The sequence below is a fragment of the Stegostoma tigrinum genome, chromosome 1 (assembly GCF_030684315.1).
Source record: "Stegostoma tigrinum isolate sSteTig4 chromosome 1, sSteTig4.hap1, whole genome shotgun sequence".
NCBI classification, from domain to species: Eukaryota; Metazoa; Chordata; class Chondrichthyes; order Orectolobiformes; family Stegostomatidae; genus Stegostoma; species Stegostoma tigrinum.
This window is the reverse complement of record NC_081354.1, coordinates 124,969,395-125,113,573: the sequence shown is the minus strand read 5'-3', so window position 1 is coordinate 125,113,573 and position 144,179 is coordinate 124,969,395. Positions and strand designations below refer to the sequence as shown.

The 144,179-nt window shown below is 41.5% G+C and overlaps 2 protein-coding genes across 2 annotated transcripts in view; one reads left to right on the top strand and one right to left on the bottom strand.

Annotated features, from left to right (window-relative positions):
- LOC125457199 (interleukin-6 receptor subunit beta-like) overlaps window positions 1-53,617 on the top strand; it is a 79,094-nt gene extending 25,477 nt beyond the window's left edge. Inside the window, exons 3-17 of the mRNA XM_048541144.2 lie at window positions 13,269-13,331; window positions 18,603-18,902; window positions 22,258-22,378; window positions 26,681-26,844; window positions 27,968-28,125; window positions 30,372-30,522; window positions 32,714-32,796; window positions 36,553-36,769; window positions 37,523-37,711; window positions 40,327-40,428; window positions 41,798-41,941; window positions 43,226-43,366; window positions 45,058-45,151; window positions 49,335-49,416; window positions 52,570-53,617. Coding sequence (XP_048397101.2) covers window positions 13,269-13,331; window positions 18,603-18,902; window positions 22,258-22,378; window positions 26,681-26,844; window positions 27,968-28,125; window positions 30,372-30,522; window positions 32,714-32,796; window positions 36,553-36,769; window positions 37,523-37,711; window positions 40,327-40,428; window positions 41,798-41,941; window positions 43,226-43,366; window positions 45,058-45,151; window positions 49,335-49,416; window positions 52,570-53,244 — 2,684 coding nt within the window. The 3' untranslated portion in view covers window positions 53,245-53,617. The remainder of the gene's footprint in view (window positions 1-13,268; window positions 13,332-18,602; window positions 18,903-22,257; window positions 22,379-26,680; window positions 26,845-27,967; window positions 28,126-30,371; window positions 30,523-32,713; window positions 32,797-36,552; window positions 36,770-37,522; window positions 37,712-40,326; window positions 40,429-41,797; window positions 41,942-43,225; window positions 43,367-45,057; window positions 45,152-49,334; window positions 49,417-52,569) is intronic.
- Window positions 53,618-74,985: 21,368 nt separating this feature from the next.
- On the bottom strand, window positions 74,986-132,672 carry LOC125458825 (interleukin-6 receptor subunit beta-like). The gene is made up of 14 exons (XM_059651475.1): window positions 132,647-132,672; window positions 117,719-117,793; window positions 114,845-114,962; window positions 112,638-112,807; window positions 111,408-111,565; window positions 110,711-110,870; window positions 107,455-107,534; window positions 103,888-104,101; window positions 97,346-97,537; window positions 95,385-95,486; window positions 94,797-94,943; window positions 80,881-80,971; window positions 78,529-78,610; window positions 74,986-75,858 (listed from the first exon to the last, which is right to left on the bottom strand). The coding sequence occupies exons 2-14, from the start codon at window positions 117,783-117,785 to the stop codon at window positions 75,643-75,645; spliced, it is 1,797 nt and encodes a 598-aa protein (XP_059507458.1). The 5' UTR covers window positions 117,786-117,793; window positions 132,647-132,672; the 3' UTR covers window positions 74,986-75,642.
- Between the last annotated feature and the right edge of the window lie 11,507 nt (window positions 132,673-144,179).

Here is a 144,179-nt window from a genome sequence, read left to right as displayed (position 1 = left end):
ATAGTTGGCTTCACAAAATGCTTTTCTGAGGCTGTATGCATTCATGATTTCAATCTTTTGTTGCAGCTAGTGAGACCATTATTAGTGGAATGCAAATGAAAATTGATCCCCACTATATTGCATTTCTTGTTTTAGAAAGGAGTTTGGGGCACAGTGTTAGTGACTCCAATGTTTTGGGGTGGGAGACTGCTCTAGATCTCTGAAAGCTGTCTGGTTGTTCCCCATTGTGTGGCCGACAATTCGAGACCATCCAACTGTAATCCAGAATTGAATAGTTTTGCCTCACACATCCACTTGAGCCTTGAGATGTTGAGTTTCCTTTTGACTTTCTTCCCCTTATACCACACTTCCCTGTAGTGTCAGCGTATGAAGAATATGCTGTTGACATTAGCATAAGTTTTTCTTCAGTGTTCCTTCCATGGCAGATGTGCAGGAGGAAATTCGCTACTCTGTTGCAATAGAATGCTCAGGTAGCTAAGACTTGATAAGGATTTATTGCAGCTACGTCATTTATGCTGCTCCAAAGTGTTGGTAAGCTGCCTTTTTGAACTCCTCCAACCATGTGCTATCACTAGGCAGACACATAATGATATTCAGGAGGAAGATCCAGGACTTTGACCCAGTTATACTGAAGCAATAGCAACGCACTTCCAAGTCAGGGTGGAAGTAGCGTAACTTTGAAAGATGCTGTCTAACGATCCTTGGAGAATTTCTGTCATATATCTTCTGGATATTAAACACTGCTGCTGCTGAGTGTCAGTGGAGTAAATGCGGTGCCAAAGAAAGAAGCTGAATGGTCCTGGATGGTGACAAGTTTCTTGAGTTTTGTTGGAGCTGCATCTACCTAGGCAAGTGAGGAGCGTTCCACCACACGCCTGACTTGTACTTTGTATATGGTGGACAGGCTTTCGGGAATCATGAGGCAAATCTCTCGCTGCACAATTCCTAGTAGGAATTCCTACCTGCTCTTGTAGTCACTGTGTTTATCTAACTAGTCCAGTTCAGTTTTTGACAACCCTCAGAATATTGATATTGGGGGATTTAGTGATTGTAATAGCAGGTGGAGGTGGTAGAGCAGACTTACTGGAAGCTTGGATGTACAATTGTCCTGAAGCTAATCCAGCAGAAGGAAGGTTTAATGGTCCCAAATGAAATCAATGAGGGTTTATATGATGCTTGTTTGCGACCAAGGTTTTTGGGGCCAGGGAGACAGTCCTCTTGAATTTGATATTCCAAGTAATCATGGAAGCATAGACCACCATTGGGCCTTTACAGGGACCAATTTGACACTTAGCCTCAGAGCAATAAAATGATAGAACTGCGGACCACAAAACTGCAAAGCAATCCTCTGATTCTTGCAAACGCTGTATAAACTCCTCCACCTGGTTGTTATCTCCAACACGCAACAATTTGAACCAAAGCATGATTCCCAAACATTGCCTTTTTCTAAAAACAGGATCTGTGTCATTAAGCTCCTCAGGCTTTTAGGCCAAGGCCCTACATAACTGTTGGCCCTTCAGCCAACAATGCGGTCCTCTTTGTGTGTTATACTCACAGCTCCCATATGACACATGCACCGTATGACACTTAAATACATTCCCTCTGGCTGAATGATTCCCATACTCTTTCTGTTGGACTTTCTACCAGTACTTGAAAATGCTAGTGTGACTGTGAGGTCACGAGTTTGAATTGAGAATCCTGAGTCTGTTGGGAGCCTCATTGTACAGCAAAACCAGTGATGTTAAAATTAGAGTTTAATAGGAATGGAGAGAGAAATCCAGCAGTTTCATTTGAATCATTCAGCTACTCTGCTCATGCCCAGTGGTGACAGTTAGCACTGATTCCATGTTTGGTTTTGCAATCTCACCAAACAGAAGAGTCATGTTTGATACTGAATGTTAACTTTTTCTCTCTCCCGATAGGTGCTGCCAAACCTTGAGTACTTCCAGCACTTTAATTTTATTTAACTATGAACACTTTTGTAACAATTATTTTAGGGTCAGTTTGTGTAATGTAAATTGGTGCAAGATTCCTTTCTATCAAAGATGTAACAATTATTCACCTGTTAACATACTCACAGGGAGCTGGGAAAATAGATTAAGAAGAAAGTCTGTAATTGAGCAGTGACAGATATTGAAGCAAGTATTTCATAACTGCAGCAAAGATTGATTCTGGTTAATGAGCAGAAAGCTCAATCTTAACATAACCAATAGTTAGTAAAGGAGTCTATCCAATCAAAAAATAAGGCGTGCAAAGCCGAAGACTTGTGGTAGGCCAGAGGATTGGAAGCATTTTAGGAACCAGCAGAAGATAACTAAAATTCTAATATACAGGGAGAAAATTGAATATGAGAGTAAATTGGTAAGAAATATAAAAACAATCAGCAAAAGTTTCTATGGGTATATAAAAAGAAAGAGTAACAAATGTACGTGTGGGACTCTTAAAGGACATGACTGGGAATTTGATAATAGGGAACAGGGAAATGGCAGATAATTTAAACCAAAATTTTGCACTGGTTTTCACAGTGGAGGACACTTTAAACATCCCAAAGTTAATAGACAAGCAAGGTATAATATGAGGGAAAATATTATCATGGTCTCAATCATAAGGGATAAAATATTTTCATAATCATGGGGCTGAAGTCAGACAAGTCACTAGGACCTGATGGCCTGCATCCAGGGCGTTAAAAGGAAGTAACTACAGAGATAGTGGAGGCATAGGTCAGAATATTTCAGAACTCACTGCATTCCAGGAAAGTTACAGTTGATCGGAAAAACACGAATGTGACACTCCTGTTGAAGAAGGGAGGGACTCTGAAAAGAGGAATCAATAGGTCAATTAACCTAACATATATGGTCGAGAAAATGCTAAATTCCATTATTAAGAAGAAATTGCAGGGCATTTAGAAAGCTTAACACAATCTGAGGAAGGGTCACCAGACCTGAAATGTTAACTCTGACATTTACTTCACAGATGATGCCAGACCTACTGAGCTTTTCCAGCAATTTCTGTATTTGATCATGTTTGACAAATTTGCTAGAGTTCATTGAGGATACAACAAGCAGATTTGATAAAGGGGAACTGGTAGATCTGGTGTATTTGGATTCCAGACAGCATATGATAAATGGTTGTTACAGAAGATAGAAGCTCACAATGTTTTGGTAATGTATTATCATAGATTGAAGATTGGCTAACACATTGAAGAAAACAATGTTGGGATTAATTGGTCTTTTCTGGTTGGAAAGACAAAACCAGTGGGTAGCCATAAGGATTAGTCCTAGAGTCTCAGTTATTACAACCCATATTAGTGGCTCGGAGGAGGGGCAGTGTGTGATGTATCCAAATTTGCTGATGCCACACAATTAGTTGGGCGAGCATTTTGTGATGATAATGATGAAATCTGTAAGAGGATATAGTAAAAGTAATTGAGTGCATATAAAATTTAGCAGAGATGAAGTTTAATGTAGAAAGTGTGAAGTTATGTACTTTTATGTAGTGGTAGGAAGATTCAAAAGGCAGACTATTATTTAAATGTACAGAGACACTAACAAAAGTACAGCACAGAGGGATGTGGATGTTCCTATGCTTGAAACACAAAAATACATGCAGATGTAGCAAGTAAATAAGAAACCAAATGGAATTTTGGCCTATAATGCTAGAGAGTTTAAAGATGGTGAAGTCTTGTTACAACTGTACAGGGTGTTAGAGAGGCCGTATTTGGAGCACAGTGTACAGTTTTGGTCTCTGCATTTAAGAAAGGGTATACTGGCGTTGCAGGCAGTTCAAAAATGATTCACTAGGCTGATTCCTGGGATGAAAGTATTGACTTATCAAAAAATGGCTAAACAGATTAGGCCTTTATCCATTTGAGTTTAGAAGAATGAGGGGTAATTTTGTTGAAATATACAAGATTCTGAGGGCACTTAGCAGGGTTGATGTTGAGAAGATGTGAGGGGTATCTCGGACTAGGGGCCATACGTAAGAAGGAGACACTCTGTAATAGGGTACCCATCCATTAAGCCAAGATAGGGATTATGTTAAAGAAAGTAGTCTGTATCAGCTTTATACTTTATTGTGCTCATTACAGTATTTCTCACATCATCTCAGATTGCTGAATTTGTAGATCGGCAATTCATTTCCCTCCAGCTGCTATGTGATGGAGTTTATGTTCGTCTTAATGCTGAATGAATCTGAATGCCGGTGCATGCAGCCCTGGGGGGTTTTCTGAGTATTGATCTGCAAACGTACAGTTATGTCTGAGAACATCCTGAAAAGGTTATAGAGAAAGAAACCTTTGGATGGAAATATGTTATTGTTCATTTTTTTTACTGACAAAAGATCAGGGAAACACATTAAGAACAAACAGAGAAAACACAAAAAGGATACAGCATCAAAAGGAGCAATATTCAATAGGCCTGTAACATATTTCCTGTCTGCATGAGAGAAAAAACCATTGTGGTTGTGGTCCACAATAGAATTGGAACCTAGTACTCTTGGTAGCAGGAAATTCTGGAGCGAATGTTTTGAAAGTGTTATGCAATTTAACAGCTGAGGTGAGAGTTCCTGCCTTTGTCTCATTTCTTCTGAAACCACACAACATTTTCGGGGATAACTGATTGTTTCTTAGTGAGGCATCAGGGAAAAAAAAATGACCTTCTGCGGTGCCTTTTATGATCTTATGAAAAAAGAAACATGCTTTCTGAATAATATTATTCCTTATTCTCTTTTTAAGTTATTGTTGTTACGTTATTGTTGGACAATACAGGCATTCAAACATTTTTGGTTTCTCGTTTATAATCTGTAAGAGTTTAAGGAGAAAACTGGACAGGACAAGGGAATTAAAATTACTCACAGGTAGAGAGGAGAATATGACAGAAGATTTTAAAGGACAGAAATGACAATGTGGAGATGCTGGAGAATAGAAAATAGAAAGGACGTAGAAGTGATGGATTAAATTTTAAAAGTGTTAAAAAAAGAACTAAAAGCAGGTAAGCAGAACTGCCTATTTTGCAAAACCAATCTAGATCAAACTATCTCTTAGAATAATAAAATATGAGGCTGGATGAACACAGCAGGCCAAGCAGCATCTCAGGAGCACAAAAGCTGACGTTTCGGGCCTAGACCCTTCATCGGAGAGGGGGATGGGGAGAGGGGACTGGAATAAATAGGGAGAGAGGGGGAGGCGGACCGAAGATGGAGAGTAAAGAAGATAGGTGGAGAGAGTATAGGTGGGGAGGTAGGGAGGGGATAGGTCAGTCCAGGGAGGCGAAGACGGCGGAAAAACTGCTCTATGTCCAACCGTGACTGGTATTCGTTGATGTGTGGTTGTAGGGGGACAAAGGTGAGCCCCTTGCTAAGGACCGACCGTTCGTCCTCAGTCAGTGGGAGGTAAGGCTGAAATGTGGACTGTAGTCCCTTGGGGATGATCTGGTTCCATAGGCAGGTGCTGAGGAAGGTGATGTGGCTGTGGTACCTGGTTTGCTTCAGGACATGGTCGAGCAGTTTCAAGGCCGAAGAGAGATGCTGCTTGGCCTGCTGTGTTCATCCAGCCTCACATTTTATTATCTTGGAATTCTCCAGCATCTGCAGTTCCCATTATCTCAATCTCTTGGAATAGTTTTGTTCAAGGAACAACCCGTTTTTGGTGTTCACTCAAAGTCAGTCAAAAACATTAGGGTAAATGTTTTAATTCTGTGGTAGGACATGATTTATTTGTCACACTTCTTTACCAGAATTCAGTCAATAGTTTGACGTGACTCATTTCCTTAAGAATATCTGACAGCTCTGTGATGAAACCTCTTTTTAAAACTTCAATCGAGTGAAATTTTCCTCTCTCTGGAGTTGGTGAAAGAGCTGGTGAAAAGGGGAAATAACTAAGTGAGTTTGGTCTGGAGTGAAACTTGCCCCTTCTTGCCACATCTACAATGAAGCGCTGGGCAACAAGGTCCAGTGAAACATTTTTTGATTTGCCAGCAATTACGGCCCTTGAGTAGTCAATCAATAGTCACTTGAGGGCCTCAATTCACCACCACCTTGATGACCTGGCTCCCTAATGGATGAGAAATATGGCTAGTTTTCAAACTGGGAAACCATGATGACCTGTCTGTTGAGTTAGGGGCTAATCTCAGGGCAATCAGTGATGTGGATGGCAGGAAAGGGGGTGCTACCTGAAAGTCAAACCCCTGCCCTTGACTCTGAACCTCCCTTCCTGCAAGCTCCACTTGATGAGCAGAAGGATTACCTTTTCAGCAGTAAATCCCCTGAGGAGTTGACCTCAACCAGCAGACTTGAGTAACTAGAAGCAGCTAGCTTCTGATTGGCTGGGAGCTTCTGGAGGTCTGGGATGTCAGTGTTTAAGCCTGTAGGAGGGGCAAAACACTTCATTCACTGGTCAATTCTTAATGAGCTGATTGGTGGACAACCCAGTTAGTCATCTCAGCAGTGGGGCGATGTATGACATGCTCACCGAACTTAGAAGGATTCTTGGAAAAATTGTACTCAATAGTATGAATATCAGGACAAATGCCAACATTTCTTGGTAGTTTTAATTTCTTAATAGGTAAAGTAAATAAAAAACACAAACATTACATGATGAATATAAAATTACCATGTTATGTAGTATATCATTTGTAGTAAAGCCTATTGGCACTTCTTTAGCCAAGATTTGTATCCTAATGATATTAGGTGTTTAGACTTTTGACTAAGTTTACCTAATAATTAAAATAGCAACAATAATCTAAATGTGAGATAGATTTGCCACTAACTTTTTATTTGCGAATGATAATGACAGAGATGAAGAGTATTTTGAGCTCATAATAATGGGAAGGAAGGGCAGAATTAATGTTCTAGTGTAATTTTCAACCATACTGACATCATGGAACAGCTTGGATCAGCACCAGATCTTAATGCTGAAGAATTATATTGCACAGTCATAGATTCACAGAATTCCCACAGTGCAGAAAGAGGCCATTTGGCCCATTGCATTTGCCCCAACATTTGACCTATCCAGACCCAACTCCTTCACCCCACCCCATCCCTGTAACCCCACATAGGGTTTTTACCATGGCTAACCCATCTAACCTGCATATCCCTGGACACCACTCAGCCAGTCCACCTAATCTACACATCTTTGGACTGTGGGAGGAAACCAGAGCACCTGGAATAAACCCAAGCAGACACAGTGACAATATACAAACTCCACATAGGCAGTTGCCCAAGGCTGGAATCGAACCCGGGTCCCTCATCCTGTGGGACACAAAATGACTGTAAGAGAATGTAGAGCAGAAGATATCATAGTGGTAGCATTTAGCTAACAGTGTAAGTTCAACTGGAATCATGGACGTTTTTTTACAATTAAGGCCACTGTATGATTTTAACTTTTTCTTGGGTCCTTATATGTAGACTAGTTATTGGCAAAATAAGGTTATTAAAACTAAGACCCTTTGGTAGTCAATTGATAGCCACTTAAGGGACTCAACCAGCCAACTCCGTGATTACCTGTCTCCCTGCTGGGTGAGACTTGTGGCTGGTTTCCAAACTGGGAAGCCATGGTGACATGCCGAGTTGGGGGCCAATCTCAGGACAATCAGAGACACGGATGGCAGGAAAGGGCATGGTACCTGAAAGTTGTAACCCTGTCCTTTTTGATTCTGACCCTTTCTTCCCACAAGCTCCACTTGATGACCAAATCAAGGATCAGAATTAGTAACCAGAGGAAGACTTCCCACTGATTAATCATACCTGGCAAGAAGGAAGATGGTTATGGTTGTTGGAAACAAGTCATTTCAGTACCACCATTCGTACAGGAGCTCCACAATGCTGAGGCTGAGACCAAAAGCTTCTTCAGGTGCTTCAGCAATGACTTATCACCAACAGAAGACCAGAAAATGAATGTTCTTTGATGATTACCCACTGTTTCAGTAGCACGGTTACCACCCCTGAAGCAATTTGTTTTTATAGGCAGCAAGACCTTGATTTCAGGCTTGACTGCTAAGTAGCAACATGAGCTGCACAAAAGTGCCAGACAATGATGACCCCCAGCAAGAAAACATACTTAATACATCACCACCACTGCATTCTCTACCACAAATACTGTGGCTACAAGACCAGGTCGGAAACTGGGAATTCTCAGCAAATAACTCATTTCCTGGCAATCAGTATCTGATTGAGGTTCTGCACACAATCCCCAACCCACAAAACATGCCCTGGCCTGGGTTCTCTGTGATCCTATGATTCTGCAGTGCAGTGGCTTAGTGGTTAACAGTGCTGCCTCACGGCGCCAGGGACCTAGGTTCAATTCTACCCTCGGGTGACCGTCTGTGTGAAGTTTGCACATTCTCCCCGTGTCTGCGTGGGTTTGCTCTGGTTTCCTCCCACAGTCCAAAGATGTGCAGGGTAGGTGGATTGTCCATGCTAAATTGCCCATAGTGTCCAGGGATGTTCAAGTTAAGTGGGTCAGACGTGGGGAAATGCAGGGTTCGGGGAATGAGTTGGGATGGGATGCTCTTCGGAAGGGCGGTATTGGCTTGTTGGGCCGAATGGCCTGTTTCCGCACTGTAGGGATTCTATGATTCTGACAATGGAAGGGGTTGGGAAGAGAAGGGGTTGATATCTTCCTGGCACTGCTGGCTGTCTTTCAGCATTTCATGCTTAAAATCTGTACACATCACAACACAATCACCATCCATGTAACAGATAGTTGCGTGAGAACAGAGTGTTAAAAAAAGTCATGGGAGGAATTGAAACAGAACAAGGAAGTAGGAGTTAAGAAGAATAAATGTGTGACAGTTTCCCAGCCAGTAGGCGAGACCCGTTGAAGCTAAGCCAGATTCTGTCAAATGTTTCTTTTTCACATGCCATAATATGGACATCGCTGACTGGGCGAACATTTATAGCCAGTCTCTAAATGCCTTTGAGAATGTGGTACTGAGCTGCCTACTTGAACTGCCGCAGTCCATGTGTTATAGGTCGACACACAATGCTGTTACTGAGGGACTTCCAGGGTTTTGACCCAGCAACACTGAAGGAATTGTGACATATTTCCAGTTCAGGATGGTGAGGGAAACTTGTGGCTTTGGAAGACACCATTGATGAAGCCATAGTGAGCCACATCTGGTAGGTAGTCCACACTGTATTGGAGGTGAAAGAAGAGCGAGTTGAAGGTGATGGATGTGGTGCCATACAAGTGGGCTGCTTTGTCCTGGGTGACGTCAAGCTTCTTGAGTGTTTTTTGAGCTTCACCCATTCAGGCAAGTGGGGAGTATCCAATCACACGTCTGATTTGTGCCATGTAGATGGTTTTGATGGCTTTGGGGAGTCAGAGTTTGTAGTTTCTGACCAGCTAACCTAGCGATAGTATTTATATAGCCAGTGCAGTTCAGTTTCTGGTAAATGGTAATCCTCAGATTGTTGATGATGGGGGATTCAGTGATGTTAATGCCATTAAACACCAAGGAATGATAGTTAGATTCTCTTTTGTTGGAAATGATTATTGCCTGGCATTGATGTGGCGTAAATGTAACTTGCCACTTATCAGGCCAAGCTTGGATGTTGCCTACATTTTGCTGCACATGGACATGGACAGTTTCAACAACTGAGAGTCATAAAAGTTGCTGAACATTGTGCAATCAAAAGCGAACACCCCCAGTTCTGTTCTTGTGATAGAGGGAAAACCATTGATGAAGCAAGACTGCAAAGCTTAGTTCTGATTCAATAGTTTTAGGATCTTGTCTTGTCTGTTGCATTCTACTTCTGCTGTTTGGCACAACAACGAGGGCCGAAGGGCCTGTACTGTGCTGTAATGTTCTATGTTCTATGTTTGTTCAGTGTGCAAGTAATTCCATGTTGCAGCTTCACCAGACTGACAGCTTGTTGTTATAAATGCCTGGTGCTGCTCCTGGCATCTCCACCTGAATTGTTCATTGAACCAGTGTTGATCTCCAGACTTGTTTTCTCTGGCAGGATGCTAGATATACCAGGCCATGAGATTATAAATTACAGTAGAATACTATTCTGTTGCTGCTGATGATTCACATACCTCAGTGATGGTTGATTTTGAGTTGGTAGATCTGTACAAATCTATCCTGTTTAGCATGGTACTAGTACCACACCACACAATGTATCCTCAATGTGAAGTTAGACTTCTCCACAAGGACTTTGAGGTAGTCACTCCTACCGCTGCGGTAGTTATGGAGACACAGGCTTGTATCAGGTAGATTGGCGTTTCAAGGGCAAGTGAATTTTCCCTCACTCCTGCTGCAGACCCATATTAGCAGCTTTGTCACTTAGGATTTGGCTAGCTTGGTCTGTAAAGGTACTACCAAGCCACGCTTGGTGGTAGACATTGAAATCTCCCACTCAGAGTACATTCTGTGCCCTCTCCACCCTTAGTACTTCCTGAAAATGGCATTCAACAAGCAGGAATACTATTCATCAGTTGGGGGGGAGGTGGGGACGTGGTTGTGGGGGAGGAGGAGGAGGGCAGTTAGTTTCCTTGTCCATGTTTGCCCTGATAGCATGAGATCTCATGGGGTCCAGGAACAATATTGAGAACTCCCATAGCAACTCCTTCCTGACTGTATACCACTGTACCACAATGTCTGGTGGCTCCATCCTACTGGTGGGAGAGGACATAGGACACACCCAGGGATGGTGGTAGTGATATCTTGAATATTGCCAGTAAGGTGAGTGTGACTGTGCCTGGTTGTTGCTTCACTGGTTTGTGAGTTAGCTGTCTGAATTTTGGCACTAACCACCAGATTTGGTATGAAGGATCTTTTAGGGATAAACTTGCTACTGTTGTTACAGTGCTTACTTTAATACTAGGTAGCCTTTTGTTTAGAGTTTGTAGCAGTTTGGCACAATGTGTGGCCTGTTAGACCAATTCAGAGGGCGGTTAATAGCGAACCACATTGCTGGGAATCTGGAGTCCCATGCAGGATGCACCAGGTAAGGAGAGCAAATTTCCTTCACTAAAAGACATTCATGAACCAGATGGATTTTTATAATAATCAACAGGGATTACATGGTCATCATTAGGCCGTCTTTTAATTTCAGATTCTTCTTTATTCAATTCAAATTTTACCAATTGCCACAGTGGGAATTATATCCCTCTTCCCCATAACAGCAACCTGGTGTTGACAACATTTCATCAGAGCTTACCACCACTTCAAGGGCAGATAGAGATGTGCAAGATTTTGGGTTTTGCCCTAATTTTAATTGTGAAACTTAATTCAATTACAATTATACACTGAGTTGAAAGGGCCAATCTAAAGATTTATTTAGTTACCAGATCCATTCCAGGGACAAATTTGTTTCACATGTTTTGCAGACATAAATTAAGTTTATCAAAACAAGTATAAAAGAGATAACATTTAAAAAAAACAGAGATTTTCAATCAATCCACTTCAAGACACCAACTCTTGGTTTCTGACTGACAAAGCACTTGTCTCTTGTTCTGTTCTGTTTGTTTTGACTGGCGTTGTCCTTCTGTCTTCAGACTTCTGTTCTGTGCATTAGCCCACCAAGAATTGCTGCTATAATCCCTAGTAGACACTGTCTTCTCAGATTAATTTATCTTCTTTGTAATTTTTGAAGTGCTCTTACACACAACACAATAGTTTTTCCAATCACCAAATCACCCCGTTGTATTTTTTTCCATCTATTAATTAGGAAGTCACCATGCTGTCCGATTGAATAAGCTACATACAAAGCTTGTTAAGGGCAATGCAAGCCATCAAAAGTGAGGGAGAGGTAAGGAGAGAGGGAGGGAGCTAAATCAAAATGGATTTGGAAGGGGATCCTCGTAGTAATCGGAAGCATCCTGTGTTCTAATTGCCTTACCAAGGGACGGTCAGCATATCATTTTTGCGAAGTAGTGTGCGTCCACCTTCCTGATACCACTTCCCGCTATCTCCCTGTTAGTTCCTTAAAATGTCAATCAGATCGCTTTTATGATAGTTTGACCTTCAGCTTCCTAACTTCATAAATCTTTACCAAGACAATAGTAGGAACTAGTAGAAATCTTTGTGTGTTTGCTGAGAGTATATGGTATCACCCTTTAATGACTGATAACATCTCAGCTGTCCCAACTGATATATCTAAGTGTTCTGGAAAATTCCAAAACCTGTCCTCCATTATTTATCCTTGAACTAAAAAAATTGTGCATCCCAAAATAACTATCGATGCCTAAAATAGATTAAAGCTCGGACAAAACTAATATACATAGGCCGATTTACAAAATCAGACCCATATAAATCCTAGCTGTGTATTTGATTACAAGGTTTTTTTTATCTCAACCATTTTCACAATTTTTATCCTGATGTCTGCATGAGCTTGAGCCATATAAAAAAAAAGGAAGCCATAAATCCATTACATTTGCTCTAACCTGGACCATATAAATTTTCTTCCTTTTGAGATTTTAAAGGGTTAATATTTGTTCTGCTGACATGTAAGAAATTAGGTGCTAAGCAGCACTGTGGGCGCCTCTGTCTCGCAGACAAAATGTGGTAATTTAATCATACTCTGCTCTCTGTAAATGTTGAACTAAGGCTAAAAAATAAGGCTATCTAGTCGTACGCATTGTTTTTGGGCGGCTGATCTTTGCCTCTACTGTAAGGCGATTAAGTTATGTACTATCATTGTTGCATGTGAACCATGGGGGAGTAAAAATTGTGCCTTGCATTCATGACTGACTGTGATGGAAAATCCTATATAAAGGGAGGATGGTTCCCTTATTAGAGATCATCGCTTGACACGGATCCGCAAGCCCTGCGAAGATTGTTAAGTGATCCTCCAAAAGCTTGTACGTGCTTAAATAAACTGTGGCTATTCACAGAAGTCAGCGTACAGCATTTGTATCAAGTGTGTAGGAATCTCCCAAAAGGGAACACTACGCTTGAAGAAAGTGTTTTACAACAAAACACAATATCATCTGAGTTCTCACTTGTTTAATCAAGTCAAAATTAATGGTTATTACTCAATCCTGCAGATGGGTTATGGCTATCAACCTTGACAGTGTTGACATCCCAAGAGTAAGAAAATTGAATTCAGTCAGTCCATTTCTATCCTTTTCAATTTGCAAAGGAAGATAAATTGTAAAGGAGACATGGAATGAGTCAGACAGTACTTATAGAGAGGACAAAGAGATTCATGCTTCAGATGTGACATCTATTTCTATTTGTTGATAATTCCCATTTTTCATTTTTTTTCTGTTAAAGTTTGTTTCAATTGTAAAATGGATTCATAAAATTATATATTTAATTTTACAGTTACCTCACAAAATATAATCTGTGCTTGGACATGGGTGATGATAAGTACATTTATTATTAAAGGTAAGCAATGCATGTCATAAATATTTTAGTGATCTTCTCCTACACATGGATGTTTCATAGTTCAACTTCTGGTGTACTCACAGAACAGTTCTACCTTTCTTCTTCTGTTTGACATTGTATCTTTTTGTAACTTTTGTGAGTATCTCTGTCCTTCTATTTTAATGGAATTCTGCATTGGCTATCAGCTACGATTTGCAAGTGGAAAAGTAGTGGCACGGTGGCTCAGTGGTTAGCACTGCTGCCTCACAGAGCCTGGAATCTGGGTTCAATAATACCTTTGTGTGACCAGTCTGTTTGTGGAGTTTGCACGTTTTCCCTGTGTCTGTGTGGGTTTTTTCCGGGTGCTCTGGTTTCCTCTCACAGCCCAAAGAAGTATGGGATAGGTGGATTGGACATGTTAAATTGCCCATAGTGTTCAGGGATGCCTAGCTTAGGTGTGTTTTAAGGAGGTGGGATGGAGGGCTGAAGGGCCTTTTTCCACACTGTAGCGATTCTATGTCTCTGTCTATGATTATCTTTCAGTCTCTACTAAATGTATGTTAAAAGATAGGGAATATCCCACACGTCCAAAGAAAAAGCTAGACTATAGTGAAAGTAAGAAGCAAGTGCTGGAACCACTAATAGGAAAAATGTTTTCCAAGAGAATTCAGAAAATGATTGTCTTCCCCATCTTATGTGGAATATGGAAAACTTAACCAAATAGACAATCTGAATAACTAGATGAATACAATAAACATCCAAGATACTGAATAACAACTTTATGGTTGGCTCAGTGGTTAGCACTGCTGCCTCACAGTGCTAAAGGACCTGGGTTCAATTCCACCCGTGGGTGACTATCTCTCTGGAGTCTACACATTCTCCGCATGTCTGCGAGAGATGCCTTTGGGTGTTCCAGTTTCTTCCCACAGCCCAAAGATGTTTGGGTTAGGTGGATTGGACATGTTAAATTGCCCCTAGTGTCCAAGGTTATGTAGATGAGGTGGAATGCTAGCCATGGGAAATGTAGGGTCACGGGGTGGGTCTGAGCAGTGTTCTCCTCCAAGGGTCAGTATTGAATTGATGGTCCAAATGAACTGCTTCCACACTGTAGGGATTCTATCAATTTACCAGTTGGATGATACGTCTCCAGAGTGATCTCCTTCTCCTGAGTTTGGTTTTTTTGATTTATTCAGTTAAAATTTACATTTCAGAAGATTCACTACAATAGTGGTTGCATTTCAAAATTTCTTCATCAACTCTATAACATTAAGACATTCTGAGGTCAAGAAAGATGCCATATAACTGTAGAATGTTCCTTCTTTCCTCTGACATTGCACTACAATCTGAGTTAGCAGCAGAGGTTTCAGAAATTAAGCAGGAAAACTAAAGTTTAACAAGAAGTCAAAAATAAAGATTGCTGGAAAAGCTCAGCAGGTCTGGCAGCATTTGTGAAGAGAAATCAGAGTTAATGTTTTGGATCAGGTGACCCTTCCTCAGAAATTTGTAGCATTCACAATTGTTTTGATTTTTATTTAACAAGAAGTCACTTGTTGTAAGGTAGAAGTGGAGCCATTGTTCGCACACTTTTAAAAGCATTTATTTTGCTGCACATTGTGAGCTTGGAGCGCCTAATGTCACCAGCACAGCTTCTGTCTGGGACAACTTAAAGTGGCAAAAAGAATCCTCAGTTAATTCCCACTACTGTACCCATTCGAGCACAACTGTCACATATAAAACAGGTACAGCCTGTGAGAAAAAGAATGTAAAATGTAAAGCAAGTGTTAGAAAATGAAAGAGAATAATAAGTTAGAAGTTAGAATGAAAGCATGTGTGAAAAAGAAAGGAACGGATTAGATCACAAGACATAGGAGTGGATTTAGCTCATTCTGCCCATCAAGCTTGCTCCACCATTCGATAGTGGCTGATATGTTTCTCAACCCCATTCTCCTGCTTTCTTCCTGTAACATTTGATCCCCTTACTAATCAAAAGTCTATCTATTTCTTGTCCAAAATATACTCAATAACTTGGCCTTCACAAACTTCTGTGGCAATGAGTTCCATAGATTAGTCACTCTCTGGCTGAAGAAATGTCTCATCTGACATCTAAAAGATCCTTCTTTCACTTTGAGGCTGTGATCTCAGGTCCTAATCTCTCCTACTTGTGGAAACATCTTCTCGACATCCATTTCATCCAGGCCTCTCAGTATTCTGTATGCTTCAATGAGATACCCCCTTCTAAACTCCATTGAGTACGGACCCAGAATCCTAAACTCTCCTCATATGACCAACCCTTCATCCCTGGGATCATTCTTGTAAACATCCTCTGGACCCTTCCAAGACTAGCACATCCTTTAGATACAGGGCCCAAAACTGCTCACTATATTCCAAATGCGGTCTAACTGGAGCCTTATACAGCCTTAGCAGTTCATCATTCTTCTTGTATTCTAGCCCTCTTGAGATGTGTGCAAACACTGAATTTGCTTTTGTAACTGTCAGTTGAATTTATATGTTAACCTTAAGAGAATCCTGAACCAGGATTCCAAGTCCCACGTCAGATTTCTGAAGTGTTTCCCCTATTTAGAACATAGTCCATACTTTTACTTTCTTGCCAAAGTACATAACCTTACATTTCCTGACATTCTGTTCCATCTTCCATTTCTTTGCCCAATCTTCTAGCCAGTCCTAGTCCTCTGCAACCTTCCAGCTTCGACAACACTACTTGACCCTCCACCAATCCTTGTGTCATCTACAACAATGTCCTCAGTTCCTTCATCCAGACCGTTAATGTATAATGTGAATAGTTGTAGTCTCAATATTGACCCCTGTGGAACTCCACTAGTCACCAGCTGCCATCCCAAAAAATACCTTTTTATCCCCATTCTCTGCCTTCTACCAGCCAGCCAATCCTTTACCTTGCCTCTAACGCCATGGGTTTTTTTTTTATTTCGCAATCTGCTGTGTTGCGCCTTGTCAAAGGCCTTCTGGAAATCCAAATAGTTCATATCCACTGTCTCTCCTTTGTCTAATTTGCCTCTCAAAGATTTCTAATAGATTTGTCAGGCATGACCTCCCATTGACAAAGCCGTGCTGACTCCACCCTATTTTATCAGGCACGTCCAAGTACTCCCGTAATCTCATCCTTAATAATGGACTCAAAAATCTTACCAACTACCAAGGTCAGACCAACCAGCCTATAATTTTCTGTCTTCTGCCTCTTTCTCTTCCTAAATGGGGATAAGGTTATAATAGACTGGCAGTAAACTCATATATTAAGTAAAAGCAGTGACAAAAGACAGATTGGTACAGATGAAACAGAAAAATAAAAAATGAATAGTGAAGATGACAGACCTGAGAAATGGGAGAGGAAATAAAGTACAGGAAATTTACATGGTACAGATGTGATCATGGTTTGGCATTGCTGCATAATGCAAATAACATGTTTATATGGAACCTATCAATATCATTTGGAATAAGAAACTAAAGTACATTTTCTTTCCTTTTACTGGAATACTGTTCACTGATGTTATCTGTTTTCCAATATCCCACCGAAAGGAACATTCTGTAACTGACAGACTGTACAGGAGACTGGAAGTGATGCCAAGACTTTTTCACTTGATATCCATATACATGTATTTTCCTGTAGAAAGTCACTCAGTAACAATCAGGAAATGCAAAATGTCTCAAGTTAACCTTTTGTCCCTAAGGAAGCCACATTTAAATGGAGCTCATCCAACCATTGGGAATGCAATCAGTAAACTCACCACATGTGCTGGGAATTGAAGCTAAAGGGTTTAGCCAGAATGAATGACTTGCACATGGGTGGTATCTCATAGTGGAAAAAGATCATCACATTCACAGCAACAGCGAGAATACACTACATTTATGGTAGCCTTGAATTAGTAAATTGATCCAAGCCAGTTCACAGGAGCGTTACAAATCCAAATTTGGTACCAGGCCATTTAAGGAGGTATTAGGGTAGAAGGCCAAAAGCTTCGTCAACGAAGGGGTTTCAATACCACCTTGAAGGAGAAAGGGAGAGAGAGAGAAAGAGGGATAGAGAAGTAGGAAAATTTAGGAGGGTGCTTTGGACATTGGCAGCTGCAATCCCAGCCACCAGTGAAAATCAGTGATGAGTTAGAGGCCAGATTTTGATAAGTGCAGGGTTCTTAGACAGCTGAAAATAAGAAGTTGGTCCTGGAAATAGAAAGAAATGAAGCACTGAAGACAACTGAAAACAAGAATGAGAATTTTAAAATTTGAGGCAATTCTGGACAGGAGCTAATGTAAGTCGAGGAGTATGGGGTAAATTGGGTGGAAGTTGGAGCATACTAAGATCGCAAAAGAATACGCAATAAATAGCAGGTTACAGATCAACTGAGAGATGTTGGAGTGCAAGTCCACAGATCACTGATTGTAGTGGGACAAGTAAGTAAGGTAGTTAAGATGACATTTTGGATACTGGAAAGATGGGATGCAAGAATAATGAGTTTAGAATTGCATAAAACATTAATTAGGCAAGAACTAGAGTGCTAAGTTCATACTGCATGTGTATGTCACGTTATTACAGGAAGAATGTGATTACAGAGGTTTCTAAGGAAATTTATGAGGATGCTGCCAGGACTGGGGAGTTTTGGTTATGAGGAAAAATTGAATAGGATGGTGTTGTTTATTTTAAAACAGAGAAAGCCAAGTTCAGCTTTAATTGAGGTGTGTAACATTATGCTGGACCTGGATGGAATGGATAGGAAGTACCTATTCATCTCAGCAGAGAGAGCAGTAAACAGAGGGCATTGATGAAAAGACAGAAAGATAATAAGATATTGAAGATAAATTTTTGTCCCTGGAGGATTGTGAGGGTTGGAAACTCATGGTCTGAAACAATGAAAGGGGCAGAAACTCTCATTGTATTTGTAAATATGTTTGGATGTGCGATTGAAGCACTGTAACCTATAGGGCTACAGACCGAGAGGTGGAAAGTGAAATTAGGCTGTAACTTATTTTCAGCTGCCTTAGATATGATGGATGAAAGGACCACCTTTTATGCTGCAAATGTTCTGTTTGCATGGCTGTAACAAAAACATGGATATGTGTTTCAGCTGCAGTGGAGCTGAGGCAGAAAGTTGGCCAAAGGATTAATCATGATTTCCCGTCAAAAGACCACCTTCAACTTGTAAAACTGTACTTTCAGCTGTTCCACATTTCATTCAGTAACATTGCCCAGCCATATCATTGAGTTCTAACTGTACTGTATTAAGTGGCTTTGAAGTGCTATTTCTTTCTTTGAATCCACAGGTGAATTGAGAATGCTATGCCATGATGTTGATTCAACATCAAAAGTAGTTCAACTACAGTCGACTGTATCTCTTTCTTGTGCATTACGGGAGGAGTGCCTCCAATCATTAGATGCAAATGCGAGTCACATATTTTGGAGAATGAATGATACCCAAATTCCACGAGAACAATATTATTTCAATGCAACCGTTTCCCGGGTAACTTTAAAGACGATTGATGCAATAAGGACCTATTTGACATGTCACATTAACATCAAAGGTGCACCAAATATTCTCCACCGTTTTGAAATTGAAGCAGGATGTAAGTATTATTTTTGTAACAATGTTTGTATTACTTGTTATGCATGTATTTTGGGCCCTGGGAAATAGAATTTTTAATATAGCTGAATAGAACATGTAAACATATTTAATGTCAGTTTATTATCTAATGGAACCTCAAATCAAGAAATACCAAGTTCTGAAAACAATCCGTATAGTTATTGGTACCTCAATAATGTGTAAAACGTTGCTTTTGTGGATGAAAATCAAAGACTGGAATGCATATAAAACAAAGTTGTCCGCAGTTATAGCCCTATTGTGACATATAGGGTTAATGCAGATTCACATGACAAGGATACAGGCAGCATGTATTGCCCATCCTTAATTGCCCTGGAGGAGGTCGTGTTGATTTGATGCAATGACATCAGATTATTGAGAATGGGTCCAAAAATGGTCAAATAAGAGATGGAATTTGGATCCATAAGGCTTCTCCTCCAATTCATTTATAACAAAACACTGTTTAAACAGATTTGATGAAGTTCATACCTGCATTCCATCTTCTTGGGGTGTAGGCCTGAACATTTCTCAGGCTACCCAGGAAATTGGGCTTATTGCTGCAGAAATCTATTATAGCTGGTTTATACGCATAAAAAAATGAAGACTAAAGCTTGCCAAATATTGGATTTTGAGCTACATTGCTTCAATTGGGTTGAACTACTGCATCAGAAAGGCTCTAGAAAGAAGGAATCAAGAACAAAATACCCTTGATGCTGGAAATCTGGAGTCTGAACATAAAATGTCAGAAATACTGAATGGGTCTGCTAGCACAGGTTGGGGGTGAAACAGGTGAAAGGTTATTGGATTGAAATGCCAACTCTGCTTCTATCTCCACAGATATTGCCCAATCTGCTGAGTATTTTCAGCATATTCTGCCCTTACATATGTATATAAAGCAACAATCCCAGAGAGATAAACCTTATGACCTTCTCTATGCTGTCGCTTAATGTTAGAACATAGAACATAGAACATAGAACATTACAGCACAGAACAGGCCCTTCGGCCCTCGATGTTGTGCCGACGTCATACCGATCTGAGTCCATCTAACCTACACTATTCCATACATGTCCATATGCTTGTCCAATGACGACTTAAAAGTACTTAAAGTTGGGGAATCTACTACCGTTGCAGGCAAAGCGTTCCATTCCCTTACTACTCTGAGTAAAGAAACTACCTCTGACATCTGTCCTATATCTTTCACCCCTCAATTTAAAGCTATGCCCCCTCGTGTTTGATGTCACCATCCTTGGAAAAAGGCTCTCCCTATCCACCCTAGCTAAACCTCTGATTATTTTATATGTCTCAATTAAGTCACCTCGCAACCTTCTTCTCTCTAACAAAAACAGCCTCAAGTCCATCAGCCTTTCCTTGTAAGACCTTCCCTCCATACCAGGCAACATCCTAGTAAATCTCCTCTGCACCCTTTCCAAAGCTTCCACATCTTTCTTACAATGCGGTGACCAGAACTGTACACAATACTCCAACTGCGGCCACACCAGAGTTTTGTACAGCTGCAGCATAACCTCATGGTTCCGGAACTCGATCCCTCTATTAAAAAAAGCTAAAACACTGTATGCCTTCTTAACAGCCCTGTCAACCTGGGTGGCAACTTTCAAGGATCTGTGTACATGGACACCGAGATCTCTCTGCTCATCTACACTACCAAGAATCTTACCATTAGCCCTGTGCTTTGCATTCCGGTTACTCCTACCAAAGTGCATCACCTCACACTTGTCCGCATTAAACTCCATTTGCCACATCTCAGCTTATCTATGTCTCTCTGCAACCTACAGCATCCTTCCGCACTATCCACAACTCCACCGACCTTAGTGTGGTCTGCAATTTTACTAACCCATCCTTCTACGCCCTCATCCAGGTCATTTATAAAAATGACAAACAGCAGTGGACCCAACACCGACCCTTGCGGTACACCACTAGTAACTGGTCTCCAAGATGAACATTTCCCATCAACTACCACCCTCTGTCTTCTTTCAGCAAGATGTGAATAGCATGGATGGAGACTTTTTCCCCAGGGTGGAGTGGTCAATTACTAAGACACAGGTTCATTGTTTTTGAGGTTTCTTAAAGAGTAACAAACGTTTGGTTCTTTAAAGTTCTATTCCTTCTCCATGGAAGGGCCACAGATTTGTGATGATTGAATGCAATGTGCTGCTGGAATGGATATCTCCATTATGCCTCCATAGCCACAGATCATCTAATCACGTACTGTAATAACCCAGTCTGAAGGCCATCAGAAGTCTCACTCAGCTACATTTGTTTTGCAATTTATCCCTTAAATGAGGATATCACAAATTATGTATTCTACTGTCTTCTGAAATTCAAGTTGAACTGGACTACTAAATGTTTTCTATTCAATCCTTGGGTTCACTTCCAAATTGTAATTATCCAACATAAGGCATAAGACAGGGAATGAACACTGAATGTTGTACATAGATGTGCCCTGAAATGCTGATCCCTAAAGAACAGTCATGGGGTACAACTGAGAGTGTGCCATTGATTCATATAAAAGAGTTAAGGCTTGGGAGAAGAAGCAAAATAAATACTTTGACTAAAAAAAATGCAAGAACTGTTGATGCTGTAAATCAGAAACAAAAACAGAAATTGATGGAAAAGCTCAGCAGGTCTGGCAGCATCTGTGGAGAGAAATCAGAGTTAACATTTCGAGTCCAGTGACCCTTCCTCAGAACCTAAATACTTTGACTAGTTAGCCTTGAATTAATCTTTTCAAGATTGCATCTAGTTTAAAGGTTCATTCTAAAATAACAGTTCCTTTGTGTATTAATGGGAAATTAATCGCTTTTCATTTGGCCAAGTGAGCATGTTTTTTGGCTGCAATGTGCCGGCCTGCTAGAAATGCTGCTCCAAAGAGGATCATCAGAAAGGCAGCCAGGAAGTTGACTTCTGGCATATTATTATATTCCTGCAAAATAAAAGCAATAAACTCCAAATTCTCTTTTTATATTCTCTTATTCCTGAAATTGTAGTTTGGATACATACAATTTTTCCTCTAAGCCAAGCAGAAAAATTCATTGCAATTGTGTGTACTGATGGATTACTATAGTGTCTACCCAAGATGAAACTTCTAACACTTTGCCTGTAAGGTCTTATTTAGGATGTCCCGTTTTAAAACTGAGAGGCACAAACTTTTCAAGATTTTTACATAATTTCCTTTTAATGGTTCATAATTTTTCTGAATTGGATCTCACTGAAATTAATACAACAATTGTCAATATGTGATGCTTCTTTGTACTGGACAGAAATACATATTGATAAAACCTTCTGTGTAATAGCTCTGTTTCATTATAATTATTTTGTTTCAGTGCCTCCTGATAAGCCAAAAAATATTTCCTGCATTTCGTACTGGCGTGAAAACTTTACTTGTTCCTGGGACCAAGGGCGTGAAAACCATCTAAAGACTAATTTTACATTAACTAGAAAATTGTAAGTATAAAAATTACATATTGTACTTGATACTGAAAGACTGGACTTGATACCAGTGTTTCAGTCGTCTTCTTCGTGCCAATGAAAAATTGTATCATTTAAGAACTACTTTGTAGATTGTTTCAAACCATGTACTATATAATGATTTCAAATTTTGTATACATTTCCAGTACATTATTGGTATGGTGTTGCTACTCTTAGAAAACTGCTAATGAGGGGTCAAATGCACTTTTGCTTTGGCATTATTTCCTGTTAGGTTTGTATATGCTGATGTTGTTACGTCTGTATTTAGTCATGACAGGGTCATTATAAGTGAATGAAAATCATATACTTTACACTATTGCTGCTGCGCTAGGAATAATTGATGATGAAACTAATGATGCTGCTCCAAAATGCCTCCAGCGAATACCAGAAAGAATTGTTAAGGTTTAAAAATTGTTGGAATTCCGGAAAAAAATCTGCAGCAGTTTTCCATTTGCAGGGCATTTGAACACAGGACAGGATCTTGATTGAAGGGCTGTGAAGTGGTCCTGTGGCTATCATGTAGCACAGGCTGGTACATACATGTTTAATAATTGTTATCTATGACCTGAAAGTTGACTTAAAGAAAATAGAATAATGATAATGAAGGGAGATATTTAAACAAATAAGCATTAGTGGATGGAGAGTGAGAGATCAACTGTGCCAGAGTCATCTCAGAAGATTTGAAGAAGAGGTAGTTTAGGTATAGTTAAGGTACATTTCCATATGTGGGAGAGATAAGCCAGAGCTCGCAAGGTGATGAAAAAGATAAAGAGTAAGCTGAAACTGAAAAAGTGGATGCTTGCCAGGTATACAATTGATAATTATAAAATTAAAATCAATAAGTATAAAAAGAAACATCTAAGAAATGTAGAGAATAAAAGAAGAGGCTGGCAACCAATATAAAAGGAAATCCAATAATCTTCTATAGGTATTGAGAAGAGACTGCATTGTGATAGTGTCACTGGACTTGTAATTCAGAGGCCCAGACTAGAGCTTCTGGGAGGATGGGTTAAAGTCTTACTGCAGCTGGTGTAATTTGAATTCAATTAATGGAGCTTTAATTAAAAACAGGTCTCATTGAAACCATTGTCAATTGTCATAAACCCCATCTTGTTCACTGAAGAGTACAGGAAGAAAAATCTGCCATTCTTATCTTGTCTGTGACTCTCCGCCCACAGCAATAGGGTTGAATCTTAAATTGTTTTAGTAAGTCTCCTAATTGAGTCAAGCCACTAAGAAACCTGAATGGAGATATGAAACCAGATGGACCATGTACCAACAGGGTAGGCACTGGGAAAGACAGCAGCAAACCTGGCAGAGTGCTCCTTACTAACATTTGGGGGCTTGTGCCAAAATTAGGAGAGCTGCCCCACAGACTAGACCAGTAACAGCCTTATACATTCATACACTGAGAATATTCTTTACAATAGTTCAGACAATATGGTCACCATCCCTGGTATCATCAGAGGAAGCAGCACAGTGGAAGACAGTCAGGAAGGAGTTGCCCTGAGAGTCCTCACCATTGTTACTGGAGAATTTAGACAGCCTTAATGACAGGACAACAAAACGGATATGGAACATAATGTGCAAAATGTGAGGTTATCCACTTTGGTAGGAAGAACTAAAGACTGTATGATGTCTTGTGGCATTGGATCAGACATGGGCCAAGAAATCTTCTGATTACCATCCAGTCCCTTTGTACATCCACACTTGCCAAACTTTCACTATTTAAGAAACACTCTACACATCTATTCTGCCTGCCAAAGTGGATAACCTCACATTTTTCCACATTAGATTCCATTTCCATATTCTTTTCCAATCACCAAGACTGCCCAAATCCTCCTGAAAATGTTTTCCACCTTCTTCACAATACACATTTTGGCATAACTTTGTATCATCTGCCATTCGCCATTACATTTGATCTCCACCTCCCAATCATTGATATATCTTGTAAATAGCTGGTCCCCAAGTACTGATCCTAGTACTGCCCGATTGGTCACAGTCTGCCAATGTTGAAATGACCCATTTATTTCTACTGTCTGTTTTCTGTTTGTTGGTCAGTGCTTTAGCTTCTGTACCACATGCTTCAATTTTGCTAACTTGTCCCCTGTAGGGGATCTTATCAAGGGTCTTCTGAAGATCCAAATATAAATATATATAAACATCCAAATATATATCTAACAACACCTTTTTAAATGTTAGTAACTTTCTCAAATATCTAAAATTTTCCCTTAAAAATTCTCTTGACTCTACTTTTAACGGAGTAACATTTGTCTTAGCCAAACATTTCCTTTTTTACATGCAATGGAAGCTTTTATAGACCGTTTTTATGTTTTTGCTATATTGCATTAATATTCTATTCTTTCGCTCCTTATCAATTTCTGGGCCCCCCTTTACAGTATTCCAAAAGCTTCCAATACTCCGATCTATAATTATTCCTAGCCATTTCATATGTCTTGTCCTTTAGTCTAATATAAACTTTAATGTTCTTCATTAGGCCTTGGACAGGGTATCTTTTTGTAAATTTTACCACTTGATGGAATATATAGTTGCTGTAAGCCACGTAATGATCTTTAAAGATTTTCTATTGCCCACCTTTTAATGTGTTTTCCTAATCCACCCCAGGCAAATCTGTGCCTCATGCTTTCATAATTTCCCATATTCAAATATAACATCTTGTATGCTGATTGACCTACCTCATCCACAAACATAATGTAAATTTCTGTCATATTGTGTTCACGCATCACTAACGATTCTTTTGCAACAGGATTGTGAATTAGCCCTTTTCATTACATAACACTTTACAGCTAAAAGAGCATGTCCTTTAGTTGGCTCCTCAACATACTGTTCTAGAAAATCATCTCTAACACACTCTGGAAACTGGTCCTCCACAGGTTTAGTGCACAGTTGGTTGACCCAGTGTGCAGGAAGATTAAAGTCACTCATGACAACTGTGTTGCATGTACTACATGCTTCTCAAATGATGAATACCATGCTTTACACTACCAGTTCTATTTGGTGGCCTATTCATAAATCGAATTGAAGTTTACTGCCCTTTGTTATTTCTTGGTTAGAACATAGAACAGTACAGCACAGTACAGGCCCTTCAGCCCACGATGTTGTGCCGTGGAATAATCCTAATCCAAAAATAAAATAACCTAACCTACATTCCCCTCAATTCACTGCTGTCCATGTGCATGTCCAGCAGTTGCTTAAATGTCACTAATGACTGCTTCCACAACTTGCACTGGCAAAGTATTCCATGCGCTCACAACTCTCTGGGTGAAGAACCTCCCTCTGATGTCTCCTCTATACCTTCCTCCTAACACCTTAAAACTATGACCCCTCGTGGCAGCCAATCCTGCCCTGGGGAAAAGTCTCTGGCTATCGACTCTATCCATGCCTCTCATTACCGTGTACACCTCTACCCAAATAGATTCCACATATTGCATTTCTGATCTGTGATCCTGGCTTTCCAAAGTACTGATTCCATCCCTTATTATTATTGCAGCTCTACTCTCTTTTCCTTCCTGTTGGTCTTCCCTAAAATTTTAATATCTGTAAATATTCAGTTCCCAGCCATGAATCAGCCATGTTTCTGTATTGGCAATTAAATCAAAACCATTTACCTCTACTTGTGACTTTAGGTTATCTACCTTGTTGTGAAAGCTTTGTGCATTCAGATGGAGTGTTTGTTTTTGAGAACATTGCTTTTATTACAATATTCTACATTCTAGTTATATATGATGCTAGGCTTTTTTTCTTCTGTATCCTTGTTTTCCTCACAGCTTTTTGACTTCCTGATATCCACTTAACTCCTTTCCATTATGGGTTAACCGTGTGGGACAACATCATTTTCTTGCCTCATTATCTTTTAATTGGTGCCGCAGTGCCATTATAACAGTACTTCCAAGATGTCCTTTTGCTTTTGCCATTTCATCAATGATACCGTTATACAAATGTATTCATAGGGACAATAGCCAAGGACTACTGAGGAGAAAATTACAGCTCATGGTTGATATAAATTGATTCACAAACTGTAAAGAAAAGCCTTTTCTTTCACATAGGCTCAACTTCATGGGTTGAATAGATAGATTCGATGTTGACGATGGTGTATGTTACACTTTTTCTGTGATCTGCAATGATAGAGTCTGGTTAGCACTGGCAGGTTGATATTTTTCATGAAGTCCTGTCATTTAAATAATAAATTAAAACATAAGAAATGATTTCCTTTGACAGTATTTCAGCTTTATGCCAGCTTTTATTTTTTTTTCACAGGCAAGGTATGAAAAATGAGATCTGTCCTAACTTGAAGAAGAGCTCGTGTTCCTTTGAATACCCAGAGTTAGACATTTCAGGAAATTATACAATTATTGTAGAGGCACAGAATGCTCTCGGCAAAGCCTCATCTGATCCTTTAGACCTGGTCGTTTGGCATACTTGTAATTATCAATATTTCATTCAACAATTTGTATTGTACAGTAATTTTCAAAGCCATTGTAAGCATGAAAATATCAGATAAGAGGGGGAAAGAGAACACATGTAATTTTTCTAAGAATGTCCTCTTATATTGCATACTTTTCAATGGCAATAGATGTGAGATGTAGGAACAGAAGTAGACCATTCAGCCATTCTGTCTGCTTTGCTGTTCAATGAGATCAATGCTGATCTGATAACCCACAACTCTATTTTCCTGCCTTTTCCCCATAACCCTTGATTCCCTTTAGATTAAAAATCTGTCTATCTCAGGTTTATATATATTTAACATATATTTAATGACCTCGCTTTGACATTCCTCTGTGGTAAAGAATCCTGAGAGAAGAAATTCCTCCCTCTCTGTCTTAAATGTGCGACCCCTTATTCTGAGATTATGTTCTCTGGTCCTAAACTCTCTAACAAGGGGAAACAACCTTTCCAGATCAATCCTGTCGAGTTCCCTAAGAATCTTGTCTGCTTCAATATGGCCATTCCTCATTCTTCTAAATTCCAATGAGTACAGGCCCAAACTTCAATGTCTCCTCATAAGGTAGCCCCTCCATGCTTGATGTTAGCCAAGTGAACTTTCTCTGGATTGTCTCCAATGCCAGTATATCTTCCCTTAAACAATGTACTCAGAACTGTTCATAGTATTCAAGCTGTAGTCTGACTGATGCCTCCTAGAGTTTAGTAAGCAAAACAGTGTGAATAGCTTGTTCTCCATTCTCAAGGTTGGGTGCTACTCTGCTCGGATGTTCGAAATTGCCTGTAAATGATTTCAATTGTCTGCCTGTGCTCCCAGGCAGGGAGTCACTTCTATTCTCTTGCCCAAAACTGGCAAAAGAATACAGAGGCAGGGAAATATCAGGGAATCATCATGAATCTTTCAAAATTTACTCTTGGCCCTGCCTCCAAATCACTGCCCTCAGAAATAGTACAATTATTCCCCATGTAGCCAAGAATACATTCACTGAAGAATGGCTAATATAATTCAAGATGAATGTGAAGCAATCTCATTGTCCTTTGCTTTTTGAAGTTTTAATAAATGCAAGATAACTTGACTGATTACTGGTTTATTCTTCAATGCAGGGAAAACTGATCCACCTTGGAATGTAACCGCTCACTCTATCCTGGGTCAGTCAAGGTCTTTGCTTGTAACATGGCGCAAACCTAAAATGGCACCACCAAAACTTCCATTATACTATAGTCTCCAATACCAAATATTTGGTACAACCAAATGGATTCAGGTACACAGCCATTTGAATCAGTTATAAGCCACTTTTTTGACTAACATACCACCAAAGTACCAACAAAATGCATAGTTTTTCAAATTCTGTGGAACGTTTTATCTTATATTGCTATGTAACTAATAGTTTAAAATTTATCTTGATTGTGACAATGTTAGACTGTATTTGTCTGCTCACTCAGCCTTCTAAATCCCCATGAAACTTTTCCAAATTAAGCTGGTAACACAATTTCCCACTTAGCTTCGTGTATTCCACAAACTCGGAAATATTTCATCTGGCACCCAAACTTATGAGTTTGACTTCTCAGTTTTCTCAATTTGTTAAAGGAAATTTGGTCTTTAGTTGTTTTAAACAAAACTGAAGCTCTGATCAAAACCGAAAGAACTGTGGATGCTGGAAATCAGAAACAGCTCTGATCCTTATGATGTTCATAAGTCATAGCTAGCCAACTGGAAACCTGCTCATCTATTCTGGTGCTTTCTTTCTGTTAATCAGCCCACAATCCATGCTTGCATATTACCCTCTATCACATGTATTTGAGTTTTGTTTACAACCTCTTGTAAGGAAACTTATCAAAAGCTTCCTTACCATCCAAATACACAATGTCTGGTTCTGCTTGTCTTTCAGCATGCATTTTTAATATTTCTTCAAAATCCATCATAGCTAAATTGCTTCCCATGCCTCCATGCTTTCTTTTGTTTGATTTAAGACCCTGGTTTTGGATTGAATTGCGTTGTTTTCAAGTTTAGGGAATATTCCAGCATATTTTGGACTCTTTTCTAAACATTATTTTACAAGAGTAATTAGATCCTTTTATTGGTATAAAGCTAGATCTAAATAAGCCTATTCCTTTATTGGATCCTTAACATCCAGAAATGCATTTGTCATAGAATTGGTGCTCATTAGATTTGCCTAGTCTATATGGAGATTGAAGTGACCCAAGCTAACTGCAGCACCTCTAATTTCCTGTTCGGTGGTATAAAAAAAACTACTTATATTTCCTGCCTCTTGGTTCTTCTAGATCCACCCTAGCAGATTTACACCTTGTTATTCTGATTTAAGATGTACTGATCCCATTCTAAATTAACAGTACTACTCCAGTTCCCTTTTCTTTTTGTCTGTCCTTCTTATATGTTGAATATGCTTGAATTTTAACAGCCTTGGCCATTTTTCAACCATGCTTCCAACTAGATCATGCCTGTTTTCTTCTATTTATGCTATCGATTTGTCAACCTTGTTGTGAATGCTGCATGAATTCAGATAGAATGCCTTTAGGGGGGCACAGTGGCTCAGTGGTTAGCACTGCAGCCTCACAGCACCAGGGACCCAGGTTCAATTCCTGCCTCAGGCAACTAACTGTCTGTGCTGAGTTTGCACATTCTCCCCATGTGTGCATGGGTTTCTTTCAGGTGCTCTAGTTTCCTCCCACAGTCCAAAGATGTGCAGGCTAGGTGGATCAGCCATGCTAAATTGCCCATAGTGTTCAGGGGTGTGTGGGTTATAGGGGGATGGGTCTGGGTGGGATGCTTCAAGGGGCGGTGTGGACTTGTTGGGCCGAAGGGCCTGTTTCCACACTGTAGTGAATCTAATCTAATCTAATTGAGGGTTGGGGTTAGGGTCGACCTCATGAAAGTTACCTTGTTTTTGCTCTATTTGATTTTGTTTTGCTGTGTTCCACTTCTGTTTACTACTTTTCTACTTCCCATTGCCAGTTTCAATTGTCTCATTTCTGACTTTCTTCTCAGGGTGCCAACACCCTGACAATCCAATTTAAACCATGCCAACAACATGAGCAAATCTCCCTGGGATGGTTGCATAGTGGTAATGTTATTGGACTAATAATCCAGAAGTCAAGCTAATGCTGGGGGTGGTGTGGAAGGTTGGAAGCACCAATTCTAATCGCACCATGACATCTCATGGAATTTAAATTCTATAATTATCACCGACTGTTGTAAAAGCCCATCTGGTTCAGGTATGCTCTTTAGGGAAGGAAATCTTTCACTTTTAGTTGGCTAACCTACACATGGCTCTAGATCCACAGTAGTTGATGCTTGACTGCACCATGAAATGGCCTCGCAAGCTAATCAGTTCAAGGGCAATTGGGGATTGGCTTCCCTGAACACAGATTAAAATTTAGCCCTAAACCCATTTATGTTTTCATAAAAGTTATTATGGATGTGATATTGTGCATACATTGCTATTTGAATTAAATATAACTAATGATACCTATCAATTACATTTCTTAGATAAAAGAAGAAACAATTAGTAACACTTCATTCATACTTAAGAATCTCAAACCCTTCACCAACTATACAGTGGCTGTGCGATGCATTGGTAAAGACCAAATTTACTGGAGTCACTGGAGCTCAATGGAAACTGGAGTAACCTCTGAAGATAGTACGTATTAAAATTTTGTGCATCCTATATTAATAGGACTTCCAGGGTTTGAAGCTAATAGCTAAACCTTTATAGTGTATGTTGCCGGGAGGCCGGTGAGCTTTTTCATTGTATCTTGCCAAATTTACCTCATTAACTACATACCCTGCCCCTATGGCCTCCCTCTTGTGGAATTCCACTTGCATTTCTACCATGTGCCATTTTCAGAACAGCTCGTCACACACCGGGAACCTGCCCAAAGACCAGCACCCTTCACTCCCATACATCTTTAAAAGGCCACTGTACATCCAAACAATCTAGTGTTGGCTCTTCCTGGTAAAGTAATGTAACTTTGTCCATGAAGCCATGCTGCTCACAGCACATAGCCAACATGGCTGACACTCTCCCACATACAACCCTGCTCTCTCACCTTAATCACTGTTAATCCACGAGGCCTCATAGTTTACATGTCCTCAGCTACGTCTCATTTAAAAAAGAACCCTCTAAGTCACTGCTATTCTGACTCCTTTACTGACTGTGCAGCCGCTTCTTGTCTTTGTGTAGTAGAAAATCATTATACGCAAGAAAGTTGTCAGAAAGTTCCAAACGTGGGCTTTAATTGGCAGCCAGCAAGAAACAAACAGACCAAAGCTTTCCTCCTCCTCCTCCTTCTCCTGCTCCTCTGATGCTGCTTGGCCTGCTGTGTTCATCAAGTTCCACACCTTGTTATCTCAGATTCTCCAGCATCTGCGGTTCCTACTATCTCCAAAATAATCGAGGTTGCATTTTACCCCATCAGTGCAAACCAAATGCTGGCATGATGACCAGCGCGAGTCTGCTGCACACAGCTCTCACCTAGGGGAACTGGATGTCAATCAGGTCATGTTGAGCTCGTGGTGCCTAGCTCAGCTCTAGCATGTCCTTGTCTCCTATTGGAAGATTACCATTGTCCCCCCGGTCCTCTGTATCTATCATGTTCTCTTGTGGCCTGCTCCAGTTGTGTAGAGCACAACACTGCAGGATGATGCAGCGCAGTCTGCATGGACTATACTGCAGGGACACCCCAGACCGGTCCAAGCAGTAGAGCCCCACCTTCAGCAGTCCTATCGCCTACTTTACAACAGTCCTGGTAGCAGAATGGACAATATTGTATCTGTGCTCTACATCAGTTAGGGGCTTGTGCAATGTTGTCCCCTGATCCATGTTGCAGCTGGTAGCCTGTCCCCCCAGTAACCAGCTTTGTAGGGCACTAGGTACATGGGAGTGCTCCAGAATATGGGAGTGGTGGCAGCTGCCAGGGCAATGGATGTGTAAGTGTTTGGAACTGCTTCCAGTTGATGCATATGCCCTCTCAGTGTCATGTTGATGGCTCCCTGGCCCTGGGGGAGCCAGCTATGTTTTGTATGCCCAGGCTGCAGCACTGACCTCGTCATGGAGAAACAACAGGAAAACAAACCAGAGTGATGTTGCACAAATGGCATCTGTAATTGTCCTGATTCATTTATGGGTGCAACACTGTGATATCACACACAGATCACCCATTGCTCAGTCAGGTTCTCTTGTGAGTAGCTTCTTTGTTAGTAAGATAGGAAACTGAATATTAATAAGGTGAATTGTGGCATTAATGAGGCATTTAACAGGCTATAACCCCTTTAATTGGCAATACACCACTGCTCAGTGCGAATCTCGCCTTGCTGCTTGGTAACTGCATGCAAGATGTGGGAGATGGGCTCAAAGTAGAGATGGGCCTTTGCAATCTCCTTACACAATTCTGCTCCTCCACCTGGCCTATTGTGTCCTATGTTGCCAAACAAAGCACAGGCACAGGATTGTTGTTTGTTGTCAGTGGACCCAACACTGACAAATCAAGCTTTCCACAGCTGTACGCATGTTTTTCCATCTGACATTGTTAATCTCTGACACATTGCACTAACCTTGATATATAAAGTTTTGAACTATAATAAAGATATTTCTGTCTATATTTCGCTTTCTGAATTTTCCACAATTGTCTTTCTTCTCTCAACCTATCCTCCTTGACGCTGTACTTATTGAAAGCAGGTTGGTTTTAATTTTATATTTGAGATGGCAGCAACATATGATTTCTTGTTAATACAACATCCTGCAGAAAGTAAGACATGGAATAAGCAGATTGTTCAGGATGAAGTTTAATAGGGCTCTTTGTTTACTTTTTACTTCCTCTTGTTGATTTCAGAGCCATTAACAGGACCATCCATTTGGAGAACAATTAAAACTCTTGATTCTGAGGGAAATAGAGAAGTACATCTTCAGTGGAAGGTAACTTTAAAATGTTACATTGATTGTCAAAAGAGTGATGAGTAAATATGTCCCTCTGAGACAGGCAAGAAGGGGTAAGATTAAGGAACCTTGGATGACGAGAGCGGTGGAGCTTCTAGTGAAAAGGAAGAAGATAGCTTACATAAGGTGGAGGAAGCTAGGGTCAAGTTCAGCTAGAGAGGATTACATGCAGGCAAGGAAGGAGCTCAAAAATGGTCTGAGGAGAGCCAGGAGGGGGCACGAGAAAGGCTTGGCAGAAGGAATCCGGGAAAACACAAAGGCATTTTACACTTACGTGAGGAATAAGAGAATGGTCAAAGAAAGAGTAGGGCCGATCAGGGATAGCATAGGGAACTTGTGTGTGGAGCCTGAGGAGGTAGGGGAAGCCCTAAATGAGTTTTTTGCTTCTGTCTTTACGAAAGAAACGAACTTTGTAGTGAATGAAACCTTTGAAGAGCAGGTGTGCATGCTGGAATGGATAGAGATAGACGAAGCTGATGTGCTGAAAATTTTGTCAAACATTAAGATTGACAAGTCGCCAGGCCCGGATCAGATTTGTCCTCGGCTGCTTTGGGAAGCGAGAAATGCAATTGCTTCGCCACTTGCGAAGATCTTTGCATCCTCGCTCTCCACTGGAGTCGTACCTGAGGACTGGAGAGAGGGAAATGTAATTCCTCTCTTCAAGAAAGGAAATAGGGAAATCCCTGGCAATTATAGACCGGTAAGTCTCACGTCTGTCGTCTGCAAGGTGTTAGAAAGGATTCTGAGGGATAAGATTTATGACCATCTGGAAGAGTATGGCTTGATCAAATACAGTCAACACGGCTTTGTGAGGGGTAGGTCATGCCTTACAAACCTTATCGAGTTTTTTGAGGATGTGACTAGAAAAGTTGATGAGGGTCGAGCTGTGGATGTGGTGTATATGGACTTCAGTAAGGCATTTGATAAGGTTCCCCATGGTAGGCTCATTCAGAAGGTCAGGAGGAATGGGATACAGGGGAACTTAGCTGCCTGGATACAGAATTGGCTGGCCAACAGAAGACAGCGAGTGGTAGTAGAAGGAAAATATTCTGCCTGGAAGTCAGTGGTGAGTGGAGTTCCACAGGGCTCTGTCCTTGGGCCTCTACTGTTTGTAATTTTTATTAATGACTTGGACGAGGGAATTGAAGGATGGGTCAGCAAGTTTGCAGACGACACAAAGGTCGGAGGTGTCGTTGACAGTGTAGAGGGCTGTTGTAGGCTGCAGCGGGACATTGACAGGATGCAGAGATGGGCTGAGAGGTGGCAGATGGAGTTCAACCTGGATAAATGCGAGGTGATGCATTTTGGAAGGTCGAATTTGAAAGCTGAGTACAGGATTAAGGATAGGATTCTTGGCAGCGTGGAGGAACAGAGGGATCTTGGTGTGCAGATACATAGATCCCTTAAAATGGCCACCCAAGTGGACAGGGTTGTTAAGAAAGCATATGGTGTTTTGGCTTTCATTAACAGGGGGATTGAGTTTAAGAGTCGTGAGATCTTGTTGCAGCTCTATAAAACTTTGGTTAGACCGCACTTGGAATACTGCGTCCAGTTCTGGGCGCCCTATTATAGGAAAGATGTGGATGCTTTGGAGAGGGTTCAGAGGAGGTTTACCAGGATGCTGCCTGGACTGGAGGGCTTATCTTATGAAGAGAGGTTGACTGAGCTCGGTCTCTTTTCATTGGAGAAAAGGAGGAGGAGAGGGGACCTAATTGAGGTATACAAGATAATGAGAGGCATAGATAGAGTTGATAGCCAGAGACTATTTCCCTGGGCAGAAATGGCTAGCACGAGGGGTCATAGTTTTAAGCTGGTTGGTGGAAAGTATAGAGGGGATGTCAGAGGCAGGTTCTTTACGCAGAGAGTTGTGAGAGCATGGAATGCGTTGCCAGCAGCAGTTGTGGAAGCAAGGTCATTGGGGTCATTTAAGAGACTGCTGGACATGTATATGGTCACAGAAATTTGAGGGTGCATACATGAGGATCAATGGTCGGCACAACATTGTGGGCTGAAGGGCCTGTTCTGTGCTGTACTGTTCTATGTTCTATGTTCTATGTTCTATAAATTTGGACCAGCAACTTATATTAACACTTCGGAGAAATGCATTAACTTTGTTTCAAATTTGCAGCTTTCTTTGTGTGTTTACCATGGTCTCATTGTTTCACTTCCTGGCTTTCTTTCACTCGTGATCTTTCTTTCTGTAAAGATTCTACCCCCTTTCCTTCCTTCAACTCTATCACATCTGACCTGACACTGCCACAGTTTGCATAAAAGCCTCTGAAGCATCTTCCTATGAGTTCAGGATTCCTTTCTACAATGGTAGACAAGGCCTGCAGCTAATTCCATTCCATTTCTGATACTTCAGACTGTAGTCCCTAGTCCCCATCCAGCTCCTACTGGCCCAAAGGAAGTGTGATAATAAACTCTATGGTAAATATTGAATATTTTAACCCTAATACGCCCCTCCCAATTTGTTCCCCTTAATACCTTACCAATGGTTGATCAAAGTGCTCCCTAACATTCTCAATTCCAGGAAATTTCGCTTTACTTTGTGAATCAAATGTTACCTCTGATTCTGCCACGCCTGCTGAGTTTCTCCACAAAATCCTGTTTTTGTTAGTTTTCAATCTCCAGAACCGTTCTTTGTTTTTTTTTGTTTACTTTCTTCTTTAATTTAACCCTTGGAGTCCAGATATCATTTTGGTAAATCCACACTGAACTCCCTCTGAGACCAATGTAGGCATTTTCTAATGAACCTTCTTAGAGATGTTATTGCATGCCTCCGGAACAGGTGGGACTAGAACCTGGTTCTCCTGGCTCATTAGTGGGGACACTACCACAGTGCGATGAGACCGGTATATCCTTTCAAGGATGTGGTGCCCAAAACAGCTTTTATCACTCTAGGTGTGGTCTAACCAGGGCTTTGCACATTTGAAGCAACATTTCTAACTCCTGTATATTCAAATCCCTTGGATATAAATGTAAGCATTCTATTATCCTTTTTGCATATTTCCTGTGCTTGCTCACGACATTTTAATACCTACCCCAGTAAGTCGATTTAATTCTCAACTGTTCCTACCCATTCACCATTAAAAAGTATCTCGTTCTCCCCCTTTACAGCTCCCAAAGTAGATGGTCTCATGTTTGCTGCTGTAATTTTACTCATTCATTTAATCCATCTGTACTGTCTACAATACCTATATTTGTGTCCTCAACAAATATGAATGTATGACTCTCTATCCCATCATCTAAGCTGATAATTATTACTGTGAATTGTCAAGGTCAAATGTATATTATTTTAATGCGATTTTGTACCAACTGAGTTACAATCTAGGCAGCAGAAATACAATTTTAGGCAACAGAAGATGAAATAACTGTGGTTTGATTGTGAAAGGTTATTTAGCAATCTTCACTTTTAGCGTCTATTTTAAATTGAGCTTCCAGTTAGTGTTGTTTGTATTTATGCAAATCTTAGAACACAGAAGTTATAGTTATCCTACTATCTTTAATTTTCCAAATTATGCAAATATAGGGGTGTACAAGAAGTGAGAAATGACTCAGAGCTTGTGGGAAAATGGTATTATTTTCAGTTATAGACTATTTGTTAAATCATCAACATCTATCCTGAAGATCTTGAATATGATGATAGTAATAGTGATATAAATCTCTAAGCCTTACATGAGAAGTAGCAGGAAGTGAAACTATTTTCAAAGTGACGTGTTATTTTTGATGTAGGCATTAAACAGGTCCAAAGCCAATGGAATCATCTTAGGATACAGAATCTGGTATGAGAAAAGAAGGGATCGAACAGTCATACAACAGTTTAATACAACATCCTTGAACTCGTCTTTGCTCCTGAACCACGATGCATACATTATAACTGTAATTGCATATAACTCAGCTGGTGACTCTCCTAAAGGCATTTTGAAAATTCCAGCGGTAAACCAGACGGGTATGTTTTATTGTTCTTACTCTTAACAGTTACTTAACTATAACATTTTCAAAGAGCCACAAAAGAAATTATTAATATTAATATTTGAAGTACAACTAATTGTCTTTTTGCTGTAGTATTTCCCAATCTCCACTTTATAGTCCCCACCAATTTATAACCCCAAGGGTTTATTTTAAAAGACGAGCAGCTTTGCATTCTCCAAAGAACATGTTGATGTTTTGCAATTGTCAGTCAGATTATTGAACCATGACCTAACATGCAAACCTAATGTAACATCTGCTGCCCTCACTCCAAGCTACTTCATCCCTTTCCATGTGTTTCTGCTGGAATTCTACTAGACCCTTCATCAGAGGGTCTAGGCCCGAAACGTCAGCTTTTGTGCTCCTGAGATGCTGCTTGGCTTGCTGTGTTCATCCAGCTACACACTTTGTTATCAATGAGATTTGATATCTCCAGTACAAAGCTAGGATGGTTATAACAGGTTGAATGATCTTCTTCTGTATTGTAAATTGCAGGGTGTGCTTCAATGAATGTTACACACCTCCAAGTGACCGGTTTCATATCATCATTGGCTGACCTGAACATATGCTACTACATATTTGCTTACCTGACATAGCTTTTGTCAGTCGAAACTAACAAATAAAGGGATGATATTATTACTCCTGCTCCCTAATGATATAGGGCATACTCTTATTACTTTATTAGGTTACAAGCCGCAATGTGCATTAATGTCTCTTCACCTTTTTTAAAAAGATCTTCCAGCTGTTCAAGATGTTAGAACTACATCTCAGAATAACCAACTGCTCGTACACTGGAAGACTTCAAGGCCATCTGATAATGGATATGTCATTGAATGGTGTTTGATTTTGACTGCAAACCCATGTGCTGGGCCGTTACATTGGCAACGTGAGCCCAACACTTCCAAAATGACCTACTTACAGGGTAAGTGTTTATGATTACATCAAAAGACTTTTACTTTTTTATTCATTCATAGGATGTGGATATCACTGGCCAAGCCAGTATTTATTGCCCATCTCTAATTGAGAGTCAACTACATTGCTGTGCATTTGGAGTCATACATGGACCAGACAAGGTAAGGGTGGCAGATTTCATACCTTAAAGGACATTAGTAAACCAGACGGGTTTTTCCCAACAATTGGCAAGGGTTTCGTTTTTGTCTTTAGACCTTAATCTCAGATTTTTAAAAATTGTATTCAAATCCCCCAATTTGCCATGACAGGAATTGAACCCAGGTTCCCAGAACATTACCTCGGTCTCCGGATTAATAGTTTAGTGATAGCACCACCAGGCCATCACCTTCCCTGTCTGACCATTAGTATACAATGAAATGACCACTGTGGAGAATAGACTGAGATTAAAGCAGAGAGACAGCTATTCCTTTTGCCCTGATTTCCATCTGTATTTTCTGAGCACGTTGACTTATACTAGTCACTTCGTGACTCCCCAGATACTGAAGCAGTCGATATTCAAATGCAACAAGATCTGGACAATAGCCAGGCTTGGACTGTAAAGTGGTAAGTAACATATACACCACATAAATGCCAGGCTATGATCATCTCCAATAGCGCTACCTTCACTGCATGCCGACTATCAACATCTTGAGGGTTACAACTGAGCAGAAACTCAACTGGACTCACCACATATGCACAGTGACTACAAGAGCAGTTCAGAAACTTAGGAATACTGCGGTGAGTAACTCACCTCCTGATTTACCAAAGCCTGTCCACCATCTACAAGGGACAAGTCAGGAGTGTGATGGAATACTCACCAGTTGCCTGGATGGATGTAGCTCCAACAAAAGTCAAGAAGGTTTACACCATCCAAAACAAAACAGCCCACTTGATTGGCATCACATCCACAAATATCCACTCCCTGCAGCACTGGTGCTCAGTAACAGTATGTGTACTACTTACAAGATTCACTGCAGAAATTCTCCAAATTCACCTTCCAAACCCAAAACCATTTCTTTCTAGAATGACAAGGACAGCAGGCATGTCGGAACACCACCACCTGAAAGTTTCCCTCCAAACCACTCACTACCCCAACTTGGAAATATATCACTAATTCTTTATTGTTGGTGGATTAAAATCCTGGAATTCATTTCCTAAGGGCATCTCAGGGAGAGCAATGGTTCAAGAAGACAGCTCACCACCACCTTCTCAAGGGTGACTAGGGGCAATAAATGCTCGCCAGCCAGCGAAGCCCACATCAACCAAGTGAATTAAAAAATATCTCCCTTTGATTTTGATCATTTCTTTTTGCAATCACCTTTAAGAGCTGTTTACATATTCTATCTCTTTTTCAAGGGCTCACCCCAGCGTTGAACTAAGTATGTGCTTGAGCTCACCCATGAAGTATGAATAAAACTAACTCTGCAGAATCAGTTACGTGCAGTACACCAGCTGAATCGGTGCTAATAACTTGCTGCTAACTGATCACAAAAAAAACAAAGAGCTGTGGATGCTGGAAATCAGAAATGCAAACAAAAATTGCTGGAAAAACTCAGTAGGTTTGGCAGCATCTGTGAAGACAAGCAGATTTAACATTTCAGGGGCCTTCTCTCTCTTTGTGTCTCTCTTTGGCCCCTCTCAAATAGCTGTTAATTTTCCCCGGTTGACCTGAACCCATTTCTTTGTCTGCCCAAGCATTTTTCTCTCTCTGGACTACATCTCCACCTATCGTTTATTCCTTTCCTCTCCCCCTATTCTTTAGCATATATACCAATATTTTCCAGGCTACAAACAATTCCGCATAAAGGTCATTAGAAACATTAACTCTGTTTTCTCTGCACAGATGTTGCCAGACCAGCTAAGTTTTTCCAGCAATTTCTGTTTTTAACTGTTAACTGTGCTGTCAACTGATGCTTGATTGGACAATCTTTTCTTACGTATAATTTAGGTGACACATTTTCACTAGCTTGAACAAATACACACATTCTTAATATTGCATGTGCATTTAAAATAAAATGTGGATGCAGAATAGTAAAAATACTTAAGCAATATTAATCCTTCTGAATCATCTTCCAAACTTTTGGACCTTGAGAGAAGAAATTACAGGTTACTTTTTGTAGCAGTTTCTTTATACCAAAACTGAGACCATAGCATTCCCAATATTGTAATTAACTTTCTGCAATATTTTTAACTGAATAACACAAAACGAAGATGATTATTTACCCAATTTATCTTTTCATCCACATCAGTTTGCTTGATTGTAGAACAGGCAGCCATGGCTGGAATTAATTTCTCTTTAACTGCAAAAGTATCATGATATAATCAATTCAGTCAGGGTTGAGATGCCTGTGAAGACTCTGAGCCTCCTGGTTAATGTTGTTTCATTAAAGGACAGTGACTGTCAAGAATGTGCTGTTTTAGATCAGTTAAAAGGTTCAGGCATTGCAATGCATATACTATTGTGAAGAATATGAATAGTTAAAGTTTGAGTGCGATAAGTACGTTTTGATTTTTTGATATTGAAAGTAAACTGCATAAGAATCTTCATGAGCTGCACATTGTTCCCTTTGTTGATCTTTTTCACAGGAGATTTAGCAAAATTTAAGCGCTATAACGTCTCTGTTTATGCTGTGTACACTGATGGTCCAGGAAATCCGTTCTCAATGCCAGTATACCTACAGCAAGATAGTAAGTAAATATTTCCAGGATTTAACAGCTAACAAGGGACTTTCCAAGGGCCTTGAATTCAGATAGTTTATATGAATTTGATTAAACATTGGAGAGGAGGCTATAACCTTAGTTGTATTGCCAACTTCGAAATGCAGCTTGTAAAATTGGCTCAGTTGAAATGCTCTATTTCCTGACCTTGAAAACTAATTATACTCCAGAAAGTTTAATACTTTCTAAAAAAATTTTGAACTGTTAAAATAATTTCCTTTTAATTCTGTTTCCTCGTAAAATTATGAGCAACAATAATTACTCTTTGCTTAAATCAAGAAGTACATGTTGTATTTATGATGTCGAAATATGACTTTTTTCATTGATTTATTACTTTATCTGGAATAGCTGTATAAATACAGTAGCTGTAAGAACAGGTCAGAAGTTAGAAATCCTGTGGAGAGTAATTCACCTCCTGACTCCCTTGACTCTGTCCACCATCTAGAAGACACAAGTCAAGAGTGTGATGGAATACTCCCCACTTACCTGGATGAGTGCAGCTCCAACAACATGCTTGAAAGCATCCAAGATAAAGTAGCCCTCTGATCGGCACCATGTACACTCCCTGCACTGTGATTACACAGTAACTACAGTGTGTGCCATCTACAAAATGCATTGCTGTAATTCACTAAGTCTCTTTCAACAGCATCTTCCAAATATGTGACTTCTACCAACCAGAAGGAGTAGGATAGCAGATACATAGGAACACCAAGGTCACCTTCAAAATCCCACATCATCTTGACTTAGAAATGTGTCACTGTTCCTTCATTGTCAATGGGTCAAAATCCTGGAACACCATCCATTACAGTACTCTTGTTGCACTGACACCCCAAGACTGTAGCCGTTCCATAGGACAGCTCACAACCGCCTTCTCTAGGGCTGCGAGTCTAAAGAACAATTTTATTTGCCAGCAGTGATGACATCCTCTGAAAGAATTATTTTTAAAAATGCTACTCCTATTTGGATCAAGTTATAGTGCAAAGAATGCATTTCTTTTAATGGGCAAAGAAATAAAATTCACTTGGAAAATAACATGACTGGCTTTTTAGGTCTGATTTTAACTATTAAATCTTGTACACATGTGTTCTGTAGTAGTGGAGATGATTGTTATATTCATTTAATCTGCTTCTGGCAAGTGTATGGGATGAAGGTAAATTGAGTGTTAAGAGGCTGCTGAATGCCATTACCTGAAGAGCCCCACAACACTCTATTGTAATACTACCCTTTTTCTGTCGTGAGTGCTAGTGAAGATAAGAACGGTAAAGTCTTTGATTCTAAATGAATAAATGAAAGAGATTATTAGCGTTGCATGCATGTGTGATGAAGAATTTTTTGTCAGTTCCAGAAGTAGGCCCAATTATTGATGCTCCACTTGTGAGAGGTACAGAGTGCACAATTAAATGGCATGAAATCCCAGTGGAAAAGAGGCGTGGATTCATCACCAATTACACCATCTTTTACAAATATGCAAAAGGCGAAGCTGGTAAATGTGCTGTTTCATGTAGTCTTGTATAAAATATATATTAAGATAGTCAGATCCATATCATTGTTGCAGCAACTGCTCCAGTATTGTTATTGTGCATACAGTATCATTTATATATTCCTTGCGTGTGCTTCAATGAACTATTCTAACCCCCTGCGGCTCTCTCGGTGCTGGTTAGCTTGTTGGTTATTTGGCCTGACTGTGGTACAGGTGACATCAACGGCATGGATCACAATCCCTATACTACCTGTGGCAGTTCCTTGCCATCCCCCATGTTTGATGCAGCTTAATACCTCTCAAGCTATACAGCTACTTGTCTGTTCCTAACAGAGAGAGATATTTATCGTCCAATAACCTCAACTACAATTCTCTCTTTGTGACATTTTTGCAGCAAATCTGTTCACTGTTCCCGTGTATTTTGAGTGTTAATATCCACAGATCTCATGAAACAGGTACATAAAGTGTTTAAAAGGCATTAAGGATGCACTACTTAGGGGAGGCATAGACTACAATAACAAGGAGTTTATGCTGGAATTCTATCTGAAGCTAGTTAAACCAAACACAGTTATGGTCAGCCATCAACATGAAGGATGTGATCACACTGGAAATTAGTACAGAGGAACGTTGTCATGGACTGGAGAATTTTAATTGAGAAAAGAATGAAGAGGTCAATATTATTTGTCATGGTACAGAGGAGGTTGTGGGAAGATTTAATTGATATATTGACAAACAATGAGGAGTTGAGACAACATGGATGGAAATGACCTCTTTACTTTAGTAGCGAGGTCATGAATCAGGAGTGGAATTTAAAGGATTAAGAATTAAAGTAGAAGGATTAAGAAGGAATTGAGGAGCACATATTTTCACTCAGAGGCCGGAAAGCCTGAAACTCAATCTGAAAGGGTAGCTGAGACAGAAACATTTAAAAAGTACATGGCAACACTTTTGAAGTGCTTTGGTCTACAGTACAAGGTACTAAAAGTGCCTTTGGCCTCCTGTGTTGTAATTTTCTGAATCAATGATCCTATGAATTTGTGAAAGGAACACTGTGTTGAACCTTGAACAAAAACAAAATTGCTGAAAAGCTCAGCAGGTCTGGCAGCATCTGTGGAGGAGAAAACAGAGTAAATGTTTCGGGTCCGGTGACCCTTCCTCAGAACTGAATCCGCAGTTCTTTTGGGCTTTTATTGTGTTAAACCTTATTGCTGCACGCAGAGACTTCTTCACAAAATTCTCTTGGTCAAAGGTTATTACCTTCTAATTAGTTTTTCCACTATTTCACAGATGTAACAGTGAATTCAACAGTCCATGAATATACGCTGAAATCTCTGCAGAAGAATACTGATTACACATTTTATGTTATGGCATCCACAGAGAAGGGAGGCGTAAACAGCACGTTGAGTTCCTTCACAACAAATGCTCTTGGTCAGTGAAGTAAACTTAGAAAAAGTTTTATGCATGTTCATTTCTGGGCTGCGTTTGTGTCAAGGGTTCAATGCAGCTGCAGTGTTCCTCTGCTAAGCCAACTTTCCTCCCCTACATAGCTGACATTGTCACCCCTGATGAGCCTATGCACCAGGCTGACTTTAAAGTATTTGAGCGTGTGTTCCTTGTGGTTTCTTGGGTCTTATTCCCTTTATTAAAGGGAATAGTGCACATTTACAACAGAAGAAGTGAATTTCAGATTTTATCAGTGTGAAATTGCTATCAGGAACAAGAACTGATAAGAGCCCATTCGCATAAAAAAGGTACCTGTCCCTGTTTCCACTCCTCTTAAAATGAGGACTTATTTCTATCTAAAATCCACAAAGCAGATTAATACATTTCTAACTTTCAAAATATTTCACTATACCTGTGGTCACTCAAATGAAAATTTATACATATTTAATAGGGCAGTGTTCTGCAGACGTTGCAAGATTCAAACACTGTGAGTGGGACTCAAAATAATTGAAATTCTAAATAGATCAAGAGTTTTGAATTTATCACATGAACATACAAAGGAGTAGGATGCTTGGCCCCTTGAACCACTTCTGCCATTCAACAGGATCAAAGCTGATCTGATTCATCCACATTCCTGCCTACCCAAAATAACCTTTCATCCCCTTGTTTTTCAAGAATCTATCTACCGGTAATTTAGAAAGATTCAAAGATGGTTGTGGTTGGTTCGCTCGCTGAGCTGGTTTGTTGTTCTGCAGACATTTCATTACCCTGCTGGGTAACATCATTGGTGCAGCCTTGGAGGGCCGACCAACAGCAACATCCACAACCCGAGCTGCAAATCTACTCTAAAACCTTGGGTTCAAAGACTCTATTTTCACCTTCTTTTGAAAAGAGTTCCAAGCATTCATGCCCCTGACAAAAATTTTCCCTCATCTCTATTTTTAAACAATGACCACTGGTTCTGGCTTCTTCCACAAGTGGAAAAATCATTTCCATATTCACCCTGACCCTCGGGATCTTATACGTTTTGAACAATTTGTCTCTTACTTTTCTAAATTTCAGTGGGCACAAGCCTAGCCCATCCAACCTCCCCTCATCAGACAAATGGCCCATTCCAGGTCTTAGTTCAGTAAACCTTTTCTGAACCATTTTCCCTTCAAACAAGAAGAAATATAACCTGGGTTTGCGGGATGCGACATGCTAAGGAATTGCTGTTTTCATTTTCATTTTTGCAACACAGTCTCTTAATATCAGGTTACAAACTATTTTTAAATCTATATATATAGTATTGACTGTAAAATTGTGCTTTGTGAATATTAGTGTTAAATCTCTGAAGGCATTATGTGAAATTCCTGTTTTGAATATCAGAAACCAAAAATTTAAGTTGTTTAAAATAGACACCTAATCAAAAATGGTTGATTAATAAGTTATGAACAATATATATCGTTATTTGTGTGGCAGTGTCAAAACCTTTAGAGAGTTGGTTTAAAAGTTTATTGCTATCAGTGTATTCTGGTAAAACATTTAATGCCTGCAAATGGAACAAAATGTTGGATAACAGAATGCTGGGGGAAGTCTTGCCAAACCTAAATAGAAATACAAGCACTGTATGTTACTGATCAGGGTTGTGACTGGCATTGCTTCAAAATAATGTCTAGTTCATAATTTTATTACAGGGCAAGAAGATATTGTGGTGATTCTGGTGCCTGTTCTCATCGGCTTCCTACTGTTAGTAAATGTCTTGATAATCTGCTTCAACAACAAGCATAGGTTAGTGCGTTAACTGTTGATGTTTGAGTTCCAAGTACCAGAGGTAAGTTCTGGTCATTAGCATTCAGGGCAGAAAACTTCACACTTAGTACATATGGCAAAATCAAAAAAATGGGTTCAATTTTACATGAACTCAATTCTGTAAGTGTGAAACACTGAATAGTACCTGCCCAATTTTCTAATTCTCATTCCCTGTATGTGGTGCTCTGTGCTGGCAACACTGAATATGAACAGTCACACAGTGTAAAGTTTGATGCATTACATTATTTTGTGGCATTGCACATGAGGATTGGGCTGTGGGTTGTGATCTGGAGTGTCTGATATCAGCAGTCAGTGCAGGAACTGCTGGTTACATTTGCAGCTTTGGAACCTCATTCTCTTGTAAGATATAGTACAGGATGATCCTGAGGGCAGATGTGATTCTCATGTATAAAATTATGAGGGGCATAGACAGAGTAGATGGGAAGAAACATCTCCCCTTGGTGGAAGGATCATTGACGAGGGGATGTACCTTCAAAATAAGGCACAAGATTTTTAGAGGGATGTGAGGGATACAATGGGCCAAGTGCTGGAAGTTGGAATTAGAATAATTGTTCATTTTTTGACTGGTATGGACTTGATGGGCTGAAGGGCATTTTTCTGCACTGTTGACCTGTATAGTTCAGTGACTCGATATGAGTGCTAGAGAGCACAAAGAAACAATTGTAGGAGGGGAGCCATTGGAGCAGTTCTTTTGTCTTCTGGCTTGATCTCACAGCAGCATCCATGCCACCTCAAACTAACAAACTTAATGTAAGTGTCCACTTAACATTGGAGGAAACTGTGGGTTTGTGGTAAGATCATGGGACTGGTAATCTAGAGACATAGGCTCATGCTTGAAGGATGTGGGTTTGAATTGCAACATGGCAGACTATGAAATTTGAATTCAATAAAATCTGAAATTAGACATTAATATAATGGCTATCGTATAACTGTTGTTGAGTTGTCATTAAAAAAATGTCTGCCCCACTAATATTTACCATCTACACAATGTATCTTCAATAGCACCTTATTAAGGCATGACCTTTCGTACCTGGAAGGACATAGGTAGAAGAGGCATGGGACCCCACCCCAGCACGAGCATGATCCCACCCCCACCAAGTTGCTTTCCACCTTGAATTGGAATTACATTGCTGCTCCTTCAGTGTTGCTGAGTAAAAATCTGGAACTCCCTCACAAACAGCATTAAATATAACATGAGCTAAATTTAGTATTTTATACCTGCCATCAGTATTGTAGAATGTGTCTCCCCTCATTAGGAAAAAGGAGAGCAAGGAGGGCTCATGAAATATCTTTGGCAAGTAGGGTTAAAGAGAATCCCAAGGTGTTTTATGCATACATTAAAAGCGAGAGGAAAAGTAGAGAGAGGGTAGGCCCACTCAAGAATAAAGGAGGGAACTTGTGCTTGAAGGCAGGTGGTATGGGTGAGATCCTAAATGCATACTTTGCATTGGTATTCACCCAGGAGAAGGACGTGGAAGGAACTGGGATTAGGGTGGAGCATGCTAACGTGCTAGGGGACTTGAGGTCAAGAAAGAAGTGGCGTTAGGTATCTTGAAGAACATTAAGGTGGACAAGTCCCTAGGGCCTGATGGGATCGACCCCAGGTTTTTGAGGGAAGCAAGAGAAGATATTGCTGGGGCATTGACCAAGGAGTTTATGCCCTTGCTAGCCACTGGAGAAGTCCCTGAGGACTGGTGAGTAGCTAATGTTCCTCTGTTCATGAAGGGAAATAGGGATAATCCAGGAAATTATAGATCGGTGAGTCTCACATCGGTGGTTGGGAAGGTATTGGAGAGGATGGTTAGGGATAGGATTTACATGCATTTGGAATAACATGGCCTATTTAGGGACAATCAACGTGGCATTGTGTGAGGCAGGTCACATCTTACTAACTTATTTGAATTTCTTGAGGAGGTAATGCAGGTGATCGAGGGTAGAGTAGAGGCTGTTGTGTTACATGGGTTTTAGTAAGGCTTGCAAAAAGGTCCCTCATGGTAGACTCGTCAGAAGACAGAGGGTAATGGTGGAAGGAAGATTTTCAGGCTGGTGGTCCGTGACTAGTGATGTTCTGCAGGGATCCGTACCCATCAGGGGAGTTGTGTATAGTGTAGAAGGTTGTCAAATGATGTAGTGGGACATAGATCTGTTGCAGATGTAGGTGGAGAAATGACAGATGGAGATTAAGCTGGGTAAGTGTGAGGTGTTGCACTTAGGGAAATCAAATATTAAGGGAAAGTGCCCAGTTAATCAGCATTGATGTACAGAGGGATCTTTGGGATCCTAGACCGTAGCTCTGTGAAAATGGCCACATGAGCATATAGGGTGGTAAAGAAGTTGAATGGAATGAGTACAAGAGTCAGGAAATGATGCTGCAGCTTTATAAGACCTTGGTTAGACTGCACTTAGAGTATTGCATTCAATTCTGGTCACCACATTACAAGAAGGATGGGGAGGCTTTGCAGAAGAGGTTTACCAGGATGCTGAATAAAAACTGAAAGAACTGTGGATGCTGTAAATCAGAAATACCTGGATGCTGCCTGAATTAGAGGGAATGAACTGTAAAGAAAGGCTGGATGAACTAGCATTGTTTTCTCTAGAGCAGTGGAGGCTTAGGGGAGACCTACAAGTTTATAAAAGTTTATAAAGTTATGAGATGCAGAGATGTCAGATTCTTTCTCCCAAATTTGAAACATCCAACACTAGGGGGCATGCATTTAAGATTAGAGGGGGAAAGTTCAAAGGAGATGGGAGGGGTAAGTTTTTTTCACACAGATGAGTCTGGAACATGCTGCCAGGGTCAGTGATAGAAGCAGAAATGATAGGAGTGTTTAAGGGGCTTTTAGATAGGCACATGAAAATGCACGGAGTGGAGGGAATAGGACCATGGGCAGGCAGGAGGGATCGTTTTAACTTGACACAACATCGTAGGCCGAAGGGGCTGTTCCTGTGCTGTGCTATTCTATGTCCTATGTTCTATGAGTTATTGATTCATAGTGTTGGTCAAACCAGTTCATGCCAAACATGATCCGAAACTAGTTCCACCGGCATGTGCTTGGCCCATATCCCTCCAAACATTTCCTGTTCATGTACTTATCTAAATGTCTTTTAAACGTTGTAACTACACCTGCATTCACTGCTTTCTCTGGCAGCTCATTCCACACATGAACCCACTGTCTGTTTAAAAAAAATTGCCCCTTTCTCCTCTCACCTATATCCCTCATTATTTTATAAACGCCTGTAAAGTCACCCCTGAACCTCCAATGCTCGAGTGAAACAAACCCCAGCCTATCCAGCCTTTTGAGGTTGTTGACTTGCTCACTGAGCTGGCGAATTCTCGTTCAAATGTTTCGTCACCATGCTAGGTGACATCATCATTGGAGCCTCCGATAAAGCGATGTTATTCTATTCCACTTAGAATTTATACCATCCGGTCCGTTATGCTGAGTAGTATTACTTTCGGTCCAATATTGGACCCCATATACAAACCCATACAGATCAAAACCGGAAAAGATAGTACTCACCATAATGGACCAGACAGTATAAATTCCAAGCCTAGTAGAACGACATTGCTCTTTATCGGAGGGTCCGCTATGTGGACACCATGTTACCTAGCATGGTGATGAGACGTCTGAAGGCGAACAAGCCAGCTCGGCGAGCAAGTCAACAACCTCACTCACAACCTGAACTACAGATCTTTGCCAAAACTATCCAGCCTGTCCTCATAATTCAAACCCTCCATTCTCAGCAACATCCTGGTAAATGTCTTCTGAACCCTTTCCAGTTTAATAATATCTTTCCAGTAACAGGGAGGCCAGCACAGTACACAGTACTTGAGAAGTGGCCTCACCAACATCCTGTGCAATCTCAACATAACGTTCCAACTCCTATACTCAAAGGTCTGAGCAATGAAGGTGAGTGTCCTAAATGGCTTCTTAACTAACATATCAATACATGATGCAAACTTCAAAGGATTATTTACCTGAACCCCTACTTTTCATTGTATAAATCTTGTCCCATGTTCTATGTTCATCCATGTTGAATGACATACAAGTAAATAAATGGCAAAAGTATCTGAAATATATTGCAGCTATGGTTTGTTTAGCTATTTGAAGGATTTTTAAAAAATTTCTGACTCTTTTAGGATTGCAAAACACATTTGGCCTGAGGTGGCAGATCCAGCAGGCAGTAGTTTGGCTGATTGGTTTCATGGACACCAATATAAGGTATATTTTTCTCCCTTTATGTTTTTGACTTGTGGTGCTGGCTTTAATTTAGTACAGAAACAGGAGATATTGGAAATACTCAGAAGGCAAGACACCTTTTGTATAAGGAATAGCTTTTCATATATTTTGTTTATATTTTTCACTTAACTCAGTATTTTACTTTTCACTCCGTTACTTTTTTTGGGAATAAATTCAATTAATAGTAAAATCCCCTGCACACTGCATGTTTCCACAAGTTTTACTGCCTTATTTTGAAATGATTTTAATTTAAAAGGTTTTCATAAACTATTTGGTACTTTAGATTCTAATCTTCTTTAATTGTGGTAATACTTGGTGCCATCTTGCTATCTATCATTAAAATATAACAGTGATTGAACTGTTAGTCATACTTCAATTAGTTTTATATCTTTTCTAAGCGGAACAACTTTCACTGCCTCCAGTTCACTTTACTATATAATGTGAACATCTCTGTAATTTACTGTGTGTGCATATATTACGATGTGCTGGAAGTGCTACAGGAACAAGGGCACACAGGAACAGGAGTAGGCCATTCAGTGCAGTGAGTTGAGGTCATGGCTGATCACCTCCCTCAGTGCTGCTTTTTCCTGCATTATCCCTTGATTTTATTACTAAGTAGAAATTTAATGATGTGACTTAAAATTACATAATGATAAAGCATCCATAACCCTTCTGGAATAGAGAATACTAAAGACTTAATACACATGAAGTGAAAAATTCCTTATCATCTTATTTATAATGCATTACCTTTTTTTATGAGACCTTATTCTGTGCAGTCACCCAACCCTCCATCCTTTTTGCATCTATCCTGTTTATGAATGTTGTATGTTTCCATGAAAAACATAATCAGATCAGAATAGACAGCAAAGGGCTGTTGGCTATCACTTCCAAACATGGCAAGGAAAGAAATGGTGTAAGTGGACATTTTCATTTTTAATGAAAGCATTGCCCTTTCTTCAGCTTCTTTGTTCCAAATGTCTGCTCCTCAGGTTCTCCAACTACGATGACAGGTTGCATCATTTAATTATAATGAGCCTGGTGCACATTGACTTGCCTATTGAATTCTAGCACCCTTTGCTCCTGTTGCTGACATATTAGGACACGCTGAGTCCTTTCTATGCCTCTCACCTTTGGGCAGCTCATTCCCCAGATAATGAAGCACAATGTATTTCAGTTCATTGCCAATTGCCATTGGATTACCAGTCCCTTTAATTTAAAAGACTTCCTACTGAACAATCATCATTAAATATACTTGGATGTGTAAACTTGTGGAGTAAATTGCTTAGTGTTGACTGTGCATATACAGGATCAGTGCACATGGTCACTGGTAACTACCAGAAGGAAAACAAGGCTGACCTGCTGCTTCACAGCTAATTGTTTCTTTCTGGAACGTAATCTGTTGTTTTGTGGCAGTCATTTTGCATACACCTAGGTTCATGAAACCACCTCTGCACCTTCTCTGTAGCGGTAACACTCTATTCTGCATTCTGCACTATTACCCTGATGTACTTACGTAAGGTATAATTTGCTTGGATAACACACACAAAACAATACTTCTCACTGTATCTTGGTGCATGTGACAGTAATAAATCAAATCAAGTCGCATCAAATCAAATCAATACATTGAGTAAGTAACCAGTTAGTCTCATTTGTTGGTTTTACTTGAAGGATAAACACTATGCAGAAATCTTCTCTAAACTACCTTCAATGCAATTACATCTTTTTTCAAGTAAAGAGTGTGCCCTGCAGACGTATTAAACTATTAAGCTGTTGACTCTGTGTAGACCTGGAGGAACACAGCAGGCCAGGCAGCATCAGAGGAGCAGGAAAGTTGACTTTTTGGATTGTGACCTTCTGAAGAAGGGTCCTGACCCGAAACATCAACTTTCCTGCCTCTCTGATGCTGCCTGGCCTGCTGTGTTCCTCCAGCTCCACACTGTGTTATCTCTGACTCCAACATCAGCAGTTCTTACCGACTCTGAAGCTGTTGACTCTGATGTGAATGCCATCACTGAGACAAACTGATAATTATTAGCAGAGAAATGGAACTGATGATCACTCCAATCATTATTTCATGAAGAGTAATTAGCATTCAGAATGTGGGATGAGTTGAATTTTTGTTTAAGTGGGGAAAGAATGCAGAATGCTGCAGCACTGAGGATTTGGATGCCCTGTTGCATGAATCACAAAAAGCTGGCATCCAAGTTTAGTGGGGAACAGGAAAGACAAATGATCTTTTGGTCTTCATTTAATAGGGAATGGAGCATAAAAATAGGGAAGTCTTGCTAAAACTTTGAACAATTTTGACCCCTTATCTAAGGAAAGGCATTGGATATAGTCCAAAAATGATTTGCTTTGTTGTTTCCAGGTATGGAGAGATCTTTTTATGAGGAGAATAGGTTGAGTTGGGTTTGTACTCATTGAAGTTTAGAAGTATGGGAGGAAACCTTATTAAAATATGTAAGATACTCAGGGGGCTTGAAAGAATAAATTTGGAGCAATCATTTTCTCTTTTGGTACTCTCAGACCGGGGGTGTCATCTCAAAGTAGTACAGTCACACATTTAAGAAGAGATAAGGAGGATACTTTTCTCTCAGGAGGTGGTCAATGTGTGAAATTCTTTACTCAGAAGGTTGTAGAAGCTGGGCCATTAGTACCTCCAAGGGTGAGGTAAACAAATTTTTAATCAGTAAGAGAATAAAGAATGTGGGATGAGTTGAGGGAAAGAGGCAAGAATGTTGGGTTGAGGATTGTCAGATCAGTCATGATTTCATTGAATAGCAGAGCAGACACGGTGGACTGACTGGCTTACTTCTGCTTCTTGTCTCACGGACTTACATGTATTTTGCCTCTAAGTGACTAACTTTTGTCAGTTAGTGCTAAAACAAAGAAGGAACTTTTTTCTACCAAAATTAATTTCAAAGATAGTAGGATCCTTGTAAAGACAGTGACATGCATTTCAAATAACATGACAGCTGTTTAGCCATAGACTCAGGGAGTTAATCAATGGTGGTATCTGGGTAGGTAGCGGCAATATGAGTTTGGCGGTTATACAAAGTCTCAGGAAGGTAGCAGGACTGAATTAATGAGGATGTTATGCTACCAGATGAATGAACTTTTCCTTTTGTTTTCAAGAATGATCAAACCCCAAAAATACTGCATCCAGGAAATGATCTCTACACCAGCATCAGCACAGTTGAGGTGTTCTGTCTGCCTGAAGAAAGCAAGCAACAATCTGTAATGAAAGCCATGACTTCACATGAACACACAGTGGAAGTGCAATGTTCCTCTACTATGCCTCCCACTTCAAATGGTGAAGAGACCAAGCCATTACAGCCTGCAGATACAGTAGAGTACACAGTATTAGAAGAAGGCTACAGGAGTCAAATCCCTGATCTCTCTAGGTCAATGTCAAAGCAGCCACTTCTTTCAAATACTTCAGAAATGAGCGCAAGAGATCATGAAACTGAAATAAGTACACTTTATAAAGTTGAAGAAAATTGGTGTCCACAAAATATTGATGAAAATGATGTATTTCAACAAATAACTGAAACCAAAACAGACTCACATACCAAAACATATTTGAATAACTCTTTAAGCATGACTGAGTCACAAATTGCTTTCTGTTTGAATAGCTCAAGCAATCCTGTGATTGATAGTTCCTGTAAAGAGGATGTGAAAGTGCAAGGAGACATTGGAACTCTCAATCCGAACCCACAGAGTTCTCTGCAAGATAACCAGCCAGCCAACCCAATGCAAACGTACATTTCAGTGGAGTTACTGGGATTTATGTTAAACAATGAAATGTAATCAATTACTCTGTTGCACCCATTCAGAAACTACATGATATCAGCATTTAAAATGAAAACTAATATGCAGCTGGACTGTTGGGATATGAATAGAGAAAAATAAGTTAATGTTTCTGTAGTTCTGAGAGAATATTCACTTTTTTTATCTTTTTTGGATTCATGTCCAATATGTTCATAATTTTATATCAGTATTTAAAGTTTTTTTATTTTAGATTTGAACCACAACTGTCCTCAAAGAATTGAACTTCTATGTCATGATTGTCTGTACCATTACAGGCTGTATAAGAAAATAATTCATATAAGAGTTTTGAGAAGATTTGTAGCTCAGGTTGAGGTTCTGGATGTGAGTTTGCTCGCTGAGCTGGAAGGTTAGTTTTCAGACGTTTCATCACCATTCTAGGTAACATCATCTGTGAGCCTCCAACGAAGCGCTGGTGTTATGTCCCGCTAACCAGATAAATAGAAAGCAGGACATAACACCAGCGCTTCGTCGGAGGCTCACTGATGATGTTACCTAGAATGGTGACGAAACGTCTGAAAACTAACCTTCCAGCTCAGCTAGCAAACTCACATCCAGAATTCATATAAGAGGTTCATGTTATTACCCAAAGCACCATCCACAATGTATCACATTATTTATCTCTGCCCTCAACAGATCATTTCAAAATGGGGGCCACGGGTGCAGGAACAATGCAAGAAAGAAGTCGAAATCTAAACTATGTAGTAGAAATCATTAATGTGTTTGTATTCACATTCCCTTGCCTATTGACTACACCAATGTTACACAGGTCCAACAGTGTCAGTATGTGTTGGAGTCATGTAATACATTAAATATATTGAAGTTTAGTGGAGATAAATATATGAAACTCAATGCTTGGTTGTGCGTAGAAAAGGCAATTAATGCACTGGATTCTGTCAGGAGAGCAATAGAGTGCAATTCACAGTCGATTATATGAATGTTTAAACTACCAGCCTCCATATGTCTGCAACCTTCTCTAACTCTATAGTATATTGAGATTTCTGTGTGCCTACAGTTCTGGCCTGTTCTGCATCTCTGTGCTTCATTGTTCTACCACTGGGGGGCATGCCTTTAGCTGCCTGGGCCCCAAGAGCTGAATTTGGAGTCGTTCCACAGCATGGAATCAGACCTTCGGTCCAAATAGTCCACGCTGGACATGTTCTCAAACTAAACTAATTCCATCTGGCTGCAATTTGTCCATGCCCCACTAAATATTTCCCATTCATGTAATTATCCAAATGTCTTTTAAACTATACCTGCATCCATCATTCTATGTAAAATGTTGCCCCTCATGTCCGTTTTAAATCTTTCTCCTCACACCTTATAAATAAGCCCCCTAGTTTTGAACTCTCCCACATTAGGGAAAAGACCCTTTACTATTCACCTTATCTATGCCCCTTGTGATTTTATAAATCTATAATATAACCCCAAATTTCCTTCGCCCTGGTGAAAAATGTCCCAGCCCATCCAGCCTATTTTTCTCACTCAAGCCCAACATTCTGGTAAATCTTTCTGAACGCTTTCCAGTTTAATAATATCCTTCCAATAACAGGATGACCAGAACTGTACAGTGTACTCCAGAAGAGCCTCACCAATATTGTGTACAACCTCAACATGACTTCCTAACTCGTATACTCGAAGGTCTGAGCAATGAAAGCAAATGTGCTAAACACCTTCTTAACTACTATATATTCCTGTGACGGATATTTCAAAGTTTGTTCTCTAAATCTCTGTGCTCCTCTCCTTTTACATTAGAACTTAAAACTTACCACTTTGACCAAATTTTGGTTACTTCTCTTCATTCTTCTCATTTCTTTTTTGGCTCTATGTAAAATTTAATTTACTACTCCTGTGAATGCATCATGGGGAATTTTGACAATGTTAAAGGTGCTATCCAAATGTAAGTTGTTATTGTATTAGATTCAAGGAAGTTTTCCAGCTGCAGCGTTGGTTGAGTCACTTACTCACTTAAGATGGGAAGGTATAGAAGTGTGACCAAAGAGGCAGGTTTTAAGAAATATCTTAAAGGAGGACAGTGTAGAGAGGTGTAGGGAATGAATTATAGAACTTGACACCTAGATCTCTGAAGAGTGCTAATAGTGCAACAAATGTAATTGAAAATGCACAAAGGGGCAGAATTTGAGGTATATAGTTTTCTCAAAGGGTTAAAGGTCTTAAGGAGGTTAAGAGATCAGAGGACAAGGCCAAGGAAGGATACAAAATCCAGGGTATGAATTTTAATGTCCATATATTGCTTGATTGGGAATTAATGCAGCAACTAATTAAGGGCTGGAAGACAGGATTGGCTGCACTCAACAGCTTAGCATGCTGTTAAGACATGGACAGATAAGTCTTGGATGAGCTCATGTTTTTTGAAGATAAACTCCACAAAAGCTGATGGATGAGCAGCCAAGAGTGCATTGGTTGAGTTAATGAAGACATGATTGAGGGTTTCAGCAGTGGTGAACTCATGAAGGCACAAAATTAGGAAAGTTGATTTCAGTGATGGTGTGAATATGATATCAGGAGCTTATTCCTTTATCAAATTTGACACCAGGATCTGGATGATACTCCTGTGTTGGCTGTGCAGAGTGGGGTTGGTGTACCCGCCTTGAGAGATACAGCCCTGAATATCTATTATACATTTCAACATACGAAAAACATTTTTGTATTCATTCATATTCTCATTGGCAAAGCTCCATTTAATACATTTAAATCCCATTAAGTACCTAACCACAAACAAGCATTTATATTCACAGTGTCATATCTTCATCACAAAGGCAATAGAGCTTATAACTAGGGAGGTATTGTCAAAAGTATACAAGGCAGTCATCAGACCACAGCTGGAATGCTATGAATAGTTTTGGGTCCCTTATCTAAGGAAAGATGAACTGGCAGAGAAGGTTCATTGGGACTGTATAATGAGGAGAGGTTGAGTAAGTTGTGCCTGTGTTCATTGGAATGAGACACCTGACTGAAACATGCAAGATTCTTCTGGGACTCGACAGAGTAGATACAGAAAGATTGTTTCTCCTTGTGGATAAACCTAGGACCAGAGGATATAATCATAGAAAAAGAGTCACTGTTTAAGGCAGTGATGAGGAAGAAGTTCCGCTTTCGGTGGGATATGAATCTGTGGAAGTCTTTAGCATCGAGCTAAGTTGTTAAGTATATTCAATGCTGAGACAGACAAATTTTCAATCAGTAAAGGAATCAAGGCTTATAGACAAAAAGAACAGTAAAGTGAATTTGAAATAACAAGGTGTAGAGCTGGATGAACACAGCAGGCCAAGCAGCATCAGAGGAGCAGGAAGGCTGACGTTTCGGGCCTAGATCCTTTGTCAGGACAGCCCTGATCTCAGTGAATGTTGGGCAGATTCAATGAGCTGAATGACCTATTCTACTTCCACATTGTTTAGTCTGGAAAAAGATTAATCCCTTAATAGCCATTAGGAGCTACCAGTTAAACTATAGACTTGCAACTCCAGACTGTGACAATGATAGATTGTGGAAGCAGTCAAGCAATAATAATGCTATAATAATAGCCCCCAGATGTTTGTCAATTTACAGCCATTGAAATTACAGACTTTTTCAAATCAGTGACACAGCAGGCTGTTTCTTATTCAGAATTTAAGCAACAGGTGATTTAAATAACCTGACAGATCGCTAGTTCCATAGATTGTGTCTACCGTTGCACACATTCACATCAATTCTTATAAATAACATGGCAGAGACTGTGGGAAATGGTATTTCTTCAGTGAAAATGGAATCTGTTTGCACTCAGCTCAGAGTTCAATTGGCCTTCCTGTGTTTAGGATTGTCCATTGTGTGAATCACTTTCTATTCCCTTCTCTGCTTTTCTGGAAACAATAAGATCTGTCAGTAATTGGGGCAGGATTCTGGATTTGGACTTCAGAAGCTAGGGTTCTGGTATCATTTTGATTCAGCCACTGAGTCTCCCTGACTGTGCAAAAATTTGGGCCCAAGTTTGTGAAAAAATGGAATTAATCTCAAACATTTGCCTATGAGAGGGATAGAGTTGGAAACTAGGAAACAGAATTTGGATCAGGGATCATAGATAAAGGGCTTAGCCTTCTCAATATTTAACTTTTGGCAGCTTCTGGTTATTCAGTACTGGATATTGTATAAACATTTTGACAAGTTAGCAACAATGGAGGAGTGAAGAGAAATGGTGTTGAGCATTCATGTGACCTCATCCAGTGGTTCTCATCATCACAGACACCAATCTTCAACCAATTCCATTCACTCCACGTGATGTCAAGAAATGGTTGGATGCATTGGATACTGCACAGACTATAGGCTCTGACAACATTCTGGCAATAGTACTGAAGACATGCTCCAAAATGTACTGCACTCCTAGCCAAACTTTTCCAGTAGTTAAAACACTAGCATCTACCCAACATTGTGGAAATTGCTTGGGTATATCCTGTGTACTGTACCTAGAAACATAGAAACAAGTGCAGGCCATTAAGTTTCTTGAGCCTGTTCTGCCATTTATGGCTGATCTGTGACCTAATCCATATACAGGGGGTTTTGATATAACACATGCTTCTTCAACTCAAATTGGTTTTAATGCGATTGAATAATTTAGACCGCTATTTGTAGAATGCAAACTTTCCTTACCTGTAATGACAATAATATGATTCCAGCCCCGTTAGTTTCAACGGCACGGCTATTGTGCGATTTTCTTATAACGCAAGATCGCATAAGAACGGAACTATTGCATTATATCAGAACTCACTGTACCTGCTTTTGGCCCATATTTCTTAATATATTTGTTTAATAAAAAATTACGTATCTCAGATTTCTATCCTGTAAAGTGAATAATTGATCTAGTATCAACTGCCACTTGTGGAAGAGAGTTCCAAACCTATCTCACTCTCTGTGTGCAAATGTGCTTCCTAACATTGCCCCTGAAAGGTCTGACCCTCATTTTTAGACAATGCCCCCACGTTCTGGAATCTCTAATGGGAGGAGATAATTTACGTGTATCTAGCCCGTCTTTTCCTGTAAATATCTTGAAGACTTAGATCAGAACATTCCTTAGCTTTTTTAAATTCCAGAGAAAACAGGCCGAATTTATATAGTCTGTCCCCATAACAACCCCTGAAGTCCAGGTATCATTCTTGTAAGCCTATGTTGTACTGCCTCCAAGGCCAATATATCCTTCCTTAGGTGTGGTGCCCAGATCTGCGCACAGTATTCCAAGTGGAATCTCTCCAGGGTTTTGTATAGCTGCAGTATAACTTCTGCATCCTTTTACTCCAGTCCTCTATCCATCTTAATGAACAGAATTAAACGGTCTCTAGGATAGCACTCTTCTGTTTTTACAGCTATAGTAATTATGGTAAGGTGATAATTACACTTATGTCCTCCCCTTCACTATTAATAGCTATCCCAGTTGTTCTGTGTCAAACATCTTTAGATATAAAGGTCCTTCTCCCATCTGTGCCAATAGCCAGAAGCCTAGCTGTGCTGTACTTATTGGAGCTCAGGCAACTAGCTGTTAACCAAATGTTCTTGTCAAGACAGATCTGATTTCACAAAGCTATTCTATTCAGTTCTATGAATGCTATAAAACAAAATGTATATAAACATTATTCCAAATATTTTCTAAACCATGACATTCCTTCATTCACAGGCTCTTGTGCAGGTTTTCTTTTGTAAGCTGTGTATATGAGTCAGTTTTTGCTGTTAAAACTAATTATTCATGCTAATAGTAGTTACTGTTATGAATGTGTAAAATCTTTTGTTATGTGGTTTTCAATCTACATGTAAAAATTTGGTTTCAGGGCATATTGGCCAAGAAGAAGGCAAGGTCTTCAGGCCACAGCACTGCCACTCTGTGTGTGTATCAATGATTCCATGACTGGACTTCAAGCTTCTTCCTTGTTCTCAATGTGTTTCTCTTTCTTCCCATTAGCTCTGTCCACACTGTGTTTTTGAGGAGCAGCTCTATGACATTATCACAAGCTTACTCCAGGATTCTAAAGCCCTTGTACCACATGCCTGCCTAAGCATCAACACACTCACCTCACCTTATCATAAACATTCACATCCTCAAACAAGTTACACGTTTTCACAATGATTCTGTAATTTTTTCCTTACTACTTTAAATTGAGGGGTGAAAGATATAGGACAGATGTCAGAGGTAGTTTCTTTACTCAGAGAGTAGTAAGGGAATGGAACGCTTTGCCTGAAACGGTAGTAGATTCGCCAACTTTAGGTACATTTAAGTCGTCATTGGACAAGCATATGGACGTACATATAATAGTGTAGGTCAGATGGGCTTGAGATCGGTATGACAGGTCGGCACAACATCGAGGGCCAAAGGGCCTGTACTGTGCTGTAATGTTCTATGTTCTATGTATGTTCTATGTTCTTCCAGTCCCCGCAAAGTTCTTAAGTTGATTCATCCTTGTCGGTGGGTGGGTCAGGAAAGTCTATGACAAAGTAAAGAAGCCATGAAGCTTTCCTTATCTGTGCTGGCTTCCATTAGATCGACAGTGGTGTGCATTGATGTGACTGCAAGAATGTATAAGAAGGTGGTCATTTCTTCATCGTTAGTATCTAGATCAGGTAATGGTGTTAATTTTCAAAGAAAAGACAATTGTTTTTCATTCCAAACAAATAAATTTCTTCCTTTGCAACATTGACCTATTCTACAAGGCTCTGTTTTAAGGCATGACTGTACATGTTGGCGTGAAAGTGATTTTTTTGATACTTGGTTTGTTCTTTACACTTTTACTTCCCATTCTTAATTGCCAAGGGGGCAGTTAAGACTCAAACTTATTACTGTTCATCTGGAGTCACATCTGAACCAATTAAAGTAATTATGATGCTAATAGTAGTTACTGTTATGTATATGTAAAACTTTGCTGTTGTGTGGTTTTCCATCTACATGCAAGAATTTGGTTTCACGACACACTGGTCATCTATGCTTCCCTGAAAGACATTAGTGAACCAAATAGACTTTTATGACAACTGACAGTGGTTTCATGGTCATCGTTAGACTCTTAATTCCAGTCTTTTTTTAAAATTGCATTTAAATTACACCATCTGCCGTGGTGGATCCAAACCCAGGTCCTACTACCTGGGTAATAGTATCAGAGATAATGGGAACTGCAGATGCTGGAGATTCCAAGATAATAAAATGTGAGGCTGGATGAACACAGCAGGCCAAGCAGCATCTCAGGAGCACAAAAGCTGACGTTTCGGGCCTAGACCCTTCATCAGAGAGGGGGATGGGGGGAGGGAACTGGAATAAATAGGGAGAGAGGGGGAGGCGGACCGAAGATGGAGAGTAAAGAAGATAGGTGGAGAAGGTGTGGGTGGGGAGGTAGGGAGGGGATAGGTCAGTCCAGGGAAGACGGACAGGTCAAGGAGGTGGGATGAGGTTAGTAGGTAGCTGGGGGTGCGGCTTGGGGTGGGAGGAAGGGATGGGTGAGAGGAAGAACCGGTTAGGGAGGCAGAGACAGGTTGGACTGGTTTTGGGATGCAGTGGGTGGGGGGGAAGAGCTGGGCTGGTTGTGTGGTGCAGTGGGGGGAGGGGATGAACTGGGCTGGTTTAGGGATGCAGTGGGGGAAGGGGAGATTTTGAAACTGGTGAAGTCCACATTGATACCATATGGCTGCAGGGTTCCCAGGCGGAATATGAGTTGCTGTTCCTGCAACCTTCGGGTGGCATCATTGTGGCAGTGCAGGAGGCCCATGATGGACATGTCATCAAGAGAATGGGAGGGGGAGTGGAAATGGTTTGCGACTGGGAGGTGCAATTGTTTGTTGCGAACTGAGCGGAGGTGTTCTGCAAAGCGGTCCCCAAGCCTCCGCTTGGTTTCCCCAATGTAGAGAAAGCCGCACCGGGTACAGTGGATGCAGTATACCACATTGGCAGATGTGCAGGTGAACCTCTGCTTAATGTGGAATGTCATCTTGGGGCCTGGGATGGGGGTGAGGGAGGAGGTGTGGGGACAAGTGTAGCATTTCCTGCGGTTGCAGGGGAAGGTGCCGGGTGTGGTGGGGTAGGAGGGCAGTGTGGAGCGAACAAGGGAGTCACGGAGAGAGTGGTCTCTCCGGAAAGCAGACAGGGGTGGGGATGGAAAAATGTCTTGGGTGGTGGGGTCGGATTGTAAATGGCGGAAGTGTCGGAGGATAATGCGTTGTATCCGGAGGTTGGTAGGGTGGTGTGTGAGAACGAGGGGGATCCTCTTGGGGCGGTTGTGGCGGGGGCGGGGTGTGAGGGATGTGTCGCGGGAAATGCGGGAGACGCGGTCAAGGGCGTTCTCAATCACCGTGGGGGGGAAGTTGCGGTCCTTAAAGAACTTGGACATCTGGGATGTCTGGATTAATGGTCTAATGATAATATTATTAGATCATCATCCCCTAATGTCGACACATACAGTACATTTTCCAAATGAGAAGCCAATTTACTCTAAACATGTTCAACACTAATGTTTAGACAGCTCATTCTAGAGTCAGACCCTCTTTTGATTGAAATCATTCAGTAACTGATTTATTTCAGAAACAAACAACTGTTCTGTCACAAATTTTCTATTGTTGCAAGTTTCAATAATTACATGGTTGAGATAATGCATACAGGCCATCTCCAGACTGTCCTGGGAGATGATAACTTCTAATGTCCTATTTTTCTTAAATGAAAATTGGTCACTGCTAATCATGAGATTGTCAAATGTATTTTGTCTGTCTTTGATCTGTTGTCTGTGTAGCACATCTGATGTTCTTCTCATATAGCAGATAAGTGTGTTAAACTGTTCTACATTTCAATGGTGTCCAATTCTAAACCTGTTTGAAATCTTAGGAATTACGCTTTTCACATTTACCATTTTGGTGATTTGTCAAACAGATCCTACAACTTGTTTAATGAGTGTGAAAATTGACAGGTAAATTTTTATTTCCTTGCCTGGTTATTGGTAAATAAGATTATTGAAGTTTTTGAATTTTTTTTAATTGGATGATCACTGTTAGGATTTTCATCTCTCTGCACTCCTAATCACAAAGATCTACAGCACAGGAAAAAGCCTTTGGCCCATTCTGTCACAACGACCTAACAAATCTGAGCCCATTTTCCAGCGTTTGGCCCATAGCCTTCCATGCCTTGGTATCATAAGTGAAAATCTAAATACTTTTGAAATGTTAGGAGAGTTTCTGACTCTACCTTACTTGCAAGCAATGAATTTCAGATATTCACCACCTTTGAGTGAAAAAGTTTTTCCCGTCCTTTAACTCTTTGTTGTTTTCCTTAAATCAATGTCTCCTGGCTATTGATCCCTCCATCTAGGGGAGATGTTTCTTCTTGTCTACCCTATCTATGCTCCTCATAATTTTACACATCTCAATCTCCAAGGAAAACAACACCAATCTATCCAATCTCTTTTCATAGCTAAAACTTTCTTTTCCAAGTGTAGAAGAGTCCAAAACTAGAGGCAGAGGTTAAGGGTGAGAGAGGAAAGATTTAACAGGGGTCTGAGGGGTGACATTTTCATGCAGAGGGTTGCGCGTGTATGGAACGAGCTGCCAGAGGAAGTGATTGAGGCTGATACAATTACAACATTTAAGAAGCATCTGGATGGGTACATGAACAGGAAGGGTTTAGAAGGATATGGGCCAAATGCTGGAAAATGGGACTTGATTAATTTAGGATATCTGGTTGACATGGGTGCGTTTGACTGAAGGGTCTGTTTCTATGACTCTATGACTCTCCAGCCCAGGCAACAACCTGGTAAATCCCCTCTGTACCTTTTCCAATGCTATTACATTTCTCCCTGTAATATGGATTCCAGAACTATGCACAATACTTTGGCTGTGGCATAACCAAATTTCGATACAGTTCCAGCATAACCTCCCTGCTCTTAAACTCTATGCCTTGACTAACAAAGGCAAGCATACCATAAGCCTACTTAACTACTTTGTCCACCTGCCCTGTTCACATAAGGGACCAGTGTACAAGCACACTAAAGTCCCTTTAATCTTCAATGCTTCCCAGGGTCCTACTGACGACCCTATATTCCCTTGCCTTGTTTGTCCTGCCCAACTGTATCACCTCACACTTATGGATTGATCATTTGCCACCAAATAGCCCATCTGACCTGCCCATCTATATCCTCTTGTAATCTAAGGCTATCCTCTTCACTTTATACCACCCAGCAATTTTTGTATCATCTGCAAACTTACTGATCAACCCTCCTACAATCAAGCCTAAGTTATTTATGTATGCCACAAATAGCAACACTGACCCCTGTGGGACCCCACTGGACAGAGACTTGCAGTCGGAAAAAACTCTCAACCTTCCTGGTACTCAGACAATTGTGAAGATAATTTGCCAAATTTCATTGGAACTTCTGGGCTTTTGCCTTTGTTATCATTCTCCTAAGTGGGACTTTATCAAAAACCTTGCTAATGTCCAAGTAGACCACATGAAAAGCATTGTACTCATTTACACAGCATCTGCAGTTCCCATTATCTCTGGTACTCATTTACACACGTGGTCACTTCTTTAAAAGAATCAGTCATGTTGGTCAGACATGACCTCCCCTGAACAAAACCACACTGACTGTTCTAGATTAACTCCTGCCTTTCCAAATACAGATTAATTCTGGAAATCAGAATTGTTTCCTGTTGTTTGCCCATCATCGAAGTTAAGACTATCCCAGTTTGTTGCCTTGTTGCATTCTTGGTTGATTATAATTGTTATTGAATCATTTTGTTATAAAGAATCTTACTGTAGCAATAAACTGCACACTGTTATATTTCTGCTGTTTTAAATGTTGGTTTCAATGTTAAGTTCTATTGTCCTTTACCAATTTGACACTTTCAGAGAGATGATTGAAGATCTTCCTTTTCTGGGACAGCTGAAGGATTTCTAAAAGATCTGTGAGTAAACGCTTTCCCAAATGGTCCCAATCAATAAAATTCGATTCAAATATGGCTTCAATGACCTTGTTCATACCAATATTTCTTGCTGTGTCTGAGTTAGTCTTGTGCTGAATTTGACATAGAATGACCAGATTTAGGCTCATTTTCTTATCTGTGTTGTTTTTTAGTGACTGAAATTGATAAAGTTTCTTAGTAGTCAGATAACACTTGTATCACTCACTCACACCATTAAAATAATAAAGATTTAACTAACTTCACAGTTAGGACTCTGAAATCACAAATTCCAATAAACAATTTTGTTCCCAAATTTTAAAGTTTTAGGCCTGTTTCTGAAGAACTTTCTTAACTTGCTTGTTGTTAACTTTATTGTCATTAGGAGATTGTGAAATCATTGTTTGAAGACCTGCCTCTGTGTCCTAGTCTAGTCTTTTTGGGTGGAAACAATTTGTTTTCTTTCCTCTGGAAGATTGAATTTGTTTTAGGTGTCTGATAATTGGCCTCTTTTTGTGGGTACTCGATCTAGATTTACCCCTGAGCTGCTAATAGGGTTTTCTTGTTCTTACAGTAGTTTTCTGATTTAAAAGCTTGATTCCTGTTTTGCTGAATATAATGTGAAAAGCTTTAATATGGTGAATATAAACTAAACCTGTTGCAGCTATTTAGCGCAAGTAAACATAATTTCTTATGCCCATTTCTCTGTCTTATTTTCTCCCTTTCCCTTGCTCTCTGTTATTCTTTCTATCCACCATTTAACACTGAATGCACCCCCTTGTACTTAACTTTCTATCAGAGAGAATGGGAACTGCAGATGCTGGAGAATCTGAGATAACAAAGTATGGAGCTGGATGAACACAGCAGGCCAAGCAGCATCTCAGGAGCACAAAAGCTGACATTTTGGGCCTAGAATGGTCTAGGCCTGAAACGTCAGCTTTTGTGCTCCTAAGATGCTGCTTGGCCTGCTGTGTTCATCCAGCTCCACACTTTCTTACCTTGTACTGAACTTCCTAGTTTTTTCTGAGTTTATTTCTTAACCCTTCAGTCTCAGTGATTAAGGACATGTCCTGTTGCTGGATCTGCCTACTCAGGTCCCAAAGGCCCTGTTTCACTGCTGCGCTGATGTCAACACCCAGTTCCTATAAGTTTATGAATGAGATTTTTTGACCTTATGAGTGCAGAGTGAAGCCTAAATCATGTAGCATTAGATGCTTTGCTTCACCAACTCTATACCCAGGGTTATGGATGAAGTCAATCAATCTGCGTTTTGGAGCAGAATTTAATTACATTCACTTTCCCGGCATTGGTTAACTTTGCGGTTGTTTATTTGGGAAAATGATCTGAAATTAATTTACGACTGAATTAATAAATCACAATTAAATTTTCAGGCTGGACAGACTGAATAAATGTTATCTTCTCCCCTCCAGCCACTTCTACTGTGAAATACTTTAATGGTAATATAACCGCCCCTCAGGTTATTGTGCAAACATTGTCATAAAGATCCTTTCCAGCTGCTAGGAAATAATTAAAATTTATAGTTGCAGTACAGAACTTGAGTACTGCCTGATAAAAGAGAAGAATTTGGACACGTCACCATTATGTAAATCAGTACTCACTTATGAACTGAGATAATAAAATGTGAGGCTGGATGAACACAGCAGGCCCAGCAGCATCTCAGGAGCACAAAAGCTGACGTTTCGGGCCTAGACCCTTCAGCAGAGAGGGGGATGGGGTGAGGGTTCTGGAATAAATAGGGAGAGAGAGGGAGGTGGACTGAAGATGGAGAGAAAAGAAGATAGATAGAGAGGAGAGTATAGGTGGGGAGGTAGGGAGGGGATAGGTCAGTCCAGGGAAGACGGACAGGTCAAGGAGGTGGGATGAGGTTAGTAGGTCGGAGATGGAGGTGCGGCTAGAGGAGGGAGGAAGGGATGGGTGAGAGGAAGAACAGGTTAGGGAGGCAGAGACAGTTTGGACTGGTTTTGGGATGCAGTGGTTGGAGGGGAAGAGCTGGGCTGGTTGTATGGTGCAGTGGGGGTAGGGGACGAACTGGGCTGGTTTTGGGATGCGGTGGGGGACGGGGAGATTTTGAAGCTGGTGAAGTCCACATTGATACCATTGGGCTGCAGGGTTCCCAACCGGAATATGAGTTGCTGTTCCTGCAACCTTTGGGTGGCATCATTGTGGCACTGCAGGAGGCCCACGATGGACATGTCATCTAAAGAATGGGAGGGGGAGTGGAAATGGTTTGCGACTGGGAGGTGCAGTTGTTTATTGCGAACCGAGCGGAGGTGTTCTGCAAAGCGATCCCCAAGCCTCCGCTTGGTTTCCCCAATGTAGAGGTAGCCACACCGGGTATAATGGATGCAGTATGCCACATTGGCAGATGTGCAGGTGAAGCTCTGCTTAATATGGAACTTATGAACTTTGCAACTTGCGCAGTGAGTTCAGTTTCAATGACATCAAGTGTGCCCAAATAAATAGTGTTGTCATGGGATCACTGCTAGATCCAGTGCTCACGTCCATCTTTATTGCATTCCATGAGAAATGTGTCTCTGATAAAATGACAACAGCTCTCCTGCCACTTGTATACTTCCAATGCATAGATGCTATGGATGCTGAATGTGAATTTGCGGCTGTGCATTCAAGAATTTCTATGCATGTTTTAATGGGCCCCGTCCTGCAATCAAAGTAACATTAAACATGGAGCAGTCAAATGAACTCCCTTTCCTCATTATCCTAGTGAGGAATCAACCAGGTGGTTCGTCACCTACAAACCTACCTTCACTGGTCAGCATACCTGTGGGATTTTCTACAATCCATGCACAATAATATTGGCCTCATTGGTGATCTTGTTAATGCAGGACAGTGGCTACCTTAATGAGACTATTTCTGGCTTTTGTGCAAATTCATGAACAAACCTAAGGTAGTTATTCTTGGTTCTGGAAGATGCCCAGTCTACCTCAGAGCACCCTGGAAGGGTACAGTGTCTCAAAGTTTTGAGCAAAAGATGAAATTAGTTGTTTCACACTGTTACTGTGCAGCAGCCAAACAAGTGTTATTCGCTACGAGATAACCAAGTGTGCAGCTGGATGAACACAGCAGGTCAGGCAGCATCTCAGGAGCACAAAAGCTGACATTTTGGGCCTAGGCCCTTCATCAGAGAGGGGGATGGGGAGAGGGAACTGGAATAAATAGGGAGAGAGGGGGAGGCAGACCAAAGATGGATATAGGAGAAGATAGATGGAGAGGACAGTATGGGGAAGGAGGTGGGGAGGGGATAGGTCAGTCCGGGGAGGACGGACAGGTCAAGGAGGCGGGATGAGGTTAGTAGGTAGGAAATGGAGGTGCGGCTTGAAGTGGGAGGAGGGGATAGGTGAGAGGAAGAACAGATTAGGGAGGTGGGGACGAGCTGGGCTGGTTTTGGGATGCAGTGGGAGGAGGGGAGATTTTGAAGCTGGTGAAATCCGCATTGATACCATTGGGCTGCAGGGTTCCCAAGCGGAATATGAGTTGCTGTTCTTGCAACCTTCGGGTGGCATCATTGTGGCACTGTAGGAGACCCATGATGGGCATGTCGTCTAAAGAATGGGAGGGGGAGTTAAAATGGTTCGCGACTGGGAGGTGCAGTTGTTTATTGCAAACCAAGCATAGGTGTTTTGCAAAGCGGTCCCCAAGCCTCCGCTTAGTTTCCCCAATGTAGAGGGAGCCACAACGGGTACAGTGGATGCAGTATTCCACATTGGCAGATGTGCAGGTGAACATCTGCTTGCTGTGGAATGCCTTTTTGGGGCCTGGGATGGGGGTGAGGGAGGAGGTGTGGGGGCAAGTGTAGCACTTCCTGTGGTTGCAGGGGAAAGTGCCAGGTGTGGTTGGGTTGGAGGCGAGTGTGGAGCAGACAAGGGAGTCATGGTGAGAGTGGTCTCTCCGGAAGGCAGACAAAGGTGGGGATGGAAAAATGTGTAGGTGTTGGGTGGTGGGGTCGGATTGTACATGGCGGAAGTGTCGGAGGATGATGCGTCGTATCCGGAGGTTAGTAGGGTGGTATGTGAGGACGAGGTGGATTCTCTTTTGGCAGATATTCTAGGGCCGGGGTGTGAGGGATGAGGTGCGGGAAATGCAGGAGACATGGTCGAGGGTTTTCTCGACCACCGCGGGGGGCAAGGTGCGGTCCTTGAAGAACGAGGACATCTGGGATGTACGGGAGTGGAATGCCTCATCCTGGGAGCAGATGCAGCAGAGGCGAAGGAATTGGAAATAGGGGATGGCATTTTTGTGGGAACGTGGGTGGGAGGAGGCGTATTCTAGGTAGCTGTGGGAGTCGGTGGGCTTGAAATGGACATTGGTTTCTAGGTGGTTGCCTGAGATGGAGACAGAGAGGTCCAGGAAGGTGAGGGATGTGTTGGAGATGGCCCAGGTGAACGTAAGGTTGGGGTGGAAGGTGTTGGTGAAGTCAATGAACCGTTCGAGCTCCTCTTGGAAGCAAGAGGCGGCACCGATACAGTCATCAATGTAACAGAGGAAGAGGTGGGGTTTAGGGCCGGCGTAGGTGAGGAAGATGGAGGCATAGCTTGGGCCCATGCGGGTACCCATGGCCACCCCTTTTGTCTGTAAGAAATGGGAGGAGTCGAAAGAGAAGTTGTTGAGGGGGAGGATGAGTTCAGCTAGGCAGATGAGTGTGTCGGTGGAGGGGGACTGGTCGGGTCTGCGGGACTGGAAGAAGCAAAGGGTCTTTAGGCCATCTGCACGCGGAATACAGGTGTATAGGGACTGGATGTCCATGGTGAAAATGAGGTGTTGGGGACAGGGGAATTGGAAGTTCTAGAGGAGGTGGAGGGCGCGAGTGATGTCGCAGACGTAGGTAGGGACTTCCTGGACCAAGGGGGAGAAAATGGAGTCCAGATAGGTGGAGATGAGTTCGGTGGGGCAGGAGCAGGCGGAGACAATGGGTCGACCAGGGCAGGCAGGTTTGTGGATTTTGGGAAGCAGATAGAAGTGGGAGGTGTGGGGTTGGGGAACAATGAGGTTGGAGGCTGTGGGTGGGAGGTCCCCTGAGGTGATCAGGTTGTGAATGGTTTGGGAGATGATGGTTTGGTGCTTGGGGGTGGGGTCACGATCAAGGGGGCGGTAGGAGGAGGTGTCAGAGAGTTGGCGTCTGGCCTCAGCAATGTAAAGGTCAGTGCGCCATACTACCACTGCGCCACCCTTGTCTGCGGGTTTGATGATGAGGTTGGGATTAGAGCGGAGGGATACATGTTCTTCAGTGGAGAGGATGGAGCGGGTGAGGGGTGGAGAGGTTGAGGCGATTGATATCTCGACGGCAGTTGGAGATGAAGAGGTCGAGGGAGGGTAGGAGGCCTGGGGGTGGTATCCAGGAGGAGGACTTGTGTTGGAGGCGGGTGAAGGGGTCAGTAGAGGGAGGGTTAGGCTCACGGTTAGAGAAGTAAGTGTGGAGGCGGAGGCGGCGGAAAAACTGCTCAATGTCCAGATGTGACCGAAATTTGTTGATGTGTGGGTGGAGGAGGACAAAGGTGAGCCCCTTGCTGAGGACTGACCGTTCGTCTTCTGTCAGGGGGAGGTCTGGGGGGATGGTGAAAATTCGGCAGGGCTTAGTGTGGCTGTCTCCTCTGGGGTTGATGGCTGTGGAGGCTGTGGGCGGATACAACACAGCATCCTCCGACACTTCCGCCATCTACAGTCTGACCCCAAAGACATTTTTCCATCCCCACCCTTATCTGCCTAACGGTGAGACCACTCTCTCCGGGACTCCCTTGTCCGCTCCACACTCCCCTCCAACCCCACCACCCCCGGCACCTTCCCCTGCAACCGCAGGAAGTGCTAAACCTGCCCCCACACCTCCACCCTCACCCCCATCCCAGGCCCCAAAATGACTTTCCACATCAAGCAGATGTTCACCTGCACATCTGCCAATGTGGTATACGGCATCCACTGTACCTGTTGTGGCTTCCTCTACATTGGGGACACCAAGCGGAGGCTTGGAGACCGCTTTGCAGAACACCTACGCTCGGCTCGCAATAAACAACTCCACCTCCCAGTCGTGAACCATTTTAACTCCCCCTCCCATTCTTTAGACGACATGTCCAACCTGGGGCTCCTGCAGTGCCACAGTGATGCCACCCATAGGTTGCAGGAACAGCAATTCATATTCTGCTTGGGAACCTTGCAGCCCAATGGTATCAATGTGTATTTTACCAGCTTCAAAATCTCCCCTCCCCCCACTGCATCCCAAAACCAGCCCAGTTCAACCCCATCTCCCTAACCTGTTCTTTCTCTCACCTATTCCCTCCTCCTACTTCAAGCCGCACCTCCATTTCCTACCTACTAACCTCATCCTGCCCCCTTGACCTGCTCGTCCTCCTCGGACTGACCTATCCCCTCCCTACCTCCGCACCAATACTCTCCTCTCCATCTATCTTCTCCTCTATCCATCTTCGGTCCGCCTCCCCCTCTCTCCCTATTTATTTCAGAACCCTCTCCCCCTCCCCCTTTTCTGATGAAGGGTTTTGGCCCGAAACGTCAGCTTTTGTGCTCCTGAGATGCTGCTGGGCCTGCTGTGTTCATCCAGCTCCACACTGTTATCTCGGATTCTCCAGCATCTGCAGTTCCCATTATCTCTGATCTTTGTTCGCTACTAATATGATCTTGCTGTCAAACCAAAAAGAATAATGTGGCTTATGAATTTCAGTGCTGGTATGATGTCAGGTATGACAGGCAGTATGTCCCAAAGAGTCATATAAAATAGCATAATTTCTTCACAACAAGCAAGATACTGACCATATCCAACTGGTCTTCACTTGTAAAAGCAGCAACTGTGTCCAACATTAGATGGAGCCTGCAACTGGATATTTGCTGGATAATCCTGAGTGTATGGAATATTCCATTAACACCCAATTTAGGATTGTCATTCTGGCTTGCCATATACTGCAGGAAAAAAAGGTAAGGAAGATAGGAGAGTGTAAAAAATGGAAAAACCCTGGAAAGGAGCAGAATAGTATGAAACATGGAACACAGTTGAAGGAAAAAAGCTTAGACAAGCAGTAGGGAGTAGGACTCAGAGCAAAACACATCCATATCGGGAACCAGCTAGTGTAAATTAGGCAATTTGACCACATGACCATAAAAGAGGACAGTCACCAGTCACTTAGGGGTCAGAGATCACCTATACTGCTCAAAATAACTATACAGCAATATAAATAGGAGCTTAGGGCATAGAGAGGAGATGGTAAGGACAAGATAGGCCTTCAAAATAACACCTAATCAGATACTCTGATAAAACCCTAGATTACAGCAAAAACCAGACAGAATATGAGGCCCTGGAGTCACACGATGCAAAACAACAACTGAAGTTTGCAAAAGCTAAAAAAGAGAATGAAGGCCAGATGATCGTCACATAATTTATTTTACACCAATGTTATATGTAACAATTATGATGTGAAAATGTATAAATATGTTTTTTTGAGCTATAAACGATGGAGTGTCTTTGAGCTTGACTTGGAAGACCTTTCTCGCATGCATGTGGTATCAGCTTGAATAAATTTGTCTTGTCACGTTCCACTCAGGTCTGAAGCCACAACCTTTCATAAAACCCTCCATCAGTGTACTTCCATGGACTGGAAGTTAAATGTGTTAATATACAGGGCACTATTCTTTATAGATGGAAAGAACATGTACACATGAGGTGCCAGGGTGCATGATGTCTCTGATCGTGTTTTTGGGATTCTTAAGGAGGAGGGGGAGCAGCCCCAAGTCGTGGTCCACATAGGCACCAACAACATAGGTAGGAAGAGAGACGGGGATTTAAGGCAGAAATTCAGGGAGCTAGGATGGAAGCTGAGAGCTAGGACGAACAGAGTTGTTGTCTCTGGTTTGTTGCCCGTGCCACGTGCTAGTGACACGAGGAATAGGGAGAGAGAAGAGTTGAACATGTGGCTACAGGGATGGTGCAGGAGGGAGGGTTTTGGATTCTTGGATAATTGGGGCTCTTTCTGGGGTAGGTGGGACCTCTACAAGCAAGATGGTCTTCACCTGAACCAGACGGGTACTGATATCCTGGGGAGGGAAATTTGCTAAGGCTATTCGGGTGGGTTTAAACTAATTCAGCAGGGGGATGGGCACCAAAATTGTAGTTCGACTATAGAAAAGGTTGAGAGTAGGGTGGTCCGAAATAAAGTTTCAGGGAAGCAAGATGGCACCGGCAAGCAAGAAGTTGGATTGAAGTGTGTCTACTTCAATGCCAGGAGCGTCCGGAATAAGGTGGGTGAACATGCAGCATGGGTTAGTACGTGGGACTTCGATGTTGTGGCCATTTCGGAGACATGGATAGAGCAGGGACAGGAATGGTTGTTGCAGGTTCCGGGATTTAGATGTTTCAGTAAGAACAGAGAAGATGGTAAAAGGGGCGGAGGTGTGGCATTGTTAGTCAAGGATGGTATTACAGTTGCAATAAGGATGTTTGGGGACTCGTCAACTGAGGTAGTATGGGCTGAGGTTAGAAACAGGAAAGGAGAGGTCACCCTGTTGGGAGTTTTCTATAGGCCTCTGAATAGTTCCAGAGATGTAGAGGAAAGGATAGCAAAGACGATTCTCGATAGGAGTGAGAGAGACAGGGTAGTTGTCATGGGGGACTTCAACTTTCCAAATATTGACTGGGAACACTATAGTTCGAGTACTATAGATGGGTCAGATTTTGTCCAGAGTGTGCAGGAGGGCTTCCTGACACAGTATGTAGATATGTCACCAAGGGGCAAAGCCACATTAGATTTGGTACTGGGTAATGAGCCCAGCCAGGTGTTAGATTTGGAAGCACTTTGGTGATAGCGATCACAATTCTGTTATGTTTACTTTAGTGATAGAAAGGGATAGGTGTATACCACTGGGCAAAAGTTATAGCTGGGGGAAAGGCAATTACGATGAGATTAGGCAAGATTTAGGGAGCATAGAATGGGGAAGGAAACTGCAGGGGATGGGCACATTAGAAATGTGGAGCTTATTCAAGGAAAAGCTCCTGTGTGTCCTAGATAAATATGTACCTGTCAGGCAGGGAGGAAGCTGTAGAGTGCGGGAGCTGTGGTTTACGAAGGAGGTGGAATCTCTGGTCAAGAGGAAGAAGAAGGCTTATGTTAGGATGAGATGTGAAGGCTCAGTTAGGGCACTTGAGGGCTACGAGGTAGCTAGGAAAGACCTAAAGAGAGAGCTCAGAAGAGCCAGGAGGAGAAATGAGAAGTTGTTGGCGGATAGGATCAGGGTAAACCCTAAGGCTTTCTATAGGTATTTAAGGAATAAAAGAATGACGAGAGTAAGATTAGGCCCAATCAAGGATAGTAGTGGTAAGTTGTGTGTGGAGTCAGATGAGATAGGGGAAGCGCTAAATGAATATTTTTCAACAGTATTCACTCAAGAAATCAACAATGTTGTCGAGGACAATACTGAGATACAGGCTACTAGACTAGGTGGGATTGAGGTTCACAAGGAAGAGGTATTAGAAATCCTTCAGAAGGTGAAGATAGATAAGTCCCCTGGGCCGGATGGAATTTATCCTAGGGTCCTCTGGGAAGCCAGGGAGGAAATTGCCGAGCCTTTGGCATTGATCTTTAACTCGTCATTGTCTACAGGAATAGTGCCAGATGACTGGAGGACAGCAAATGCGGTTCCCCTGTTGAAGAAGGGGAGTAGAGACAACCCTGGTAATTATCGACCAGTGAGCCTTACCTCAGTTGTTGGTAAAGTGTTGGAAAAGGTTATAAGGCATAGGATTTATAATCATCTAGAAAAGAATAAATTGATTAGGGATAGTCAGCACGGTTTTGTGAAGTGAAGGTCATGCCTCACAAACCTTATTGAGTTCTTTGAGATGGTGACCAAACACATAGATGAGAGTAAACCGGTTGATGTGGTGTATATGGATTTCAGCAAGGTGTTCGATAAGGTTCCCCACAATAGGCTATTGTACAAAATGCGGAGGAATGGAATTGTGGGAGATAGAGCAGTTTGGGTCGGAAATTGGCTTGCTGAAAGAAGACCGAGGGTGGTAGTTGATGGGAAATGTTCATCCTGGAGAGCAGTTACTAGTGGTGTACCGCAAGGGTAGGGGTTGGGTCCACTGCTGTTTGTCATTTTTATAAATGACCTGGATGAGGGTGTAGAAGGATGGGTTAGTAAATTTGCAGATGACACTAAGGTCGTTGGAGTTGTGGATAGTGACGAAGGATGCTGTAGGTTGCAGAGAGACATAGATAAGCTGCAGAGCTGGGCTGAGATGTGGCAAATGGAGTTTAATGCAGACAAGTGTGAGGTGATGCACTTTGGTAGGAGTAACCAGAAGGCAAAGTACAGGGCTAATGGTAAGATTCTTAGCAGTGTAGATGAGCAGAGAGATCTCGGTGCCCATGTACACAGATCCTTGAAAGTTGCCACCCAGGTTGACAGGGCTGTTAAGAAGGCATACAGTGTTTTAGCTTTTATTAATAGAGGGATCGAGTTCTGGAACCAAGAGGTTATGGTGAAGCTGTACAAAACTCTGGTGCGGCCGCACTTGGAGTATTGTGTACAGTTCTGGTCACCGCATTGTAAGAAGGATGTGGAAGCTTTGGAAAGGGTGCAGAGGTGATTTACTAGGATGTTGCCTGGTATGGAGGGAAGGTCTTATGAGGAAAGGCTGAGGGACTTGAGGCTGTTTTCATTAGAGAGAAGACGGTTGAGAGGTGACTTAATTGAAACATATAAAATAATCAGAGGGTTAGATAGGGTGGATAGGGAGAGCCTTTTTTCTAGGATGGTGACGGCGAGCACAAGGGGGCATGGCTTTAAATTGAGGGGTGGAAGATATAGGACAGATGTCAGAGGTAGTTTCTTTACTCAGAGAGTAGTAAGGGAATGGAATGCTTTGCCTGCAACGGTAGTAGATTCGCCAACTTTAGGTACATTTAAGTTGTCATTGGACAAGCATATGGACGTACATGGGCTAGTGTAGGTTAGATGGACTTGAGATCGGTATGACAGATCGGCACAACATCGAGGGCCGAAGGGCCTGTACTGTGCTGTCATGTTCTATAACATTTAAGTAGTTCATTTGAAACACGGTGCTGGACTGTCTCCAAGCACAAGTCATTCAGTCGTTGAGCACGTGCATCAAAATAAGTTTGATTGGCATCATTTCCACTTCTTCTAGAAGCTGAACTGAAGGTTTCAGGCATTTGAAGATTTTATTTGGTGAAGAAAATGATTCAGCATAATGAAGGATTAACTGCGGTCTGCCCACCGTGATTCACTGTCTTCCTGGGAAATTTAGGATTCTTTCAACTGGATGATGATCATATTTCTACTGTGAGATATTTTTAGTTCATTTTTGTTGCCAACAAGCCATGAAGGCTGTACTCTATGTTTCAAAATTTTTTTTCAATATTGTTCTCTGCACAAATATACAAACTTGGAATTCCAACTCCTTTTTACCTACACCTAAAATACCTCCTCTGAGTTCAGTAGCAGACAAGTCAAGTTTGACTGTAAGTTCTGAGATGGTGGTAGCTGGCCCGTGTGGTTCCCCATCAAAGTTGAATCTTCAGCGTTCCTTGAACAGACCGGATATGGCTCACTCTCCTCACTTTGCAGTTGCTGTCCTACAGTTCTGATGGTCTCAGAGGCCTTTTCCAGCGCTTTTGCATCAAAATTATTCTGTGGGTTAAAGAGATCAAAATGAAAGCTTTTCAAATGAGACACATTAATGGAATCCTATTGCACAGAGGAATTTAACGCCTTCATGTTCACTCTTTAGTATTTTGAATCCTTCCGAATGTTTAAATGCATTAGAATATAGTAAACAGGTAGAAGTTAGTCATAATCTCCCTGTCTGGCTTTGAGCCACTTGGACAGTAATTTTTCAGGTTATTCTTTCCATTGTTTTTTGTTTTACCTCTTTTCTGCCATTACATGGAAACAGGGGGTGGTGGGTGCTGGTGTTCACTTTTGATGCCCCAGCCAGCACAGCATGTGGGGTTGCATTGATGGACCAACTGGTCATTCCCTGACTGTCAATTTTATTTTCAAAATTGAAACTGATGGAGAAACTTAATTCTGAAGAAGAGTCATATCAGACCTGAAACATTAACTTTGTTTCTCAGTCCACAGATGCTGCTTTCTCCAGCATTCTCTATTTTTATTTCCGATCTCTAGCATTCATAGCATTTTATTTTTTATATCAATTTTGTAAGTTCATTTTAGAGACAAGTATCATTGTAATATGCTTACCAAAATTTTGATTCCATTAAAAAAATTATATAAGAGTCTATATTCTGAGCCACTTTCACCCTTGAAGTCGAGAGACATATCAGCAGTGGTGAACAGGTGGGTGGTGGTTTGTAATGTGTTGTGTTCTACAGAGAAGAAATGTGCAATATATGGGAAAATGACACCCACGGGGAAGAATGCTACACTTATACTGTCAGGGAATATCTTGAATTGCTGGAGTGGCAGTGATCTGTTTGTTGGTATAATGCCATGTCGGTCTGCAGTTTTCCCAGACATTGCCCGATGAATAAAAATTCAGGGCAACAGTGTCCCAGAGAGCTGTAAGTCGGGTACAGCCATTTGAAACGTGAAGCATCGAGCCATTTTGGACCGATGCCTGATACCAACAGCTTGGGTAGTTGCAATCTGTTCAAGAACTAGTGCTCCCATCACCTGTAGGTAGCTGACAATTGGGCAATCCACTTGATGCCTTCTGTAATACTTTCACCCCCTTGCTGTGCTCCTCCGACTTCTTATTGACCAGGAAGAGCTCTCTGCTGAAGATTCTCCTCTCTGCTCTGTGTAATGTCAGAATATCTTTGGAATATTTAAACAGTTTTCTGGTGTATTAGTGAAAGAGTGTAAGAATGGGTGAGTGAGTAGGTGTGCAATTGGATAAGATGGGTGAGGTGAGTTGGAAAACTTGATGTGGTAGGTAGGGTGGCAGCTGGATAGGGTGCTAAGTGGGTGAGTAGGTTAATTGGGTCAGGGGATCGTTTGGTTGGGTTGTGAGAGATTAGGTTGGGATCTGGTGGGTCGGGTTGGATTGTGGGATGTCAGACTTGGCGATGGGAGGTCAGGTAAGGCTGTGGGAGGTAAGTTTGAGTTGCGTGAGATATGGACTGGGGAGGCTTGCGGTCTCAAGGCATTCTGGGTAGTGGGGGGACATTCTGCATGGTGGGACAATCTGGAGTGGGGGATGAGGGGAAGTCAGGTAATGGGGATTTTGATGGGAAGAATTGGGTGTTGGGTGGATAAAGGTTGTGTTAATTGTATAGTTCCCCAGGGGTTGTACTGGTAAATTTTCGGTACAACACATCCTGAATGACAATTCAGGAAAATAAACATAACCGTCTGAAGTCTCCAAATCAAACTCAGAGAAGAATCTTCTTTGTTTGATGGGTTTTTCATGTGCTGCCTGTAAAGGTGCCAAGACAACCCCTCAGAATGAAGGCCCACAAGATCTTGTGCCCATCAGGCACTCAAAAGGATATCAATAGGCCTTCCTCATGACTGAGGGCCGAGGATAATCAGCAACTCCAGCACTCAGAAGGGAGGAAGCTGTGGCAGCGGGTGGAATCAGCATCCATAAGGCTCGCAGGATGCAGGAGTGATTGGAATAAAGTTAAATGTTTTTGGAGTGGTCAGCCTCGCAGGATGGGAGATGGTGGGGAGAATCGGGTCAAGGATTGTCAATGGCCTCCTCATACCCACGTCAATGCTCTCAATCATGCATAATTTATTACAGATGATGCTGCTTCCCAAACTTTCTGAAGAAGGGTCCCAATCTGAAATGTCAGCTTTCTTGCTCTTCTGATGCTGCCTGGCCTGCTGTGTTCCCCCAGCTCCACACTAGGTTAGCCACTCAGGCAGACTGCCTGTTATTTGTCCCAGTTGGAGCTCAATGAATTAGACAATGGCAGAATGGGTCCTTAAGAGGTCATTAATTGACCATTCAGGTCTTAAGTAGAGTTGAAGTGACATTGTGGCATGCAGGCCTTTCCACCTGGAATGTACTTGGCCAGAGGCAGAAGGCATTGGGAATAATTCCCAACAAATTTACCTAATGTGCAGGGTACTCATGTCCTTCCTCACCTCTAGTGGGGACAGTAAATTTAGCTCTCAAAATCAGACATATTTGCAGAAGGTGTGGAGGATCAGGGATATTGACCATTGCAGGATCATAGATCCTGAGCAATTTCCACAGAAGTCAGTGCATTGAGATTTCTGTGAAGCCCTGAAATGCATCTTGGGTCATACGTCTGATCTCCATGATCCACAGACTATAAGATCTTGACAACGGTTTCAAGTTAACAACCTTGCAGGTAAGAACCTTACCTTAGTTTGACATTTTGGTGAATTTAGGTAAGGATGACTGTGAGCTGCATCTGGGACATTCTGACAATTCTTTTCAGGAGTCCTAGAGAGCAAAATTTGAAAAAGTAATAAATAAATAGAAAACAAATATTAATGTTGATAGTGCTTGTTTGAAATAGAATGCCATTAAATTGGATTAGCTATTGTTGTTCCAATGTAGTAAGAAATCCATGTAACATTTTGCATTTGTCTTAATCCTTCCTTGCTGCGCTCTGTCTGAAGGCACAATGCTGCAATCTCCACTATTCAGTCATCACAGAATCCCTACAGTGTGGAAACAGGCCCTTTGGCCCAACAAGTTCACACTGAACCTCAGAGCATCTCACCAAGACCCATTCCCAAACCCCTATACCCACCTAATCTATACATCTCTGAACACTATGGGCAATTTAGCATGGCTAATCCTCCTAGTCTGCACATCTTTAGACTGTGGGAGGAAACCCACGTAAAGAATGTGCAAACTCCATATAGTCGCCCAAGGGTGGAAATGAACCTGCATCCCCTTGCTGTGAGGCAGCAGTGCTAACCTCTGAACCACCATGCCACCCTCTAGTAAGTGGTTTAGGACACAAGCGCAGCTTTGTGATGATGTCAAGGAGATGGTTGCCAATGGGCATAAATAGCAAATGTGGGCAGAGTTAGTTAAAGAATCACAGAGTCATAGACTCATACAGCATGGAAACAAACTCTTTTGTCCAACTTGAGAGATTAGACGAGGACAGATTGAGAGAAAGTGGATAGAGAGAAATAAATGTAGAGACCAGTTATTCAATAAAGTAAAAGAAAGATCAGTTTTGCCATATCTTAGATTGCCAAAGAAAACATAGAATCCCTATAGTGTGGAAGCAGGCCATTTGGCTCATTGAGTCTGGACTGATCTCTGAAGAGCTTGTCCACCACCCCCCCCAACTCTATCTCTGTAACCCTGCAGTTCCCCTACCTAATCCACCTAGCCTGCATGTCCCTGGACACTATTGGCAGCCTAGCGTATGTTATGGACCTGGCCAGACCCTCTCAAAGTATTTTAAGAAGGTAGCCTAGACCCTAACTTTTCTTATTTTAAAGGCAGATGTGAAGTGGGTGTTCCAGGGATGATGCAACTGGTGGAACCACTCAGCTTTAAGCAAAACAAATTCATTTAAACATTACAGTTGAAACTCGAACAAAAGTGGAATTTAGAGTAACTCAACTATGGGAAGGCCTAACTGACCTGGTACGGCGACTTAACTGATTAACTGTTTCTATATAGTGCCATAACATGCCACGAACAGACCCCTTGGCAAAAAGGTAAATTCAAACACAGATTCTTACTGGCAGACGGGAACAACATACAGAGAGAAATTTAAGAGAGAGTCAGAGGAATTCCTTACTGAAATTTGCAACACTTCTGCTGCTCAAAACATCTTGTGACTGCCACAGCTAAACAAAATTAATAAAAAGCTTAACTGGAAGAACTGGCCACTTCACTTTCATTGATAAACTATTATTCCCTAGGCTCTTTTGTATTTCTGCTTTGACAACCGTTCTTCAAGAAACCAATGGCAAAATAACCTTTTTAAAGTAATGCCATTGTCACACATGACCAATCCACCTAGCCTGTGCATCTTTGGGCTGTTGGAAGAAACCTATGCAGACACGGGGAGAGTGTACAAAATCTACGTAAACAGTCGACTGAGGTTGGAATTGAACACGGGTCCCTGCTGCTCTGAGGGAGCAGTGCTAGCTACTGAGCCACCATGCATGGTAGTTATTCATATTAGCAAACAATGAACAGTTATAGAGAAGTCCAAGCCTGAAGATGTTTCATGGCTTTGCCTTCACCTTGACCAGTCTATCTAGGACCTAAACGCTTAGATATTGGCACAAAACCACACAACAAAAGGCACTTCACCAGAAGGCCAAAAATGCAAGTCCAAAATCTGCCCCAAACAGATCAGAGATCAAAACACATGACGTTGAGATAAATCCGATCCTTAATAACCAATGAGCCAACTGGCACTCCAAAGGAGTTCAATTTGAGTGTTTACATAGGTGTTGTAGCCTGGAGCTATGGTAGCAATGGTAGAAGCTTCAATTTTCCTTCCAACATGTGGCTGACCAAGGGTCTCTCCCGCTGTTGCCACTTACTGTTGGTACATATGATGACATTCTAAGATGATACTCAACCGATTTGGTTCTGTTACGAATGCACATTCCTTGATCATTAATCCCTGGAGTGGAATTTGAGCATGGAGCTCAGGGGTAGAGATGCTCCCCTCTCCACCACAAGACCTCAGATCCTTATTTACAGAATAGCTATTTTTAAGTACTTACATGTTCATAAAGTACACAAGTAACATCATAACAGCGACTGACAGGGAAACCGGGATGATGGATGCTATGATAGTTGCAATTTCTTGTTTTGCTGAAAAATACAGAATTGTGTGGTGTTGCTCATTGTTTCCAAAACAAAGTTAGGAGTAAACATAGCAATAATGCTGAACGATAGAACTGGCTGTTTAAAATTCAACGCAGAATGCTCTGACTTTAATATCACAAATATTCACATCCAACATATTACTCGAGGCTGTAAATGTAAAAAGTGCATTTATATTTAATTGATGTGGGTGGGTTTCAACCACTTGCTCAGAGGAAAAGCCTTGGAAACTCTGGAATAATACTGAAATTTCACCCTGCCTTGTTTTCAGAGTGAACACTTGGGAAAGGTTCCTCGCTAAAAATTGAATTAATTGTTAAAGCTCATTTCAGAGTGACCTGCACATGGGAGAATGAGTTGATGGCCTTCCTGTTTACTTTAAACACTGGGGAGATATCCCTCCATAATTGCTGCATAGCAGGTAGTGGTGGGGCTTCTGAATAACTTGCAGAGAGCAGTTAGGAGTCAACATCAGGGTGGGTCTGGAGTCACACGAAGGCCAAATCAGGAAGGATGGCAGATTATTTCTCCTACAGCAATCCACTAATTTCATCATCAATAAGTGAAACACTTCATTCCAGCTTTATTAATTGATAGAAATTTTCCTGCTGCTGAATCAAAATTTGAATTGGTCCCCAGCGAATGAGCACAGGTAGCTAGACTACTAGTCTAGTAACATTCACGTGATGTTACCATTCCCTTCCACAATTCTTTATTTAACCATGGGAAGGTAGTGATGTTGTGCTAATGTCACTAGATGGAAAATGTATCAAGGGTACAAGTACGCAGATTGTAATTTGGGTGGAGGACTTCAATGTCCATCATCCAGAATGGCTCCATAATATCACCATTGACTGATATTGACAAATCTATCTGTTTCACATGTAACTTTCCAAGATAGTTTTTGTCAAAGTATCCATCGGATGGTCAAATTGAAAATATTTTTCACTGTGTTCAGTAGCATTACCACCATGCTATAATGGGACAAACTTTGATCAGATTGAGCAATTGGAGGCTGCATATCTATGGCCAGCAGCATACTTATATTCAACTACAACCTGCAACTTCAAGGCCCAGTGTATTCCCCACACTTTATTATTTCTATCAAGACAGAAGATTAACGTTGAAGAGTGAAGAGTGCAGGAGGACACGTCATAAACAGCACCAGGCATCATAAAACTGAGATGATGAGGCTACAAGATAACAAAGCGTGAAGCTGGATGAACACAGCAGGCCAAGCAGCATCTCAGGAGCACAAAAGCTGATGTTTCGGGCCTAGACCCTTGTGCTCCTGAAATGCTGCTTGGCCCGTTGTGTTCATCCAGCTTCACACTTTGTCATCTTGGATTCTCCAGCATCTGCAGTTCCCATTATCGCTGATGATGCTACAACACAGGTTTGCTTACATACCAAATATCAGAAACAGCATCTGGTTAAGCGATCTCACAACCAAAGTATCAGATCAAAGCTCTGCAGTCTTGGTACGTTCAATTGTGAACATTGGTGGACATTTGTGACTTCAAATCCCCTATATTCAATGATGGGGGATATTGACAATTCAATGCAAAAGACAAGGCACTTGCATACATTTTCAGCCTTATGTGCTGAGTGGTTGGGTGAGGGGAGATGAGACTGACTGCTCTTGACATAAAGACTGCATTTGAGTCTGCCATCCAGGAGCCCTTATCAAACTGGAGTCAATGGGAACTGGTGGAAAAATCTCTGCTGATTGGAGTCATTCTTGGCACAAAGCAAGATTATTGTAGTTTTTAGAGGTCAGTCATCTTCAACCACGCAGACTTGATTAGGAAACTGAGGGTGAAGGAACCCCTAAGAAGCAATGACCATAAAATGATAAAATTCACCCTGCAGTTCGAGAGAGAAGCTGGAATCGGATGTAACTGTGTTACAGTTGAGTAAAGGTAACTACAAAGACAAGAAGGATGAGGTGGCCAGAGGTGATTGGAAGGGGAGCCTAGCAGGGAAGATGGTGGAGCAGCGATGTCAGGAGTTTCTGGGGGGAGGGGGATTAATTCAGGAGACACAGTGGCAATTCATTCCAAAGACGAGCAAGCATAGTAAGGGGAGGATGAAGCAACCATGGTTGACAAGGGAAGTTTGGGACAGCATAAAAGCCAAATAAAAAGCATCCAATGTGGTGAAGATCATGGGAAGCCAGAGAACAGGGGGGAATTTAAAAACCAGTAGAGGATGATAAGGAAAGCAATAGTGGGAGAAGATGAAGTACGAGAATAAGCTTAAAGTTTTGGCAAAGATCTGTACCTTGGGTTGTAGGTGAGGTTGTTGACTTGCTCGCTGAGCTGACGTTCATTCAACGACGAACGACAACGGGCCAGCTCGGTGAGCAAGTCAACAACATCACGACAGTAAGCTAGCTGGTAATATGAAAGAAGTTGCAAGAGTATTTTTAGATATCTAAAAGGTAAGGGGGAGGCTAGAGTGAACATTGGACAGCTGGAAAACGAGACTGGAAAAGTAGTAATGGAGAACAAAGAAATGACAGATGAACTGAATAGGTACTTTGCATCAGTTTTTGCAGCGGAAGACACTAACAGCATACCAGACCTTAAAGAGAATCGGGGTGGCGGGGGGGAGGGGGGGTGGCGGGGAAGAGGTGAGTGTTGTGCCCATCACTAAGGAAAATGTGTTGGGGAAGTTGGAAGGTCTGAAGATGGACTCCACCTGGAGTTCTGAAGGAGACATCTGAGGAGATTGTGGAGGCATTGATGATGATCTTTCAAGACTCATTGGAGCTGGAGAGGGTCCCACAGCACTGGAAAATGGTTTTTGTAACGCTCCTGTTCAAGAACGGAGGGAGGCAGAAGACAGGAAATTAAAGGCCGGTTACACTGACCTCGGTCGTTGGTAAGATTTTAGAGCCCATTGATAGAGCTGAGATTGTGGGCTACTTGGAAGTGCATGGTAAAATAGGGCTGACTCAGCACAGCTTTGTCAAGAGAAGGTCTTGCCTGATAAATCTGTTAGAATTTTTTGAGGTGATAACAAGCAACTTGGACGAAGGTGAGCCAATGACATGATTTATTTGGATTTCAAGAAGACCTTTGACAAGGTGCTGCACAGGAGGCTGTTAAATAAGATAAGGGCCCATGATCTTGGGGGAAAGGGACTGGCACGGGTAGAGGATTGGCTCAATGGCATAACGCAAAGCGTGGGAAAACAGGGGTCTTTTTCATGATGGCATCTGGTGACTAGTGGTGTTCTGCACGGTTCCATGTTGAGACCACAAATATTCATGTGATATATTAATGATCTGGAAAATGGAACTGAGAGCTCTGTTGCTAAGTTTGCAGATGACACAAGGATAGGTGAAAGGGCGAGCAGTGTTGAAGAAACAGGGAGGCTGCAGAAGGACTGGATGTGTGGGCAAAGATGTGGTAGATGGGATACAGTGTGGGCAAGTGTGAGGTTATGCACTTATTTTTAACCAGAGTAAGGCTTCAGAAATCTGAAGGACAAAGGGACTTAGGAGTCCTAGTTCAGGATTCTCAGAATAAGGTTAACATGCAGTTAGGAAGGCAAACACAATGTTAGCATTCATTTCAAGAGGGCTGACATACAAGAGCAGAGATGTACTACTGAGAGTGTAGAAGGCTCTGGTCAGCCCTCATTTTGAATATTGTGTGCAGTTTTGGGCCCCATATCTACGGTAGGATGCATTAGTGTCAAATGGGTTCTAGAGGAGGTTTACAAGAATGATCCCAGGGATGAAAGGCTTGTCGTATGAGGAGCAGTTGAGGACTCTGAGAATGTACTCAATGGAGTTTTAAAGGCTGAGAGTTGATCTAATTGAAACTTACCGAACCGTGAGAGGCCTGGAAAGAGTGGATATGGAGAAGATATCTCCACTAGTAAGAGAGACTAGAACCTAAGGATACAGCCTCAGAGTGAAGGGATTACCACTTAGAACAGAGATGAGGAGGAATTTCTTCAGCCAGAGAGCGAATAATCTGTGGAAGTCATTGCTACACAAAGTTATGGAGATCAAGTCATTGAGTATAATTAAGACAGAGATAGACAGGTTCTTGATTAGTTAGGGAATCAAGGGTAACTGGGAGAAGGTAGGAGAACGGGATTGAGAAATATGATGAAATGACAGAGTGGACGTGATGGGCCAAATGGCCTAATTCTGTTCTTGTATCTTATGGTCTCATGATCTCAGCTCTGTGACATCTCTGCAGAGTTCCTCATAGCAGTGTGCTAGGCCCAACCATCTTCAGCTGCTTCATCAATGACCTCCCCTCCATCATAAAGTCAAAAGTGGGATGTTCATCAATGAGTGCAGAAGAAATAGTAAGAACTGCCAATGACGGAGTCAGAGATAACACAATGTGAAGCTGAAAGGACACAGCAGGCCAGGCAGCATCAGAGGAGCAGGAAAGTTGACTTTTCAGATTGGGACCCTTCTTCAGAAATGGGCCTGAAACATCAGCTCTCCTGCTCCTCTGAGGCTGCCTGGCCTGCTGTGTCCGTCCAGCCCCACTCTGTGTTATCTCTGACTCTAGCATCGGCAGTTCTTACTATCTCTTCCGCACTCATTGATGAATGTCCCATTTCTGACTTTACGTTTAGAGTCATTCCTGTTCAATATGGCCATTACGTGGCACTAGTGTGACACAATGTACTTGCTATTTGCCAGCCAAAAACTGGATATTGTCCAGATTTTGCTGCATATGAAAATGAACTGCTTCAGTTTCTGAGAATTTGTGAATGGTGCTGAACATTGTGCAATCATTGGCAATTATTCCCATTTACGACATTATGATGGAGGAAATATCTGTTCCTTCAGAATTTCTGGTTCGAAATGGAACTCCATCCTTAATGGCACTATAGGTCTACCTAAGACAAATAGATTGCTGTGGTTCAAGAAGGCAGATCACCATCACCTGTTCAAGGGCAATTAAGGGGTGGGCAATAAATGTTGGCCCAGTCAATGGTGCCCACATCCCAGAAATAAATTAAAAATGCATGTCAGGATTATGCTGAGGTCCCCAAGTAAGACAGATTTCAGTCTTTAGCCAATTTCCTTCACTCCCATGATATCAAGAAAGGACTGAAGATAATGGATTCAGCAAAGGCTACAGGATGATGACAATGTTCCTGCCATGCTACTGAAAACTGACTGAAATTAGGTCTGGTCAATTGCCGTTCTATCAGCCTCGTTTTTATCTTCATTAAAGTGATGGAAGGTGTCATCAACAGTGCCAATAAGCAGCATCTACTCAGCAATAAGATGCTCAGTGATGCTCAGTTGGGTTCTGCCTGGGCCACTCAGCTGCTGACCTCATTACAGCCTTAGTTCAAATATGGACAAAAGAGCTGAATTCCAAGGTAAGGTGAGAGTGACAGACCTTGACATCAAGGCTATTTTTGACTGAATGTGATATTAAACAGTCCTAGCAAAACTATAGCCAATGGGTATCAAGAGGAGAACTCTTCAACTCCAGTTAACATCTGTTTCCTTCTCTGTCACCCCATCAGTATGAAAATCTGACATCCTGTTACACTTTCTTCTAAGCCACGTTTGCAGTGATAGCAATTTTCCTGACTCTAGCATTCCCAATATGCAAATAGGAATCCAGCAATGGTTTTTACTTGTTTATAAAATGAATGAACAACATTGTGTTAAAGTGAACTGAATGAATAAATAGCACGATCCAGCAGCATTCAGAACTTACCAAAGGCTAATGTTTTGAAAGAGATGGCTGTGCCATTTGTACCTCCTTTTGCTGTAGAAGCCATGATAATTACTCGGTACAAAGTATTACCTTTTAAGTTAACCAATGTGTGTTGGCGACTTGCTGAGCCCACAGTTACATCTGTTAAAAGATTATAAATAAGAGTGCAAACACTGGTGTAAACTGAAAAATATGGTAATGTACCCATATCAATTGACTTTTTCTTTGAACAACACTTCCTTTCAATAATTGCCTTCCCTTAGCAGCCCTATTTTATGTACAGCAGGGAGTCATTTAGCTCAACTGGCTGGATGGCTCATTTATAATGCAGAGTAATGCCAGCTTTGTGAGTTCACTTCCTGCAGTGGCTGAGGTTACCATGAAGGATTCTCCTCCTCAACCTCTCCCCTCACCAGTGGCATGGTGATCCTCGTCAGTCATCTCTCTAATGGGAGATCAGCCCTATGATTTGGTAAAATAATGGTGACTCTACCTTTATTTTTTTTTTGCACCACTTCTACCTTTGCTGCATTCATTCATAGAATCAGCCTGTATAGAGGAATGAGAGCTAATATCAATGAGTCAGAGTGGGCTGTGAAGGGGCTAGTTAAGATAGAGATTGAGAGGTTGGTTCCCCCGGCTGGCAATTCTAAAACATCAGGGTAACTGTCTCAGGATGAGAGAATACTCATTTAGGGTGGATGGGTATATAAATAGGAAGGGTTGAGAGGAATATGGGTCATATACTGGAAAATGGGACTAGATTTATTTAGGGTTAAATGCTTATTTCCGTCAGCATAGCTCTATGACTGAAAAAGGAGAGTTTTTTATTTGAAGTATTTTGGATCTTTGGAATTCGCTATCCTAAAGGGTTATGGGTGCCCCATTGTTCAGATATTGTTCACTGCCATTGTTCACATATTTCGGTCTGAGACAGACGTATCTCAGAGAATGAAGGGATATAGGAGCGGGTGGGAGAGTGGAGTTAACACCAACGATCAGCCATGATTACAGTGAATGGTGCAACAGACTTGGCAATATGGTCTACTTATACTCCTAATTCATAGGTTTTATACATTCCTGTACAGAAACATAGAAAAGCACACAGCCAGAGAAGTGATTAGAAATGCTGAAGAATACTTCATAATCATCTTGTTTAAATCCAGTAAAATTACTTGATTGTTACGGGGAGTCATGGGCTGTTCTTCACTTTGCATTACCTGTACAGGGAAAGTACTGACTGAAATGAGCGACGGTAACTCTACATTTCCCAGATCTGAAGTCAGGCTCCTTGGTGAGTTTTTCAAGCCTCATCTCAACACATTTACTCTATTCACCCTTGGATTGATTGAAGACCTAAAAGAGGTGATTATGTGATTCATGTCACAGGACAAAGATATGGTCTATTGTTTCAGCCCTGGGTTGTGATCTGGTATAAGTCAGTAGATTGCAGTATCAACCAATCTCCATGAAATCAAGGATATTTACTATTTATTGACACCACTGTACCAAGGAAGCTTTCTATGGTAGACCTGCATCAGTAACATTCCTCCAAATGTGTTTAAGAATGAAGTCACACTGTTCAGTGAACTTTCTAGTATTTGTTTAAACTGATCTCAGCTGGTAATGGTAAAGTACTACAATTAGGATATGGATGAGGGAAAGAAAAGGAACAGTTAAGGATCTTGTGCAGCACTGGTATACAGGGCTCCTTCTAAACTACACGTATATTTGATTCTAAACTATTTTATAAAATCATTAGTTATGGAGATACTGGATACTGTGGATACTGTCAGTTAGCGTGGCTGTCAAGACCTTAGAGGGCGTGCAAAAGAGATTTTTCTCACACAGCACCAGTAATGAAAGATTTCAGTTACACTGGGAGACTAGTAATGGTGGGATTATTCTCAATAGCATCAAAAGTCATGAGCAGTTTGGTATAGGTGTCCAAATCCTGATGAATTTTGGTAAAGTAATTAGCAACTATGATAACACGGTGTGAAACTGGATGAACACAGCAGGCCAAGCAGCATCAGAGGAGCAGGCAAGTTGACATTTCAGGTCAAGACCCTTCAGAAATAATTAGAAACTATTTCAAGTTGCAATAGGTCCAATTATCGGATAGATTTAGAATAAATGGCAAATGAACAGAAAGCAATTTAAACAAAAAATGTATGTAGTTAATTATTATCTTCTGGAATAAATCAATAACTGCTGGAAAAACTCAGCAGGTAAGGTTGCATCTGTGGAGAGAGAAATGGAGAGAGAACCTCCAGGATAAGGTCAGAGGTAGTGATATAAAACCCAATGAACTGCTGATACTGGAAATCTGAAACAAAAGCAGAAATTTCTGAAAAATCTCAGGTTTGGTGACCTTCTGCAGACCTAATGGTAGCTAGGAAAGGGATTTTTTTTATTCAGAAGATAGGGTGGGAGGAGGCGGTAAGGAAGAAGTAACAGGAGGTGATAGAGCCCAGAGAGACAGAAAAACATGTCGACAAGCAAAGGAGTGCAAAACAATCAGCCTGGGAGAATGAATAGCTACAAATGGGAACAATTAGTGGCTGACGGTGTGTTGTGTGTAGCAGCAGCCCACATGATGACAAGGCCTGGTGTGTGGGGATAGGGGTAAGCATGGGGAAAGGTGTTAAAGCCCTAAAATTATTCAACCTGATATTAACTCTAGAAGGCTGTAGAGTTCCCAAGCTGAAAATAAGATGCTGTTCTTCCAGTTTGTGTCGAGCTTCACTGAAGCACTGCAGCGAGCCTGAGACAGAGAAATTGGCCAGGGAACAAGGTGGGCTCTACCTCCACCTATTGTTTATTCTCTACCCTGAACCCTATCTTCTGTGTAAAAAACATCTTCCTCCTAGCTACCATCAGTTCTGAAGAAGGGTCACTAGACCCGAAAGGTTAACTCTGATTTGTCTTTACAGATGCTACTGAGATTTTCCAGAAATTTATGTTTTTGTTTCAGATTTCCAGCACCCACAGTTCTTTTGATTTTTTTTTGTCTGATGTTAAAATCACTGCCATTTCTCTTCAGGCATGCCCACCTTGAAGAACTTCTGCTCCTCTCTCCAAAAGGTTTTCCTTTCCAATCTTTTTTTCTTTTTCTTGCTCTTTGTCATTAGTTTTGCTGTCGCTCCCGATATTTGACAAGGTATTTGGCAAAACATGCTTCAACAGCCACATCACATCCCTCAGTGACTGCCTCTGGCTCAGGCTCAACCCATTTGGATTACAACATCAGGCTACTGTGTCCACTATGCTCATCAACCTCATTTTATCTGGTGATCTCTTCCTCATTGCTTCCAAGCTCATAGTCTCCCAAACCTGCATAGCTCGATTCTACCTCCTTTGCAAAATCCACAAACATGACTGCTTGGGCAGACCTATTGTTTCCGCCTGCTCCAGCCCCACAGAACTCATATATTTCCACTTTGGCTTGGACTTTTCTCCCCTTGTCCAGGTTCTTCCCAATTACATCTGCGATTCCTGTGTCGCTTTATGTCAGTTTCACAATTTCCAGTTTGCGTGCTCCAGCTGCCTCCTCTTCACCATGGATGTACAATCTATTTACATTGTACGTCCCCCACCAGGATGGTCTTGGAGCTCTCTGCTTCTTCCTGGAGCAAAGGCCTGAACCATCCCTATCAAACATCGCCTTCTTCTGCCTGACCAAGGTTGTCCCTCACCCTTAACAACTTCTATTTTAACTCCTCTCATTTTCTTCAGGTCCGAGGGGTGGCCATGGGTACCAACATGTGCTCCAGTTATGTCTGTCTCTTTGTGGGGGTGCATGGAACATTCCCTGTTCCAGTCCTATTCCAGCCCCCACCCACAACTTTTTCTCCCATATATTGATGATGTCATCAGTTTTGCTTCCCTCTCACATCTGGAGTTGGAAAGGACGCACCTTTACCTGGTCCATTTCTGACTCCTCCCTTCCATTCCTCAACAACTCTATTTCCATTCCTGGCAATAGGCTGGTCACCAATATTCACTACAAATCCACTGTCTCCCATAGTTACCTCGATATTACAACCTCACTCTGTGCTTCCTGTAAAGACTGTATTCAATTCTCCCAGTTCCACCATCTCTACTGCCTCTATTCTGATGATGCCAACTTTGACAAAATGTCCACCTTCTTCATCAACCAAAGATTGCCCAGTCTGAACCATCTCCTGCACTATGGCCCTCACCCCTTCTCTTCTTTCCCCCAACAGTGAGAGGGTCCCTCTTGTCCTTACCTACAATCCCACCCGTTTCCGCATCGATAAGATCATTAACTGCCATTTTTGCCACCTCCAGTGGGATGCCACTACCACACACATGTTTCATCTCCCCCTCACCTTTGCGAGCCTTCTGCAGGGAGATTCTCTCCAGGAAACCCTGCTCCATTCCTGCACTTCCAACACATCCCCATGGCCCCATGGTACCTTTCCCTGCAACCGCCGAAGGCGTAACACCTGCATTTACTGCCTCTCTCCTCAGTATCCAAGGACCTAAACACACCTTCCAGGTGAAGCAACGCTTTACCTGTACTTCACTCAATCTAGTCCGCAGGGGTCAATCTTTGTTGTTAGTAGTGTAAATAAATGATCTGGAGGAAAATGTGAGTGGTCTGATAAGCAAGTTTGCTGATGACACGAAGATTGGTGGAGTTGCTAATAGTGCCAACAATCGTGAAAATATACAACAGGATATAGATAGATTGACGACTTGGGCAGAGAAATGGTGGATGGAGTTTAATCCAGACAAATGCGAGGTGTTGCATTTTGGAGGATCAAATTTAAGTGTGAATTATATTGTAAAAGACAGAACCCTTAGGAACACTGACATTCAGACAGATCTGAGCATGCAGGTCCATAGTTCCCTGAAAGTGACAACACAGATAGCCAAGGTGATTAAGAAGGCATACGGCATGCTTGTCTTCATCACCCGGGGTGTAGAGTACAAGAGTTGGCAAAACATGTTGCAACTATATAAAACCCTTGTTAGGCTGCATTTGGAGTATTGTGTGCAGTTTTGGTCACCACATTACCAGCAGGATGTGGAAGCTTTGGAGAGATTACGTTCCCCAGGATGTTGCCTGATCTCGCGGGCATTGGCTATGAGGAAAGGTTGAGAAGACTAGGATTGTTTTCACTGGAACGATGGAAGCTGAGAGGAGACCTGATAGAGGTCTACAAAATAATGAGTGGCATAGACAGGATGGATGATCAGAGGCTTTTTCCCAGGGTTGAAGTTTCAATTTCAAGGGGACACAGGTTCAAGGTGAGAGGGAGAAAGTTTAAGGGAGATGTGCAAAGGAAGTTTTTCACACAGAGAGTGGTAGCAGCCTGGATTGCACTAGCATAAGAGGGGGTGGAAGTAGGCACATTGAAGGTATTTAAGAGGCACCTAGATGAGTGCATGAATAGGGAGGGAATAGAGGGATCGGGTTTGAAAAATAGCAGGTTTGCTTTTAGATTAATTAGGGCATGATGGTCAGCACAGGCTTGGTGGGGCGAAGGGCCTGTTCCTGTGCTATACGTTTTCATTTGTACATTTGTACTGCATTTGCTGCTCACAATGTGATCTCTTCTACATTGGGGATACAAAGTGCAGTCTGGGTGATCACTTCGCAGAACGCCTACATTCTGTCTGTAAAGCTTCCAGTTGCCTGCCACTTCAATACAGCACCCTCTTCTTTGGCCAACATCTTGGACTCAGGCACTCTGCAGTCCTCCAGCAAAGCTCAGTGCAAGCTGGAAGAGCAGCATCTCATTTTCCGCTTGGGGACCCTACAGCCTTCTGGGCTCGATATCGAGTTCAACAATTTTAGGGCCTAAGCACCTTTCCCTATGTTTTCCCCCATCCCAGCTCACCAGGTCTTGTCTTACATGGGCTGCTAGCATACACAACCCAAGGTCAGCTACTAATAGCCCTCATTAGCAGTTTGTCATTCCCCAGACTGACATTGAACCATTCCTTTGTCTGTCCAACTATTATTTTCTCTCTCTTTGGGCTGTATCTCATCTACTGTCTACTCTCTCCCCTGCCCACCACCCCACCTTCTGTATAAAACCCATCCTTTTCCTAGCTACTATCAGTTCTGAGAAGGGTCAATGGACCTGAAGCATTAACTCAGAGGTCAGGGCGTTTGCTAAGCATTGCATTATATTCAGCAAGGTTTATGATCTCAGTTCCTGGCCAAAGGTAAGCCCAGGATCTTGATAGTAGGAGATTCAGTGATGGTAATGCCATTGAATGTCAAGAAATATAGGTCGGTGCTCTCTTGTTGAAGATAGTCAATGCCAGGTAGTTGGGGGATGCTAATTTTATTTGACACTATCAGCCTGAGCCTGAATGTTGTCCAGGTCTTTCTGCATATTGCCATGAATTACTTCAGCAGCTGAGGAGTTGTGAATTGTTCTGAATATTCTGCAATTATCAACGAAAAACCCTACCTTTGACTTTCTGATGGATAGAAGATCATTGATGAAGTAGCCCAAGGTGGTTAGTTTATGACACTACCCTGAGGAATCCTTGCATCAATGTCCTGTCCAATGTACTGACTTTCAGAAACCACAGCCATCATCTTTTGTGCTATGTAATACCACAGTAGAGAACTTCCACTCTGATTCCTGTTTACCTCAGTTAGACCCCTGATGACTGGTGTATTGTTACTATGGTATGAATTTTGTTCTTCATATACTTAAGATGTCAACCACCATGAAAGATAATGATAGCAGCTACGGAAAAATCTGTCAAACTTAATTTCATGTCCAAGTCACATTTTGTTGTGACTTGGACACGTATCACTGCACGTGCATCTTTACTGGATCAACATACGGCAACTTCCCACATAGTATTAATACTGGTCAGCTAAACAGGCTTAAATTTAGTGTAGCATTCAACTTATTCCAGTCCAGTAATTTCTGCGCCTTGGTGTGATGGATCTGTGACTTTTTCTCCCTTCATAGCGCCTGGAGACCTGGCCAAAGTAGAGTAGTGGTATGGTAACAGACTAAAAATTCCGATGTTGTACATTTAAAATGCGAAAATTATAACATTATATTCAATAAGTTGGTCAGGAGGGGCAAATAATGATGCAATACAACCAGCCTGGTTATCAATGAACCTCTGGCAAAGGAAATCACCAGCTTACCATGTCTGACTTAAATCTGAATCAATTACCAAGCAGCAAAGAAATGGAAAGTGCAGTTCAATTATGAAGATCGTGTGCAAAATATTCTCTAGTTAATAATTACAAATGTCTGAGTGACACAAGGTATGGGTGGATCCAATGTTGTGTAGTTACATCAAAATTACATACCATTACCAAATCTCTAGGACATTGCTACATGTAATGACCAGAGTAATTCAACCCTGAACATCTAATGGAAGACGTAATGATTTCAGCTGTCAACATGATGGAAATTGATTTATTTCTTAAAACTGTTCCTACCAGTCAGTGTTCAATTTTTTGCAGAGTGATGCCAAATGAGTTACGTGGATAGAAGAAGAAAAGCAGGAAAATATTGCAATAAAAAGAGGAATGAAAAACTTATCATATACATTCTACATGATGTATTTGAAAGCCTTGCCCACAAGGTTACGTCTGCTTGACAGATGTTCAAGTAAATTTAGATATTACCCTTAACCACACATGTAAATCTGACCATTTCAGTCTCACCCAAAGTTCTGGTTCATGACTTATGGTCATTGAAAACCATAAGACTGTGCTATTCTGCTTGTACTGTTGAACAATCTTATGAAAAAGCGTATGACTGATTTTCCATTAGACAGTATGAGACAGATTTATAGCATTTGTAGGGAACTGGGCAATTAAGTATATGAGTTAAGAACAGCAGAAGAATTTTACTGCAGATCAGTATGAAATTTTTAAAGTCTTTATGGATCTGGAAAATTACCGGACGTTTATTAACAAAGGAGGAAGAGGAAATCAAATGCGTGGCCGCTACCCTATGTTTAGCCACAGATCTAATTCATTTAACTCAGGCATAATTGTGTAAATTATGGCCCAATCACTGAATGGGAGTTTTATTTCAGTAACAGTACGACAGGTAAGGTTTGTTTCAGCTCACATGATTCACTTTCACCAGCACTCTTGCAAAAGATGGTGTAATTTGTGATGAATCCACGCCTTTCGTTTACTGGAATTTCATCCCATTCCAACTGAGCTGCAGCTTTTCCTGCTTCCTTCAGATGAACAAAGGGACCAGATGCTGGAGCTGTAAAAGGATGAAGATTGGTAAAAGACTAGCTGCACCAAACTGTCATACACTTCATAATACTTTTGCATTTCAGTTGCCTGAGATGGTGTTTATAAGATACACTCTATAACATCATTTAGTTGTTGTGACTGTGATAATCACAATACCTCCTGTGATTTCTGAGAACAGGAAGATGTGAAGTGATTTTACTGACACAACTAACAGGCAAGGATGAGGTGTTCCACAGCCACAATTCATGTTGGGCTCTTGGTTGATTCTTTCAATAATATTTCACTCAATGCTTAATATCTGCAGCCCAGCTTCAAACCTTGGGCAAACATATTTGAAACCAATTCGACTAGAATTTGATACCAGCCCTGCTATTAATACAATTACATAATTTTAAAACTTGATTTAAGTATGCGAGTTTTAGGGCGACATTGTTGGAATCCACTTAACTGTCTTCTTCTAGATATGCCTTTGTTGAAAGTGGAGATCCAGGGCCATCATTGTACAAGGGGTAAACTGATATCTTATAGCGCTTGAATGCCACAATGTTTTCTGTGGGAAAAAGATGCACTGAAGTAAAGAGAATGTTTCAGGTGATGTATCACTGTCCATTAGTTCATGTAATAAAATGTAAAGGCAAAATGCAAATGCTGGAAATCTAAAGAAAACATAAAATTCTGGACAATAAAGTGTGGAACTAGATGAACACAGCAGGCCAAGCAGCGTCTTAGGAGCACAAAAGCTGCCGCTGCTGGAGAAACTCAGCAGGTTTGGCGACATCCATAGAGAGAGAAACAGAGTTAACATTTCAAGTCCAGCATGATTGGACTCAAAATATGACCTCTGTTTCTCCCTCCACAGATACGGCCAAACCTGTTGAGTTTCTCCAGCATACACTGTGTTTGATAAGATTAGGTAGAACTAAAAAAAGTGGCAGAATTTCCAAAAGGGCATTACTAAACTCCCAGCATAAAGACCGGGAGCATTTGTAGAAACGCTGCAGAAATAGATCGAGCCTGTTCTTTAAATGGCTGCATGATGTTTCTGTCTGTTTTCAACAACGAATGAATCCGGAATCTAAAGTCTCGAATTCATCTCTATTACTTTAATTAGACCGATGCTGGAAACGGATCAACTCTCTTGACACTGAATTAATCTATTCTTTTATTCCTTGGTATTTAAACTGAATGGAAAATCTGCTCTTGAGATCAAGTCTCACTTCGGAACTTGTTCACTTAATCTAGGTTGGTGTGTACAACCTAGGTTGATCATGAAATGCAATAATGTACTGAAAAACAACTGTATTGTTGTAGGGATAACAAGGTGTAAAGCTGGATGAGCACAGCAGGCCAAGCAGCATCTTAGGAGCAGGAAAACTGATGTTTTGGGCCTAGACCCTTCATCAGAAAAGATCTACACCCGGTTATCTCGGATTCTCCAGCATCTGCAGTTCCTATTATCCCCGATGCATTGTTGTAGGTGCAGCTTTCTTGAGGTCCTGTCTAGCTGATCTCAGGAATGTTTACAATTCTCCAATGTGTGGAAGAGTTTCTCTGCTAGCGTAGTCAATATTCAACAAAATCTTTCAGCTCATTCCCAATTGGTGTATGTTGAAATGTGAAGATTAGCTGCTGTGCTTGTCTACATAACACTTATAACATGACATTTCTTGTTCGGTGAATTTCTTTCTAACAACTCTAATTCATAAACTTAATCCTAACATTCTTTTTCTACGGCATAATATACACAGTGAAGAAATATTTGAAACCGCAGTATTTATTGACATCGTAGTTGAACTGTGAAAGTTTGAGTAAACCTTGATAAATCGCCAGATTTCAGTGCTTTTATGTTGTACATTGTTTTGTCAAGTATATTTCCTCTAGGCCATTTCATATCCACTCAAACATGGAAGGAAATTTTATCATAGCACTTTTATGACCAAAATGTGTCATATGGCGTATTTTCTGTCATTTGACCAATACAAAGCAGGGCACCAGGGCACACTTATTTTCTTTTCTGCATTGATCTTGGTAGTTAGGGAGTAATTTTAATTATAACAGGTCAGAAAGAATCAGGGTACAATGGCAGGGGCTTCTGAAGTCTGCAATAGTCTTTTTCCTTAGGCCAGGGATCCCCTTGAATATTAACCCTGACCCCAGAAAGTCAGCTTATTTCAGTGACCAGCATTGTAGTGAATAAAACTCCTGTGACACCAAAAAGCAATTCTTTCCACAGGTTTTGGAGTTTCAAGTTAAATCCTCCAATTGCCTTTTCCTCATTTTTGGCACTAAATGCTTTAAAATAATTATATCAAGCCCAGATTTTAGATGAAGGGTAATCAGACCTTTTATGCAGCACTATTGATTCCCAAAACAACAATATGTTTTCTCTATGTTACATTGATCACTCACCTTTCACAAATGCCTTGTTTGTGGTATTCGGTTCATACATCCAATGAACTGGCCCACTACACTCATTACTGTCTGACTCTACCACACACCATTCAACTATGTATGTATTTATAGTGGAGCTAGAAGCTTTCCATTCTATCATCAGTTGGTGATTATGTGGGGCAGCACTGACATGGAGCACAGGTGGGAGTTCTACAATCAAAAACAAACAAAACAAAGTTCTCAGATTGATCATTAGAGAATTTAATTTGACAGAAATCAAACTTATATTTGAAAGTCAAACAATTGCTTCTTCACCAATTCTGGATTTATGCACTACTTAATTTATCATTTAAATAAGTCATTTCCTCTCCTGTTATAATTTTGACTAGACACTGACTGGGGTGAACCAAAAGTAGATGGAAATCTACTTATGCTTTGTCACAGCCTCTGCTAATTTCAGGGACGGCTTGCTGAGGTCAGCACTTATGTCTAACTTTACAAATGCACCATGGAATTGCCTTGCTTTGCACTTTTGAAGGCCATACAATCTCCTACAATCTCCAAAGGATTGCTGATCAGAGCAGACTTCACTGAGAGCTCGTGAGTGGGAGAGTTTTAAGGGATTTCTTTAAAAAAATCTGCAGCTTGGATTTTCTTTCATTTAGCAAATAACTAAAAACTACTTTTAAGTTAGAATTTAAGGGCCCATTTTTCTGAGATGTGCTGTTCTTTTTTACGAAAGAAGGGAGATGTGTATTTCTGAGAGGAGATTCAGTGCAAGGCTCCTTCAGGAATGCAGAGCCATGCTTCCATTCTGTCAGAGGAAGGCAATCATGTCCACAATTCACTGCACTCTGCTGAATTGTAGCCTGAAATGTAAAGGATCAGATAGCCACCTTGACAGCTGCTGTCAAACAATCACTAGGAAAGTGTGATGTAAGTGTGCTGGCAGGGGAGGGTGTGAGATAGGTGGGGAGTAGAATGGCAGTTAAGGTGCCAGGTGGGTAGAGTGGCAGGATGCCAGGTAAGTACAGTGCCGTCTGGTAAGATACCAGCTGAGAAGTTAATGGGGTGTCAGCTGAGTAGATGTCAAGTTGCCTGTCGAGTTGCGTCACACTAGATCCAGCCTAGTGGAGGTGGGAGTGGATTGGTTCAGTGAGGCTGGTGACAGGGGGAAGGTTCGATCTGGCAAAGGCATCAATTCTAATGGCAGAAATGGGCTGTTAGGATAGGGAGGAACGAGGGGTTGGGTCCTGGGATGTTGGCAGGTTAGGGTCTTTGGCAAGTGTATTGCTGATTGTATAAGGTAAGTATGATTTTAGTTTAATTGTTACTCAGGAGTTAGACTGTTTTTATAAAAGTATAACTTCTCCTGAGTAACTATTTTACTACGCAATTTCATCAGAACCATGCAAAGTGTCTGATTTAAACGAAAACTTTTTGGAGCTTCAAGACGAAAGGAATTGCAAAGTAGAAAATTCAATTTCCCAGGAAATTCCTCTCACGAAAGCTACAATTGGAAGTTCCCAGGATTCCAGCGTGCAAATCCAAGCTAATTTAGAATAATGACAGTCTGGCCAGCAGAAAATCTATGTCTAAATTTTCTTCCAGTCTGAATCAGGAGCATGCAAACTCTTTGAGAATATTTCCAGCTCATGAAAACTACTTTTCAGAAGATTAAGTTTTTGACAGGGAGACAATGCTATCATTTTAAGAGGTTATTCTGACCTTTTTTCTGAAGAGAAGTTTGTAAGGCAGAGGGACAAACTGCCTACTGAAGACCTCTTGAGTAACAAGCTTGTGAGGCCTCAGTTTTGTTTTAACAGCTTGAATGAGTGTGGCCAGCTCTCTCAGACCACTTTTCTGGGTTTTGGTTTATTTTGTCTCGTAACATTAGGGTCACAAAAGAGTTGGGAGCTTCAGTGAATATCTTCTGCTGCTACTGTCTCTGAATCTTCTCTTGACATTTTTTGCCTCCTGGATTGGAGACCTGCTTTTGTAAAAAATTCATTCACGTGATGAGGGCATCGCTGGCTAGGCAGCATTTATTGCTCATCTCTAATTGCCCAGAGGGTAGTTAAGAGTCAATCACATTGCTGTGGGTCTGGAGTCACATGTAGGCCAGACCAGGTAAGGATGACAGTTTCCTTCCTTAAAGGAGAGTTGTGAACCAGATGGGTTTTTCCTGACAATCAACAATGGATTCATAGTCATTGCTGGATTCTTAATTCCAGATGCTAACTGAATTCAAATTCTACCATCTGCCGAGGCAGGATTTGAACTAGGTCCCCAGAACGTTGTCTGGTCTCTGGATTAATAGTCCAGCACTAACGCCACTAAACCATTGGCCATTGGCTGTTGCACAGCAACTGTGAGAATCTGTATCTGAATTTTCCTTTTTGCCAAGGGATGTGTTTATGGGATGTTAATATACTGGAGCAGTTAATTAGGAATAGGTAGTGTATCTATTATTCTGTTATGCCTCCAATCTGTTAACTTGTTCTTTCTTTGGTTCTGTTTTAACTACAGTGTTTAAATAAATTGTGTTTTGCTTAACATTGAGTAGTTTGACCAGTTATATTGCATCTGAGACACTTTACGTTTGTCTTTAAAATAAAAAAAGATTAGGGTCTAAGCTATCTTTTTAAAATATTTTTGTGGGGGTCTGGTTCATAAAATCAATGCGTAAAAGAAGCCTCCCTTAGAGGCAGTCTCCCCTGGCCTGAGAGCTACTCTGTGGAACTGAATATTAAGTTGGAGTTTGGTCAGTGAGAGGGAGTTTAATGAGGAGAGAGGAGCTGCTTTTTGCTTCTCCTTTTTTAATCCTCCAGCAATTGGCATCCTACTTTGGTAAATAACTGGTCTGCTATTCTCCATATTTTAATTGTAGTAAGTACTTTTGAAAAGTTACCATATGTGCTGGTCAGCTAAGCTGTGTGGAATGCTCATCCTGTGGTAAGTGGGAAGCTATTGACACATCATATGTCCTTAGACCAGCACATCTGCAGGAAGTGCTACCCGTTGCATAAGAGTTGAGTTCTGGGATTTTGAACTTAAATAGTGGCTTGAGTCATTGTTGCATATCTGAGAGGCACATGTGCATGACATGTCTAGGGAGGCAGCGACACCACAGGTTTGGAGCGTACAGGTGGAGACAGAATCGGCAATAGTCAGGTAGCCTAAAAGGAATAGGCAGTGCAACAGTCCCCTGCGTCTGCCTTCCTTGCTGATCAGTTTTCTGTTTTGGATACTGGTAAGGGTAAACTTCCTCAGGGAAGTGCAGCTACAGCCAAGTCTGTGGCACCACATGCGATTCAGCAGTATGGGAGGGGAGAAAAAGAGCAGCAGGGTGATAGTGATTGGGGGGTTTCATAGTCAAGGGTTGGACAGGCATTTAAACGGCAATAAATATGACTCCAGGATGACAATTTCCCTCCATGTTTCCACAGTGGAGGCTGTCACAGAGCAACTGCGGGCTATCCTTCTGGGGAAGACCTAAAAGCCCAAGATTATGTTTCACGTTCATATCAATGACATGTATACAAATGAGAGAGATAGGATACCACAAACAGGATTTAGAGATATTTGGAAGGAAGTGAAAATGTGGGTCTTCAAGAGCAGTATTCTCAGGATTAGTCCCAGGGCTATTAAACATAAAAATATGAGGACTGATTGGCTGGAGAATTGCCGAAGGAGGGAGATTATTACATTTTTGAGGCATTTTGACTGGGTCAGGGGCATGAGGGCCTGTACAAGCTAGGTGGGTTACACCTTAACAAGGCTGGAACTAACATTCTCACAGGGAGATTTGATAGTGCTCTTAGGGAAGGTTTAAGCTACCTTGTTAGCATGATGGGAACCTGACGGATGACTCAAATTGGAAGAAAGGATATAAATGGCAAGTGGAATTAGAAAGCAGGCAAAGTGGGGGCTAACTTTGAATGCAGAATAATGCCAAAAATTCATAGCTAAGGCTATTCTACCTGATTGCAACAAAAGGAAAAGGAGGTGGTGATGCACTAAAAATAACAGAGAGGATCAACACATCAGAGGGGGAGGGTTTCAGCTTAGAAGAACAAAATGTGGGATCTGTTTGGATGGATCAATGAAACAGCAAAGGGCAGCAAAAAATGGTAGGAGTTGTTTATAGAGCATCAAACACTAGTGGTAATGCGGGGCAGAGTATTGATCAGGAGGTAAGAGAAGTATCTCGCATGGATAATACTGCAATCATGGATGATTTCAATCTACATGAAGACTGGGTAAAACTAATGAGCACTAAAGCCATGGAGGATAAGTACGTTCCAAACGTTTCTGGAGTATGTAGGGGATTGCTTTCTGGAACATTATGTTGGGGAGCCAACCAGAAAACAGGTTATTTTAGATCTGTAATATATAATGGAAAAGGGATAGTTAATAATCTTGTTGCAAAAGATCCCTGTAGGGACTAAATTACAATAATATATTAGAATTTTATATCATTTTTGGAAGTGACATTGTCCATTCTGAAATCATGATATTAATGTTGAACACAGGAAATTATGAAGATATGAAGGACATTGTGGCTGATGTGGATTGTACGTTTGGTTTGTAATCCTGAATCTCAGGTTGATTTTCTGGATGGGGTGAGATCCCACCATGGTAGATGAGGAAATTTGAATTCAATTTTTAAAAATCTGAACTATTGGCAATCACGTAACCACTATTAATCATCATAAAAACTATGTGGTTCACTATTGGCCTTCAGGGTAGGAAATCTTTCATCCTTACCCAGTTTGGCCTACATGTGACTCTAGATCCGCAACAAAGTGGTGGGCAAACAGGACTGGCAGTAATAGGAACAATATAGGAATTAGGAATGGGAGTAAGCAATCCAGCCTTGTGACCCTGCTCCATTTTCCTGCCTGCTTCCCATCACCCTTTATCCTGCTTTTCATCAGAAAGATATCTACTTCTTTCTAGAATCCATTGATTGATTCCACCTCCACTGCACCCTGGGGCAGTGAGTGCCACAGATTCACAACCCTCTGAGAGAAGCAGTTTCTCTTCATCCCAGTTTTGAACTTGCCTCTTTTCAGTCTTTTTCTATGACCTCTTGTTTCACAAGGGAGAACATTTGTTCAACACATACCAAATCAAACCCCTTTAGCATTTTATATATACCTCAATCCAACTGCACCCATCAAACACCTCCCCCCAATTCTTCTGAACTCCAGCATATACAAGCCCAAACTATTCAACTGCTCATTGTACGACAGTCGTTTCATCCCTGGAATCAATCTGGTTAACCCCCTCTGAACTCCAGTATCATCATATCTCTCCTCAAGCAAGGAGACCAAAACTGGATGCAATTCTCAAGGTGTGGTCTCACCAACATCTTACATAATTGTAACAACACTTCTTTACTTTTGTAATCCAGTCTTTTTGCAATAAGTGCCAGGATCCCATTCACTTGTCTTATTATATGTTGTACCTGCACACCTACTTTCTGTTTTCATGCACTGAAATGCCCAGATCCCTCTACACTGATGCACTTTGAATCTGTTTCCCATTTAGATAATAATTTGCCCTTTAATTTCTCCAGCAAAACTGGACAGCCTCACATGTATAATGCTGGCCCAGCTAGTGCCACTTACATCCCAAGAATGAGTTTAAATAAATTTAAAGAAGTATGACACAACATGCAGCAATTGTCCAGTTCCACAAGGCATAAAACCCAAAAAAGTCAGTCAATTTTGGCTAACAAGTGAAAGGTTGTATGAGATTAAAAGAAAAAGCCTACAAACTTGCCAGAAATAATGGTAAACGAGGGTTTTAGAAAGCTTTTAGTAAAGCCTCTTATTCTAGATGACTTAGTGAAAGTAAAGAATGTGCGATGAGATAATATGGATAAAGGCTTGGCTATCAGGCAGAAAACACTAAGAATAAATAGGTCAATCTCACATTGGCAACATGTTATGAATGAATTCACAATAGATATCAATGGTTTGGATGTGGGCCAAAATGTAATATTTCCTAGTTTGTAGGTAGCACAAATCAAGATGGGAATCTGTGTTGTGTGAAAGTTATAAACTGGCTTCAGTAGGATTTGTATTGACTTACTGAATGAGCAAGAACATGGTGGATGCAATACAACTGGGAAGTGTATGATTATTCACTTTGGTAGGAGGATCTGATGTGCAGAATATTTCTTAAATTGTAAGAGGTTAGAAAATGTAGAACCACAAATAGATACTGATGTCCTCATCAATAAATTACTGTAGATTAACCTAAAGATACGGCAAGCCATTAGGAAGTCGAATGGTAAGAGGATTTGAGTGCAGGAGTAGCAAAGTCTTGTTTCAATTGTACAGCACCCCAGCTAGACTACACTTGGAAAACTGTGATCAGTTTTGGTCTCCTTAGCTCAGGAGAGTTTTTATTACCTATGAGGGACTGAGACAAAAGTTCACCACACATGCTTCTGGGATGGTGGGACCATTCTATGAAGAGGCATCACTCAACATTACAATTCTTTCACCATGAATCATCAACTTGTGTCATTTAATTGCAACACTTACCTTTCTGATTTGCTGAAGGCACTAACAGCACAGACGCAGGGGAGTTGCCGACTGAGTTGTAGGCAGTAATTGCTATTGTGTATGATTCTCCAGAAAGAACAAGACTATACTCCAGATTAGTACTGTTGATGCACATCACTGCCTGAGTTTTTCTTTCTGTTATCTTCAGCTGGTATCCTTTTATGACACCATTAGCCTTAGACTTGCTTGGTTCCTGTATGTTTAAATTAATTTGAAAATAAATACATATTTTTATTAAGTGTATCCCGTGCTTGTCTCTACTTTGCTGCTCCCAGGATCTTGGTGTTGTCCCAGTCGATGGGAATTCCTATAAACCTGGTTCTCCATCAAGAAAGCCATCAACAAACACATACAGCTTAACCCCATATATACTCCACAGCGAAGGAAAGCCGGAAGTGAGGTAATCCATCCCGATAGACACTGAGTTTAAATAACAGGCGGGAAAACACAACAGTGCTTCATCAGAGGCTGCACTGATAATGTTTTCCAGCAGGGGAATGAAACATCTGCAAAAAAACAATGAACCAGCTCAGCAAGCCAACAAACGACAAGATCCATAACCCGAGCTACACATCTACTCTAAAAACTGAAAAAAATGTGCAACTATTGCAAGTGGTCAGCATGAAAAGGTAAATGGTACAATAAACTTATATTGTAGGTTTTTATGAAAATTATTTCAGCTTAAAATTTGTGCAATGGAAATTAAGTTTCAGGGAGGGCACTACAGGTGACGTGGACTGTTTCAAAATCTATTGAAATATGCTGTTTCTTCTGAAATCACAAGAGGGACACTTTTAGAATGGCCCTAGCCTTGGGCAAAACATTGCTTCCTGCCTCAACACACATCAAAGTGGATGCCATTCAAATTGAGAACTATGGCATTTGAAACATTGGTTGCTTCAGCTTAAACATATCAATTGAGTTTAGCCCTAAAACTGAGGCAAATCAACCATCACAATTGGAAGGATGACTCATCAGCCTGAAACAGATAATTTAGAGGTTGACACATATAAACTGACCACGAAGGGGAATTATGACAGAGGCAAAAAAAACGTGTTCAGAACCAAACGCTGTTCATTTGAAGGAAAGCCAGGCAGACAGTCTCAGAAACCACAGAACGGCTGGAGAAAACTCTTCCTTCCAAAGTCTGATGTTCTGAAGAAACTAACTGTACAAGAAAACACCACTGTTCAACTATAGAGGCCTTTTCAGCTGCTAGAAATGTTAACCACTTCACTTCATCAGCAAAGAACTCATGAAACAGATGCTGACAGTACACCACAGAGATTTATAGAGAATTAAAACTCATTTTCTTTATGTCTTAACTTTACAGATACCATGATTAGAACACCTAAAATCTTGTTAATACCTGTTCAGAGAACGAACTTTAATATTGTTCTCTCCAGCTGAACAAACATCTGACGGAGACTGTGTCCCATTGTGTTGGCCCTGCTATATTCCAGCCTCTGAACACAGACACCATGTCAGCTTCTCATGCATGTTACTACAAACAGCTACAATGGGGCTTCCCTGAGTCCAAACTCTTTGTAGTATGAAGTTACAATGGTTCCCTGGCTTTCTCTGAGTCCCAGTCCATTCAGCAGCACAAAGTTAATGGCAGCATTTCAGCTGCAGGATGCTGACTACCTTCTTTACCTGCTTCCAACTTACTGAGCCTTGAAATGGTCCGTTCTGTTTGCATCTCCAAAAAGGGTTCCACCCCTGTTATTAAACAGAATCTGCTGTATCAAAGCTTCAGGTGAATTTTAAAGCCAAATGTTACAATTTTCAGTCAACTAGAGGTCACCTATACAGACGCATACTCACAGAAACATACAAACAAAAAACATTACTAAAACATTGATTTTATGATGTGTCATAGAGTCATAGAGATGTATAGCACTGAGACAGCCCCTTTGGTCCAATTCATCCACGCTGACCAGATATCCTAAATTAATCTAGTCCCTTTTGCCAGCATCTGGCCCATATTCATCCACACCCTTCCTATTCATATACCCATCCAGATGCCATTTAAATATTGTAATTGTATCAGCCTCCTCCATTTCCTCTGGCCTTTCATTCCATACACACACCACCCTCTGCATGAAAAAGTTGTCCCTTATTTCCCTTTTAAATCTTTCCCCTCTCACCTTGAACCTATGCCCTCTAGTTTTGGACTTCTTTGCAACTTGTCGACCTAATCACTCAAGACTCTGCGTGGCCTAAGTTCTCATCTCAGAGATAGGAATTCCAACATTCAGCACATCCCTCAGTAATTCCTTGGTGTATCAAAAATTTCTTGTCATGATAGTATTAAAGTATGGATTATTGGTTTTCAAATTTTACCTGGGGTTTCATAGAACGAACCGTTTGACTTAAAATGAACACAGTGATCAATCACCACAGAAGTTAACCAAGCTTTAGTGAAATCATGGAATAGAGAAGAATTCTGAACTGAATTAATTATTTTTATCACTAAACACTGTAAGTGAGCATAGAGTGACCACAGAAATATCTTGCTTGCTGTGAAAAGCATATCAAACTCATTAGTACTAAGGTGCATAAATTTCAGTGCCTGTGTGATGCTAGACATGTTGATCATGCCAAAGACTGCAGGAACATATTGAACAGCATATCCCTTTGTTTGCTTGTAACAAGTGAGGTATTGACCATAACCAACCAGGCTCTGCTTACAAAACTCAAAACACAGCGTCCAACATGAGATACAATTCTGTGATTGGACAGAATTTGCTAAATAATCCTCAATGTGCACAAATTATGCTGTCAACTAAATTAAAGTTGTCTGTTGGGTTGCAGTGTGACACACGTGCACATATTGGAAACGACATATATTAATAAACAGAGTCCCATTGTTTGCAGACAACATAGACATTGTGGTTGTGTCAACTTAACAAAAGAGTAATAGCCATTCTCTGGTTTACTTTTTAGGCAACATCTTGACCAATCAGTGTCAACATGACTGATTTAAAATTGAAACAAAGTTTAGCAGTTAACTGTCAGCCATAATCTAACTGGTACATTCCCAATGGCAGTGTCTCTCCAAATCAGAATCCACTTGTTACTCATTTAGCACTCCCACCTTATACAATACAAAAAGATTATTTTCCTCTCATCCTTGGTATGTTTTTCACACTGTCCTGACGAGTATAAGACAAAAAGCTTTGACTAATTGTGTCTTTTCTCGGCAATATTCAAGTTCTGCAACACCAAATGACACAGAGATAACTAAATAAAATAAAAGAACTGCAGATGCTGGAAATCTGAAACAAAAACAGAAATTGCTGGAAAATCTCAGCAGGTGGGGCCCAACATGTTAACTCTGATTTGTCTCCACAGATTCTGCCAAAAATGTTGAGATTTTCCAGCAACTTCTGCTTAAATGGAATGAAACTTCTTTAGCAGTAAGTGTAATATGAATATCCTTGCAGGGTTTTTAAAATCAAAATTATAGGAAAAACTGGAATTTTCAATTGAAAGAACTGCTTCATTTATTTTAATATCTAAGAAAACAGTTATAATCATTACCTTCCACATGATGAGTATTGATCTGTTTTGTGAACGTGGATTTTTGTTTACTATCCAAAGATCTGGTGCTTGGGATGGTTCTAGGATAAAACATATAAGAGAGAACTTTACTGATTGTTCTTTCAAAAAAATAATAAAAGGGATGGATTGTAAAATTACTTAGCTACACAAAACCTAAGTACTAAGGTGTACATAAAAAGAGTAACATTCCAATTTTGTGTTCCCGATGTAGTGCCTTGACCGCTATAAATGTACCCTGGAAATTAGGATGTATAATTGCCTGACCAAGATTTTGAGTGCAGGAAAATAAAATGCACCATAGGCTTGAATTTCTGAAAAATGTAAGCATTAGGCGAAATCCTGGGTTAGCAGCAAGTGCAATCAGGAAAAGATTTCCAATTGAAAACCAACTTTAATGAGACTAAGTAACATTCCCTCCCCTATTCCACTTGCACTGATTTTTAGCCATTCACACTCAGAACTTCAGGGTGATCAATGAAGTAAGCATCACAACTATGTGTATACCACAGAAACAAAAGTGCATCTTGGGCCTGATATTATTGCCTTTTACCTCACAAACTGTAATATCTATCTTGTGATAGCAATGAACTTTATCTACAATGTCTCAGTCATGTATTAAACAAAGCAAGATCCTTCATAAGAGCATTAGAGAATTAGATACAGGGATGATATTAGGGCTGATGCCCAAAATCTTGGTTGAAGAGGTAGATTTTCAACAATGTCATTAAGGAGGTGAGATGGAGACTCTTAGAACGTTCCAGACCTAAAGGCCATGACAGCTGAAAGTATGGTCACAAATGGTGGAGATTAAAGTCAGAGTTTCTCAACAGGTCTAAATTAGACAGGTACCTCTATCAAGGAATGGGGGACTATGCAGATTATTGACTTGCAGAAGGGAAAAGCTATGAACAGATTTGAAAATAAGAATGAGAAATTCTTAGTGAAAGATTTGCTTCACTGCAATCTGATAGCAGTCAAGGATGACAAGGAAGATGGATGAACAGGAATTGAGTATGAATTAGGACATAGACATCAGAGTTTGGAATGCCCTTAAGTTTACTTAATGTAGACCTTGACGGGCTGACCAGAAGCGTATTGGAATGGTGAAACCTAAAGGAAAAAAAAATGCATAGATGAGGCTTTAGGAGCACTTGAGTCAGCCAGAGCTGAGTGGTCATAGTGATGCTGCAGATCTATGGTCAGGAGTTCAAATCAGGGTCAAATATGGCATTATGATTATGAACAAGCTGGTCAGTATCAGTTGCCAGGGAGAAGAATGGTGTCAATGAACTTTGTAGTGGCTTCAGTCTGCACAACCCATTTGACAGTCTTGCACAATAAACCTGCCTGTAAACTTGACACAACTTTTCAGTTTGACCAAGAAATAGTGTGGCCTTTGAAACTCACTGAATACTAAATAAAGCAGGGCCTGTATCTGCAGAACGTAAAGGTAACAGGATTCAACATGAGATCTTACAGGATCCACCATGGCATTTATCATGACAAGTCATGGTACAACAAGCTATGGGAACCCTCAAGATGCTTAAAAAGTATGAGTTGAACACTTGTCACACCGTAACATATAAGGCTACAGTCCAAATGTTGGATAATGAATTAGAATAGATGGATATTTGATGATTGGAGAGAACATGTTGGGCCAAAGGGCCTCTGTCTGTGGTGCTAAAATTCAGCCATTTCTGAAGAAGGGGCTAGACCCAAAACATCAGCTTTCCTGCTCCTCTGATGCTGCTTGGCCTGCTGTGTTCATCCAGCTCTACACCTTGTTATCTCAGATTCTCCAGTGGGCGCAACATTGAGGGCCGAAGGGCCTGGACTGCGCTGTAATGTTCTATGTTCTTTGAAGTTGTTACTATCTCTTAAAAGTGTCCTATTCAGTGATGCTAAACCAAAACTGTCGTCTAAATAATTGCTGATTTATGGGACACAATTTTTGGGAACATTGAAGAACATGGATAGTTATTAAATTCAGCTGAACCTCTTTGCTCTAGTTAGCTAGATTGCATCCTGAGATAAAATTAATCCCCTGTATGTAGTTTTGAAACAATAAATAGAACTGTAGGACAAATTATTTTATCTGTTACATATTCCAATAGGAATATGATGAATAGAAAATTAATGATAACTTTTTTATTCATTCATTTTGGCCATTACTGAGAAGAAGGGGGTAGTATTTATTGCCCATCACTAATTGCCATTGAGAAGGTGTTGGTGAGCTTTGTTTTGATCTGCTGCACTCCATTTGGTGTAGGTCATCACAATTCTATTAGGGAGAAACTTCCAGGTTTTTGACTCAATGATACTGAAAGAATGGCAGTATACTTCCAAGTCAGGGTGGTGAGTGGCTTGGAGGGAATTTGCAGGGCATGGTTCTTGCGTATCTGTTGCCCTTATCCTTCTGGATGACAGGGGCCCTGGGTTTGGAGTCTGCTGTCATGAAGGGGTCTTCATGTATTTCTGCGGTACATTTTATGGGAGGGTCAGTTGTGGAGGGAGTGAATTTTGCGGATGTGGTTCTAATCATGGGGGCTGCTTTTTCCTGAAAATTGTCAAGCTTCTACAGTGTTGTTGAAGCTACAATCATCTGGTCACCTAAGGAACAGTTCATCCCACTCCTAACTTGTGCCTTGTAGATGGTGGACAGAGTTTGGAATGTAAGAAGGCACTTGCTGAAGGAGTCTTAGGCTCTGACTTGTTCTTGTAGCCTCAGTATGAATATGGTGAGGCATGAAAGGTTTCTGGTCAATGGTAATGCCCTGGGCTTCTCTTCATAGCTTTAAGAGGTAAATAATTACTCTCAGAATAAATGCCTTATAAAGGGCAGTAAACACTTCATTGGTTTATTTATAATACCATTGAATGTCAAGGCCATTGATAGTTGGATGCCCTCTTGTCGGTGATAATCATTACTTAGCACTGGTGTGGTACAAATGTTACTTCAGACTAAGTTACAGATTGTGAATCTTTGAACATGAAAAGAGATTTCTGATTCACGGAAATTATGTCAGTCAGTTTGCAGTATTTGATTTGCAGTTCCATTATAATGCAGTCAACAATGTTAAATTATAGGCTCTAGACTTTGGGCAGCAATATGACTGCAAAACAAAACAGTTAATGAAAAGTTTGGTTGTCTTTGAGTTACTTGCAGTTTTCATTTCCATCAAACAGAAGTTAATTTGAATGTTGCCAATTGAAACAGATTTTACAATCTACATACGATCTTCAGACGTAGTTCCAGTTTTCTCCGAACTCCAATCACTCCAGTAACCTTTACCATCCTGTTTCATGCAACGAATTGCCACAACATACTTTGTAAATGGCTTAAGGCCTTCAATTGTGAAAAACTCTGCTTGGGAAGATGTTTCGTTTAGTTCAGCCTGCAGGAGAAGGAACAAAAAAACACGTGTTGGTTGAAGGGCATTCAAATTCATACTTCTATGATGACAGATGTCTTAATGATCATCTAAAGGGGATTATATTGTGCAATGGGTTATAAATTGACCTTTTCAAGCCCAAACCAAATTGGCTGGATGAAAATTTCTTTCAGCACATGCATCATTTATCTGTAAAACTGCGTCTGAATATCCATGATTGTGGGGAGAAGAAAGTAAATCACTCAGTTAAAAGGGCAATGATACAAAGTCCAATTTTTCATACTGTTTACCCTTTCAACCCTAACTGTTAAAGCAAGTCTGGAGATACATTGCTATCACAGTATGCCACATAATAGAGGACAGGTTAGCATTTAAGATTGAATGCTTTATAGCTTCAAGAGGTAAATAATTAGTCTCAAAATAAATGCCTTATAAAAAGCATTAAACATTTCAGAGATTTATTAATAACCATCTCCCTTTTCTTAACTTCAGTATTTTCATTAAGTCTTTTCCCATCAATAAACAGTTAAAGTACTGTACCTCTATCCAGTCCGCAATCCCAGCCATTCGATAACGGAGGCAATATTTAAGTGGAAACACTTTTGGCAATTTCAAAGGCTTTTTCCATTTCACTATTAGTGATCTGCTCAAATCATGCCCAGGTTGTACTGATGTGATGAAAATGGGTTCAGGCTTGACTAAATAAAGTGTGTTAAAAAGGATAATTATTAAATCCTTGAAGTAGTGACGATAGCATAGATGCATTTTGGCTTAAATCTTCATGTCTGGAGACAGTTGGAGACCAGATTTGTCCTCTAAGGTATATATTGGAACTTCATGAACATCCTGATGCGCTGGCTCATGGGAATTTCCTGGGATAGATAGATAGATAATCCCCCAGCTCCAAGAGACCCTGTGTAAAAGTATCCCTCTTGATTTAACTTTGGAGACTTGGAAGATATCTGATTTACTTACCCGAATAGTTGCTTAGGAAAAATTAGACAGATTAAATTAATGTCCACCTCCTGGATAATTATGCAACCTACGTCTCTGATTCCTCACTGAATCACAGCATGGACCTTCATGCCTCCTCCCCAACATTCAGTTGACTCCCTAACTCCTACCTGAGTCCCTTGACCTCAATTCTCTGAAGCCTTGATGATCCAGTCTTTCCTGATCTTCCAACTCCCCTGACCTCCAAATACACCCATGACCCTCTAAATCCTCGACTCCCCATCTTTCCATGAAGTCATGACTTTGCTTGATCCAGCCTTGCCCTCCTATCATCCTATGATGCTCTCCACATTGTTACCCTACGCATCCCAGCACTCTGCTACTCTACCATTTACATTCTGCCAACCTTTTCACCCTACTACCCTGACTACTTAACACTTATTTCACTTACATTCATTCACCGACACAATGTAAAGGTATTCAAGAGCTCCAAAGTATCCAGCATGATCATGAATGAAGAATTACTAGCATATGGTAGCCATTGCCATAAAAAGGGGCCTGGAATGGGGGTCCAGGCCAGAAATGCAGACCTCTGTCATTGAGTAAACAATTTGGAGCAGAGTGGCAATTCCACAGTGAATGCAAATTCTTGGAAGATTAAGCCCAATATTTTGTATATAACTATAAGATTTATTATATTACAATAATGAACACTTTAAACATTGTTATGTTTCCATTAATTTAATATATTACATACAATATCACAATAATATACTTTTGCAGGTTGTCATTTCCAGGATGCATTTGCAGTATTACCTGAATTCATTGTATCCATCACTAGGTGATCTGAGTCTGTTTTCCCAAAATTATTTTTGGCTTCCACCCAAATGATATAATCAACATAATAACGAAGATCTGGATAAAAAATTGTGCATGAGTTCTTGGAATTTTCTGGGATGCACCTTTGTAAAGGAATTGAAGGAATGCTAAAAGAAATGGAGTAAGTGGCTGGTTACAAAATATGCCTCGGATTGATTTATAGCAACTTTTTCTCTACTTTTTAATTTCTGTCATCTAATTCAGAAAGTTCATAAATTAATTGTGACCATTGTAAGTAGGAGTCAATCTGTTTCTAACCTCTACATTATAATGAATGCATGTATTCAATTTATGGATACCTTTTCTTGCATAATGTTTCTTGTAATTTACTCTTCACTTTTCTTCATTTCTTGACCATGAGTTTAGAAGACCATTGGAACCAGGCTGGGAGGCAGGAAGGCAAAGGCAACTGGAGGGAAATGTTTATGACATCCAGTGATATTCCCATCAGTGGGAATGTACCCACTGAAAAGAAATGGGGGTGGGGTGGCAGCTAAATAATTGACACATTGGCAGCCATTTTACTGGGCTGTTGGCATTTTGCCAACATTGGAAAAATCCTCTGTCGCATGTGGTGTCCATCAGCTTCATCCGAGCAGCATTCTAGTGGCTTCCCAGAAGGTGAGATAGGATTCATTTTCAAAGGCTCCAGGTGTCAGCAAAGGGAACCAACAGCACTGGGTGTTGCCTCGGGTGACCATGACACCACTCCTGGAGGGTTCAAGCCTCTGATCATTGGCATCTGCTTGCCTCGCCCTTGCACATCAGTAAACCACCAATCAGTCCTTCAAGGTCACCTCAAGATCCTGGCCAACGTGATAAGCTTAGAAATGAGATTCTGAAAATACTCAGGTCTTCCAGATCAGTCCTGCTTTAAATCGTTCATTTTGAAGGAAGAGAAGAGCAGAATATTACTTAAAATGGAGAAAACCTGCAGAAAGCTGCAGCATAGAGGGACTTGGGGATGGTACTTGTACATGAAACACAGAAAGCCTACATACAGGTGGAGCAGGCAATGAGGAAGGCTAACGTATGTTGAGCCTTATTTCAAGGGGGTTGGAGTATAAGGGTAAGCAAGTCTTACTGCAACTGTACAAGGTGTTGGTGAGACGGCATCTGGAGAACTATGAGCAGTTTTGCCCCCCATTATTTAATGGGAAAAATATTACTTCATTTGAGGCAGTTTCGAGAAGGATCATAGGATGCTCCCTGGTATGGAAAGATTGTCTTATGAGCAAGAATTAAACAGGTTGGGTCTCTGCTCACTGGAGTTTGAAAGAATGAAATGTAATTTCCTTGAAACATGAAGAATTCTTAAGGGGTGTGACAGGGTAAAAGCTGAGAGGATTACTTCCCCTTATGGGAGAGTCCAGGACAGGAGAACATAGTCTCAGAATGTAAGACCAAGTTGAGGAGGAATTTATTCTCTTGAGTGTTGTAAGCCTTTGGAACTCCTTACCACAGACATCTGGGAGGGCAGACTCCTTGTTAGGGTTAGCCTTAAGGTTAGGGTTTGGTTTAGGATTAGGGCTAGGGTCAGGGTTACACTAATAGATTCTTGATCAGCAGAGGAACCAAGGGTTATGGGGAAGGGGCAGGAAAGTAGATGTGAGCTGTGTTGGGTCAGCCATGATCCTATTTATTGGTGGAGCAGGTTTGATTGGCCAATCAACCTACTCCATTCCTTTTTTTGTGGTCTTAAATCTGGTGGAAATGTAACAGTCAAGGGTTCGACAAAATTGCACAAACATAGGTCTGAACTCACGACTTCAGTTACAGAGGGTCTTTTTGCCTCATCAGCCCTGTCAGGTTGGGAAAGCCATATCCTTGGTCAAGTGTTCCTTTCCACGGTCCTGAACTGTCCATGACCCTGTGTTCAAACCATTTTTGTTGTGGCCAGTACAGACTGGGATAGGAATCAGCACCACTGCAGAAGAGGTGATCCACTTACAGTGTCTAAGCCAGCAACTTTGACCACTTCCAATGCCTATAAATGCTTTAAATTATCTTGAGATTGTGAATGGTTTTATATACATACCAATTCTTTAATGTTATTAACTTTCCATCATCACTATCTATATAATTTTTTACTTCAGACCATATGTTTATGCTTTTCCATAAAATTAGCAAAATTAAATACGCACAACAACTTCAGTTGATATGTAGTTGTAATGTGTTTGTCTTTCCCTGGATTCCACCAACAGGTCATATTTTTATCATAATACGTTATGCAGGACAGATTTGAGGGCTTCTCGGGTGGCCCTGGAGAGAAAGGACAGTCGATTTTTAATACTCATTTCATGTAGCTAATATTTTAATTAAATATGATAGGCAAGACAAACTAAGCTATTCATTGCAAGATTCAAGAATTTCCATGTAATTATTATAATGGACTTTGTTACACATATCAAGCAAACCTTTTCTGGCTTCCTGCACTAAAGGCTTGTGTCTCTTTAAGTCACGCTACTTGGTATCTCACAGAATTCCTGTGAAAGTTTGTCTTGTAACACTTCCTCCTATTGTGCTTTTCCTGTTCTGCCAAAGCTACCCGCACCTTTTTATTAAATCAACAGAAAATGTGTAGCTAGTCTGAGTTATCAGTCTCAGAAATTCCTAAGATAACAAGGTGTGGAGCTGGGTGAACAGAGCAGGCCGAGCAGCATCAGAGGAGCAGGAAGGCTGACATTTCCAGCCTAGGCCCTTCTTCAGAAATGGGGGAGGGGAAGGGGGTTCTGAAATAAATAGGGAGAGAGGGGGAGGCCGATAGAAGATGGATAGAGGAGACAATAGGTGGGGAGGAGAGATCCACTGAGGTTTTTCCGGAGGGAGGAGGAGGGGGAGGCCGATAGAAGATGGATAGAGGAGACAATAGGTGGAGAGGAGAGATCCACTGAGGTTTTTCCGGAGGGAGGAGGTTAACTTCTTCAGGGTAGGCATCCTTAGAAGAGGGTTCACAGCGGGGTTAAAATTGTTTCAGAGATAATAGGAGCTGCAGATGCTGGAGAATCTGAGATAACAAGGTGTAGAGCTGGATGAACACAGCAGGAAAAGCAGCATCATCAGAGGAAGAAAACTGATGTTCTATCCACCTCCCCCTCTCTCCCTATTTATTTCAGAACCCACTTCCCCTCGCCCATTTCTGAAGAAGGGTCTAGGCCCGAAATGTCAGCCTTCCTGATCCTATGATGCTGCTTGACCCACTGCGTTCATCCAGCGCTACATCTTGTTATCTCAGATTCTCCAGCATCTGCAGTTCCTGCCATCACAGAAATTCCTAAAGTTCATTTTAAAAGAAATGGTGATGAATTAAAGTTGTTTGTGTCTTTGGTATCTATGATGTTGAGATGCTGGTGTTGGACTGGGGGAGACAAAGTCAGAAGTAACTTGACACCAGCTTAAAGTCCAACAGATTTACTGAAAATCACAAATTTTTGGAGCACTGTTTCTTCATCTGTGAAGGGAATAATAGAGTTAACGTTTCAGGTCCGGTGACCCTTCCTCAGAACTTTGCAAATCTTTACGAGTAATTGGTTCATAGGTCATTCCTTCAATTGTTATTCAGCTGGCAACACTTTACTCGCATTAAGTGGTAACAAAGTGTGGAGCTGGATGAACACAGCAGGCCAAGCAGCATTTTAGGAGCACAAAAGTTGAGGGTCTCGACCCGAAACGTCAGCTTTTGTGCTCCTAAGATGCTGCTTGGCCTGCTGTGTTCATCCAGTTCCACACCTTGTTATCTCGGATTCTCCAGCATCTGCAGTTCCCATTATCTCTGATACAACTGGTCACAGAAATTTGAGGGTGCATACATGAGGATCAATGGTCGGCACAACATCGTGGGCTGAAGGGCCTGTTCTGTGCTGTACTGTTCTATGTTCTATGTTCTATGTTCTAACTTTACTCGCATTGTTTGGATTAATCTGTTGACACTCTTGGCCGCCTGCAAAGGCCTGTTATTCAGCCTGTCGACACTACTCAAATTGTTTGTACTTGCCTGTTGACTCCTTAATTACCTAGAATTATCCTGCCATTATCTCTCCACTTATATTCTCTGTGCCTGGTCACCTCGCCCCACTTTACCTGACGAAGGAGCTGTACTCTGAAAGCTTGTGATTTTAAACAACCTGTGAGACTAAAACCTAGTGTTCTGAGGAAGTGTCTCTGGACCTGAAATGTTAACTCTGTTTTCTCCTCCACAGATGCTGCTAGACCTGCTGAGCTTTTCCGGCAACTTTGTTTTTGTCGTTAAAACCTAGTGTTGATTGTCTCCTGACTTTCTCTGCTATAGAATGACATGGTCTCATATGTGCTATTTCTGTGGTATTCTGAGGAGTAAGGGCCTGATGCTATCCTAAGAAATAGCAATATTATGGTGGGCTACCTCCAGCCATAGACATTCAATTGGGTTTGGGCGCTATATTTTTTTCCCCCAATGCTTGCTGCAATAGCAGCTTTCAAACTTGGCATTGCAGTCTTCAGATTCTGAAATCCAATTTTCCTAGTCTAGACCCTACTGGCACCAGATCAGGAAAGGGGAGTCACTGACTGGGCCCTGGCCAGTTATAGTTTGGATGTCTGCTGCAGTTATTAATGGAATTGGTTTACAATTTATGCAAAGGTTGGTAGTTGACAGTCGCTAATCATCTAACTGTTGCATTCTCCATATCAATGCCTCAACCGGTCAGAATCTATTTGCCGGCCAATTAGCACTTTTTTCTCATGCATGTGGATGCATTTTTCCTAACAGTGATATTCTTGCAATTTGTCCTGTTGAGTGCAAAGTGAAAAGCTTCAGCAAAATAAGTCTTCTTTCAGCAATGATTCTCCAGTCCTGCTGACTGCAATTTTTCCTCACGATCTAGGACAATATAATACATTTGTCCGCCACAGGAGGATGAAAAATTATATGGATCTAGCCAGAATTCAACCCAAGACATCTTGGCTGTACTCCAGTGTTCAATTTCCTAAGCTGCCAGATTTGATAAAGAATGAAAAACATACATTTGGGTTGCACTTACCACTGGTCAAACATATACTGAATTGGAGACAGGTTAGCCATTTGACGTAGTCCCTTAGATGCCACATAATAACCACTGAAAAGCAAAACACAATTCATTGTTTTGCAAGAATACAATATATGCTATCACTTAAGTAAATTGATGTACTACATTAAAAACAACAGCATTTAAAAAAACTTATCAAGGGATTATTTCCTCCTATTTTTTACTGGCAGAAGCAGACTTGGAAGCTGAATACCTACTAGGCGAATTCATAATGCATAACAAACAGATGGTAGACCAGTTGCGCGAATACTTTGGATCTGCCTTCACTAAGGAGGACACAATAGCCTTCCAGAGATCAAAAACAAAGTTCCTGGAAAAGGTCAGCAGGTCTGGCAGCATCTGTGTTTGTCATTTTTATAAATGACCTGGATGAGGGCGTAGAAGAGAGGATGGGTTAGTAAATTTGCAGATGACACTAAAGTCGGTGGAGTTGTGGATAGCGCAGAAGGATGTTGCAGGTTACAGAGGGACATAGATAAGCTGCAGAGATGGGCTGAGAAGTGGCAAATGGAGTTTAATGTGGAAAAGTGTGAGGTGATTCACTTTGGATTCACTGGGCTAATGGTAAGATTCTTGGTAGTGTGGATGAGTAGAGGGATCTCAGTGTCCATGAGCATAGATCCCTGAAAGTTGCCATCCAGGTTGATAGGCTTGTTAGGAAGGTGTACAGTGTATTAGGTTTTATTGGTAGAGGGATTGAGTTTCAGAGCCATGAGGTCATGTTGCAGCTGTACAAAACTCTGGTGTGGCCGCTTTTGGAGTATTGTGTACAGTTCTGGTCACTGCATGATAGGAAGGATGTGGAAGCATTGGAAAGTGTGCATAGGAGATTTACCAGGATGTTGCCTGGTATGGAGGGAAGGTCTTATGAGGAAAGTCTGAGGGACTTGAGGCTGTTTTCATTAGCGAGAAGAAGGTTAAGAGGTGACCTAAAAGAAACATACAAGATGATCAGAGGATTAGATAGGGTGGACAGTGAGATCCTTTTTCCTCAGATGGAGATGGCTAGCATGAGGGGATATAGCTTTAAATTGAGGGGTGATAGATATAGGACAGATGTCAGAGGTAGGTTCTTTACCCAGAGAGTAGTAAGGGTGTGGAATGCCCTGCCTGCAACAGTAGTAGACTCGCCAAATTTAAGGGCATTTACATGGTCATTGGATAAACATATGGATGATAATGGAATACTGTAGGGTAGATGGGCTTCAATTTGGTTTCACAGATCGGCGCAACATCGAAGGCCGAAGGGCCTGTACTGCGCTGTAGTGTTCTATGTTGTAAAACAGAGTTAGCATTTCGGGTCCAGTGACCCTTCCTCAGAACTACCTTCCAGAGATGCTAGGGAATAGAAGGTCAAGCATGAAGGAGCAACTGAATGAAATCCTTGTTAGTCAGGAAATGATATTGGGCAAATTGATGGGATTAAAACTTGATAAGCCCCAGGATCTGATACATCTGCATCCCAGAGTACTTAAGGAAGTGACCCTGGAAATAGTGGACACATTGGTGATCATTTTCTGGTATTCTATCGAGTCTGGAAGAATTCCAACAGACTGGAGGGTAGCTAATGTAACCCCACTTTTAAAAAAAGGATGGAGACAGAAAATGGGGAATTATAGGCTGGTTAGCCTGACATTGGTGATGGGTAAAATGTTGGGGTCAATTATTAAGGATGTAATAACTGAGCGTTTGGAAAGTAGTGACAGGATCAGTTCTAGTCAGCCTAGATTCACTAAAGGGAAATCATCCACAGTTTGAGGATGTGACCCATAGAGTAGACAAGGGTGAATCAGTTGATGTTGTGTACCTGGACTTTCAAAGGCTTTTGACAAGATCCCACACAAGAGATTAGTAAGAAAAATGAAAGCTCGTGGTATTGGAGGTAATGTATTGATGTGAATAAAGAACTGGTTGGCAGACATGAAGCAGAAAGTTAGAATAAACAGGTCCATCCCAAATTGGCAGGCAGGATTGTATGGGGTACCATAGGTTTCAGTGCTGGGACCCCAGCTGTTCACAATGTACATTAACAATTTGGATGAAGGAATTGAATGCTATATCTCCAAACTTGCTGATGACACTAAGCTGGATGGCAGTATGTACAGTGAGGAGTATGCTACGAGGCTGCAGAGAGACCTGGACAGGCTGGCTAAGTGGGCGAGTACTTGGCAAATGCAATATAATGTGGATAAATGTGAGGTAATCCACTTTGGTGGCAAAAACAGGAAGGCAGATTATTATCTGAATGGTGGCAGTTTATGAAAAAGTGAGGTGTAACGAGACCTGGGTGTCATGGCAGAATAATTGCTGAAGGTTGACATGCAGGTGCAGCCAGCAGTGAGGAAAGCTAATGGCAACCTGGCTTTCACAACGAGAGGATTTGAATATAGGAGTAAGGACATCTTGTTGCAGTTATACAGGGCCTTGGTAAGGCCACACCTTGAGCATTGTGTGCAGTTTTGGTCTCCTAGTCTGAGGAGGGATATTCTTTCTACTGATGGAGCCCAGTGATGGTTCACCAGACTGATTTCTGCAATGGCAGGATTGACATGAAGAAAGATTGGATTGACTGGGCTTGTTCTTGCTAAAATTTAGAAGAATGAGGAGGGATCTCACAGAAACATATCACATCCTGATGGGACTGGACAAGCTAGATGTGGGAAGAATGTTCCCAATGTTGGATAAGTCCAGAACCAGGGCTAACAGTCTATGAAAAAGGGGTGAGCTATTCAGGACTGAATTGAGGAAGAATTTCTTGACTCAGAGAGTTGTGAACCTGTGGAATTCTCTACCACAGAATGCAGTTGGAGCCAGTTTGTTAGATATATTCAAGAGGGAGCTGGACGTGACCCTTGCGGCTAAAGGGATGAAGAGTATGGAGAGAAAGTGGGAATGGGATACTGAAATTGCATGATCAGCCATGATCATATTGAATAGTGGTGCGGCCTCGAAGGGCTTGCTCCTGCACCTGTTTTCTATGTTTCTAGATAAAAATTGGAAGAGTTTAAATAAACGAGTCATAGAAAAGGTATGGCACAGGAAGAGGTCATTTGATACATGATGTCTGAGCTGGCTCAAAAATAAACTAGCAACTCTTGCAATCTCAGCTTCCAGCACATGGTCCACAACCTTGCAGGGTACAGCATTTGAGGTGCAGACCGAGGTACTTTTGAAACAAGTTAAGGGTTTCCATCTCCACCATCAAACTGGGAAGTAAATTCCAAACACCCCACCACCCACTGGATGGAAAAGGTCGACCTCATTTCCTCACTAATACTATCAATAACCTAAAATCTGTGTTGCTGGTAATTAACTTCTACGCTAGGGGAACAAATCTCTTTCCCATCTCTTCTACTTGGGCCCTCAGAATTCTGTATATTTCATTGAAGTCACTCATCAGACTCCTGGTTGTAAGGACAACAACTCTAGCTATTCAATCTTTCGTCCCATCTGCAATTTTCAAGCCCCACAATAGTTTTGTATATTGCCTCAATAATTCGTCAACACATGGGCTTTCACCTCAATGGGCACTCTAATTAGACAAACTTTGCTGTAACATTATTTTAGCTCAAGGGCCTTTTTCTTTTACCAATACGTTTGTGAAATCTAGAGTTCACCATTTCAAATTAGAGACAAGAATGTACATTTAACATTTAATAAGTATTTAGAGGAATGCTTGAAATGTCTTAACACTCAAAGCTATAGGCCAAGTGCTGAAAAATGGCATTCAAGTGGACATGTGGTTGATGTCTGTCAAGGACACAATGGGCTGAAAGGCTTCTCTCCATGCTGTAAAACCTATGATTTCTCCAGATCAATGATGTCCTTGCTGTAATGAGATGACTAGGCATGTACACAAAGTTCCAGCTGTAGCTTAGCCAGCACTTTATCCAGGCCCACCATCCCATCCCTGCTTTTGAATTCCACCTCTTGACCAACAAATGAAAGCTGGCAGAAATCCATAGGCTCTTAAAGAATTGTTGGGAAATTGACAATTTTGACAGGGAATTCCTCTCTGTTTGGAATCCATGAGACAGCCCCTTAAAGAGATTCTCGACAGTTCTGATTAACTTCATAATAGTTACCCAAGGAAATATTTGATGATTAGAAGCCTAGGTAGCTATTAAACTGAAACCCTGTACCACTACTCACTTCTGCACACCCCCCCCCCACCCCTCCGCCACCACCACCAGAAATTTGTAGAATGTCTGTGAGATGGTTTTTTTTGGAGCAGATTGTGGTGGATCTCACTAGAGATCAGGCATTTCTGGATTTGGTGGTGTGTAATGAGGCAGACTTAATCAGGGAGCTGAAGGTGAAGGAAACCCTGGGAGTCAGTTACCACAATATAACAGAATTCACTTGTAGTTTGAGAGGGGGGAGATTGAATCAAATTAAAGGTGCTACAATTGAGTAAAGATAACTGCAAAGAAATGAGTGAGGAGCTGGCCAGAGTTGATTGGAAGGGGACCCTAGCAGGGAAGACTGTGGAGCAAAAATGACAGGAGTTTCTGGGGTTAATTTGGGAGGCATAGGAGAAATTCATCCTGAAGAAGAAGAGACATAGTAATGGGAGGATGAGGCAACTATGGCTGACAAGAGAAGTCATGGGCAGCAAAAAGCTAAACAAAAAACATCCAATGTGGTGAAGATTAGTGGGAAGCCAAAGGATTGTGATGCCTTTAAAAATCAGCAGAGGGTAATTTTAAAAAAATCATTGGGGAAGAGGAAGAAACAAGAGAGTAAGCTAGCTAGTAATATAAAAGAAGATTGCAAGAGTTTTTTTTAGCTGTATAAAAGGTAAGAGGGAGGCAAGAGTGGATATCGGACAGCTAGAAAATGAAGTTGAAGAAGTAGTAATGGGGAACAAAAAAATGGTGGAGGATCTGAATTAATATTTCGCGTCAGTCTTCACAGTGGAAGACACCAGCAAAATACCAGCAACGTACTTGAAGACAGTTAGGGGACAGAGGTGAATGTAGTGGCCGTCATTAAGGAGAAGGTATTGGGGAATCTGCAAAGTCAGATGATAGACAAATCATCCGGATCAGATGGACTAGAGTTCTGAAGGAGCTAGCTGAGGAGACTGTGAAGACATTGGTGCTGATCTTTCAGGAATCACTGGAGCCAGGATGGGTCCCAAAGGACAAAAAAATGGCTAATGTAACAGATAACACAGCGTGGAGCTGGAGGATCACAGCAGGCCAGGCATCATTAGAGGAGCAGGAAAGCTGACGTTTTGGGTTGGGACCCTTCTTCAGAAATGAGTGAGGGGGAAGGTGGCTCTGAAATAAATAGAGAGCGGGGTGTCAGGCAAGGGAAGGTAGGTGGGATGGTGATAGATGCATGCAGGTAGGAGAGATCCACTGAGGTCTTTCTGGAGGGAGGAGGATAACGTCTTCAAGGTAGACATCCCTAAAAGAGGCTTCTCAGCAGGGTTATAACTCACTCAGAGATGGTAAGAACTGCCGATGTTGGAGTCTGAGGTAACAGTGTGGAGCAGGCAGGCAGCATTGGAGGAGCAGGAAAGCTGCTGTCTTCCTCCAGCTTCACACTGTGTTATCTCTGACTCCAGCATTGGCAGTTCTTACTATCTCTGGCTAATGTAACAGACTTGTTTAAAAAGGAAGATAAAGGACAGGAAATAGGCCAGTTCGCCTGACCTCAGTCACTGGTAAGATTTTAGAGTCTATTATTAAGAACAGATTGCAATGAATTTGGAAGTGCATGCTAAAATTGGGAGAGTCAGTATGGCTTCGTCAAAGGGAGGTCATGCCTGACAAATTTTTGAGGAGGTAATCAACAAGTTAGACAAAGGAGAGCCTGTAAATATCATCTACTTGGATTTCCAGAAGGCCTTTGACAAGGTGTCACTCAGGAAGCTGCTCAATAAAATAAGAACCCATCGTGTTAGGGGCAAGGTATTGGCAAGAATAAAGGATTGAACTTGAGATTCCCACAGCCCACTGAATGAAAAATAAACTCTTTAGCTCTGCTTCTACAACTTACTTTGAATCTCTTCCCCTGGTTATGATCCCTCTACTCATGGAAAATGTGCCTTTCTATCCATCCTATCTCTGCTTCTCATAACCTTATACACAGGGCACCATTCGCTACCAATCTTTCGATACAGCTCAGACCCTCCAGCTCAGGAAACATCCTGATAAATCTATTCTGCACCGAATCTATTGTAATCACCTACTTTATTCTTGGTAGTGTAGGTGAGCAGAGGGATCTCGGTGTCCACGTACACAGATCTTTGAAAGTTGCCACCCAGGTTGACAGGGCTGTTAAGAAGGCATACAGTGTTTTAGCTTTTATTAATAGAGGGATCGAGTTCCGGAACCAAGAGGTTATGCTGCAGCTGTGCAAAACTCTGGTGCGGCCGCACTTGGAGTATTGTGTACAGTTCTGGTCACCACATTATAAGAAGGATGTGGAAGGTTTGGAAAGGGTGCAGAGGAGATTTACTTGGATGTTGCCTGGTATGGAGGGAAGGTCTTAGGAGGAAAGGCTGAGGGACTTGAGGCTGTTTTCGTTAGAGAGAAGAAGGTTGAGAGGTGACTTAATTGAGACATATAAGATAATCAGAGGGTTAGATAGGGTGGATAGGGAGAGCCTTTTTCCTAGGATGGTGACGGCGAACATGAGGGGGCATGGCTTTAAATTGAGGGGTGAAAGATATAGGACAGATGTCAGAGATAGTTTCTTTACTCAGAGAGTAGTAAGGGAATGGAACGCTTTGCCTGCAACGGTAGTAGATTCGCCAACTTTAGGTACATTTAAGTCGTCATTGGAACATGGAATAGTGTAGGTTAGATGGGCTTCAGATTGGTATGACAGGTCGGCACAACATCGAGGGCCGAAGGGCCTGTACTGTGCTGTAGTGTCCTAGGTTCTATGTTCTACTTCCTACAAGATGGTGACCAAACTTGTGTGATGTACTCTAGTCATGAGCTAACCAACATTTTAAAAAGTTCTATCACGATCCCCTTGTAGTTGTATTTTAATTCTCAGCTAATAAAGGCAAGTATCCCATATACCTTTTTAACCACCTTATTTAATTCCCCTGCGATGTTCAGGGATCTGTAGATAGGTACACCCATGTTCTTATTCTTTTCAGTATTTTCCAGGATCCTACCATTTATAGTGTAATCCCTTACCTCACACTTTGCTGGGTTGACTTCTGTTTGCTTTGACCGGCTGGGCAGTCCGTTGATATGCACTTGCAGTTCATGGTCATGCCCCTATTTATCACTTTACCAAATTTTATATTGCCCCATAATTTCTTAATCGTATCATCTACATCTACCTGTCAATAATAATTTAATCATTTAATCAGCACAAAGAACAAGGGTATCAGCCTTAAGTCCTGTGGAACTCCATTGGAAACAAACTTCCAGTCACAGGAACATCCCTCCAGTGTCACACTCTGTTTCCTGCCTCACAGCCAATCTTGAATCCAATGTGTCACTTTACCTCAGATTCCATGGACTCTTACTTTTTTGAGGAGACTTTATCAAAAGCCTTGCTAAATCCCATATGGGCAGGATCAAATGAATTACCCTCACCAACATGTGTGGTTACTGCTGCAAAAAAATGATCAAGTTTGTCAACATGATTGTCCCAAAACAAATTCATGTTTGCTATCTCTGATTAATCCATATCTTTCTGAGGGCAGATATATTCTGTCCCTCAGAATTCCTTCTAAAAGCTTGCCCACAGACAAGGTAAGACTGACTGGGCTGCCATTTCCTGGCCTAACCTAGCAGTCCTCGAGTCCTTTGGCCTCTCACTTGCGGTGCGAAAGGATTTGAAAATTACTTCCAGATATCTCCTCCCTCATTTCCCTTAATAGCATGGTTTACATCTCATCCAGCCCTTCCAATTAATCAACTTTTAATGCTGCTGTATCTGTGAGTACCTCCTCTCCGTCTTCATTTCTTCTAATATTTCATGGTCTTCCACTCTCACATCTACATCATGTCATGTGGTATGATGGTTAGTGCTGCAGCCTCACAGTGCCAGAGACCTGGGTTCAATTCCAGCCCAGGGTGACTGTCTGTGTGGAGTTTACACGTCCTCCCTGTGTTGACTTGGGGTTTCTGATGTATGCTCCAGTTTCCTCCCACAGCCCAAAGACATGCAGAGTAGGTGGATTGGCCATGCAAAATTACCCTACGGTGTTGAGGATGTGAGGGTTAGGTGGATTAGCTATGGGAAATGCAGGGTTTTGGGGGTAGTGAATGGGTCTGGGTGGAATACTTTTTGGAGGATTGGTGACTACTTGATCTGCCAAATGGCCTCTTTTTGTATAGTAGGGAGTCTACCTGCATCGTACTTTTCCATTGTGAAGACCGATTCACAGTACTCATTGAGAATTGTGACCACATCTTCTGGGTTGAGAGGAGGGCTTGAGTAGGTTGGTCTGTACTCAATGGAGTCAAGAAGAATGAGAGGCAAACTTTTTTGAAGCATTCAAGATTCTTACGGAACTTGGCAAAGGTGGATGGATTTCCCCTCATGGGACAGTCTACGACCAGAGGGCATAATCTCAGAATAAAGTGTCACACATTTAATGAGGAAGAACATCTTTCAAAGTGTCATGAGTCTATGAAACTCTTTACTGTAGAGGGCAGTAGAGACTGAGTTGTTAAATATATCCAAAGCTGAGGTAGACAGGTTTTTAATTAGTCAGGGAATCAGGGACTATAGGAAAAAGGCAGGAAAGAGGTGTTGAGGATTATCAGATCAGCCAGGGTCTCAAGAATGGCAGAGTAAATTTGAGGGGCTGGCATCTGACTTCCGGTCCTACATTGTATGGCGTTATTTCATTGAAACGTACTAAGTTCAGACAGGTTTCGACAGACTAGGTAGAGGAATAATGTTCCCCCTGTCTGGGAGCTCCACAATAAGGGGGTACGGCCTCAGGATAAGTGGTTGGGTCATTTTGAACTGAGATGAGGAAGACTGGTCTTCACACGGAGGGTGCTGAACCTCACAGAAAACAGTGGGGGCAAAATCACTGAATATATTTGAGAGGCAAATAGATTTCAAGAGGTTAACAGTGTTAAGGGTTCTGAGGGGAGAGTGGGAACATAGAACTGACGTAAGAGATCAACTTTGGTCATGTTGAATTGTGCAGCAGACTTGATGGGCCTATGCCTGATCCTATTTTATGTATTTCATGTTTCTATGTAAATGTTCCCTCAGCTTGATAGTGTAGCTGAGGGAAGGATGCTTCCACTGGCTGGGTTTGCTGGAGTTGCCTGTAACCTGAGAAAACAGTATTAAAATAAGAGGTGTGCCTTTCGGAGTTAGGTGAGGAGAAATTTCTTCACTCAGTGGGAGGTGAATCTTTGTAATTCTCTACCCTAGAGAGCTGTACAAACTCAGTCATTGACAGGAATTAATAAAATTGTAGACATTAAAAACATCAAGGGATACATTGATAGTGTGAGAATTAGCATTGAGCCGAGATGGTCTAGTTGAATGGTGGAGCTTGAGAGGTCAAATAGCCTACTTTGCTCCTATTTTCTCTGTTCTTATGGAACAGGAGCATGTCATTCAGCTCCTCAAGCCTACACTGCCAATCAGTAATGTAATGGGTAACCTATATCTTCACTCTATAATAGCCTTGACTATATTCAATACAATTACCTAAGAAGAATCCATCCATCTTACTGGCAAGATTTTCAATTGATCTCACCTCAATTGCTTTTTGGACCCTAATGTTCCAGATTTCGCTACCGTTTTGTCATTTATCTCAAGAGGGTTGGAATATAAAAGCAGCGATGTGCTTTTGAGGCTTTATAAAGCTCTAGTTAGGCCCCATTTAGAATACAGTGTCCAATTTTGGGCCCCACACCTCAGGAAGGACATACTAGCCCTGGAGCGTGTCCAGCGGAGATTCACACGGATGATCCCTGGAATAGTAGGTTTAATGTCTGACGAATGGCCAAGGATCCTGGGATTGTACTCATTAGAGTTTAGAAGGTTGAGGGGAGATCTAATAGAAACTTACAAGATAATGTATGGCTTAGAAGGGGTGGACGCTAGGAAGTTGTTTCCGTTAGGTGGGGAGACTAGGACCCATGGGCACTGCCTTAAAATTAGAGGGGGTAAATTTAAAACTGAAATGAGACGACATTTCTTCAGCCAGAGAGTGGTGGGCTTGTGGAATTCATTGCCATGGAGTGCAGTGGAGGCCGGGACATTGGATGCCTTCAAGGCAGAGATCGGCAAATTCTTGATCTCAGGAATCAAGCGCTATGGGGAGAGTGCAGGGAAGTGGAGTTGAAATGCCCATCAGCCATGATTAAGTGGCGGAGTGGGCTTGATGGGCCAAATGGCCTTACTTCCACTCCTATGTCTTATGGTCTTATGGTCTTATGGTTTGCATGAAGAAGAGTGCTTTTGCCAATCAGTCCTGCACGGCCTATCTTTAGGTTCAAGGTTGTGTCCATGTGCTCTGGACTTCCTAATCAAAAGATATACCATAGAAAGACACAACACAGAAGGGGCCTCTCAGCCCATCTTGTCTATACCAATCTAAAGACACCCAGGCGTCCTTTCTAATCCCAATTTCTTGCACATGGCCCATAGCCCTGCAGCTTTTAACACTTAAGGTACAGTCTCTCCAGAGCAATTACATCCTTCCTATAAAGAGGTGACCAGAACTACACATAATGCTTCAGTTGCGATAGCACAGTGTGGAGCTGGATGAACACATCAGGCCAGGCAGCATCACAGGAGCAGGAAAGCTGACGTTTCGGGTCAGGACCCTTCAGGAAACTTCAGTTGTGGCCTCACCAGTATCATGCACTGATTCATCATTGCACCCCTAGTTTTGTATTCTATACCTCTGTCAATGAAGGACAGCATTCTGTATACCTTCTTTACAACCTTATCTACATGTACTGCTACTTTCACAGAGCTGTGTACTTGCACACCAAGATCTCCAGCTTCACCTACTCCTCTCAGTATATTCCTGTTTATAGTATATACCGTTTTACTGTTTGACCTCCCTAAATACATCACCTCACACTTATCAGCATTGAAGTCCATCAAAGGCAGCCATCAACCATTACCTTTTGCTTCCTGTTTCTAAGCTAATTTTGGATTCAATTCAACACATTGTCCTGCATCCGGTAGGATTTTACTTTTTTGACCAGTCGGCCATGTGGGATCTTGTCAAATGCCTTATTAATCCATGTAGACGAACATCCACTGCACTCACCTTATTAGAAATTACACGAGGTTACAGTCCAGCAGGTTTATTTGAAAACACAAGCTTTTGGAGCCTTACTCCTGAACACCTGAGGACAGAGTAAGGCTCTGAAAGCTTGTGTTTTCAAATAAACCCATTGGGCTATAACATGGTATTGTGTGATTTCTGACCTTGGATATCCCAGTCCAACACTGGCAGCTCGACATCACGGCTAACCGTATCATTCCTGCCAGCTTTGCATACAAATCTTCTAAGCGTGGGACTGGGTATTTATCCAGTTGTAGAAAGTGGTTTACTGTTTATTTAAAATCTCCACAAAGGCAAACCAACCCATCAGGCTTCACAGTCAATATGACCAGTGCTGCCCATTCCACAAACTGGACTGGTTTGACAATTCCTTCGCTTTCCAGCCTTCTGATTTCTGCCTCTACTTTTGTCCATAAGGTAAATGGCACTGGGTGAGCCTTGTAGAATCATGGAATTGCTTCCTGGTCAACATGCAAGGAGTCCTCAGTCCCTTCGATAGGCTTTAGACTTTACTGGAGAACATCTGAGTATTTAATTAGGAATTCACTCAAACAGCTATTTTTCAAATGAAAATTGTGGAGTTCATCTAGATGAGTCCTTCTCAACGAATTTTGTTCCATCAAACTTGGGCCTGAGCCTTTTACTACATTCACTGGTAACTGGGCAATTAGGGATGGGCAATAAATCCTGCCTGGTCAGTGATGTCCTCATCCCATTAATAAATAAAGTAAACCCTTAATCTGTAAAGTTTCCCTGGTATAGTTTCTCAGTCTAACTGAGGCCTTTTGCAAACTTAGCAGTTGGATTCTGGAGTGAATTTTGTTAGAGACTGGCTCTGTGATTACTGAAACGGCTGCACCGGTATTGAATTCCATTAGAGGTAGTAGGAACTGCAGATGCTGGAGAATCCGAGATAACAAGGTGTGGAGCTGGATGAACACAGCAGGCCAAGCAGCATCTTAGCAGCAGGAAAGCTAGCATTTTCTGATGAGGGATCTAGGCCTGAAATGTCAGCTTCCCTCTCCGAAGATGCTGCTTGGCCTGCTGTGTTCATCCAGCTCCACACCTTGTTATCCTAATTTCCATTAGAACTGGATGACCGTTTGACCAGATGTTGATTTTGATTGGTTCTGATTTGGATGTTGCTAAGCAATTTAATGGCTCCAAAACAGATATTGGTGAAATTTCCAGGTTGCGCACTCTCCTGGATATCAGCCTGCACGTTACCTTACTCAATTTAGGTCTACTGGAAATCTTTTGCTGTCTTGAGTCCAATACTGGCAGCAACTACAATGGCTTTCTGGCCCAGCTCCTGAAGAAAGTGTTCACCATTTGGCTGAGGCTTGGCTTTGTCTTGGTGTTTTGCAATGGGCTGATCTAAGTCCTGAGGGGGACTATGCATTGCCTTCACTCAAGTTGTGCTCCCTAAGGTCAGTCAGATTGTGGCTCCACCTGTTGCATTTTCCAATGATAAAGCCAGTTGTACTGCCTGCTTGAAGTCCAGTTGGGCTCCAGTTAGTAGGTGCTTTTGCATGGTTATCTTATTAATCCAAACATACCAATGGTCTTTCAGCAATCCACTGTTGTCACCACTTAAATAACTCCACTGAGGCCGGTATCCCGTCACCAAGCCACCCTTTATTTACAAGTACAGTGTCCTTGACACTGATCCAGCTCCCTCAGAGCCAGGTCTCAAGGTGAACAGAATTTCTGACCCCCTGTTTGTATCTGTCAGCCAGGGCTCCCTGATTGCACCAGATTAACTGCTCCAATCAAGGAACTCATACTCAATGAGGTCCAGCTGGCTGATCTTGTTACAATGACTACAGTTTGTAACATCCCCAAATCTTCTGCAAACAATTACAAAACTAATTTATGCAACATGTTCTCATAATTTAACTCTTTTTTGGCATCTGCAACATTCAGATGATTCCACGGTGTTCCCACTTTGAGGCCAATATGTCCTCCCGAGTTGTGGTATGCAGGGCTAGGTGCATCATCCTAGATGGGATCTGGAGTTTCATATACTGTATACTGGCTCACTTGAGATATGGGTCAACATTCTTATAGCCCTTTTAGTAATGTTTTATGGCTGTCCACAAATTTTGTTATTTTTATTCTTGAGCTCTTAAATTTCTCTCAACCTCGATAGCTCCTAGTTTCTCATCATTTAGTAAATACTTTTTGCACTATTTACAATGATAACAAACCTGGCATTAGCAGCAAATTTGTCTATTTAATGCTCCATTCTTTAATCCAATTCAATTATTAATGAAGTGAAATGTTCAGGTCTGTGTACAGATTTCACTCAACAAATTGGAAATTAGACTACATACATCTCTAATCTCTGTTTCCTGGCTCTAGACTATTCAATATAACTTCATCAATAGGTTTCTTCTGAATCCACATTCTCTAATTTTTGTTAACAGAATCGTATTGAATGCCTTCTGGAAACCCATGTTCGTAAGATTTACTATTTAGTTATATTTAGTTGTCAATTTTTTAAAACAATCCAATTAGGTTCATTAGATATGATTAATTTGTTCCAAATTGAAGTTCTTTGTTGTCTAAGTTTTAATCTGTCCTTAATAGCAGATTTCAATAATGTCCCAAAAAATGATTGTGTAAAAATACCCATAATTTCTTACTTTATTACACTATTTAAGAAGCGCAGGTGAGATAAATAGTAATGATATTTTCCAATCCAAGGAGATAATTTTTGTGTCAAAACAGTACCGAAAGATCCTGATTAGAGAAGACATAATTTCCCCACTTATTATTTCTAACAGCCTGAGACGAAACATGTGAAGTCCTGGACATTTGTCTATCTTTCACTGAAAAGTTCTTAACAGCCAGGTAGCAAAGATGGGAGTACCTATCTGTCCTTCCCAGTAGACATGGCTTTGCTTCAACTCTTTGTTACAATATGTTTTAGAGAAAATCACCAATATTACTGGCCAGTTGCGCACTAAAATGCTGGAGGTTGAACAAAGTATAAAAGAAATTCATGATTACAAGAAATATTAGTTAACTACTAATAGTTAAAGAAATACTATATAGTTGAATAACAATAAAAACTACAAACCTCTATCTTATACCAATCAGGTTTGTATAAATAGCTGGATTTCAGAAATCATGAAACAATCTCGAAGGCATATTCCAAAAGGAACAGTTCCTAGTTTGGGAATTTTTTATTTAACCAATAGGAGGCTGTGTACAAGCATCAATCAACTCAAGCTATAGTTGAGTAACACCTCCCATTACTGGCTGAGACTGAGGCTCTTAAAAAAAAGTGTCAGAGCCCTGCCAGCAGCTTCATTCTTTCCAGTAACAGCTGTGTTTTTTTCCATCAACAGCTATACAATATCATTATTTCTGGGAAGAGATGTTGCTGTAGTTTCACTTTTGGTAATTGTCTTTGTCTGTCAGGGCATATACCTCACAATTAACCACACTGTAAAAAAGCACACTGTAGATTTTGTAATAATATATACTTTGTAATACAATCGTAATGTAATATTTTAAAGGTGGCAACAGTTGGTGGTTTGTGAATCATAAAGCAACATTTTTAGTCATTTAAACTGTATGTAAACCAAATCGATGTGGTTTAACATCTTCTTACTTACAGCAGAATGGATGCTGCTCCCTTTGTATTGTATACTCCATCCCATTTAAAATGGAGATGACAGAAGAATTTCTTCTTGCAGGCAATTGCTAATCCTAGGAATTTTCTTCCACTGAGAGCTCTGTAAACTAGGTTATTGATTGACAAGGAGGTCAAGGGTTAAGTGAGGGAGGTGGACAAGTGAAGGTAAGGCCAAAATCAGATCATCCATGATCTTACTAAATGGCAGATTGGACCTGAGGCACCGAATAGCCTTCTCCTTCGCCAAACTTTTACAATCCAATGTAACATTCATTCAGAGATTGTAAAAGCTGCTGATCTGGAGTCAGAGATAAAACAGCGTGGAGCTGTAGATTCATTCAGCTTCCATTTTACACCTGGTGAATCCTGACAAGATTACTTTTAAATTACGTTTGGGTCTGAGAAACTGAACCATGAACACAGGTGCTAACATAAAGTAAAAACAGTTTAAAATAGTAAAGCCTGGCCTGATACAGGAAGTTAATTTTAATGGGGAAGCCCACTATTAAATTACAGCAAGATGGCAGAATTTATAATGTAATTTCACCACCTCCAGATTTGTGTAGGCAAGAACTATTTGTTGTTTGCAACATCTTCCTTCTTCCTGGAAGCTTTGTTTCATGGTAAGAGTGGATACCAGAAACCAAAACTTTAGAATTCGTTAATGTCCCAAGACAGTGATTTTTATCAGACTATCCATCTCTTGCAAATGAGCCTGGACAAAATGTACATACTCTCACTGCCCTTGATCAATCTATTATATTTGGAAAAAAAAAGCCTTTTCTTACCCATTTGAGATTGCATCTCAAATAACTTAGCAGCAAGTATTTATTTATTTGCTTCTTCATTCATTCACGGGATGAGGGTGTCTCTGGCTGGGCTGCATTTATTGCCCATCACTAATTGCCCAAAGGGCAGTTAAGAGTCAACCACATTGCCGTGGGTCTGGAGTCACATGTGGGCAGACCAGGTAGAGATGGTAGTTTTGTTCCCTGAAGGACATTAGTGAACTCGATGGGGTTTTCCTGACAATCAACTATAGATGTACAGTCATCATTAGATTCTTTATTCCAGATATTTTGTTCAAATTCCACCATCCGCCATTACAGGATTTGAACTCTGGTCCCCAGAATGTTATCTGGGTCTCTGGATTGACAGTCCAGCGATAATACCACTCGGCCATTGCCTCTCTCATTTATGAATTTAGCAATAAAATTTATTTATTGTCTTGATTTATACCAAGTTAAATCCAATCTGACACACATGCAGCCTCACACCCATATTCACAAAGATTGGATACAGATGGAAGTAATTCAGGGTAGAATTTTATAGGGGTCTGAGCGATATGGGCTATGGCAAGATTTGTGGCAGAATCAGACAAGGACGTCAACAAGGTTTATCTTGATGCCAGGAGTATCTCGCACCATCCCATATGTTATTGAGTTTCTCACTAGGCAAAGGTGAGTTGCCGATTTAGAACAGAGAACAGTAGCAGTTCAAGGACAGGCTCTTTGGCCCACAAGGACAGTGCCAACACACAACGCCTTTCTAAACTAAAAACCTTTCGACTTTTTGTTGTCCATTTCCTTCTGTTTCCTGTCTATTCATATACCTGTCAAAATGCCTTTTAAAAGATGCTATTGTATCTGCCTTCACCACATTCCAGGAATCTAGCATCCTCTGTGTAAAAAAAAAACATGCGTTGTGTATCTCCTTTAAACTTATCCCGTTTTACCTTAAACCTATGTCCCCTAGCAATTGACATTTCTACCCTGGGGAAAAAAAGACTTTGACTATCGATTCTATCCATACCCCTCATAAGTTTATAAACCTCTGTCAAGTCACTCCATATCCTGTGATGTTCAAGTGAAAACAAACTGAGTTTGTCCAATCTTTCCTCATAGCTAATACTCTCCAAGCTAGGCAATATCTTGGTATATCTTTCCTGTGCCTTCTACAAAGCCTCCACATCCTTTTGGTTCTGTGGCACCTGAACAGTGCACAATATTACAAATGTAGCCTCACCAAAGTGCAATGCAGCTGCAACATTACTTGCCAATTTTATACTGTATGCCCTGACTGATGAAGACAAACATGCCATATGCCATCTTTACCACCTTATCATTTGTCATTTCTCTTCCCGTGTCTACGGCCTATCTATATCCTGCTCTATCCTCTGGCAAACTCCCTCGCAATCTGCAGATCCTCCAATCTTGGTGTCATCCACAAAAATTTAAGGGAATTATTGCTTGTTCAACACCTTAGCAAATCACCTCATTAATATTCATCTTCCGATCTGATCAAATGCACCAAACAAGCTGGAAGTTAAGAAAATCCAAAAGGTAATACCTGAAATATTGATTGCTCCTTTCCTCCAGATACTGCCTGGCTTCCTGTGTTCTTTCAGCCTCCTGTTTGTCTACCTTGGATTCCAGTGTCTGCAGCTTTTCTGTCTCTAACCTACTGAATTGAACTTGTGCTTGCCGAATGGACCTCCATGATAAATACTGGGCATCAGCATCTCTGGACACACTCCATGAGGACCAGCCACATGTGCTCCACATCCATGGACATTGGTATCTGACATGAGCCTTGCCTGTAACAATTTCCATTGCACATCTCCAATCTATTACAGGACGCTTCCGCACGATAGTGTTACCTTGGCAACTTTCAGTGTTATGTTGCAGCAATGATGCTGTATGATTAAGAACATACATCCAACTCATGTATAGAGGCAGGCTGTATTTCCAGGCTCTTCACTTGATGCTACAGTGTTCACTCAGTCCGACCATTTGCGGATGCTCACAGCATCCCTGCCTGCATGACTTTGCTTTGCCTTTTTTCGCATTAAGTCAGAGATACTGGGCTCATATTACTACTGGCCTAATTTGCTGTTTAGTGTGGACATAAAGGGACTAAGCTTGTCATAGTTGTCAACAGGCCTCTGTCAAATTAAGAGAATAGTTTTCACTCAGGACATCCTGGCTTAATAAGTCAAGGGCAGCCTTTGATACCAGCCCAGAGGCGTGGAAGTGCTCAGTTAGCTTCTTGGAAGCAGTTTTGAATGCTCGCTATAAGGGGCGGACAGCAGAATGTTGAGCAGGCCCCACCCATCTTGACTTTTTCTGCCCTATTGGGATGTTTTACCTCCTGGGAATGAGATTGTGCCAGATTTGGTCCTATGAGAAGATGGCAGAGACATCGCTGACAGGAATTCTGGGAGACGGCACTGCAGTCTCCGTGACCAGTCTGAATATCTCGGAGGAACTGGCGTCAAAGAGTGATTAAACTGAAACACTACTGCTTGTTGAGGGTAGGTAAGATTCCTAGTTTTTTTCATGTGAAAAGGCAGAGATGGCAGTTGGGGCAGTGGTATACCCTCCTGTTAGATGTGGGTAATCAGGGAGCAGTCTACTGACCTTGACAACTACATCTGCAGGAAGTGTGACCAGCTGTAGCTCCTCATAGGCTGTATGGCTTGTTTGGAGAAGCAGCTGGACAGAGGGCAGGGAGAGTGATAGATTCCAGCTTTAAGGAGGTGGTCACACCACAGGCCCAGGCAGATAGGTGAGTAAATGCCAGGAAAGGCAGGCAGGTAGATCAGGAGTCTCCAGTGGCTATTCCCCTTTCAAATAGTTATACCGCTTTGGGTACTGTTGGTAGGAGAGAGGGGAGAGAGGTGGGGATAGCCTCGAAGGAGATAGTACTAGCAAGAGCCTGACCTGTGGCACCACAACTTGTTCTGCTGTAGAGCAGGGTGAGGCAAAGTCTAGGCAAATGATAGTAGTAGGTGACTCGATAGTCAGGGGCACAGGCAGGTGTTTCTGTGGCCGTGAACAAGACTCTAGGATGGTGTGTTGTCTCCAGTGCCAGGGTCCTTGATGTCTCTGACATCCTGAAGCGGGAGGGAAAAGAACCAGAAGTCATTGCCCACATTGGCGCGAATGACATAGATAGGAAGAAGAAAGAGGTCCTGTGAAAACAATTCAGGAAGTTAGGTAGGAAGCTAAAATGCAGAACTACCAGGATACTAATCTCAGGATTACTACCTGAGCCACGGGCTAGTGAGGCTAGAAACAGAGAGAGAGAGTGCAGTTGAACATGTGGCTACAGAGCTGATGCAGGAGAGAGGGCTTTAGATAAATGGATCATTGGGTTGTCTTCTGGGGACTGTTGGACCTGTACGGGATGGACGGGTTGCACCTGAACTGGAGGGGCACCAATATCCTGGGTGGGATGTTTGCTCAAACTCTTGGGGAGGGTTTAAACTAGTGTGGCGGGGAATAGGAACTGGAATATTAAGTCAGTAAGTGCAGGGCCTGGGGACAAAAGTGTGACAAAGATATGCATAGTGCAGAGTAAGATGCATTTACTTCAATGCAAGAAGTATAGAAGGTAAGTCAGACGAACTAAAAGCATGAATTATGGTGCTATTGCCATGACAGAGACATGTTTAAGGAGGGACAGGGCTGGTAGCTTAACATTTCTGGATAAGAGATAGTAGAAACTGTAGATGCTGGAGAATCTGAGATAACAAAGTGTAGGTCTGGCTGAACACAGCAGGCCAAACAGCATCAGAGGAGCAGGAAGGCTAATGTTTCAGGCCTAGACCTTTTCTGAAGAAGGGTCTAGGCCCGAAACATCACCCTTCCTGCTCCTCTGATACTGCTTGGCTTGCTGTGTTCATCCAGCTCTACACTTTTTTAAATCTCATTTCTGGATAACGCTGTTTTAGAAGGGACAGAAAGGGAGATAAAAGGGGTGGGGGAGTTGCACTGCTGATTAAGGATCACATCACAGCTATGTTGAGGGAGGACACATTGGAGGGAACTTGTAATGAGGCATTATGCGTTGTGCTCAGGAATAGGAAGGGTGAAATCACAATGTTGGAAGTTTTCTATAGGCCTCCCATTAGCCCACAGGAGACAGAGGAGCAGATATGTAGTCAGATACTGAAAAGCGTAAAAAGAGCAAGGTAGTTGTTGTGGGTGACTTCACCTTTCACCTTATCGACTGGGAATCTGTTCGAGCCACGGGCTTGGACAGAGATCAGTTTGTTAGTTGTGTCCAGAAGGGTATTTTGAGGCAGTATGTTGACAATCCAACCAGAGAAGAGGATAACTTAGGCTTGGTCCTAGGGAGTGAGCCAGGACAGGAAATTGATATTTCAGTAGGAGAGCATTTTGGGCATAGTGACCAAAAGATTTCGAGTAGTCATGGAAAAGGACACAAGTGGCCCTTGGGTGAGGGTGCTTAATTGGGCAAGAACCAATTACAGCCAGATTAGAGGGGAATGTGGATTGGGAGCAGTTATTTGAGGGCATATCTACCTCTGGCATGTGGGATGCTTTTCAAGACCTATTGACTAATGTACAGGACATACAAAGCTAAAGGATAGGAATGGTAGGATTCCAGAACCATGGATTACAAGGGAAATTGTAAGCTTAGTCAAAAGAAAAAGGGATGCATATAACAAATCTAGGCAGCTACAAACTAATGAAGCCCTGGAGGAGTACAGAAAAAAAAGGAAGTAACTTAAATGCGCAATTAGAAAGGCACAAAGAGGCCATGAAATATTTTTAACAAACATGGTCAAGGAGAATCCCAAGGTTTTTTATGCATGCGTTAGGAGAAAGAGTATAATGAGGAAAAGACAAGACCCATTCACGCACAAAGAAGGGGAGTTATACATACAGCCACAGGAAGTAGGGGAGATCCTGAATGTGTACTTTGTATTGGTTTTCACAAAGGAGAAGGACATGACAAATGTCGAAGTCAGGGATGAGTGAGTGAATACTCTAGAGAATGTCACCATGTTGAAAGAAGAAGTTTTGGGAATTCTAAACTGCATTAAGAAGGACAGACCCCAGGACCTGATGGGAACTATCCAAGGTTACTCAGAGAGGCAAGGGAGGAAATAACTGGGGCATTAGCAGACATGCTCATATCCTTGTTGACCACAGGTGAAGTTGCAGAGGACTGGAGATTAGCGAATGTTGTTTCCTTGTCTAAGAAAGGACGAATGGATAATCCAGGAAACTATAGGCTGGTGAGCTTGATAACTAGGATGGGAAAGATCTTTGAGAAGTTACTGAGGGACAAGATATATGTGGGTTTGGAGGAAAATGGGCTAGTTAGGAGCAGCATGGATTTGTCCGGGGAGGGTCATGTCTCACTAACATGATTGAATTTTTTGAAGAGGTAGCAAGGATAATTGATGAGGGAAGGGCTGTGGATGTAGTTTATCTGGAATTTAGTAAGGCATTTGATAAAGTCCCACATGGCAAACCAGTACAAAAGCTAAAATCACAAGGGATTCAGGGTGGCATGGCTAGATGGATAGAAAACTGGCGTGGCCATAGAAGACAGAGGGTAGTGGTGGAAGGATTTTTTTTTCAGGATGGAGACCGGTAACTAGAGGCGTTCCACAGGATTCAGTCTTAGGTCCTTTGTTGTTTGCCGTATGTATAAATGATTTGGAGGAAAATGTGAGTGGTCTGATAAACAAGTTTTCTGACGACATGAAGATTGGTGGAGTTGCTGATAGTATCAACAAATCTGAAAGTATAGAACAGTATATAAATAGATTAGTGACTTGGGTACAGAAATGGCAGATGGAGTTTAATCCAGATAAATACGAGGTGATGCATTTTGGAGGATCAGATTTAGGTGTGAATTCTATTATTAATGGCAAAATCCTTAGGAACACTAGCATTCAGATGGATCTGGGCGTGCAGGTTCACAGTTTCTTGAAAGTGACAACACAGATAGCCAAGGTGGTGAAAAAGGCATATGGCATACTTGCTTCCATCACCCAGGGCATGGAGTACGAGAGCTGGCAAAACATGTTGCAGCTATATAAAACCCTTGTTAGGCTGCTTTTGGAGTATTGTGTGCAGTTTTGGTCACTACACTACCAGAAGGATGTGGAAGCTTTTGAGAGAGTGCAGAGAAGGTTCACCAGGAAGTTGCCTGATCTTGAGGGAATTGGCTATGAGGAAATGTTTCTAAAAAAAAACTAGGATTGTTTTCATTGGAACGATGGAAGCTGAGAGGAGACCTGATAGAGGTCTACAAAATTATGAACAGCATAGGTAGGGTGGATAGTTCGAGGCTTTTTCCCAGGGTTGAATTTTCAATTACAAGCGTGAACAGGTTCAAGGTGAGAGGGGGAAAGTTTAGGGGAGATGTGCACGGAAAGTTTTTCACACAGAACATGGCAGCAACCTGGAATGCACTACCAGAAGAGGTGGTGGAAGCGGGCACTTTGAAGACATTTAAGAGGCATCAGTATGGGCACATGGATAGGGAGGGAATAGAGTGATATGGATCAAAAATGGCAGGTTTGTTTTTAGATTAATTAGGGCATGATGGTCGTCACAGGCTTGGAGGGCCAAAGGACCTGCTCCTGTGCTGTTCTTTTTCATTTGTTCATTTGTATTAAGGGCAATGAATGTGAATGGCACAGCTGTTATTTTTGATATGTGTGAGAAGATGTCTTGAGCAAGTGATAAGGCGGCACAGGGGGCATGCAGAGTTGGAGACAGTGAGTGTGACAGAATATGTTGATTGTACACGCGAGAGTGGCAGTTCATAGAATCATAGAATCCCTACAGTGTGGTAACAGGCCATTTGACGTAACAAATCCATACCAACTCTCTGAAAAGCATCCCACCCAGACCCATCCCTGTAACCCTGCATTTCCTGTAGCTAATCTACCTAACTTACACATCCCTGGACATGATGGGTAATTTAGCATGGCCAATCCACCGAATCTGCACATCTTTGGACTGTGGGAAGAAACTGGCGCACGAGTAAGAAACCCACGCTGACACAGTGGGAATGTGCAAACTCCACACAGACAGTCACCTGAGGATGGAATCAAGCCCAGGTCCCGGGCACTGTGAGGCAGCAGTGCTAACCACTGAGCCACTGTGCTGCCCCTATGTTGATATGTTGATTGCAAGAGTGAGAGCAGCAGCTGGAAGCGGGTACAGTGGCAGAGAAAGAGTGAGGGTGAGGCATTGGAGAGAAGCTGGTGACACTTACACTGGCGAAGTGAGGAAGGTTATTGAACTTATTCCTACAATACTGGGCATTCCATTAGATAGCTAAGACTATTCTAACCTACTTGGTAACCTCCGTGGCTGGTCCTGGGGAAGGATGAAGTCCTGTCTCTGGCTTGACAAAACCTGCTTATGTCAAAGGAGATCTCATTATTGTTAAGCTTAATAGAAGAGTGAATATCTGAGACTACACGGGGTGGGCAGAAATATTCCATCAATCATGAGCTGGTCAGATCAACAATTACCCACAGGATTGCATCAGGTATTTTTTCTCACACTGGTAACTCTGCTGCAATAACATCTTTCAATGAGTATCCATTCACTCTTTGCTGCTCTGTAACTGAGCCCTATCAATGGGGATGAACATTCAGATGATAGAAATTTGAAAGAAGATAGAGATGATGGAGGGAAGGTCTTACGAGGAAAGGTTGAGAGGGCTAGGGCTTTTCTCCTTAGAACGATGAAGGATGAGAGGTCACTTGATAGAGTTGTACAAAATGATCAGAGGTATAGATAGAGTAGACAGCCAGAGACTTTTTCCAAGGTTGGAGGTAGCTAATACAGGGGGCATAGTTTTAAAGTGAGTGGAGGTAGATATAGGGGAGACGGCGGAGCTACGTTCTTTACACAGAGAGTGGTAGGGGCATGGAATGCATTGCCAGAGAGGGTAGTGGAGTCAGCCTCATTAGGGGCATTTAAGTGGCTATTAGACAGGCATATGGATGATAGTATAAGGTAGGGGTAGAGGTTAGATAGACCTTAGGGTTAGGGTAAAAGTTCAGCACAACATTGTGGGCCGAAGGGCCTGTACTGTGCTGTACTGTTGTATGTTCTATGTTCTAAATGTTGCAGGTGCCAATACAGCCTGGTAAACAAAGAGAAATAGTAAACTTTAATTTGATGGAGTGGATAAAACTGCTCGGGTTCAAGAGGAATGTTTCAATTTACCTCCTCCCAAGGAAAATAAGCAGCAGTAGTAGCAGCAACATAAGTCAACTGCAATATTCAAGCAGCATGACTGAGCATGCGAACACATTGGGCTCACCAATAAGACACCCACAGAGACCAAATAGAGATGTTCTGATCAACAAAGTGAAATGAAGACAGAGATGTATAAACAGATAAAGAATACACAATTGCTCACTCAGATTGGGCTGCAGATAACTTCACGAGAGAAACCAGTAATGGGGAATGTCCAACATCCACAGATTCAGATCACAAATATTGCCTGGTCCAAAAATCCAGGATAATGTAAAGAAGAAAATACCAGTTTTGACTGACCAGCCATTTTTGTGTTAATTCATTCGTGAGTTGTGAGGGTCACTGGCTGGGCCAGCATTTATTGCCCATTCTCAGTTGCCCTTGTGAAGGTGGTGTCGATGAACATCTTGAATCATTGCAGCCATTTGTTGTAGGTACACCTGCAATGCTGTTAGGACAGGATTTCCAGGATTATGACCCAGCACCACTGAAGGAACAATGATGCAGTACTTAGTCAAGATGGTGAGTAACTTGGAAGGTCTCACAGGGGGTGTGACCTCATGTATCTGCTGCCCTTGTCCTTTTAGACGATTGTGGGTTTGGAAGCATTGGAGAATTTCTGCCACGCATCTTATAAATGGGTACACAGTGCTGCCACTCTGTGTCGGTGATGCAAAGAGTGAATGTCCGTGGAGTGAATGGATGTGGATGTAGTATTAATCAAGTGGGCTGCTTTATTTTGAATGGTGTCAAGATTCTTGAGTGCTGTTGGAGCAGCACCCATCTAGACAAGTGAGGAGTATTCCATCACACTCCTGACTGGTGCCCTGTAGATGGTGAACAGGCTTTGGGGAGTGGGAGGTGAGTTACTCGCTGCAGTATTCCTAACCTCTGACCTGCCACATTATGTAAATGGTGAATTCAGTTCAGTTTCTATGCTCTGTGTTCAATGTCTTAATTGCTATTAATCCAGTGACCTCGATAATGTTCTAAAGACCTGGGTTTAAATCCCATCATGGCAGATGGTGCAATTTGCATTCAATAAAATATCTGAAATTAAGAGTCTAATGATCACTGTGAATCCATTGTTGATTGCTGGAAAAACCTGTCTGATTCACTAATGTCCTTTAGGGAAGGATAACTGCCATCCTTACCTGGTCTGGACTACATGTGACTCCAGACCCACAATAATCTTGTTGACTCTTAACTGCCCTCTGGGCAATTAGGGATGGGCAATAAATGCTGCCTAGCCAGCAATGCCTTTATCCTGTGAACGAATAAAGAAAAAAATTATGCAATAAGCTACATCTTGTTTAAGGCAAGAGTTTCTAAGCTTCTAACTTGCTACGTTATTTTCCTTTACCTCTGTAAACTAATTGGGCCCTTAGATCTAGTATGGGAAATAGAAGAGTGACAGCAAACGACTCCAACACAATCTGGTAGGGCTCGGCATTGCAACATATATTAGCAATGATAAATTTTTATTAACTTTGGTTCAGCTTTAATTGGTGTATCATGCCCACAATTGTAGGCATCTCACTTTAAGAAAGACGTGAAGTTTTTAAGAGCGTATTCAGAAAAGATTTATGAGAATAGTCTGAGATCCAGTTACATGAATGGATGAGCAAAGCTAGCATTGTTCTCTTCAGTGAAGAGAAGGCTAAGAATGAATTTGCTAGAGGTATTCAAACATGGGAGGTCTGTTCAATATATATGAAGGAAACTCCTGTCATTGGTGATAGAGTCAAGACTGAGAGGACTGAAAAGAAATAACCATGAAACAATGAAAAAACCTTTTCATGCAATTAATTGTTAAGATTTAGAATGCACTGTCTGAGATTATTTTGGAGGCAGATTCAGTTGGCTTGCAAAAGTGATCTGAATAATTATCTGAAAATAAAATAATTAAAGAACTATTGAGAAAAATCAGGAAATGAGACTCAAAGAGTCTTACAGACATTACGGGATAAATGACCTCCTTCTGTGCTAAAACTGTTCTATGATTTTGTGAAGCACTTAGGTATCGTGCAGTAGTTCTTCAGGAAGCCTCAGACAAATTAGTATATCCATATTACTGGCTACTTTGAAGCCAGGTATCTGAGATTATAACAGGAATAAACCTACAATCTTAATCATTTGTTTGGCTTGGAACCAAACCAAACAACATATGTACTATTGAACATTAGGAGTGGGGGAATCTATGGAAATTTATATGTCTAGATGCTGGTTACTGATCATAGGTTTAGCTGAAGTGGTTTAGAAAAACGTTTATGTTGCCTTCTGCTAAACTGCCATTAAGTAATCTTATTAAAATATCTTTCAGTTCCAGTAAAACAGGCCACAACACATGAATGTCTAGATTGGCATTCTTTTCCACTTACTATTACTGTAAACATTACACGAACATCTGATTCTATACATTGAAGATTTTGCATCAAATGAAAATCAGAAGGATACTCCTTTGAA

What these genes read in the sequence shown, in the direction of transcription:
- LOC125458825 (XM_059651475.1), bottom strand. Translation starts at nt 117,785, where the DNA reads ATGTGGCATCTAAGGGACTACGTCAAATGGCTAACCTGTCTCCAATTC. An exon ending in GGATTGCGGACTGGATAGAG is followed by an intron (nt 110,871 to 111,407) that starts GTACAGTACTTT and finishes CTTCTCCTGCAG; the next exon opens with GCTGAACTAAACGAAACATC. An exon ending in CAATACTCATCATGTGGAAG is followed by an intron (nt 104,102 to 107,454) that starts GTAATGATTATA and finishes TTAAACATACAG; the next exon opens with GAACCAAGCAAGTCTAAGGC.